Consider the following 144,179-nt stretch of genomic DNA (forward strand, 5'->3'; position numbering starts at 1 on the left):
AAATTCTCTCTCCCTGACAGTCTATCAGAAAATGAAATAGGTGAGTACACTACAAAGCCTGGAAATCTTTTTCCACTTGAGTCTTCAATTAATAGGAAGTTAAAGCACTTTGTAAATAAAGAGGTCATAAAAATATTTTTATAACCCCATTAACACTAATGTTCCTATTAAGTTTATAACAACAATAATGGTAAATCATACCATAATAATACCATCACAACTGATTGTAATGAAAAGGATGAAGATTACCACTATATTAATAGACAAGGGGAAATAAGACAGGAGGACAAATGTAGATCTTCTAGATTATGTTATTTATATACTTGAAAAACTGAACACCTGGGCATCTAAAAAGAATTATCCCCAAGAATATGCTATTCCTTTCCTAATAAAAAGAGCTTCAAAGGAAAATAAATAAATTCCAAAGTCTTTTTGGTCTCCCAGTCACTCTTATACAAGAGGAATTTGATGAGTTAAGTACAAATGCATAAGAGACATGTGGATTGCATTTTCTTTAAAAATACACAAGGGCTTAAAAATTAAGGAGAAAAAGTGTTTGGCACAATGCATTTTTCATGAAGCCAAACCAAAAACATTCAAGACCGTTTCAGATTGTAGTATGACCTTCAACATTGTTGTGTTTATATCTGTTAAATTAATCTAAAAATAAACACTATTTTTAAGTAGGAGAACTGAAGCAGTAAAATATTCGCCAAGCTATAGATTTAAATGAATAATTTCTTAAAAGTTCTGCAGAGTTTTTTTTTTTTAATAGTCTCCTATCCAGAGATGCTCAAACAAATGCCCACCATATGTGTCATACTCTTTGTCTATTCCATTATTTCTTCATAATGTTTCTGGTTCACGTAGTAGAGGAGACAACATCTGAATATGTGTAAGAAAAATGTCAACCCTCCCCTAGTGGTAGGATTAACTTAACCACAACTTGTGATCTTCAATTGGTTCAAATGTATTCTCAATCTGAGTCCATTTTTTTATATTTTTGGCCTGTGCTTTGTTCCAATCTCTCCTATGTATTTGTTGCAAAGACACTTACTGAGATGACATTTTGTTCCTGTAAATAGGCAAGAATGAAACTTGAATAGCTGGTTGAGCTTCACTGGTGGGTGAGTCAAAGTGATAGAACACACATCAGGACAGGCAACATCCATCTTGACAGCCTGCAACAACAGTGGAAAGAACAATGAAGTGAGAATGCAAAAATTGGTGCTTTTATTTTCATTGTTTGCTGCTGGCTCACCTGGTGCCTCTATTTGAGCATAGCATTTCAATGATTTGGGGCTCTTGCTTTGTTCTTTTTGAACCAGAATTATCGTAATGGACATTTTGCTATTCCTCAAATTACCCCAGTCATCATTCATGGTCCTTATCTCCTTCATCCCTTGTATACCAAGCATGAAGTCTTGTCAATGATGACTTTGCACCTTTCCTCAAAGACATCCTTTTTTTTTATTTTTCCATTACCTGCTTCCAAAATGGAAGCACTCTCCGCTTAAAATGCAGTTATAAAAATGGAGAAATCATCAGTCTTTATTCTGCTTCAAGTATGTCCCCATAGCCTACTGACAAGGATATATTTCTAAAGCAGAATTTTTTTATTCTACTACTTTTCTGCTCAATAATCTTCAAGAATATCCTATTGCTCAAGAGCAAAAATTCTAAACCAGAATGGTAGAAAGCAGCATTTACTCAAATATTTGTTGGAAGAGTGAATGTATTCTTCTCATTCACAGCCCTCTAAAACCTATCTCCAAACCACTTCTGCTACTTTTTAAAGCTCGCTAAGTCTCTGGTAGACAGAATGGTTCTCCCAAGATGTCCAACCCCTAATCCTGGGAGCGCATGAGTATGTTATGTTACATGGCAAAAGAGAGTTTGCTGATGTAATTAAGATCACAGATTCAAAGATATGAAAGATAACCTGGATTATCCAAGTATGTTCAATCTAATCGTGGCAGTCCTTAAAAGCAGAGAACCTTTCCTGGCTAGAAGCAGAAAGAAAGGGCAGAATGCAAAATAAGGCAGAAGGGAAAGTCAGAGAGATTCTAAACGTAAGCATATTTGATGAGCCCTTACTGGCTCTGAGATGGAAGGACCTGGCAAGGCCACAAGCAGCCCCAGTCACACAGCCAGCAAGGAAATGGGAACCTCAATTCTACAACTACAAGGAATGGGTTTTTCCAAAAACCTGTGTGAGTTTGGAAATACAGATGGTCCCAAATTTATGATGATCTGATGTACGATTTTCCTATTTTACCATGGTTCAAAAGTGATTCACATGAAGTAGAAACTGTACTTCGAATTTTAAATTTTGATCTGTTCCTGGGCAAGCGATATGCAGTGTGATACTCTCCTGATCCTGGGCAGTGGCTACGAGCAGCAGTTCCCAGTCATCCATATGATCACAAGAGTAAACAACTGATACACTTAGAATCATTCTGTTTTTCACTTTCAGACAGTATTCAATTAATTACATGAGATATTTAATACTTTATTTCAAAATAGGCTTTGTGTTAGATGATTTGCCCAGCTGTAGGCTAATGCAAGTGTTCTGAGCATCTTTAAGATAGGAGGCTAGGCTAAGTTCTCATTTCAGTACGTTAGGTGTAGTAATGTATTTCTGACTTACAATATTTTCAAGTTACAATGGGTTTATTTGACATAACCCCATCATAAGTTGAAGAAGATCTGTAGATTCTTCCCAGGAACTCATGATAAAAGCCAAGTTGGCCAACATCTTTATTTTAGCCTTCTGAAAATGTCGAACCCCAGAGGAAAGAAATCGGCCGAGTTGGAATCCTTGTAAGATAATAAATTTGTGTTGTTTTAAGCGAAGATTTTCATTGTTATAGCAGCAAAAAAAAAAACAAAAAAAACAAAACTAACATACTCTCAAAAATGCTTTCCTTGAGTTCCATGTATGTGTATCATTGCCTCTTTGCCTCTGATTGGCATTGCTTATCTATGACAATAACACACTGTTTTATCACTTCCTTTCTCAACCCCAATCCACAAAACTTCTTTAAAAAAGCAATGAGTCCCTCATAGAAAAATATTTTAATTAAGATTTGGAAAAAAATTAATTTCTTTGTTTGACTGAAAGGAGCAATATACCTTTGGTTTGATTGAAAAGAATAATATACCTTTTGGAGCACTTGTTATCATGTATCGAACCTTCTTGTTTGATTTATGACTATTGGCATTCAATTTTCTCATCTGTAAAATGGACATTGTGAGTATAAATGAGATCATGTATATAAGGGAAATGCTTCTTTTTGTGTCCTATGCCACACACCCTTGGCCCATCCTAAGCTGCATTTGTCATAGACAGAGCACATCACACTTATCACATCCCATATGAAACACCAGCCACATTCACTGCTTCTCTGGTACAGTAACTCAGGCAATACCAGCAAAGCAGCCCAGGAATGCATTAATGTCCATGGACCAATCCATCGATCAGTGGAGCTCAGGAGTTCGTGATGAAGGCCCAAGCTCTTGTTCTTCATTCAGAGGTGCATTCAACACAGTTCTTAAAGAGATTGAGGCTCACAGTGGGATGAGTCCTAGTTACTTTCAGTGGGATTGAGTCCCAATTGTTCTCAGTGGGAATAAGCTTTTTTTTTTTTTTTTCCTTTTCCTGTGTCATTTTCCTCATCCCTTCATTTCTGTCTCTAGGAATCACCTTCCAAATAAACTACATTTTAATAAGTCCTTGTCTCAAGCTCTGCTTTTGGCATCACATTCATTAGTAGTCTCACCTTCTTTGGAATGGGATTGAGGTGGAAGAGAGAGACAACTTTGACTTATGGAGTAGCTCTAATATTTAAACTGTCCAGGGACAATGTAAGGACAATTTTGAAAATCATGGAAATAACTTACTTTTTATTTGCATTGGAAACTTTGGAGAAATAAAATGCCAGCCTGAAGTTAGCTACCTATAAATTAGAGAATGCTGGGAAAGACAGAAGACCTTCATGGACATTTTTTAAAGATCTTCATTTCCTACAGCTGGGGGTAGACACTGCTGAAATTCCATCCTAGGATTTAATAGTAAAGGTAGAAAAACTACATGGAAGAAAGTGTTTGGCCTTAGTGGGTCTTTATGCTAAAATATGTCCAAGATATTGAATATATAAGAACGTGGGATCTGGCAATACTTGATGTACCCAAGAGGGTGTGTGTTAGTGTGGAGAACACCAGCATCTTTGAGGAACTCAGTGGGACTGTCCTCCATAGAACCAAAATCACAGGAGATGATGATTCCATGAGAGAGAGGCTCCTAATGTCAGTGAAGACAATGAAGACAGTTCCAGACCAGCAAAAGCCAGGCAAAGTAAACATAATTACAATAAAGCACAGCAATACTAAAATGGCACAAAAGGGGTCTTTCACCTGCAGTGTTCTGTTCTGATGGCGAAGAGACTGTGGTGTGTCTGGCAGTGAAATAAATGAGCAATAAATAAAGGTATTGCTTGATTTGCAGAGAAATCTCAAGGCTTTTCTTAGCCTATACAACAAAAAAATCACCATCCTTTGCTCAGTTTCCAAACCTGAGCTAGCCTCAGATACAGGATTCTGTGAGCAAAATGGAGATCATCCTCTTGAGGAAAGACTGTGTTATGCTATCAAAAGCATATACAATAAATGTTATGCTAAACTCTCCTTAAAGACCTCTGGCCCTGTGCCAGAGTAATTGTGTATTGAGAAAAAAAAATATCCAAGATCTTTCAAGAGATGTTGAAAACTGAGTCTTACTTAATGCTGAAATTAAAGTGACGCTAATCCCTGTACATTATTGTAAGGACAATTTTAAATGGTTCTACAGAACTTGTGAGGTCACTTGAAATCAGGAGATAGCTAACCAAAAAAGAGAAGGACCCCAGTACTAAAATGCACAGGTGCAGAAAACAAATATTGAGAGGATTGACAACTATCATCTTCTCCCGCAGGTGACCCATTGGGGAGCTTGTGCTGCTCACTCCTGCAACGTTAGACTCTGAAGAGTTCAAGGTCTTCAACCCCAGTTGGAAAATGTTTCTTCCAGGGGACATACTGAGGGTTCCTCCAAAGCTAAAGCTTTAACTTTTGCCTAGTCATTTTTGGTTCCTCATGGCTTTAGATCAGCAAGTAAGTAAAGGAATTAGTAAATCGACAGTGTCACTGACTCGGCTATCATGAATTTCTAATGTCGCTGCCACATAATAAAGGCATAGAGAAATGTATTGGACCTTGTGGGGGAACACTATGGTATCTACTGATGTCTTTATGCTCAGTAATAACAGAAAGGAAAAAAGAATTTGTAGCAACAATGGCCTGATAAAGGGCCCCATAACCAAAGACTCAGACATCTAAGGGACGAAGGTCTAGGTCTTTTTGTTTGTTTGTTTTGGGGTTTTTTTTGCTCACACTTTTCAGTTTATTTTTGCCTAATTTTTTAAAATTTTATTTTATTATGTTATGTTAATCACCATACATTACATCATTAGTTTTTGATGTAGTGTTCCATGATTCATTGTATGTGTATAAAACCCAGTGCTCCATTCAATATGTGCCCTCTTTAATACCCATCACCAGGCTAACCCATCCCCCACCCCCTCCCCTCTAGAACCCTCAGTTTGTTTCTCAGAGTCCATAGTCTCTCATGGTTCATCTCCCCCTCTGATTTTCCCCCCCTTCATTTTTCCCTTCTTACTACTTTTTTTTTTTTTTTTTTTGGTAACATATAATGTATTATTTGTTTCAGAAGTACAGGTCTGTAATTCAACAGTCTTACACAATTCACAGCGCTCACCATAGCACATACCCTCCCCAATGTCCATCACCTAGCCACCCCATCCTTCCCACCCCCCACCACTCCAGCAACCCTCAGTTTGTTTCCTGAGATTAAGAGTCTCTTATGGTTTGTCTCCCTCTCTGGTTCCGTCTTGTTTCATTTTCTGCTCCCTTCTGCTATGATCCTGTCTTGTTTCTCAAATTCCTCATATCAGTGAGATCATATGATACCAGTCTTTCTCTGATTGACTTATTTTGCTTAGCATAATACCCTCCAGTTCCATCCACGTTGTTGCAAATGGCAAGATTTCATATTTTTTGATGGCTGCATAATATTCCATTGTATATATATACCACATCTTCTTTATCCATTCATCTGTCGATGGACATCTTGGCTTTTTCCATAGTTTGGATATTGTGGACATTGCTGCTATAAACATTGGGGTGCACGTACCCCTTATCAGGTAAACAGCTCATATGCCAACTGGAGAGCTGGCTAAGCATGAGGGGATTCTAGAATGGATGGGAGTGACAGGAGAGAAGGAGTATCAGTAACAGACTTGGGACACACCACAGTAGCAGGAACCAGTTTCATATTCTTTATTTCAATAGTTCATGGCCAGCCATAATTTTTATGAGCTATCAAAAAGGGTGAACTTAGTGTGAGGTAGTAACTTCTCTGAGCAGTGACTAGGGAGGCTGTAGCAGACAACAGGAGGCTCTGTGTTAAGGTTCCCTGAACCGACCTCCAAGTCAGCTGCACTTGTGGAACTCCATCACTCTGGCAGCATCCCACCTCAAGGGCCTGCTTCTCTTGTCTTGCTTTTGTGGAAGTTACAAGAAGATTGTTCACTGCACACAGGAAGGCTAGGATGTGTGAGATAATTAATGCCCCTGAAACAGAACCCTCAAAAACAGACAAGAGTTGTGATAAAGACCCCAGCTTCCTAGCCTTCAAAGAAACAATTCTAAGAGTCTCCAGCTGGACTGAGCCTTAGTTGACCACAGTGGTAACTCACTCTTTATTGGCATCTCTTCCTGCCCTATCTCATTCAGCTTACTTTTTCATACAGTCTGTCTACTCTCACTACTACAATAATTGTGTCAAACATGGAGGGTCCCTAGGTCCCTTCTTCTCAGAGACACAGGCAGCTGGTTAAACCTTCAGAGAAATGTCTGCCCCCTGCTATACACCAAATTCTTCCCAGGAGCACCTACCTGAATGTAATATGTTTTTAAATGTGTAAACCTAGCATAGTCAAACCTGGAGTAAAACTTTTGTTTGAGATGAAGGCGCTTAGAGCTTAAACTCTGGGAATTATAAAATTCCAGATTCAAGGTAACTCCTAATTGATTCTATTTAAAACAGAACCACTTATCTCAAGAAAATGAAGTTGAATAAAATCCTAAGTAGATAAGGGTATGAGTAGGCATGCTGTGATTAATTGATATGAAACATAATCATTTTATCAGACTAGATATGCCCAGTGAATAAATATGAACAGTTAGAACCTTTTCTAAAACTTCCAAAGAAATAATAATTTTTAAATATGTTATTTCTGCATATATTAGACTAAAGACTGTAAAAGAAGTCCTAGGATTGTAGAATGTTAAACAGAAAGTCCCATAGAGTAGGTCTAATCCCATCCTCTGTCGCTTTGTCATCCTTTTGGCTCAGGAAAAACAATTCAGCATTAAGGTTAAACCTAGAATTGGGAAGCAAACCACCCAGGTTCCAATCCTGGCTGTGACCAAGTTACCCAACTTCTCCATCCACCAGTTTCTCACCTGTGCAATGGGGGTGACCATAGGAGTAGCCAGTTACAGGGCTATTGGAAACCTGAGTGACTTAATACATAGGAGACCTTAGAAGAATGTGTCACACATTAAGAGCACAATAAGTTTTATTATTTTTGTTTTTCTTCCTTCAGCAACTGTTTATTGAGTACCTACTGGATGCAGTCATTGATCAGGTACTGAAAATATAAAGATGACTATCACAGTGTTTGCTTTCAAGATGCTGGGAAGCTAGGAGGAGATGAACACAAGGTTGTACAGGACAATAGTGCAATGAACAGAATGAACAGATTTCCTCTCTACAGATGAGAAGATGTTTTAACTAGCTCTTGAAAGTTAAGTAAGAGCTCTCTGGAAAGTTGCTGCTGCTGCTGCTGCTGATGATGACGACAATAAGAAATAGTAATTAATAATGAAATCTTTAGTTAGTGGCTAACATTCACTGGGTCCTTACAATAGGCCAATTTATAATATCAATATGTATTATTTTGTTTAATAATCAGAAAGATCCTGTGAATTCAGTTTCTTTTTTTAATTTTATTTTATTAGGTTATGTTAGTCACCATACAATACATCATCAATTTTTGATGTAGTGATCCACGATTCATTGTTTTCATATAACACCCAATGCTCCATGCAGTACCTGCCCTCCTTAATACCCATCACTGGGCTAACCCATCCCCCCACCCCCCCTCCCCTCTAAAACCCTCAGTTTGTTTCTCAGAATCCATAGTCTCTCATGGTTCATCTCTCCCTCCGATCCCCACCCCCTTCATTTTTCCCTTCCTTCTCCTAATGTCCTCCATGCTATTCCTTATGTTCCACAAATAAGTGAAACCATATGATAATTGACTTTCTCTGCTTGACTTATTTCACTTGGCATAATCTCCTCCAGTCCCAACCATGTTGATTTAAAGTTGGGTATTCATCCTTTCTGATGGCTGAGTAATACTTCATTGTATATATGGACCACATCTTCTTTATTCATTCATCTGTTGAAGGGCATCCTGGCTCTTTCCACAGTTTGGCTATTGTGGACATTGCTGCTATGAACACTGGGGTGCATATGGCCCTTCTTTTCACTACATCTGTGTCTTTGGGGTAAATACCCAGTAGTGCAATTGCTGGGTCATAGGGTAGCTCTATTTTTAATTTTTTGAGGCACCTCCACACTGTTTTTCTTGGAAAACAGTGTGGATGGAGCATTGGTTTTATCTCTAACCCTGAATTTAGGAAACTGAGGCCCAGAGAGATAATAACATTTTCTCAAGGTCACTGGAATAATAAATGGCAGAACTGCAAAGTGAGCACAGCAGAAATGCATTTGAAATATTGAGACAAACAGTGAAGAGCACACCTGATTATGAAATTCCAAGGCATGACCTGAATGAGAAAAAAATTCTGGCACAGAGTGCTCCAGGTGTTAAAGATGGTGGCAGGGGAAGAAGAAACTTGAATATTTTGCTAACAGTTGGAACATAATACAGAAGGACCCAGTAGGAAAAGAGAGGCTTGTGGAAGCTTAGGAGGGGAGAAACAAGAGTAATTGCAACTGTTTACCAAGAAATTTACATCCATTCATTATCTCCTTTAATTCTCCCTAAATCTGTGATCCATATAATCATATCTTTTTTGTACAAAAAAATTAAAAAGGAAGCTTACATTTAGAGAGATCAATCACTTTCCTAAAAATTTTGCAAAGATTACTCAGGAGCCAGTGCACCTGAGACATATCTTAATTGGAGGGGAGGTAAGATGGAGGAAATGATGAAGTCAAGAGTAACTGTAGTTTCTGTAGTAGGGCATCAAGTAAGAAATGATACCATTAAATGAGATTTACAAGAGAGTTTGAGGGGTAGAGGAGGACATAAAGAATTCAAGTTTACATAAAGATTTTTGCATCAATTACTGGATTTCCCAGAAGTTTTTAAAAGGGTAATTGTGTCTGAATTCAGAAGAGAAGATAGATGAGAATGGCAATGCAGGTAATGATTTGAAAAGTATTAATATACCATTCTCAATTGAGCTTTTCTGCATATATAACCATCATGCTGATTGACCTGATGTTCAAGGCTGTAGGCATCACTGGAGGATAAGAACATGAGAGTGTGCTTCTGAAGAAATGTGAAGAGAAAGAGGATGATAATAGTTACCCTATCGGTAATATTTTACAAGACTGTGATCATAAATTTTGTCATCACAGAGAAAAATAGGATTGGTTTGATTTCTTGAGTTTTGGTTAAATTATATAGGGCTAAACTAGGTATTTTACAATAATTAGAGAAAGCAACCATGTTTTCTCAAGGTTAGTATAGGAAGGACCATGGTAAAAGAAATAACACTTTGCTCTGACCCTGAAGGTTGGTCAGAGCCTGGAGGGAGGGAGAAAGGGAAATTGACTTGTGTCTCAGTATTTCCTCTCAGAGTTTGACCTGAGGATGAGGAAAGTCTATTAGATAATTGAAAGAGTACCAAATTCAGGGACTGTGACTCACTCCTTCAGTTGAGATCATTTGATTGGAACCACTATGCTCTGTAAACTCTGCTAACATGAAGTAAAGAAGATGGAAGAGCATGGTAAGAGAGAAACATGGTTAACACTCTCTTGGTCCTGCCATAGTTCCATAGTGGGGAGACCACACTGGAAGACACCAGGCCTATGAGCATCCTTACTCTAGTGGGATAAGTTGTGTCAAAGCCAGGAAGATGCATGGACAAGAAGTCTATGTCTTAGCCAGCTAAAAGTGACGGTAAGCTTAATTAACCAGGTGGGAGATAGCTATGCTCCGGAAGGACTGTCACAGCCAAAGTTCAGAATCTCAAACTTTGGTTTTCAAAGAATGTAGAAGGTCCAACTATGATGTGGACAAGATTGACAGGAAAAAAAAAAAAAAAAAAAAAGATCAAGTAAGGCATATGCAAGAAATAGAAGGAGGACAGAGGAGGCCAAACCAAAATAAGACAAAATTAAGAGACACCATGAAGAAGGTATGTGAAGGATATATCCTTCTTCTATTTTGAGCACTTTTGAGTCCCAACACCTTCCTTCTTTTATTTTGAAAACCTAATTTTCTAGCAAGTGAAGTAGGAGAATAGCTGAACCTACTTTCTATTTTTGTCATTGTTCTTTGTTCCTATTTTTGTCTTTCACTCTTTTTCTGCCTTTTGTAGTTTTAATTGAACATTTTATATGATTCCATTTTCTCTCCTTTCTTAGCATATCTGTTATATTTTTTTAACTTTTTAGTGGTTGCCCTAGAGTTTGCAACATACATTTACAAGTAATTCAAATCTTTTTTTAAAATAACACTATATTACTTCACGAGTAGTGTACCTTAAAACAAAATAACCCTAATTCCTTCTTTCCATCCCTTGTATCATTGTCATTCATTTCATTTACATGTAAGCATGCATAATAAATATGTGTATGATATATAAACATACATAACCGAAAATTGTTGCTATTTGAGAAAAAAAACAAAACAAAACCCTGTTATCTGTTAGAGCAAAGAAGAATGAGAAAAATGAGAGTTTTTACCTTTATTTATTCCTTCTTCAATGCTCTTCTCTTTACTTGGGTCTGAGTTTCTGACCTATAGGATTTTCCTTTTCTCAATAATTTTGTTTTTAATTCCTTGTGAAGAAGGTCTATTAGCAACAAATTTCCTCAATTTTTGGCCAGTTGAGAAAGTCATTATTTCTTATTCACTTTGAAGAATATTTTCATAGGGTACACATAGGGTGTGTTTTTTTTTCCTCTCAACAGTTTAAATATTTCATTTACTTCTCTTCTTGTTTGCACGGTTTCTGGGAACAAGTGTGATGTAATTCTCATCTGTTCCTCTATAGTTAAAGGTGTTTCCCACCCCTCAACCTGCAAATCTCCCCTCCCCCATTCTGTCCTCCCCCCCACCCCTTTTAGAAAATCAAAGATAAAGGCCTATTAGAAAATAATATGCCAAGGTGTAATTTTGTGTGTGTGTGTGTGTGTGTGTGTTTATCTTGCTTTGTGCTTTCTGAGCTTCCTGGATCTGTGGTTTGGTGTTGGACATCTGACATTAATTTTGGGAAATTCTCAGTTATTATTGTTTCAAATATTTCTTCTGTTCTTTGTTCTTTTTCTTCTTTCTGATACTCCCAGTAAATGTACACCTTTTTTCAGTTTTTTCCCATGGTCCTTAGACATTTTGTTCTGTTTTTCTCAGTTTTTGCTCTCTTATCTGTTTGAGGATTCAATTGATATATCCTTTAGGTCAGAGATTCTTTCCTCAGCTGTATCCAGTCTGATAATAAGTTCATCAAAGGCTTATTTTCATTCTTATTACAGTGTTTTTTTTATCTCTAGCATTTCTTCTTGGTTCTTTTTTAGGATTTCCATTTCTTTGCTTACACTGCCCATCTGGTCCTGCAGGCTGTCTACCTTACCTATTAGAGACTTTAGCATATGAATCACAGTTGTTTTAAATTCTTTGTCTGATCATTCCAACATCCTTGCCATGTCTGGTCTTGATGCTTACTCTGCCTCTTCAAATTGGGTTTTCTGCCTTCCATAGGATTGTGATTTTTCTTGAGAGCAGGACAGGACGCGCCAAGGAAAAGGAACTGCTGTAAGTCAGCCTTTAGTAATGTGCTGGTGAAGTGTAGGGCAAGGAGAAACTCCATATTCCTGGGATTGGATCTTCATCTTTTAGTGAGGCAATGCCTCTGGGCTGTGAACTTCGTTAAGAGTTTCTCAGGCTTTCCCTCCTCAGCTAGGTGGAGCAGGGTAACTAGACAGGGCTGGAGGTAAGTATTTCCCTTCTCCCACATGAAACTAGAGGGGCTAGAGCTGGGTATCCCTCCTCCCCAAGTTAGCTAGGCTTTCATAATACCCCAACGGGTTAGGACTTGGTTACCGTGTTTCCCCTGAGGGCAGGACTTGTTAAGGAAAACAGAGTGCTCTGGTTTATTTCAAATGCCTCCTTTCCCCCCCTCCCACTGCTGGAAGCCTGAGGGGATTTCTCTAGATAGTTCCTGTGGCAATCTTGTCAAGCTCCTGAAGGTAAATCTCACAATCTCTTGAGGGCCCCTCTCGCACTGAATACTCCTAGAGTTTTGAACTCCCAGACTTTCCCACCACACAGAGCCTCCAGAAACCTAGCATTTGCAGTTCAGGTTTTCCTAACCCAGCACTGCTTCCTGCAGCGGAAGCAGATTGTGGGTTTCTGCTCTCTCAGCCTGGATTCCTTTTGTTCACCTGTTCCTCCAATCTTGGGGGCAGCAGTTTGCCCTGGGTTCTTTGCTCTGAGGGACGCAAGTCAGTTGTAGATTTTTCAGTCTGTTCAGCTTTTTACTTGTTAGGATGGAGTAGTGACTTCTAATCCTCTTACATGCCAAACTGGAAACAAACCCCATCCACGCTCTCTGCCCGCGTGCCATCTGCCTCAGGAGAGAAGAGTCAGTATATATGTGTGTGCATGCTTGAGGATGAAAGAAAAAAAAATCACAACAGCTAAGCCTTCTTCAGGCTCTTCAAAATTAGAATTTGAATATTATTGCATTCAAGAGGGCCCTCTGGCTGGGAATTGGCAAAGGAAGCAAGAGAGGCACTCCTTCCCCCTTGTTGCAGACTTCTGGTCATCCAGCAATGTAAAGAGGAAGAAACTTTGGGGCAGGACCACCAGAAAATTGCAGTAGAGTCGCAGTAGAGTTGATGCTGACCTCATTGCCTATTCATAAGCTCTCACAGACACAGCACCAGATCAAAGTGCTGAGAGTAGAAAAAATATATATATCCCAGGGTTTGTTTGGAAATAAATGTCTATTTGAAATACATATACTAATAAAATCTGATAGAACTATGATCACAAAAATCCCTTTGATATTGTGAGGACTCGAGGCATTACATTAGATACAACTCCTATGGAGGAAACATGTTGCAAAAATCTATATTGGGCACTTAAGATGGAGAAAGTACAAAAAAAAAAAAAATGTATATTGCTCAGGGGTCAAATAATGGGAGGCTACAAAGCAGCCCAGTAGTTAAACAAGAGTAGGCTGAAGAATCATTGGTTGCTAGGAATTCAGTTCCTTTGTTTTGCTCTGAAAAAATATTTCCAGGAACTGCAAATAATGTTGAAATTTCCAAAAGTCTGAACTGAAAGCCAAAAGTTTATAAAAACGGTTGGACCATTTCGACTGCTACAGATTTTGCAACTATGCTATCAGGCATGTTCTTTTAAACTCCCTGGGCAATAAGTAGTAGGAGTAGGTGTAAAAAGGAACAAGCCTGTGAACGAATTTAAAATTCTCTTCCCCGTTCACTAAACAAGTATTTAACTGCCATTATAAGGAAAAGAAATGCTCTTACTTGAAAACATGAAAAAAATCCTCTCATCAGTGCTTCCTTTTGAAATTTAGACTTTGGCTGTAGGTAGACTCTTAAAAATAAAAAATAAATAAATAAACACTCTTTTTCTTTCTAAGATTTTATTTTTAAGTAATCTCCACACCCAACACAGGGCTTGAACTGAAGTGGCCCGGGCGCTGGTCTGCAAGCGCGGGAAGAAGCAGATGATCAAAAGTCACCCACTCCACCAACTGAGCCAGCCAGGTGCCCTAAAAGAGCAACTTCTGAAGAGAATGTTAGCCCTAAATTGAAGGGAGTAGATACTTGTAAACTATGAGACCTCAAGATCTTATTAAGGAGAGTGAATGTAAAAGAGTAAAATAGTAAAAGAGCTCAAATTTATGCTTCCAAAGGTAACATATGAAGGCAAAAAAACATAATAAATGTTTACATGATGATGGAGGTTTTTACAGGTTACCTCATATAAATTCTTTAACTTATATATAAATTGGAACTCTTTGTCCAGCTTTGAGATGATAAAAACTAAACTCAGTAAGGACAGTATCAGATTCAATATTCACTAAAAATCAGCCTGGATTCAAACTCACATCCACTTTATTTTTTTTAATATAAAAAATAAAACTTTTTCAATTAATTGATGCTTCCTGTTGTGACCAAACCAGAATTTTTTTTTTTTTTAGATTTTATTTATTTATTTTATAGAGAGAGACACAGCGAGAGAGGGAATACAAGCAGGGGGACTGGGAGAGGGAGAAGCAGGCTTCCTGCAGAGCAGGGAGCCCGACGCGGGGCTCGATCCCAGGACCCCGGGATCATGACCTGAGCTGAAGGCAGATGTTTAACGACGGAGCCACCCAGGTGCTCTGAAACCAGAATTTTTTATGAGTTCTTCAAATGCACAAGAGTAGAAAATGTCAAATAGCAAAGAAATAGTGAAGACTGGTAGAATTGTGAGGGCACAGTGTACTTTTTAATAAAATTTTATGATTTAATATGCATTTACCTTATCTCCAAACCATCCAGCTTCCTCCTTGTATCGTCGGCCCCAAGGTGTTCATTTTCTTCTTGAACAAGTTCTCAAAACTCACTGACTTCCTTTTTTTAATTTGAATCGCTTAGTTTCTACACTGCTACTTAGCAATTATTCAGAAATCTCTATTCTTTACTTCTCTGAATCTGGCACGTGTTCTTGGATTTCCTATTTTTCTTTTTTTCAGATCCATGCTTCATTTTGCCAGAGTACATGTTACATATTTTTTAAGGACGAATTTACAGGTAGTAAACTGAGTTTTTACATTTCCAGAATGCCTTTGCTTCTCACTTTAATATTTTGTCTGAGGATAGATATCAATTTTTAAAACCATTTATCCTAAACATTTGAAGGCATATTCTATCACCTAGTGTCCAATGATGCTTATGAAAACTATGATGCCCATCTTAAAATTGATCCTTGGCAGACAGCCGTTTAGTTTAGCTTTCAGTTTTATTTTGAATCCTGCAACAAATTTTAAAAATCCCTTATCCTAAGTTTCGTGATATAGTAGCTGCAGTCCCCTCCCCACCCCACTACGGAATGTTGTTTTGTACTTAGATTCATTCAATCTCAAAAACACTGTTTTTTTTTGTTTTGTTTCTTTTCAGAAATCCCACTCTATTTTCCCCTTATTTCATCCTCTCTTTATTAGTTTCTCACTGCTACTCTAACAAATCACCACAACCCTAATAGCTTAAAACAAGAGAGTCATTAACTTACAGTGCTGGAGATCAGAAGTCCTGAAATCAAGGTGTCAGCCCCGCTGAATTAGTTCTGGATGTTCTAAAGGAGCATCCATTGCCTTGTCTTTTCCAGCTTCTAGAGCTCGCCAGCTTGCCTGCCTGCCAGCTTGCCATGGCCCGTGGCCCTTCCTCGAATCATGGAGACTTACGCTTCCCTCATCACACTCCCTGACGCTGCCCTCCCTTTCTCTTATAAAGACCCTTGTGATTACATTGGGTTCACCTGCATAATTCAGGGTACTCGCCCCATCTTAAGAGACTTAACTTAATCACACCTGTGGATGCTTCTTAGTCATGTCAGCTAGCATATTCACAGGGTCTGGCAATGAAGACAGAGACATCTTTGGGAGGCACCATTTCCTCTACCATACCCTCCGTTTTCTTCATTCTGCCTTTAAAGAACTCTGATGCTGACCTTCCTAGAATTATCATTTATCTCTAATACTGTTTTCTTACATTTTCATCTCTTTCTCTTTCTGTATATATTTTGGCAATGTCCAAGACATTCTGTTCAAGTCTAACATTTTATGTTAGTGATTGTGGGTTTGTTTATTTCATACACAGCAGCTCATTTTTATTTTGTGAAGTTTTCTTTTGTAATGGGTTTAAACTTGAGTACCCTTCATCTGATGTATATTTTGAATAATTCCATCTGAATTTCGTTAGTTAGATATTAGTTAAATGTTTGTTCTAATGCCAGTCTCACGTCACTCAGCAATCTTTTTTTTTGTCATCTCTACTTCCGTATTGTCATATCACTGAATTCTCAGGAAGTGAAATAAATACATGTGGCCTGTGTAACAGCTTGAACTAGAAGCTCTATAAACCTGAAATTTAGTTTCACGATGTTTTACAAAAAATAAAAGATCTTCTGTGACAGATGGAGGAAATAAGAAAACCTAAAGAAAAGCATCACTAGGAAAAGAAATAGAGGCAACTGGAAAGGCAGATGAACAGCAGTGATGGGCAAAAAATAAAAAGGAAAAAAAGAAAAGAAAAGAAAAGAAAAAAGTTGCAGAGAGAGGCATCCTAGTAGTGAGTAGACAGAAATCTTTAATATTTGAAAGAAAGTAATTATACTTGAGATGAAAGTTAAACTGACCTCTTCACAAAAGGATAGTAGGGGAAATATACATAAGGCAGTGCATGAAGGACTAGAGTCCCCTTTGAGCTAAGTGCTAAATGAGGAAATAAATCTCAAGCACAGGCTTAGATAGGAGGGAGCTGCAGTGGTTTATATTGAGGCTTTTAGTATTTTGAAGTGCTGAAGAGTATTTAAGGATATAAATTTTAGTCCAAATAAATTGGTTTGAGTTATGTAATAGTTCATGTTCTATGTTAAACATTCAACAAAATACTAAGATGTGATGCATGAATATCGTGGGTATTGTTACCATCTAATAAACATAAGTAGTGTGGTGTTTGGTAACATTGTAGGTATGGAATTTGTTAGACTGGGGATGTGACTTGACCTGCACTCAGTGCTCTATCTACTCTATAAGAGCCAACCAGGTGACATTAACTGCAGACAAACTCCAGGGCATCTTTATTGACAACATGTAGCAACTCCAGCTTTAAAGACGGAAACACTGGGGCGCCTGGCTGGCTCAGTCATTACGCGTCTGCCTTCGGCTCAGGTCATGATCCCGAGGTCCTGGGATCAAGCCCCGCATCGGGCTCTCTGCTCAGTGGGAAGCCTGCTTCTCCCTCTCCCACTCCCCCTGCTTGTGATCTCTCTCTCACTGTCCCTCTCTCTGTCAAAAATAAATAAATAAAATCTTAAAAAAAAAAAAAAAAATGAAGAGGGAACCACGCAGAGCAGGACCTCATGTCAGCATCAGAAGCACAGCTGTGCTAAAGCCATAGCTATGGAAGATACTATGGCCCTCTGGATTGTTCCTGGGCAAGCATGACTGCCAGCACTCAGCGTGCTGATGGCCAAGGACTTTACATATTACAAGCAAGGACTCTAGGGATGTGTCAAAATTTACCCACACAAGTCACCCTCATTCAGGACCAGAGGGAAACCCTTGGGTAATAAACGTACTGATTGCCTGCCTTCATCAACTGCTTTCAAAGTCCAATTATTCTATTCGGGTTACCAACTGTAAACTTAGAATCTGCCCCATCCTTGCCCAAACCTTGCCACACAACAACATGAAATATCTAATGACATGGTTTAGTGTGGGCCCGCCCCTTGCATCTATTTGAATTCCATTTCCTCCACTCACTAGCCATGTGTGAGCTTGAACATGTTGCTTAACCTTTTATGCCTCCATTTTCCTTTTGAAAAATCAAGATAATAACAGCACATACTTCTTAAGACTATTGTGAGAATTAAGAGGGTCAATATATGCAAAGTTATAAAAAAGTGCCAAGATAACTAGGCACTGAAAGAATGTAAGTATTATTACCTGCGGTTTCTTGTCTCCCTTCCTTCCAGGAATAAATGAAGGGCAAACCAATCAGTATATTGATCAATAGTTAGTCTGCTTTTTGTTTTAGTAGTCATGAGGCTGACTGATGCTTGAAGTATATCCGTGATGTTCTTGGACAGCCAACAACATTGCCAACTCATTCCCAACTTAAATGACCCGGTGGAAAAGGCCCTACTTAGCCCCTTCTGCTACAGCTTCCTTAGTACAGAAGTAAATCTGGACCTGATGGCCCAGGAGCTGATTTGAGGCCAACCACATGTTTTCTACTTGCAGGCTCTTCATTTCGTATTTGGACTTCCATTTTCTTTCTACCTACATTTCCAGTAACAATTCTTGTTTAATTCTCAAGGTTGTAAGGGTTAAACTACTTTCTCACTCTTGCTATGAAAACTGCATTGCACTCCACCCTCTTATTGGAAAGGGGCTTGCCCTTAAATGAAAGGCAAACTTGAATACTATTGAGTCGTGATAAATGGTGAAACTTCAGCCCACAGAACATTTATCTTTGAACATATTTTTGTTATGACATCTTGAAAATATTATATGATGCAATTATCTCCACAAGTATTTGTTTAAACCACTTTCCATTCCAAATAGAACCTCAGGTTATTACCATCATCATCATCTCATGAACTCCTACTCTGTGTAAGACGTTTTAAGGATAATGCTAACATGAAGAAGTGTATCACAGATCTTGGCCACTAAGAGGTTTAGAATCTATTTGGGGAAATCATATAAGCACAGAAAGATTATGGTCCCAGACAGGATTTACCATGTGGCTTATAACTGTAGCAGATAGTATGTGTGACATACAGATTATAAAATGGCTTTGAAGGGTCTTAAAAGATGAGTAATACTGAGACAAAGGAAATAAGTATATCAGAGCAATCTTGACAGAAGAGATGTAGTGAGCACACATTGCACAGTCTGGAAATCATGTGACATGCCTGAGAAACAATAGAACTGTTCGGTCACTGTGAAGAATCTCAATATGGAGTTATCTTCCTATTTAGTAAAAACAACAGAGTTCATAAGAGAAAAAGAACCCCCAAACATCAATAAAAACACAATATGCATGATAGCTGTTGGGTGAATATTCTTCTTGCTGTAAGCAAATATTTCTTTTGCATGTCTCTTCTCTTTTCCCTTCCTTTTTGATGGCAAAGAATCCACTGGATTTTGTCAAGTTCTATGACACCAAGCAAGAGCATCTTGAGTTTGTTTTCATGAAACAAAGAAATAGAAAATAAAAAAAAGCAAAAACACTAGAATGATTAGCACCTGAAGAAGATAAGAGAGCCCAGATGGTGTATACAGTATGAAATGGGTCCAGTATCTCCAGAAGGCCCCTGCTTCCACAATACAGGCTAGTTTTGTTGTGTCTCACAATGTGGTCAAGTTCTGCGGTGTGCTGACCTTGCTCTTTCTCTCCTTCTCTTCAAAGGTTAAACTAAGCACGAGAAATTGGGTGAGGATCATAACAGGAAGAATGTGGGTGTGGGAGGTGTGAGGAATTGGCGCCTGGGGCATGAGTTGGTTCTCCCTGGAATGACTGGAAGTTACCACGTGGTCCGATGACCGGAAAGTACACCAAAAATTTCAAGTAGAAGCTTCAGTCCAGGCCCCGGGGGGTGGAACAGTATTCTGCAAGGATGAATCTAATCATCCCTCACTCACATTAGCCAAAACAATTAGCCAGGAGAAGGATGTCCCTCTCCCACCAGGTCCTGTTTCTTTCTCCCAGGATGTGGTGTTGCCTGTTGCTAATGAACCCCTAGGGTGGCCTCAAACACACCCTGACAGCTGCAGGAGATTTTGGTAACAGCCCTAATTCTAGATTTCCTTCCATCTGTCTGCAGATGTTTTAAATTTGACCCCTCAAAAAAAAAAAAAAAAGTATCCTACCAAGAAGCAATTACTATGCTTTTATATTTCCCATTTAAAAAAATGACGGGGGGCGCCTGGGTGGCTCAGTCGGTTGAGCGACTGCCTTCGGCTCAGGTCATGATCCTGGAGTCCCGGGATCGAGTCCCGCATCGGGCTCCCTGCTCGGCAGGGAGCCTGCTTCTCCCTCTGACCCTCCTCCTTCTCATGTGCTCTCTCTCTCTCATTCTCTCTGTCTCAAATAAATAAATAAAATCTTTAAAAAAAAAAAATGACGGGATTGTGATTTGCAGGAGTCTTGTAATTGTGGATTACGTTGGGAGTTTGACACTCATTCTGGACAAGGAGATTTTTTACACAATTTGGGCCTGGATTGCTAATATTTCATTTAGATGTATTCAAACTGTCAATCATAACAACATAGAAAATAATCAGGAATGTCAACCATCATGCTGACGGAAGTCAATCCTTTCAAAATTATTCATTGCTTTTATTTTTCTTTTTCAAAATATCTTTCAACTACAACAGGATGATACAACACCAGAATGTTTCTGTTTATCATGTGCCATCTGGATTTCCTTTATTAATTATATAATTCTTTCTACAAAATTTTTCTTCTGAAAATTGCAAAACAATTTTAAGGTATTATTTCAATGTTCATCATACTTTAAGGGGATTATCTTATGTGAATAATGTAACCAAGATAATTTAGGAGAAATAAAGATGTGACTAAAATCCTAGAATATTTCAAAGAATTATAGAACCTTAGAAACTTTAGGGCCTTAAAGCTTTCTAGTCCAAGGCTCTCTTTTGCTAGGCGGGGGTCTCAAGTACAGGAAGGGTTGACCTGCCCCGAGTCATTCGTTAGTTTGCCACTGAGCCAGAAGGAGATGCCAGTCCTCCTGATGCCTGATTCAATACTTCTCATACTTAATTTTTCCAAAGATGTACTTTTGCCACCTAAGTCACGCATAAGTCATTCTTCTTGAATAAGTCAAGTTTTCATAAGGATTTCATTCCTCTCTAAATAAAAATCTCGAAATAAAAGAAATTTCATTTGTAACAATATCAAAGCAATATTTTAAAACACTTCCTTTGTGTACAGTGCTGTAGAACTTACCGATAAGAGACACAATCCCTTATGTAAAGAAGCATATTATTCTCTAGGAAAATAATCTTGCGGAATCAATGTCAGTGCATGTGAAAATAGAATTAAGCCTGTAAGGATGTATATGATGGGAAATGAATGACACAGTAGATACAGGAGAGAATAGGGCTTCTTACTGGCTTTCAACAGGTGCGGTGTGAATACTTATTAAGTCATTGAGTTATATTTACTTGGAGAAGAGCTTCTCTCTGGGAAGAGGAAGGATGAAATCAACAGTGTCACCCACTAATTTTCAGTAAAAATTCTATAGACTTGGGGCTTAATAGTGTGCTTTTTATGCATTTTAATTTTTTTAAAAGATTTATTTATTTGAGAGAGAGAGAGAGAGAGCTAGAGAGAGAGCACAAATGGAAGGGGCAGAGGGAGAGGGAGAGAGAATGTCAAGAAGACTCTGTGCTGAACCTAGAGCCCAACATGGAGCTCAGTCTCAGGACCCTGAGATCATGACCTGAGCCAAAATCAAGAGTCGGTCGTTCAACTGACTGCGCCACCCATGCACCCCAATTGTGTGCCTTTTAAGCATATTTAAATGTAAAATAAGTCTGGAAAGACATTTGGGTGTTATGATTCATTCTATAAACTTAATGATAAAAATATGGATTATATTAATATGTGAGAAAAAAAATCTTTCTTTAAATAATTTTCTAAGTATTTTACCAGTAGCTTTCTGATCTGTGATGGTGAATTTTATATGTCAACTTTGTTAGGCCACAGAACCCAGATAAATGGTCAAACACAAGTCTAGATATTGCTGTGAAGATATTTTTCAGATGAGATTAACATTCAAATCAGTAGACTGAGTACAGCAAATTACCCTCCATAATTTTAGTGGGTCTTATGCAACCAGTTGAAACAAATGTTTCTTGCATTAAGCACCTGAAGTTTGGTGATTGTAATCCTAGCATGACTTTCCCATTCTGGCTAAAATACATCTTAAGAGAGAAAAACAAAACAAAACAACAACAAAAACTGACATCCCCCAAGGAAGAGAGAATTCTGACCGCAGTCTGCATTCTGATTCTAACTGCAACATCAACTCTTCCCCAGTTTCCTGCCTAAAAGCCTACCCTGCCAATTTGAAACTTGCCCAATGAATGAAAAAATGAACAAATGAACAAGCAAATAAATGAATAAATAAGTAAATAAAATATTCACACACACACACACATCCTATTGCTTTTGTTTCTCTGGTGAACCCTGACCAATAATACACCATCAACCCACAAATTTAATAAAGTATCATACAAATGGGCTGCTCAAAGGAAGATTCATCTCAATGGTTCAACAGAAAAACAAGAGTGGCACGGAGATCAAGAGAAATCTATCACTGTGTGTGACCATCAGACTATTGCCTTGGATTTCAGCAGTTGGAATATTCTCTTGCAGGTAGAGAACTGCTAAGTTGTACCCTTAAGGCAGGGTAATTTTTACTCTAGACTCAGAGATGAATTATACCTTGTCTCAGTACTTATTGGCTGTATGTCTTGAATAAGGCATTTAAGCTCTCTGAATCATTATTTTTAAATTGTAATTGATGTTAAAATTACCTATTATAATAATACATATATATGTATATAATAATAATGATAATAATATATAACTATGTTCATATCCATAGGAAAAATACTCTACAGTATTTTATTATTTTTACTGGGTATTCTCTTTCTTCCAAATGTGAATGAATACTTGATTTTTGGAATCCTTGGAAGAAGTTGTATCATTTCAGTTGGATGACTGTATTATTGAAGAAATACTTCCATGGTTAGCTTATAGGTTTCCTGAGGACAGCTGGCGATCAATATCTTACTCTGTGCTCAGGATTTTCCTCAGTGATTTACATATTTATAGGTACTCAATAAATATTTGTTACTGTTGGTGGCACAGCAGAGAAAATATTCACCAAGCAATTCTTGCCCAGCTTTTCCCATGTTCATATAGCTGGATAGGACCATGTGAATAGTTTGAGACAATTAAATATGAACAGAAGGAGGAACATGTTTAACTTCCAAAATGAATCCATTACAAAAAAAATAAAAAGTAGAGAGAGTAAAGACTGTAGGTTCCAGGTATTGGAATTTCAAGATGCAAAACCTTCCTTATTCTGGGTTCTAGAGTGGGTAAAGGTTCCTGTCAACTTCTATACTGAGTGTAGAATAAATGTTTCTTACATTAAGCCTTTGAGGTCCTATAATTATACTTTCAGCCTAATGTTCCTGTCCTGTCTAAAATAGTGATGTGCAATGCTTACCTTTCAATAAGAATAATCAGACACATTCTCAAATAACTGGAGACTTCAAACAAACATTACATTAAATAAAATATAATGAATTATCTACATAATATGTGCTGAGAAGACAACATAATGAGATGACTCAGATTGAAAAGAGTGTTTTCTTTTTAACATTGTGTTTGCTTATACATTTATGTTTAAAGTTTGATGTTCAAGGAATCTATATACTCTTCACTTCGAATAAAACTTATTCTGAAACTCTTTACAGTAGCTTCAATTAATTTTAGGGAGACTAACATGTATTAAATAGGTTTGGCATTTTTAATTACAAGCACATTGTAATGTTTAAGATAAACCCTTTTATCTATACAAATTCATAAATTTAGGTTCAGAAAGTTGAAATACCATTTCTGCTGTCACTCAAATATCATTGCAGAGTTGAGATTGTGTCAGAAGCTGAAGAACAGTACCCTTCAATTATTAGAATGTTTAGATATTGACATGGTTCTACAATGAATTTGAAACAATAGTTTCAGTCATCCCTGATGAAACTTAGAAGAGCTGTTCTAGTACCAGTAGGACAATTTCTATAACTCTAATACTAGTGATATAAAGAACTATGACTGGGACATCTTAGAATGCTAGATCATTGGCAAAATCTTTATAATGTTTAATATCTCGAACCATGGGAGCCTCATGTTCTCATCAAAAGTATAAATCATTTTAAATTCCAAAAAGTAGACCTCTTTAAAAGTTTAAAATTGGACCCAAGGGAAAAAAATCCAGAAATACATTAATCCCTTATACTTTCTAGAAATTGTAATGCTTATCTAAATTTCCAGTAATAGTCATACTAGATTAAAAAAAAAAAAAGCATTCCAAGTAATTTAACCTTGCTTTGTAATAATCCAGCTGGTCACAGCTAGTTGTTTTAAAAAAATTATCTATATTAATAATGACACTGGAACTGTCATTTGCAATCAAGAAACGTTCAATTTAAAAAGGTGAAATGTTCCTTTTATAAAATTTCCCACACAAATACAATCTTAACTCTAATTGAACATGCAAAGCTAAATTAAACAAAGACATGTGAAAAAAAAATCCTTTGAGATAACAACACTAAAATTATTTTCAGAGAAGACTTGTGGGGCACCTGGGTGGCTTAGTTGGTTAAGCATCTGACTTTGACTCAAGTCATGATCTCAGGGTCCTGGGATCAAGCCCCGCCCTTATCAGGCTCCCCACGAGGTGGGGAGTTTGCTTGTCCCTCTCCCTCTGCCCCTCCCTCTGCTTGTGTTCTCTCTCTCTCTAATAAATAAATAAAATCTTAAAAAAAAAAAAGACCTGTAAAGAGTTTCCATATATAAAATATCTGTGACTGTAATTAGGTTCTGTAAGTTAGAAAAAAAAACTAGCAAAAAGTCAGATTTTAAAGTCAGAAATCAAAAGCTAGGATGATTTGTGTAAGCAACATAAGTGGTTAGCTCTAGACAGAGTACCTTCACTAACTGAGGGACAGTTTGAAGATGCTACCCGCAGAAAAAATAGTTTACATGTGCATAACATTTTAGTGTCTCCAAAATGTGGGACATAAATTCCTTCTTAACTAGGAGAAATGTGGGGCACCTGGGTGGCTCAGTCGGTTAAGCGGCTGCCTTCAGCTCAGGTCATAATCCCGGGGTCCTGGGATTGAGCCCCGCATCGGGCTCCCTGCTCAGCAGAGAGCCTGCTTCTCCCTTTCCCTCTGCCTGCCGCTCTGCCTACTTGTGCTCTCTATCTCTCTGTCAAATAAATAAATAAATAATATCTTAAAAAAAAAAAAATTAGGAGAAATGTAATAAGCATGCACAACCAGTAAGTCATGAAGGCAAAGTATTCAATACACAAAGATCTTAAAATGCAATTACATGTGGTCCTGTCCTTAAAAAACTAATGATAAGACAGTAAGATAAGACATATATGAAAATAAGAATACGTCTACTTTAAACTGTGTACGTATATACTAAAGAGCTATATCTTACCTGGATTCAGGATGTCTGTTTGCTTTAAACAAAGTGTGAAATTATTTGAGGGAATAAAATGAGAATTTCATTTATGCTCAAGTCCTGCTCATGGGACAAGTGTTGGTAGGGGAATCTGGTCCAGAGAGACAAGAAAGGTTTTGCCTAAATGAGGAGGACAAATCCTTATCAAAAAAAAAAAAAAATCAGGGGCACCTGGGTGGTTCAGTCGTTAAGCGTCTGCCTTCGGCTCAGGTCATGATCCCAGGGTCCTGGGATCGAGTCCCGCATCAGGCTCCCTGCTCCATGGGAAGCCTGCTTCTCCCTCTCCCACTCCTCCTGCTTGTGTTCCCTCTCTCGCTGTCAAATAAATAAAATCTTTAAAAAACAAAAAGTACTAAGATCTTAAGACCTCTTACATGGTGTACAAAAAACGCAGCTCCTTCAAGGCCTGAGCCAAAATGACCACCTTGCCCCTCTCAAGTCTGACAGATAAGAAAGCAGAAAATTAAATATTCTTTCTTATGTTACAGATTCTGAGCTCCTCCAAGATGAACGCATGTCTGAATCATTTTTGTCTCCTGGGACCTGAGCTCAAGGACCAACAAAGAGCTGAATTTGCTGTAACTCTACAGACTCCCCCCCCCCACAACAAGCGCTAAATCGAGGGCTGTGTTATTTAACCCTTATAACTATGTTACTCTTGCCCTCAGCCTGTACCGCAGATGGTCAGGTTTATCACCTAGTGGGGTGATCAAATCTACATTTCTGAAGGATCTGAGTTTCTGGGCCCTGCCTTTATAGGTTTTATGTAATCTTCCATTGCTCTTACGATGAAATATGGAAGTAATAAGATATATCCTGAGAATCCCCTGAATTCCATACATATTTCTTCTTACCACAAATTATTGGCAATCTGTTTCCCCCTTAGTGTTATAAGCTTTCTCCATACCCATTGGTTCAGTACCATGAGGAGCTCAAAATACCGGGTGTTGGTTTCCACTCCCAGTTTAGTAAAACAACTGTTGTATCCTCTGGTAAAACTATTCCTTCATTAGGGACTGAGATCACAGCAAAGCAGCACTCAAATCTGCAGGAAGGTAAAGCAAAAACTTGCAAAGTGAATTGTTTGTTGCAAAGGAGTCGCAAATATGCACCATGAGGAACACATGTGCTTATAGTGTATATAGAGAGTTTATTAGAAAAGCATTTATATATGTGTGTGTGTGTATATATATATGATATATTATATATCATATATAATATACATATATTCTCCTGAACTCCACAGCTTAGGTAGAGATGGCCTGGATGGACCCTGATTACTGTTCCCCCAAAGAGGACCTGCCAGGTTAGAAGGCTGGAAGAGCAACCGAGATCATGCCAAGACAGCCAATGAATCTCAAGCCCACAATGCATTGCACATTTACAGGTGAGCCTAAGAAGAGATAGGAAAAACCTAACTAGACTAAGAAAGAAGAAATATATCAAGTTATCTCTGGGCCCAAGTACAATGTTACAGAGGATGCATTAAAATGACTCAGGGCTGCATAGTGAGTACCCTGAGAAAGTCTTGCATGCCCAGAATGCATACATAAATTAAAGTCCTCTGTTTCTCTGTAGGCTCTTACTCCTACTGAGCAAACTCTCTGCTAAGATACCGAAAAGGGAGCGAAAAGCAGCCTCAGGTCCATCTAGATTTGTCTCTTATCAGGTTTATAAATGTACTACTGAGAGGATTACTCCTACCTCCCTCAGTTCCCACACTAGAGTCTTGAGATTGTGGAAAAGATCGCACCACATGTTAGTTACAGTTTTAAAGCGAGTTCAGCAAACTTTGTGACAGCAAAACCAACCTTGGAGCATGTTGTCCAGGTGACCCCCAAATGGAACCTTTAGCCATTCCACTCTCCTCCCAGATCAGTCTGTACATGAGTTAAGTGCATTTGATGGATGTGGACTGCTCTGTTCTCTGGCTGTGAAATGGGTTTCTCAGTTAGAAGCCGTGAGCTGGGGCACCTGGGTGGCTCAGTTGTTAAGCGGCTGCCTTCGGCTCAGGTCCTGATCTCAGGGTCCTGGGATCGAGCCCCGCATCGGGATCCCTGTTCGGCGGGAAGCCTGCTTCTCCCTCATGCTCTCAATCTCTCAAATAAATTAAATAAATAAATAAATAAATAAATAAATAAATAAATAAATAAATAAATAAAAAGTAGCCATGAGCTGTGGGGTACCATGACCGTGAGGCTGTCATTGTATGGATGTTGGTGCGGGAAGAAGAAGCAAGGTGCATAGCTAGGATAAGTCCACTTGTGAAATATGTATCTATTTTTATGAAAATAAATATTGCTCCCCCAAAATTTCTTCTTCTTAGAGATACACTGTGCAATTTACAGCAACCTGCCTTTCACCCTAGAGAGAATTTTCCCACATGCTTTTAGAAATGTTGCTGACAAGGCAGAAGATAGGATTTTCGTTTATTTTATTTCTTGCTCCCTACACACAAGTAACTTCCTAGGTCTTTAGGTTATTCTTGCTACTCTTTCCTTACCAGACTCAATCAGCATCAGTGTCATGGAATAGTGGAATGTGCTGAGGAATATCCTGACCAAGGTCTTGAGGACTTTATTATACACAGAAACCAGGAAAATTAAAAAGCCCGAAGATACAGCGGTGTCTGTACCTTATATCATATATGTATATACTCTGTATACTGATGTCCCTGACATGTGAAATTCTCTTAATCCTTGCAAATTATTATGGAGAAGAAAAAAAATGAAAGCTCTTTGCCAGCCAGATCAATAATTGTGTACTGAGTTCCCAAGACTGCTTTGATTTCTTGTACTCAGATACACACCTGGAAAAGTAGTTATGGTTGGAGCCATCACCTAATTCAGTTTATGACAGTCTATAGTCGTGCTCCAAGGCCCCTCCTGCTTATTGTGGATGAGTTAAATGTGGAGGTCCTGGGAACTGCTATTCCTTCATCCTTTAATTCTTTGGAGACAAAGCTGATATATATAGTTCCTCCAGAGTTAGGGTTTTGCTTCTGGATTACTGTTTAAGTATGGATGGACACTTCCAGGAGCTAACATCGGCCCTTCTTGTCATAATGGCCACTGCGGAGATTCTGTCATTTTCTTCATCTTCTTCACCCAACTATGTGATCCGGACCTGGGACAATAACCAAAGGATGGACCCATGGATTCCACAGGCCCACTTTGAGAGACTGGGGCCAAAACCATTCACCAGCCAACTTCTATAAGCTTCAGTGAACCATAGTGGCATTTCAGGTCCACAGGGATTAAGGTCAACTCAGGGTCAGTGTCTGGGATTTTTCCCTTACTCTAGTGCAGAGTGACAGGAAAAATAGCTATATACCATATCAGGGGATGCTTAGAAAGACGTTTAAAGTCTGTTCACACGACAGTGTCCCATGGCCATTCTCAAGGGGGACCTGGTCTTTCCTTCAATCAAGGGGTTCAGGTTTATAGACTAGCTTGGGTGGAAGAATTGGGTAAGAGGCCATGACTAGAGGCAGTGACTCACGTAAGATTTCTGCTCCACAAATTTCCCATAATAAAAATCAAGTTGTATTTTATGATTATTTATTTTGCTCCTGGGACTCTGTAATCTTTTAGCCATGCCCCAGATCCCTAGAGGTTAAAACACTCTTGAATGGATGTCCATCCCTACAGCCAGTTATGGTAATTGAACTGTTCTTATCTCTGATGGTTAAGTACTGCCACCTGGCCTCTGTTGCTATAGGATCCCACAATTCCCACTAAAGTCATGTAGACTATGTCAAGGGTGACAACTCCTACCATCATCCCCAATCTACGGATGACAGCCAACACCAAGTTTTCAAGGATTCTGCTATTTCTCTCATAACACATTTCTCAGTGCCCCAGGGATAAGAGTGTTTTCTGTAACTTTTAGGCAACATTATCAGAAGGAGAGAAAGTAAGTTGCATGTAATAATTTTATTCCAACATCAAATTTGTAATTCTATTGGATTCCTTCCTTTGAATAATGGCAGGGAAGTTCTGACATCTTGACCTCATTAAACCTAGACCCTTGTGGCATCCATGCCTTAGCCAGTCAACCAAGCAAATTGTTACAGCCATTTCCCACCAGTCAAATTAGTATATTCAATCCGGGATCCAACAGATCTGGCCAACGTAACTTTCTATTCCATCTTCTTGGTCTAACATGCTCAAGATCCATTCATGTGCATGCTTCTCAGTTTCCAAATGGTAAACATGAGCAAATTCTTTCAATCCTTGTGATGTGTAGGCCCTCTTTTCCCAAGATAACTAGTGATTCTCCCCTGGGTCTTAATGGAATCTAACTCCGTTTTGTGTCTAGAGGCAATGAGGTGTGATATGGGTAGATCATGCAAGAAGGCTAGTATCCTCAGAAAGAAGAAGGGATTTGTTTCAAGTAGCAAATTAATTTTGGAATTCAGTTATGGAATTTATTTAATTATGGGAGTCCAGAATTTCCAGCTTCATCTGAGAACAACTAAATGTTTCTGCTGACATCTAAGGGAATCAGTCCTTCCTCATTAAATCCCCTACAGTTAATGGAACACATTTGTCAAAGTTGTTTGACCATTCTGCTTCATAATTCTCCAAACTGTACCATAAGATTTTAGTCCGGATCATCAGCCATGCTTCCCCTTGTGTCTATATTGAATAAAAACATTCATTTAAAGCTGTCATGAAGTTTTCTTCAAGCTCAAAACCTTGAGTTGTTTTCCTTTTTCTCTTTCTTTCTTTCTTCTTTCTTCCTTCCTTCCTTCCTTCCTTCCTTCCTTCCTTCCTTCCTTCCTTCCTTCCTTCCTTCCTTCCTTCCGTTCCTTTGGAAGGTCTTCAGTGTAGTCTCAAATACTAACCTCTGCAATACTTGCAACATTGTCACTGCCATAGCGGCCAAGTTCAGCAGACTTAATTTCTTAGACTCCTGATACTTCCGGTGGTTGTGATGCCACTGCATACCATGGATTACTAAAATCCCTCTTTCTGCCAGCATGGGGGTCATTCCTATACTCATGTTCTAACATGTAAGCTCTATGACACAAACTTTTCTTGAAAATTTGTTTCCTGGGACCATTCCTTATAGGCAAAAGTGTTCCTATCACATTCCAACTAGGTAAATAAAAACCACTCTGAGTACTTAAAATAGCAAATTCAACTTAGGAACATGGTTACACGGTAATAGAAGAGCTAGGGAGATGGTGAAGCAAACCAGAGAAGAGTAATATCAGGAAGTCACTCCCACGTGTATAGGCAAAAAAAGAGAAGCAATTTTAAGGGGAGCCTGGGGCCAGGGTACATGGCAGGAGCTGGGAGGCTGGGAGGGGCTGAGGCCATAGAGGAGCCATAGTCATTGCTGGAGACATAGCTGCAGCCAGAGATGCTGTCTGAATTGTACAGAGGGCAGCAGGCAGCAAAATATCCTGGCTTCTCCCTACCTCCTGGTTCCATGCTTTAATCTCCCGCCAGTGCTGGGGGTCAATACTCCTGTGATATTGAGTGGAACATCAGAAGGTCTAGGAAGAGAGCAAACAGACATGCAAAAAACCAAATGTGGTTGCCCTTTCTAGAAATGAGTGGTTTGCTCAAGAGGAGAAACTGTTCTACCACTTCAGAATAGACTCACTGCTCTGTCCACACAGAGCAAAAGCCACTGCCCAGTGAGGAGTGCACCAGGCTCCATGTGTGCAATCTACCTATAATAAAGCTATTAGGAGGGTGAAAACTGACCAATGATGCATCAGGATATTTACGAGGGGGAAGAAATTGAGGATAAACAGACATTTACTTATAGAAATGAAGGAAATAAAATAGGATTAATTTGGCAAAATAATTAAATTATTGGTAGAACACAATGTGATTGAGATCCAGACAAATGGTACTTCCAGACCAAGGCGGTTGAAAATATTCTTAGGGCACAGGGACTGTGTCCATATAACTCATTTTATCCAACATGAGATATGGCATCATGAGGAGATGGTAAGTGATTTCAGATTATGTTGATAAATTGTTCTTCCTGATGAAGTGTGAATGGCTGTAGGTAATTACATGAAATTTAGACACAAGGAGATTCAGTCAACAAATGTTTATTGATATTGAAATGTATTCAATGATTAGCTTTCCAGTGGAAATCACAGAAGCCAACACAGTTTGTTAAAATTAAGCTGGACACACCACAAGTTTGTTTTTTAAACCAGTCAGAGCTAAGTGAATAGGAGGTAAGTCTAGAGAACTTGTTATGTCTTTAATGATACATGTCTGTAACTTTGTCTACTGTGTTGGACATGATTAGTAATAAGAATGCTGTAAGCAAATTTTTTTTGATTTGTACATTTCTATTTTCCACAACTGACTAATTCAAACCAGCACGTGGAACACATGGGATGAGCAAAAAAGTCTAAATTATACACAGGTTTGAATATTGACTCCTTGAGGGATAAACTGTGTTAGAAATACAAATTCCAGAAGATCTAATTTTTAAGGGAATTGTGTCTCTCTCTTGCTTTTTTTTTTTTTTTAAACTTCAGATTATGTAAATACCAATGGCATTTGTTACAAAGAGATTCTTTGGAATTTTTCTTTGTTCCACTCTGTACAACATTGTCATGATTGACTTTTTTTATACCTCAGACTTACATTGACATCTGAAGAAGTTGTCAAATAATCTTTTACATTTAGGTATTCTTTCCAAAGTATTTTAGCTCCAGGAAAATTTTAATTCTGATGTCTAAATAGGTTAACATATTTTATTTAAAGAAAATACATGTAGAATCACAGAACTTTTAGAAGTAGAAGAAGCCTTAAAGATTGTCTAATTTTAATGTCATTATTTTACAGATGAGAACACACACCAAGGACATTTAGTGATTTTTCTAGAAGCACATGGGTTGTTAATGACAGAACTAGGTCAGAAATCCATTTCTTTTCAGATAATCTAAGAAAGCATTCTTTGCTTCAATATACAGTAAGACTTCATTTTTTTGAACATATTATATAGTTCTGGCTCATGGTCATGAGTAGTTGCAAACATCATATAGTCTTTTTTTATCCTTAAGAAAAAGAAGACTGCTTTTTCCAGGAGGTAACTCATTCCTTACTGTTCTCAGCTTCAGGTTATTTGCACATAAAATCTTCAGTTCAGTCATCTCACAAACTATTTTCTCCCTTTGTCTATGTGAATTCCTTCCAAAAAATTTCAGCTTTTTCTTCTGTCTCCCTCTCTCAAACTGAAGCCTTTTTTAATCTTGGTTACTCAGTATGGAACTCTTATCATCTTTGGATTTGTAGGTTAATGTACTGTAACAGACAGGAACCAGAAAATTAAAAATGTGAAGCCACATATCAATGTTCTTGTAAGTACGACTTTTTTTTTTTTTTTTTACCATAGGAGACATGGTTAAGAGGCGTGATTTGCCCTAAGCTAATGAGGATAAAGCTTCTGGGCCCCTTATTTGCACAGGCCATCTTCCAAAGCTCTGAGATGAATCCTAGCATTTATCTTGACATACATTTTTGCAAATTTTAAAAGATAAGCTATTTTAACTACAATCATATAAAAACACTCTCTTTTTCACTCAGATCTCCCCTCCACCACACTTTCCTTTGTGAGGTGGTAAGGATCAAGCTATCTACCAGATACATACAGTTTGGATTTGGATTTAGCAGGATATATTTATATCCCAACACCTCCAGGTATAATTCTCAAACACCTCCAGATATAATTAAGTAATCATGTCCTAGTGAACAAATGGTGCCTAGGAATACCGCAACCCCTCACTACGTTGTTTCAAGAGGGACTGAGAACATATTACTCTATGAACAGAACCTACCTGTTCTACCACCAAATATGAGAAAGAAAAGAAACATGTTTGAAATGTACTAAAGATAAAACAAAGGTAAATGTGTTAGTTGTTGGAAGAGTAGTATGTTATGTTATACATATAGTTTAAGCAGGTAGTGAAGACAAATTTATATTTTTCTGAATTTTGTGTTCATAGTATTCATCAACTTTACAAAATTTGTTGTGATTTCTCATACGTACTCTAAATTCTTACTTTCATAATTTAGTATGCTGTTTGTACCGTCTGAAAGAGCTCCCCTCTGCACAACTTTTACAGGGTTCAGATCCTAGATCAGCCCTTGGGTGATCAACTTGCCAAAGTTAATCCTTTCTGCCTTCAGGATAGCCAGATCCTGGCTCACTCCAGGAGCTAGAATCCAGCAGGGCTGGGGCAGGAAAGACCCTATTATGAGCAACCAAAGAAGTAAAAACAGGTAAAAACTTCTTCTGGGAAGCACAATGAAAAGACCCAACATCAAAGCGGTTGAATTCTATTGATAAGTCTAAGGGCATCATCATGGGGCTAGGAAACAGACAAATTCAGAAGCTTTGCAGACCCAGACATATAGCAGAGAGCAAGAAGCAGTGGTTGCATCTAAGAATATTTCCTTGAGAAAGCTGGCTTTTTTAAGACTTGTTTTTATGAATGGGTACTCCCTAATAGGAAGGTGGTTTGGCTTATCTCAAATGGTCAATAGAGACACTATATCCACTGTCAACTGTCTAGGCTAAAGAATTTAACATCCATATGATTTCAAGACTATGGCTCCCAGGGATTGGAATCATTACTTCATTTTGCTTGTATGAATGTTATTAGCATATATAGATGACCCTGTAGAAAAACTATGGAGAAGAAAAAAAAATGTTACATACACACACACACACATTAAGTTCTGGGGTTCCAGGAGCAGAGAGATTTCTACTCCATTTTCACAGGATTTGGAGGAAGAAGAAAATGGGAATTATTCCAGTTGGCTAAGAAATTATTAAAATATGCTCACAGCAAATACCTTCAGATGTGACAATGGCAAAAACTTTAGAGGGTAGTGTGGTGGACTGATTCTTTTTTTGGTTAAATCTGGGTTTGAATCTGGCTCTGTCACTGGTAGTCAAGTGCCCTTGGGGAAGGGCTTAACTGACTTCCTAAATTACTAAAAAATAAGGTTAATAAGAAGAAAAAACATGGTATTTACTTAGTGGTAATGATTACTAAGTAATCAACTAAATGATTTATATACGTTATTTAATTCCTGTAACAATTGTTTGGAGTAGTTTCTTTTAATATCTTCATTTGACAGGTGAACACATTGAGACTTAAAGAGGTTGAGGAAATTGTCCAAGGACATCCAGCTTCTAAGTAGCATCACTAAAAATGAAATCCTCATGGTCTTTATATTGCTAACTGCCTCCCAAATTATGCTGTCTGCATATTGCTATTTGTGAGAATTCCTTAATATACATTCATGCATGCTCATGATATATAGGAGTTTTAATAAATATCAGTTCCTTCTCTTTGTATCTGTACAGTACTTTTAGTTTTCTCAAAAAAGCTTACATTTATTTCATTTGATCTTTATGCTACTGATAAGGAAACTGACTAAATGATATCAACAAATTATGAGTGGATCTGGTCCTAGGACCCAGGATTTCGCACTTCACATTTGCCAACTGATCGTCTCCAAACCTGTCAAAATGCTGTAAGAAGAGGCTTTCATTTTTAACTTCCCTTGGGTCCTCTCTTTCTCTTTTAGGCTGTAGGCAGAAAGGCATATGCTTATTTTTTTTTATAAATGAATGAATGCCTTGATGTTACAGAACCTGATAGCACACATTTAAAATGATTACTCTGTGTTCTTTGGGAACATCATAGCAGGAAGGCCACGTTCAACCAGACGTTCCCTCCCCTTGCAATGACAAGCCTTAATGGAATCTGGCCTGCGGAGTGTCTGGGCTGTTTGCGAGGCGGGTGTCAGAGCAAGTGCAAGCAAGTTCTCAAAGCTCAGCCTTTATGACATCGTGTAATTCAAACAGTCCTTCAAAGCACCACCCACCTTTTCCAGGGGGAATCTGCTGAAATGATTCTCTTGGAAACAGCATGGAAATAGGGGGGAAGGGTGTTAAGTATGTGCTTTTGTCTGTGGATGGGTAAGTGGGTGGAGACGGGAGGGGGGTGGTGGTGAGGGAGATGAGAAGCAAAGATGGAAAAACAACCACCACTGCCACCAACATATTCTGCTCCAGGATGAGGGAGTACACCCTAGAGCTGTTAGCACTGGTCGGCATATTTTGCATATTTACATATACCAAGTATTTCCAAACAGCCTTGTGTTTGTTTTAAAATCCCACACGAAGATGTCTGGTAAAGCTGTCACTGGAAAGCTTATTTTCTTGGTTGATGTTTGCAAAACTGTTTTCAAAATGCTGTATATACATTAAAAACCAAGCAGAAAAGTTAACTGTCGTTACTAGCTTTATAATCTAGACTGGTCCATTGACTCATCAGACCATATTCAGAGCAAACACCCATGTTCTAAGGCAAAGAAAGCACCTGGTTGGTTGAAGACAATTTTTTTAAAATTATTTTTTTTGGCTCAATACAAAATGCAACACAGAACATCACGCAGCGATACTCAGTCTTGAAGCCACCGAAGCGTGATTTTCTTTTTTTTTTAAAGATTTTATTTATTTATTTGAGCCAGAGAGAATGAGAGAGAGAGAGCATGAGAGGGAGGAGGGTCAGAGGGAGAAGCAGACTCCCCGCCGAGCAGGGAGCCCGATGCGGGACTCGATCCCGGGACTCCAGGATCATGACCTGAGCCGAAGGCAGTCGCTTAACCAACTGAGCCACCCAGGAGCCCCAAAGCGTGATTTTCTTAATTGCTATTGACTCTTACCTCGGATTTAGAAATGTTTTGTTTTTTGCGTTTTTGTTTTTGCTTTTTTTCTTTTTTGTAATAAGAATGCTTAATACTGGCTGGATTTCTCATATAGCCATTTTCTTTAGGAAATACAAAACACAAAACCACACATAGCCCATTTGAAAAAAATTAGGGACTTCCCGCAGAAGGAATGGGGTAGTTTAAAGCTATATTTTCCTTTTAGCAAGATCCACAAGAAAAGGATAGAGTGTCGTGTTTAAAGGGGAACAGATTTTGTATTTTTTGGCAAGATAATAAATCCTCTGTTGCTATATTTGGCTCCCTACAAATAGTCTCTTTTACAAGTGCAAAGCAAAGATCAATGCTGGTGTTCTTCATTCAGCCACAGCCAAACTTGGTGTGGAAAGTAAAACAGTTGTACCTGAGTGTTGTTTCAAAGACAGTCTAGCTCATTTATTGATCAACAGCATTCCAAAGTATAGGTACCTACTTTACACATTAAATGCATCTAAACATGTTTGCTTTCCATCATAGTCATTCCTCTGCTTAACTGATAACAGATGTAATGATTCAATCTGGACAAAAATGTAAAAGCTTTACCATGTCAATGTGGTCATATATAGATATTTTGTCACATGTGTATCAACAGGTCAAATGAGACGCTTGGAGACTTAGGACATCACAGGATGATCATACGTTCCCAAAAAAGGAAGCAAAACAATTAAATGGTAGTTGATTATCCCCAGAGAAAACACACTTCAGCTAGGAAGAATCTGCACCAGATGTCCTGCTCTCCAACCCCGAGTGCTTGTCTGACATAAATACTACATAGCCCTTTAGATTCCAAGGCACTATAATAACCACGTGAAATGTTTGAAATAACAACAGAAATTCCCTTCGTATGCAATTATTTAAGCAAAGGAAGATGAATCCTTCACAAATGACCATTGTAAACATGCAAGAAGCCTTGCTATATTAAATACTCCCAGGTTACAGGGTTTATGAAAAAATATATTGAAATCTACTAATTGTGGTGGTAGAATAATGCCCCCTTCAAAAAAATACTCACGTCCTAATCTCTAGAACCTGTGAATATGTTACCTTACGTTGAAGGACTTTGCAGATGTAATTAAATTAAGAACCCTGAGATGAGGAGACTATGCAGGCAGACTCAATGTAATTACAAAGGTCTTTAAACATGTGAGAGAGGCACAAAAGAGAGGGTCAGAGTGATGCTATGTGAGAAGGACTTGACCAGTGGCTAATGGCTTAGAAGATGGAGGAAGGGGGCCATTAGTCAAGGACTCTAGACGCTTGCAACAGCAAGGAAAGAGATTCTCCCTTAGAGCACCCAGAAGGAATGCAGCTGACACTTTGATTTTAGCCTGAGAACAGTGCCGAATGTCTGACCTACAGGGTGGTTAAGATAATACATTTGTGTTGTTTGAAGCCATTAAGTTTGTGTTAATTTTTACAGCAGCCATAGAAAACTCATAACAGTAGTCTAGTCTAAATACAGCAAACAGTTAAGAATGCCAAATTATTTCACCTGATATGTTGGAGGGTCTACTGATTTAAACACTTATTTCTAGACTTTAGCACTTCTAAATGATTCATTTAAGAAGAAAGTAGAGTCCATTGTAGGAAAACTCTCGCTTCCTTCAAAAATAGAAGGTCTTGAAATTTTCTTTTCCAAGTACCAATGAATTGTTAAGAAAGGTTTTTTTGTTTTTGGTTTTTGTTTTTGTTTTTGTTTTTCATAATACTTATAGCAAGTTCTATATCCAACAAGTGTAAAAACAAAGCAAAAAATGCACTTCTCATAAAGAGATGATAATTTTAGAAGCATTGTACTAAAAAATTCATTCGCAAGCTTCCTGCTGTTATATAATTAACATAGCCTATTTCACTTGCTCTTCCATTATAAACACTTGTTTTATAACCCACTCCTCACTGTAACAACTAAATTCCTTGGCCTTAGAAATTAACCTCATAAAAACAAACAAACAAAACACTAAGATGTTTTAATTTCCAAAGATATTTATAAATTGCTTAATTGGATAAGAAGAAAACAGAGCTTTAGTTAATTGTCAAGAAATGCAGACCAAACCAAAATGCTACATTAAAAATATAAACATTAAGTTCACATTAAATTATTTATTGAACAAATTGAAGGTAACATTGTTTGTACTACAAAGTCCTCCACCATCTCTTATCACTGACACATAGTTATGCGACCTGTATTTGAAGAGTGAACTGAAATATGAAAATGTCTCTCTCCCAAACCCCAAGAAAAACAGAAAAAAATTTAAGATTTTATAATTAGCTTGTAAAGCCAAAAGTTTTATGAATTTCGTAAATTAAGACTGACAACATAGGAAAGATTAGTTAATTTGTCTTTCTGGAAATGTAAAATTAAGATAGCATAAAATTGCTCATAAAACTAACAAGTCTGGAATTTTATTGTATTTCAATGTTGTAGGGTAATATTTCTATGAATAGTTTTCAGTTTACCTAATCAACTGACAAATATAAAGTCTTCCACACTATTTATTTTTTTATAAAACTATTTCACTTTACCTAGATATATATGATAAAAACAAATTAATCCATGTTTTCCCTTTCAATATATGCACTTTAAAATGATACGAAGAATTCACATGAAAACACTTCCCTATACTGTATATCCAGAAAAATGTATGGAATAGTCTTTTTAAATCATATATAATATCCAAGATTGTAAATATCCTAAGAAATTAAATCATGTGTGTAAATAATCATTATTTTTTGCCCTAGCCACAGCATAAAAAAATGTACATCTCTATTAGTATAAAGAGATATCATTAGAAAAGTTCACATCTTATGCATACACCAAAGAAACCCCTAAAGAATCTTATATTCTAAAGGAGTTATTCTTATGTCAAAATTTAGTAGTCCAGAAATTGTTAAAAAGGAAGCTAATTGACAGTAACCTGACCTTTTCTAGAAGGTATCATTGTTTACTTATATAATGGAATTGGTAAATTACACTTAATTCAATTAGCATTTCTTTAAAAGGAGATTCAGATAAATTTATTGGATCTAATTAATTTGCAATTTCAAGTGAACACTAGTTTGATCAATTATTTGAAACTATACAAATATTTTTCAAACAAACAAAAAAGCATAATGGACAATAAAGGAAATAAGAAAATGAAGATATTTTAATAATAATGGCTATTTCTATATTTTGGAAAAGTGTATAGAATGAAATTCCCAGAGAGCACTAAAAGAAAAAAGCCCGCTGAAAAATTCTGAAAGTCTGTTATGCGCCCAATGTCCACGACCAAGTTACCAAGGTAATTAACATTTTGAAGCTCTTGAGACTGAGGTTTCCCTGAAAGGCCCACCCATACCCCAAACTTCAATCATCCACTTTTGTGTAGTTTATCTATTTGTCTTCCACATACATTTTTGAACTAAAAGTATAACCCAATTTTTCTAAAATGACTTTAATAAGAGTTTTAATGCTTTAATAAGAGAGTTAAAGAGCCCTTAGGCCATGTTTTTGCAAAATAAATTTTAATTTCTCAAAAAGCCTTAAACTTTCTGAAAGAGGTGTCTTTTACCCTGGAGGAAAGAAAACACAAAACGAAATGAAACTGGGTCCTAAAGATCCTGTACATGAAAATCAGCAGGCTGATTTCAGTCTTGGTCTCATACAGTTTCTGCTTTTCTGCTGTCCTTATGTCTGCTATGAAGGTGATCAATCACAGGGATTCTAACTGCCATCAATACTCCTTTGTAACTGCAATGGTTCAAGTGAACTCTTTCCATCTTCAATAACTGACACAGTGTCAACATCTGCTTCTAATAAAATTGTTTCTTTTTTTCTCAAGCAGAGTAAATCTGCTGAGATTGTAAAGGGATTTTTTTCCCTCCCCTTTTCATGCAAACGATTTTTTTCCACCATATTTTGCAATTTTTCCTCAAGGCAAGTAAAAAAAAATGAATAACTTCAAAAGAGAGGTTTTTGTTCCAGGTGCTAAGGAAGCCCAAAATACAACTGAAAAAATATAAACTTTGGTGATTTAGTAAAGATGTTGCCTTAATTTGGGAGAAAATAATACGATCCCAGGTGAATAAAATTTTGGAAATGTAAGAAAACTCACAGTTGGACCTACATACCACTAAAAGGTTAATTTATTTTCCTTCATAAATGACACACTAAAGTAACAGAAGTAATTAAGAAATTTACATTTTATCTTCAACAAATAGTGGATAAGATTCTCTTGCAACAATTTGTTATGAAAAAGCAGTCATATATCTATTTGATTGCTGCAAAAATGGATATGGAAAGTATAAAGAAGGGACATCTGGGAGCTCAATTTTATGACCTACTTACTTAATTGACAGACATTTGTGGTACCTCTTACTTACTGAACATCTACTATGAGACAGAGATGATTGATGATAGATAGATAGATAGATAGATAGATAGATAGATAGATAGATAGATAGATGATAGATAGATAAATGATTTCCACACTTCACAGCCTGCCGGTTAGGTACTATTATCTCACTTTACTCATAAGATACATAAACCTCAAATCACACATATCTAATTGTGGCCAAGCCAGAATTCAGACAATGACCTAATGCACAAGTCAATGCTCTTTTCCATTAATTCATTCTGCTTCTCTATTTATCCCTCAGTCAACACTCCAATATATAAACTTTCCTTTTCCACCACTTAACGCCACTGCCCCATTGACTTAATTTGGCAAATATTATGTCACAAAGGGACACTCAGTAAGAAATAGAATTTAGTTTCTTGAAATATAGTTTCTGATTGCAACTTTAAATGAAAAATAGAACATTAAACTAGATAGCAAATGCAAAAACTAGATAGATCCTGCCCTATTCTGCAGGTCTTAGAATAGGAATAGGAAATATGATTTGCAAAATAAATAATGAGCTCCTCAAGGGCATGTTTTATGCCAGTGCCTAGAATTTTTTTTTTTTTAAGTTTTTATAAAGTAAAAAGAATTAATTCCTTAAATTATTTGCAACCCACTGGTTCTCATTTGCAAAATGTAGAGCAACCCTGGCCATTTTTGCTTAAAATAATAATGTTAATAATTTTAAGAAGACAGAGAAAGAAAAAAAAAATTACAGATAAAAGTTAGGAGGGGACAGTTAACCTTCTTAAGAAGAAACATTGTTTTTTAAAATATTTAGAGGCTCTTTTCAAATAAACAGTGAGAGACAAAATAGCCTGTTGAGATCTTACTTATCACTATCATGTTGTTCCTTAACTCATGTTAGTTTAGTGGTCGAAGCCTAGATTAGATGTCAAATAAATGAGATGACTTAATAGGGTCTAGCTCATTAGAAACCTTGAAGGAAGTCTAATGTTTAAAATAGTCAAAGGTGGAATGGTTCCAAATGAATGGGGGAGGAAGTTGGTAGGCCTCTGTAAAGCTGGTCAGAAGCCTCTAAGTTCAACAGCATCATTTTGATGTGAGAAGAGCAGACCCAGAGAGTGATAGCATTTTCAACTTAAAATAAATTCAGAATATCATGCTAAATTACAATTCATCCTCTTTTATAACTTCTGGTGGTGAAGGTAATATGATCATAACAAGGGGATGCCAGGCAAAAAACAAAACAAAACAAAACAAAACCAAGGGGATGCCAGGCAATTATAGAGACATGTACTCTCTTTTTACTTAGACTTTGATCCATTCCTTGTCTGTGCAAGGATCTAACCCTTGTAGTATGTCAACAACGCCTTTTCTCACCAGGAGAACTCACTTACAAATCTTTCCTGGATACAGCAGAATTCAGGCCCCCAGCTTTTCCTGGGCCCCAGAGCCAAGGAACCTTTCATACTATAGTTACCAGGAGTGGCACAGAACACAGTCCAAATTCAGGGTGTAGCTATTCAATTGTCTCTCTCTCCTTGAATTCAATTCAATGGAGAATAAGGAGAGGAGCAGAGAGTTAATACTTTTCTTCTCCCTTAATTGGGAAAATCCAATTGAATGATCTGAATGAGTTGGAGTACAACGCTGTTCTAAGAGAAACTGCAAAGGAAGTTAATAGGTTCCAAGGGAAGAGGAGGAAAATAAATAATCCCCAGTGAGTCATCCCATGGGAACTGCCGAATACTTGTCTTTGAAAACTCAGGACACAAGAGGAAACCAATTTTATAAAGTCATTTAACTTCATGCTCCACAGATTGGGCAAAGTACATACAACCGTAACAAGTCAAATTATAGATCAAAATATAGATAGTTTGACCAAGCCACTCCCTAGAAATCTAAGTTCATATCATTTGTAAGTAGAAAATTCCTTAAGTTTTGACCTCACATTAGGTAAAAATATGCATATTGCGTTAAGGAGAGTCTGGTTAAGAAGAAGCAACTTATGATAAGAATACAAGAGAGTGTATAATAGATTTATAACTCACCAGAGGCACCAGGAAAGAAAACTAATGCAAAAAACAAAGATAAGGGAACTACTTTAAATTATCTGTAAGAACCCTGCCTAGCTGAGCAGAGGTTATGCTGTTCTTATAGCTAAAATGTTTATGCACAAGATATACACAGTTTAAAATGGAAAGTGGTATTTCACGAAACACTCTATTTCATATGGGTGAAGACCAGGAGGGGGCACATTTGAGAAACTTTTACCAAACAAAAACTTCTATATAACACTAACTTTTTAATGTGACCCATCTCTGGAAGCAGCTATATGAGAATGGACTTTGCATCAAAAATCCTTAAGATATTAACTGCTACTTTTATAACCTTAATCTTTTCCTAACAAGGTCTTAATGATTATTCCAACTTCACCTTATTTAGATCCTGAGGGCCATGCCAAGTTGAATCCTGAGTATTCAAGGATAAATTTCAAAGAATAAAGAGTCAATTTATTACCCCGATTTAAGTAATTGTGGCATAAATTCCAATTTAAATTTCATTTTGCTCTAAAAAGTTTTCTTAAAAAAGTTCAATCAGCTAAGACCAGATTTAAACAAACAAGAAAGTCTTGAAAAACACGTTTGAAATATTATATATATAATATATTATTTTTCAATTTACAGTGATGAGTAACATTATCAGAAACAGCCATTGAATTAAAGGCTTTGTGACGTGTCTAGTACCTTCCCAAATATTATCCCTTCAAACCATCTCTAGGAAAAAAACTATCCACTTAAAATATGACCTTAAAAATTGCCATGATTGCATAATTAGAAACAAGGAAACTAAGCCACTGGCAATCAAAGGTAGCACGGGTAAACACATTTTTTTTTTGCAGGAGTTGGATATAAACTGGTTCCATTTGTCAAAGTTGGATAGGCTAAGAAAGACAACTACATATGCTAGGCAAACTCTCCCTCTGATTGAAAGTTTCTGCAAAACTTAGTCAACCTCCAAGTACTCTTTGGGACAAATCGAAGTAATGAAATATCCTTTCTTTAGTGTTGGTCATGAAAAAACTTCCTTTTCAAGCTATGCATATAACTCAAAGCTAGGTGAGCTAGCATGGAATTAAATCTTCACCGAGATTTAATGTAAAACAATACTATATTGGCTTGGCTATGGTGCTACTTTTGTAAAAAAGGAGAAACTATCAAACACTTGAGGTAACCTAGAAAGCACAGAGCATATCACAGACATCTGAAAGACAAGCCTTTTCAACATTTTTGCCAGTGCTTCTCTGAGAGCAAGTTCTTTAAACAGAACTTAACAATTTTTACAATATTAAAAAAAATACATCCCTCAAAAATAGCCCATCAATGCTAAATCAAACTTTCTGTATTTCTACAAAAATAGATACACATAGAGCTACAAAATTGTATTCCTGAAAGAATGAGCATTTTCATTTGTGGTTCATCTTTTCCTGACAAGGTGGTTGGTTCAAAAAGGGGAAAAAAAAATCAAAAGGAAACAAAAATTAAACCATGTATCCATAAAAGCAAGACAAAAAAAGAGTTGCACAGTTGGCAAAGGCTCAGATGAGGGGAAAAAACAAACAAAAATGCTTTTCTTCAATGTCTAGGACCCACTGGGCTTTCTCAAGAAAAGGCTCCCAACCAAAGTCAGCTGGCTGATACTTCCTCTTCTCTTTGCATGTCTATCGTGTCCCACTGCAGAATGGAAAATACTGGCAGCATCTTTCCCAGTGGGCCCACGGAGTCACACTCCAGCCTGACTTGCTAATACTGTGTTTCAGTACCATGGTGATTCCTTGCTCTTGTCTTGATGCTGTAGACCTGGGAAAGGTGACAGTGAGAAAAACGAAAAGCTTTAATACAAGAAGCACTCGAAAGTGGGCATAATCTACAAGGCATTGGATACAGAAGCCAAAAAGACGATCTAGGCCACGGTGGGGTACAGCCTAAGGATGACCTGATCTCTAAAGAAATTCCATGCTTGAGCTCACAGTTTTCAAAAAGCCAACCAACACAGCAGTTGACAGAAACTCTAGACTAGCACAATGCCACTTATACAGTAGAAATTCTTCTTCCTCTTCTTCGGTACAGTAGAAATTCCTTACTGTAGTTTTTATTTTCTTGGAGTATGAGTGATAATAAATAAAATAAAATAATAGACACAGAACCTTTTTAGTTCTAATTCCAAAAGGAGCTGATATTTGGAGAAAACAAGTTAACCAATCTTTGGGGCACTTCAGTTAATACTTTTCAGCAATAAAAATGATACTTTTGAACTAAAAGAGTGAGTAAATTCTGATGCTATTTTGAAATGCAGTCCATAGTGGTACTGTTATCCAATATGGTGAGCAATTAGACATGGTTAAAAACTGGATCTGATAGTGTCAGTAAGATAGACATAGCTGGTTCATAGCCAATAGCACAAAATATTATTTTTATAAATGTACTTATTTTTTCACCATCTTCCTCCGGAAAATATTTAAGATGGCTTATGAAAATCTATACTTCATAGCAAGAAAATAAAATTTACAGATAAGGCTTTAAAAATAGTGACCAAAGGAAAATAAGTGAACATGTATGAATTCCAACTCAAAGCTAAAGTGATTAAGAAGTTTATCAAACAGGAAACAGAAAAATATGACTCTGATTTGGTTCCAGTACAGTCAGTTGACTGATTTCTGATGAGGACAATTAGCATAGCACCTTCAGCTTATACCCACTTGAAGTCACTTACCTCAGTTTCCTTTATTTTTGGCATAATCGTTTGGAAGAGGAAAGACAAGGTAATGATTAAAACCAAATACCAAAACATGAAGGAAGGCTACTGCATGAGTGGGTAGAAAGGCAGCATGATTGCCGCTGTGCAGGTGCTCAGATCACAGGATGTTTTCTTGATCCTTGATCTGAAACTGTTGTAAGTCTGGGCTGGATGTCAGAAATGGAATGGTTAAATGAGCCAGTAGGGTTTTAAACTATAATTGTTACTAAAACAGCTGCAGTGATTTCATTTCTTGTCCCTCCAACTTGTCAAAGAATTTTACAAAACAATGGATGTCATTACAAAACAGACACAATTAGTCAGTCATTAATGGGAGACATTAAGACAATCTACAAAAAGACTACATAAAGGGAGAGAGAACAAACAGAAAAAGACAAAGAAGCACCCCATAGAACCACAAGTCACTATCTATACCCTATAGCACTTGCATACTGGGAAAAAAGCAACACTTTCTGAAAAAAGATTAGTTCCATTTTATTTTTTTTTCTCATGAGACTAGTATTATGTTTAGATACAGAGTCAACAGTTTTCCTTTCAAAAAAAGAGCAGGATGAGGAGGAGAAACAGGAGGAAGAGGAGAAGGAAGAAATAAAAGGATTGGGGGTATACTCATTCACTCTAAATTTGCTTTACTCATTTTCAAGTGATTTTGTGGTTAGAATAATTTGCAACCTGACACAGTCTCTGTTTGGTGGCTCTTATAATCTAAACCACCTTAACTGACAATCTGCTGACTGCATAAATATTTTTTTCATTATTGAAACGTCTCATCTTCTGTATGACTCAGTATTTCCACACTTGAAGACCCCATCAATCTATAGAATGTCAGCACAGCAAGTCATGAATAGTGTTGGAATCATCAAGTGGTTTGAGTGTCTTTTTTTTCCTCTTACATAAAGGCAATCCCTAGTTTGCTTTGCAAAGACATATGACTCCTTCAAAATCATGTTAGCCTTTTTCTGCAGACAACTATCGCATTACTTACCACAGCTCTACATTTTCGAACCAGAATAACAGAGGGCATTCTCTCCTTATAACTTCATCTCTTCATTGTTTTTATTTCCAAGTCTTTGCATTAGAGTAATGCAATTTGTCTATGGCCTAAAAAATCAATTCATCTATGGCCTCAAATGTATTAAATACCTACTGTATTCCTTGTGGTTTAACTGCTTCTTGGTGATGGTACATTCTATCAAACCTTCACTTTAATTACCAGGTATTTCAAAATATCCATAAAATTCAACAGGCGTAAGTAAAATACAAGAAAATGAACAACCACAAACAAAATAGCCTACTACTAATAAGCTGCAACAGAGAAGTGGTGCTAGGATTTTTCTTGTTAGACAAATGATGAGGATAAATCAGGATATTTAAGAGTCATCTGGTACATTTAGTTTTCTCAGCAAGGATCGAAGAGGAAAAAATCATTGACTTATTATCTGTATGTGGTCCACTTACCTTTGGGGTTTCCCCAGCTTTTCTTACCAGAACACAAAATCTACTCTGCTATATTGCTCCTATTCGGGCTTGTTCTGTCTCACAATTTCCTAACGCAAACCTATAGGAAATTGGTTCATAACATATGCTGAAATCTCCCCACTGGCTCTCTGAAATCACCCATGTTTATCTTCCTGATATCAGTAACTAAGTTTTAATTTTATTGTTTAGTCTGTGAGATTTTTAGTAGATGAGGACATAAACATCATAAAAATGGTAGTGAACATTTTCTTACAGTTAAATATGACAGGCACTGTGTGAAGTGCTTTTCATGAAATATTTCATTTAATGTTTCCAACCATGCTACAATAATATTTATTTTACAAATGAGAAAATTGAGACTAAGAGAAATTATGAAACTATTAAGTGGTAGAGCTAGGTTTGAAAACAAGGTGGTCTGATGTCAGAGTCAAAGGTCTCAACCACAATGTATATGGCTTGCCCCCATTTGGACCATATTGTCAGAGACTATGTCACTAAACTATACTACCCACAACTCCCCAAGTCAAAATCCTTTCATTCAATCAATTTGAGGAAAAAAATAATACATTTTTTTATATTCCTTTTTACACTGTTTAGAAACCACCTGACAACAGAACCAATATCAGAGTTAACAACACAGCTCTTTTAGTAACCTTTTTAAACTAAACATCTGTAATGTTTTTTCTAAGATGCGGTAATTGATTACACAGTAGTTTATTATACTTCAGATGAAGACTACTTTAGTTGTGTAATAGGATATTCCATGTTGACTGATATGTTTTTGATATATAACCCTCCCCACTGCCACAAAAAGAACCCTTCTTCAGTGTGAACACTGAAGGCGCAGGGTGACCACTTGGATCATGAGGTGATTTTCAGAAATGGGGCCAGAGAACAAAGACATCAGACTGTTGGCTTCAGTGTTTGAGAGTCTGGGATTCAGTTAGGAGAAAATCTTGAATGGAAATACAAGCCCACAGATCCAGTTCCTCAATTCAATTCCAACACCACTAACACCTGACCACCAAAAGAAAAAGAAAAAAACAAACAAAAAACAAACAAAAAAAACCCAGACTTAAGAGAGCAAGGGAAGTATGAACACAGAAAAGAAGTATAAATTAATTAGAAGCAGGAGAGAAGTCCTGGTCGAGGAACGAAGATTGTAAGAAAATTATCCTTTAAAATTTGAAGTATTTGATTCCCTAACAAGGCATCACAACTCATTTTCTCACTTTCTAGCTGAAATTTTTAGGAGGCAACAGCTTCAGAGGTTCACCTTTTTTTTTTTTTTTTTTTTAAGATTTATTTATTTGAAGGTGGGGAGGGGCAGAGGGAGAAAGAAACCCAAGCGGACTCTGCACTCAGAGAGGAGCAGGGCTCCATCCCACAACCCTGAGATCAGGACCTGAGCCCAAACCAAGAGTCAGACACTCAACCAACTGCGCCAGCCAGGAGCCCCAGAGGTACACCTCTTAACAAAAGGCTCTGGGAATAAGGAAGTAGAGATGGCAACAGGGTCTATCTAAGGATGAAAGATCTGGACACTTCCTGCTCTCGTTTCCCTTCACTCTTAGGTGTCTTGTAAAAAGATCCTAAAGTTTCCGTGGGACCCTCAAAAAAGATACAAGAGTGAGCTCAGAGAAAATGTTGGTGGGCCTGCTAGTATGTCCAATGGCTATGATGTGGGTACCCCACAGCAGAAGAAATGACACCAGTCACCCCAACTGAGAATGTTGGAGGGATCATAATCGCTAGAGGCTAAACCTGACTTAAATGGGTCATCACTTGGGGGGAGAGCACTCTTCAGAGAATGCACTGAGAAACAGAGTGGTGGGGGATAGGTTTGGAAACAAAGGCCAGGATAGGAAGGAAATGACAAAATCATGAAGCAAGAAGCAACCTCTTAATTGACAGTTTCTGTGATACAATGATTCTAGGAATACAAAGGCAAACCTAAGGAGAGGGTGAGGATGGAATCTGAGAAGAGGTTTCAATTCTAAATTGGACATTGTACTAAACAGAGCAATGGAGATACCATTAAGTTGGACTAAGAATACTCAGAATTAACAAGGTTAAGTTTTCTACTATTGGGGAGAAATAAATAATAATTTAGGTTACTGAAAAACTATACTCTGGCACATCTGAGTTTTAGGGAATGTTTGATTTTCAGAGTCATATCCATTAGGAAAGCATGTCCTGCTTCTAAGTCAGCAAATCACTTGACAACACCACTGACTATAGCTCTTAAGTAAGTTGAACATGCTTCCAATTAATTTTATTGCTGTAGATAAAAGAGGTAATGTGGTAACCATACACTGGGGAACATGCTGCTGATAAAAAAGAAGAAAACATACATAAAACCTTGAAGTGTGGGTAGAATATTTTATGACCTGAAAGTCAAGAAATACTTAGATGCATAAATATAAATTCTTCATTTCATAGATACTAAGAGTCTAGAAACTCTTTAAGATCAAAATGCTTGCCATGAGACTAAAAGAAGCTGGTAGCTTATTCCTACATTTAAAAAAAAAGAATCCCCTGCTTCATCCCTGCTTTAATAAAGTAAGTCATATTTATTACAAATATAAGTATATACAACACTGTGTTGGATACTATATCAAAATATCCAACCTTAACCAACAATTTGACATCTAACACTGCAACATTGACAAATGATCACAAAGTGATGCAAGAGACAGTTGTATTATCTTCTCCTGCTTTATAAAATTATCATTGGTAATGATCATACAACTGCATTTGTTTGTCTGAGCCCCAGGGCAATCAGTTTAAATGCTAGTTAAGAATTTCTAAATAAGATCTACGTGGGGATAGCACCTTAACACTAAGTAGGAGAAACAAAAAGTAGAGGAAACACAAAGTGGGGGAAAAAATAAGAGTGAGAGCTACCCAATTCAGGAACTATGATTTCATTTTAGGTAAATATTTAAAACACGTTTAACCACGATGGACACCTCCCTTCCTTCTTTTTTAAAAACATATATTTTTTTCAAATTTCGAAACATCAGAGACTTCTTGCTTAATATCAATTTACAGGGGATTTAGAAAGTATAAGTTCTACCTAACATCCCTTGTCACCACAGAACTCACTGAGTATAGTTTAGATGTACATACATAGTCATACCACTATTTATACTATGCTATACCATGCTTATTTCACCAGCAATATTATCTTGGAACACCTTTTATTCCATGTCAGTACATGCGGATGAACCCTTCTGGAAGGATGTATAATATTTATTCTACCCTGTAGTGTAAATTACCCAATTCTCTATAGATGTACATCATTTGGGAACACACATGTGTACAAATATACTTGTTACTTATGTGAACATTTTGATACATAAGACAATTTCCTGAAAATATGTTAATATAATTGCTGAACCTCAGCATATATGTACACTTATATTTGCATAGTTCGTTGTGAGTGCTAAATGTTTCAGCAAGTTTGTACAAATATTCATATCATTTTTCATTACTTATTATTACAGATTAAAAGTATCTAATTCGGGGAGCCTGGGTGGCTCAGTTGGTTAAGCAACTGCCTTCAGCTCAGGTCATGATCCTGGAGTCCCTGGATCGAGTCCCGCATCGGGCTCCCTGCTCGGCAGGGAGCCTGCTTCTCCCTCTGACCTTCCCCACTCTCATGTGCTCTCTCTCTCTCATTCTGTCTCAGATATATAAATAAAATCTTAAAAAAAAAATTAAAAAAAAAGGTATCTAATTCGATTTGCATTTCCTTTCACATTAGTGAAGGTAAACATTCTGTGATTATGGCATTTCTTCCTCCGTGTTTTATCTTTGGCCAATTTCCTGTGCATTTAAGAAAGCAATTTCTTCATTAGTTTCTAAGTGCTTTTTGTACAGTAGGTACATAAGGATTATTTTTCTCATATTTTACAAATATTTCAGTCAGTTCGATGAGCATTAAGCATCTTCATACTTAGTACTTCAACGCTGGGCAATAATTCTTTTTAAAGTCATCACAAACAAAATGTACTCTTGAACCAGGCCAAAGGTTAAATTTATTATGACACTTGAATTACAATTACCTTCTTATCATTACAACCCTTGCACACTAAAACAATGGTAAGAGATACTTAACTATGGCAGTGAAATAATTTATTAGCAGAGGGATGTCTTTCTGTGTATAAAGATGTCTTCTCGAGGCACATTTAGAAGTGACTTAAAAATTTCCGTGTAGTAGTACTGTCCGAAACAATGAGGTGAAAACTGTCTAAACAGGCCAAAATATCTTTAAGTTCAGATTCAAAAGACGAGTAGAAATGGAAAACCCACGGAACCTCGTAGACCGTACTTCACTGCGTTTTTGTCAGGAGCACAGCGCCTGCGAACCTGAGGCAACCATCGCGGGCGGCAAGCGGGTCGGTGGCCAGGTGTTTCCCGCTGCTCCTGTTTTCCCAGCCCCAGACAGCAAGCTCCCCTGGCAGCCTGCCTGCCCTCTCGCCGCCTTCCTCCCTCCAAAACCACAAACCTTCCTATGTGTACAATAGCCACCCATTGCCTTTGGCGACGTCCACTTCCTCAGACGTGTGCAGGTTAAGATGGCCAGCTAGCAAGGGAAACTGGCACGTACTCAAACCCTCAGGATACAGAGTTACAAATCTGAACCAGTCATTTTACAATTGACTTCGCAGACAAATATAAAATATAAATAACAAGAGTTGGGTAGCTTTGGATCATAGTGGCAATTTGCTGTGCTCAGAATATGAATATCAATTCGATCACCCCTTAGGTGAGAGAAACTGGGGACCAGGAGGTAGGATATGTAATATAGACACTGCTCACCAATTCCAAAAGCAGATATAGACAATAAAACAAAACTTTGAAGAGACAAAGGATAAAGGAAAGGGGGAGTGGGGAAGAGTGAAATGGAATACTCTCTGTGATTTCTTCTACAGACTTTCTCCCAGAACTAGAGAGGAGCAAGACCAAAAAATGCTTGGATCACTTATTGTAACTGAAACCACAAGTTATAATACTCTCAAGAGATTCTAACTATCCAGACATCTGTTGGATAACAAATGCAGCCAAACATGCATCTTTAAAGAGGTTTCTAGGTTATGCAGTGACAGCTTTATGATCCAGAAAATAGATAATCCAACCAGAGGAAGAGCTAATCTGGATTCATCGCTTACCCATAAAAACATAATTAGGGACACAACACCAACACAGGAAACACCGTACCTAGGAGGATGAGTTTTTCAAAGACTCCAAATTTTTTAAAAATTACTTCAAAACTGCAGAAATACAAATGTATTTTTCTACCCATTTGATTTAAGGAACCAATCTCTCCATCAGAGTAAAACATACTGGAAAATATTTGGTAAGAATGAGATATGTTGCATATCAATCAATTCTACATTGACATCAGTAATTTCTCATCTTACCTATATGTGATATAAACACAAGCTTGTTCTGACATTTTCCAGAAGAGATTGTCCAATCCAAGCAAACATAAATAAGGCTTCAAAGATTCTGAAGATGCCGAGCATCACCTGATACTGCTCAAGCAAAGCAACCGTGAAAATAAGCATTATAACACATGCTTATAGTTGACAAAAATTATGAAGGTAAATACACAGTATATCAGGCTGTATGCAAACAAAGAATGGCATATTTTGCCTCTAGCAGTCCCTCAGAAGACTTTTTTTGGTCATCTTTTTGCCAAGGAATCCACAACATGTTGGCCACAGACAACTGTTTGTGAAATCTTATATTGTTGATAAACAGAACAATAAGAGAAGAGTTAGACAGCCTGGAAGGGAATAAAAAGAATCTGTAAATTCCGCAGGCCGTATAGAATTTTTGTATATAATCTTTGCACCCTATTTGAAAACTGATGGGAATCTGCCTGGGAATGAGAGTCTGAAACAGACTTCTTCATTTGAGCTGTTTCTTTTAGATGTACCCCAATATGTGATATGATATGAGCAAAGCGTTACTTGAAAAGATAATTTGTGAATATAAAACACACTGACCCTGAAACAGGACTTTTAATGCTTTGAGTGGTTCTCCATTCAGAGTCACACTAGAATATCCTGGGAGTTTGTTTGTTTGTTTGTTTTCAACCTCTACACCTCCCCTCAGACGAACACATACGTTTCTCTCGGGAAGACATGGTGTAGTTTGAAAAAGTACCCACTCTTAGGAGTAACTAGTTGATGAGGTCTCCATTAAGAAAACAGTCAAAAGATGATGGCATTGCCTAGTTTTGCTTGCAGTTCTTAGGAAAATATTTCAGAAAGCAAGAGATGCTACCCAATTTATATAGCAATAAATAGAAACTTGTTTACAAAGTTAATACTGCAGTGGAAAAATCAATCAGTTTTTAGTTCACAACTTTTAAAGATTAGCATGTATTAATGGAGTTTGGTGAGTCTAATTATTTGTAGTCTAATTGCCTCATTCTGCACATAAAATTTCCTTTTGATCTATATAAGTGATGAGGACAAATATCTCAACAATACTTAAATCCAAGGGGATAGGATCAATTTTTTAGTACCCTCTCATTCCACAAGGCAGTGTTAAAGACAGGAAAACAAAAAACAAAAAAACTTGTTTAAAAATGTCTTGAAGATGCGCATCCTGATATTCTTTCAAGTCCTTTTCTTCTTGATTCTTTATTATACCTCTCCCACTGTCTGCCCAACCAATACAAAAGCACCCAGTTTTCACCGTATGGCCTATACCTGCAAACAGCAGTATTGGGAAATTTGGCTCTAGCCAATATCAAAACTATTCTTTTTTTTTTTTAAGACTTTATTTATTTATTTTAGAGAGAGAGAGAGAGAGAAAGAGAGAGAGAACAGGGGGAAGGGGCAGAGGGAGAGTGAGACAGAAACCCAAGCAGACCCCACACTGAGCATGGAGCCCAATGCAAGGCTCGATCGCATGACCCCAAGATCAGACCTGAGCCAAAACCAAGAGTCCAATGCTCAATGGAATGTGCCCCCCAGGCGCCCCATCTCACAGGTATTCTTCAAGAACAGAAGCAAATTAAGGTAGAGTCAGGGAGTAACAGAGGCATTCAAGGCTTTCATCTCAATTATTCATGATGTCTCACATCTCCAGTGCGAATTTCGTTTTCTGCTTGAAATGCTATGTATTTAATAAGAATAATGAGAGCTTTAGTTCTCCCTCATGTGCACTATCTAGGAAACACAACCATGTGCAGTAGTTCACGGGAATCTCCCAGTTGCAACAGAGTAAGAAGTATCATCTCCATTCTGCATCTAACGAAGAGGAGGAATGCACAGGTTATGAGACTTGCTCAACATCATACAGCTAAGTGGTGATGTGGGTCTTGGAATTTATTTTTTGGTCCTCCGCTTTTCCCATACATATCTCTAGACACACATTTCTACCTGTCTGCAAAGATTAAAGTTCTCTGGACTGACCACCATTTTTATGAGCCCCTAAGTGACTGGGGGGGAGGGGTTAGTAAATTATTAATAAGATCAATCTCTCTCATCTCTTCTTGCCTCCTTCTCTTTTACACACACACACACACACACCTCATTATCTGTATCCTTATGCAAATGATCCTGAAACATTTGGAACCCTCTCAGAAGGCTCCTGCACTTGCTTCATAAAGTAGGAGGAGGATCTATGAGACAAAATCCCCATGCTTTGGGCATTGTGACATTATGGCACCATTCAGTGGTGTAAGGCCTGGAAGACAGCATGGACGAGATCTACATGGCTCTGGGAGAGCAGGGGAAATTCATTAAGGCTCCACAGAATCCAGCCATGGATACTTGAAACTGACAGCAGTGCTCTGGAATGCATTTCTCCCTCTGATTCACCATCCAGTTACTTTTCATGCAGATCTCACTCTCTGGCTGGGGTCTCCTGGCATTTGCATGCCTTTCAAAGATGGTTTCCATTACCCTTCTGGTCACGAAATTGTCATTCTGGACATGTGTCCTATACAACTAACACCATTCAGGAGTGTGTAAATATTTTAACATAACTTTGATGGTTTTTTTTTTTTTTTTTCTCTCAGTGGGAAAGAGGATTATGACATATGCCAAAGAAAAAGAAAAAGGTTTGCAGAAAGTGTTAAGCAATTAGTTGTTAATTACTAGTCTTTATTGTTATCAAATCATAACTCTAAAAAAGTCTAGAGAAAGTATAGTTCAAAAAACATCCTAACATATACATTTTTTTTTTAATCTGCAACTATTGTTTTGTGACATCTTAACTATCTTAATTTAGATGATGTCCTCAAGGTAAGTATCCAGAAATCTGTAAATTTTTATTGAATAGCATAATTACCACTGAAAAATCACGTAGTCTCAGGGATGGCTTCCATATCATATGCCATTTAAAATGTCTACCTGCTGAAATGAAATGATTAGAAGTAAGCTTCTGTGCCCATACTATTTTAAAACACGATTACAGCAAATTTCCTAATTTCCTCATCACTTACAAAAATTACTAACAATGTCAGGAAAGACTTCAATAAGTCCCTAACCCCACAGCCTCTAGAATTCAGACAACTACTATATATGCTCCATGAGAAGGTGTGAAGAGAAAAGGAAAGAAACTGTTTTTAGTTGAGCACCAATCATATATGTTACTTTGATGTCCTTTCTTCTGTAGAATAAAAACTACCTTAGTGCTTTAATAATTTATATAAATCATACTATCCTCTCAATTATTACTGTAGCTTTCTGATGATTTCTGTCTAAACTTAACCACATTTCTCGTTCATTGTAAAGCCCGGAACTGGAGCATTATGATATCAAACAAATACCCAAGTGCACTGGGTTGGTAACTACTGGTTTCCTATGGTCTGTTTTTGCAAATGTATATGTTTAGAGAGAGAAATGATTTCCAAGAGGTCAATGGATATAAAGCTCCATGATTTGTATCCCTTTGATATCCCCAGCGAAATTCGAAAATTAGTAACATTTTACAAGGGGATGTTAAAATAGTTTAGCATGGTTATTTTTGAGAACTTTCATGCAATCACAATCTTTGTTGCCCAGGCTTGTCAGCTCCAGACCACGTACAAGAAAGCGCAGGTCTTGAGATGTGATCTAGAGAGATGGCAAAGTTACAGGTTGAATGGAAAAGCAAGTGGTAACTTGATGTCCATCTCTCTTTCATGGAGAGAAACTGCCTCTCTATTTGCTGCTCTAGTTCACTAGCTACTTTCCATCCTGCTTTCTATTTCCTGCATTTGATAAAATAAAGATACAGATGTTTCTCCTCATGGATTGCAGCATAAAGCATCCACATAGTATTGAACAAGACTGACCACCATGTTCTTAACAGCTGAAGTCATATGATTAGCCTATTTCAAAGGGAACACTATATAACAATTTTGAGCAATAATACCTTACATGGCTTTAAAATACAATTTTTGCCTTTTGTGAATGAGGTCCCTTTCACAAAATATTCAGGTTAGAGGATTCAAATTAAATGCATTTTGTAAAATGTAGTTTATAGGCCTTATACCATAAAAAATTTCAAAAAAACATGTAGGTTGATTCTTTCATATTATCAGACAGCAAGTGTTTGTGGAGAGAAAAAAAAATAGATAAAAAGGACATTTGATTACTCCTAACTTCCCCATTGGTGCCCAGTGCTCCGTATCCATTATCAAAATTTAAGTTCTCAAAGAATGTTGTCCAGGCTTCTTAACAGAGTAATTCTATTCACAGGTTAATGAAGGCCATTATTATGAAAGTCTCTTCAGAAATAATTCCGTTTATGCCTTAACATCTGAGGGAATACTAGAAACGTAGTTTCTTGTACCTATGGAAAATTTCACAGCCTGTATCCAGCAAGTTATTTCAAGATCTAGTGCCTATTGTAGTTTTGGTTTGCTGCCCAACAAGGGTCAATGTCCCATCCTGTAACACATATTCTTGATTTCACTCAATAACTGAAGATATGCTCATTACTCAGAGATAAACCAGATACTGTTTAATATCTACCTATAATCATAGTTTGGGGCAGAATCATATAATAATTTCCTTATCAAATCTACTACTTATGCAAATGTATGGCTAATGCTTATAGGACAATTTTTTTAAGAAGCCAGAAGATACATCAACATATATTAATTCCCTTTTAGATCCAGATTTCCCAAACCTGTGTTATAGTAGGGCATGTTGTTTTGTTTTGTTTTCTAATGTTAGGCTACTTAATGTATTTTAGCAAAAAGAAACCATTTATGTATATTTTATATTGAGTGATTATAGCATTCTTCAAAGTAAAAAAATAGATAAATAAATTTGTAACAAAATTGTAGCTAAAATAACATGAGAAATCCTAAGAAAAATAAACCTGTGGCTCGGTTGATGAAAACAATCTCAAGCCATGAGCAGCTTGTGTTTATAGAGAAGAAATCATACCACAAAGCATGACCCTTTTTCCTTTTGGTAAATTTAAATATAGTGGATGAAGTGAAACTTATAAATAAAATCAACTTTGTATTTCAGTAAAAAGGCCTCGTGAACAAATCTTTACTTGCAAAATTAATTCAAACTGGTTGGGATGAATTACATTGTATATTTTACATTAAGTAAATTATTGGCAATAACAGGAAATAAGAATGACAGCATTTCAGTGAAATGAATTGCATGGTTATGGCCACTGAAAGGTGAATACTAGAACAGAATTTACTTAATGTCATTGTAAAATATCTGAGCGTAATAGAGATAGATCTTACTTGTATGTGCATATCTAATAATAAGATAAAATCAGGAAATATAGAAGTATATAAAATAAAAAGTAAAGTTCTCGCTCAACCCCATAATTTCACCCCTAGGTACATTCCCAAAAGAACTGAGAGCAGCAATTCACAGAAATACCAGTACATGAGTGTTCACAATAGCATCATTAGTATTAGCCAAAAAGTAGGAACAAATCGATGAATGAATGGATACACAAAATGTGCTATATCCATACAATAGAATAGTATCTACTCCTAAAAAGGAATGAAGTTCTGATACATGCTACATGGATGAATCTAGAAAACACAGGCTAAGTGAAAGAAAGAAGATATAAAAGGCCACATACTGTATGACTACATTCATATGAAATGTCCAAAGTAGAAAAACCCATGGAGACAGAAAGTAGATTAATGGTTGCCAGGGCACAGGAAGAAGGAATATATGTTGGGGATATATTTTATATTTCTAAGATATAAGGATTTCTTGTTGAGGTGATGGGAATGTTCTGGAATTAGTGAGGACGGTTGCACAACATCACGAATGTACTAAAACCACTGAATGGTACACTTTAAAATGGTAAAGCATATGATATGTAAAACATAGCTCATACATATATATGTATATATGTGTGTGTGTGTGTGTGTGTGTATACATATATATATATATATATATATATAAAGATTTACTTATTTATTTGAGAGAGAGAAAGAGCACGGTGGGCAGGGGCAGAGGGAAAGAATCCCAAGCAGACTCCATGCCCAGAGCAGAGCCCGATGCGGGGCTCGATCCCACAACCCTGAGATTATGACCCAAGCCAAAATCAAAAGTCAGAGGCTTAACTGACTGAGCCACCCTGGTACCCCTCAATAATATATTTTTTAAAGATTTAATTTAAGTAATCTCTACACCCAACATGGGGCTCAAACTCACAATCCCAAGATCAACAGTCACAGGCTCCACCTACTGAGCCAGCCAGGTACCCCATCAATAATATATTTTTAAAGCTACAAGAAGTAGGGGTCTGATCACCTTCCCTTGAAAGCTAAAATTTATAGAGTACCTATTATCTGCAGAGCACATTGGTAAATGTTTTACTTCATTAATTCATTTAATCCTTAATACAACCCAATGAAGCATCTTTTAAAGATAAGGAATTTGAGGCACCAAGGGGGTTAAGTAATTTGCACAAAGTCCTGCAGCTACTAAGTGATAGAGCGGGGGTTATAAAACCAGGCAGTCTGGCTTCAAAGCTCAGGCCACACACTAATTGCCAGGAGCAATGACCATTAAAAGTTGTGATATACGCTTCCAGATAATTTTTATTGCGGGAGCGCAGGCACACACATGCATATGTGTGGGTGTAGACAGATAAGAGTGATACATATGGAACGATACTTGAGGCCAGCAAACTCTAGCCCACAGGCCAAATCACGTTCACTTTTGTTTATATATAGCCCATGAGCTAAGAGTAGAAGGACGGGATTTATATTTTTACATGACTGAGAAAGAAAGGAATACAAAAAGAAGAGTAGCATTTCATGACAAATAAAATTCAAATCTCAGTGTCCATCAGTGAAGTTTTATTGGGACACAGACATCTTCATTTATCTAAGTTTTGTCTGTGGCTATAAACACTACTCTATAAAAGCAGAGTTGAATAGTGGCAACAGAGATAGTGACCCTGCAAAGCACTGAATATTTCTATCAGGCCCTTTATAGAAAACTTTTGCTGACTCTTGGATTATACCATACATGATACTCTAAAACTTTCTTTGTCACTAAGCATTATATTGTTTTGAACCTTCCAGATTTCCTTAATTTCTTTACATGGCTGCAAAATAAAAATGCACCTAAAATTATTAAACCTTTCCCCTACTGACGAAAATGTCATATTCTTTACCAAAACGCTCTCAACATGGTTGGATTAATTTATTTGCCTCCTAATGGAATGTGAAAATGACCTACATTTTGGTGGCCTTGGTATCTGCACATCGAGCAGTTTCAGATCTGTATCACCTGAATACAAGCTCTTCCCTCCACTGCTCAGTAGCCACCAGTGTTGATGCTGAGTCCTGAGCTAAGCCACTGTTTTGGGACTACCTGGTCCAGTCAACTTTGCGTAGCCTGGATGGAGAGGAACCCACCTCGCATTCTTTTCAACTATCCTACCTTCTTGGCTTGGGCATATGACACAGAAACTTTTGTTCTTTTAAAGTGGTTAGAAAAGTGGAAGGGTAGCTACTATTCTTTAGTTCCCCTACAGTGGATACTGCGGTGGGCCATCAGATCCCTCCCCATTACGTGTTGAGATTTGGGAATTGCCTCAGCAGAATAAAGTCACTTTGCCTGACGTCAAGTCCCCTTTCCAGAGAAACACATCTAGTTACTGATCAATGCAGATGTATAAAAGCCCATCCACCTTGACTTAAAGTAGGACAATTAAAAAGTACCACCCCAACTCCAGAGCTCCTTACAGAATCCACTAAGGCTCAGTTGAACATAATCATAGTGAGACTTCTCTTGCCTAATTCTCTCATTGCACAAAGATGTTTCCCTGAGAACTCTACCCCATAAATTGTCTACAATCAAATCTGCATCTTAGAGTCTGTTTCCCGGGGGGAAACTGACCTAAAACACTCCTCTCTAACTCTTCCCAGAGAAAGAGAGATGTGATATTTGATAGGACTTCTGAGTTCAAGAGAAGAAAAGGAATACATATGGCTCAGCCCCTCCCCCAGTCTCTCTTTTGGGCCAGCACCCATGCAGAGAGGCGCACGCTCCTCCTGCTTCTGTCCTTTGCAGGGTAGGCACATCAGGTTCATGCCTCAGACCGTGCTTTTCAAGGCAAATCTGGGCAACCATCAATCTCTTTTCACAGTAATGAGGCTTTAAACTATGTGACAAGGAAGAGGTCTAAGGAAATCTTCTCTGAAGTCTAAATTTCTTCTAGGGTTGAATCTCCTGGAATCTAACCTTAGGGGAAGATACTAGAAGTCCAACTGCGGGAGTAAACCGAATCAAGGATCTCCAGTTCAGCCTGATCAATGATTATGCCAATGATGTGACCTTTATCTGCTTTATTCCTTGAGTCTTTGTTTTCTCAGTTGGATCAAAACTACAGGACAGGGCACCTGGTTGGCTCAGTTGGTTAAGCGACTGCCTTCGGCTCAGGTCATGATCCTGGAGTCCCGGGATCGAGTCCCGCATCGGACTCCCTGCTCGGCAGGGAGCCTGCTTCTGCCTCTGACCCTCCCCCCTCTCATGTGCTCTCTCTCATTCTCTCTCTCTCAAATAAATAAATAAAATCTTAAAAAAAAAAAAAAAACTATGGGACAGAGGTGAATCTATCATCATCCTAAACCACACTGACAAAGTGCGCCTCTCTGCATGGGTGCTGGCCCAAAAGAGAGACTGGGGGAGGGGCTGAGCCATATGTATTCCTTTTCTTCTCTTAAACTCAGAAGTCCTATCAAATATCACATCTCTCTTTCTCTGGGAAGAGTTAGAGATGAATGTTTTAGGTTAGCACTATGTATTTCCAATAGGTAAACCTTCATTCCTTATTATGAACAGTCTAATTTAACAGGCTTAATAGTCAAATTTACCTATATTTACAGGGAGATGGTACCCCAGCAACTTCTGAGATTTGGGGTAGGTTTTAGTTCAAATCCAACTTGGGCATTTTAGATTTAAGAAGTAGTTTTCAAATAGGAAAACTGAGCTTTGTTTCCTTCTTGTTAATGAATCTAGGTACATCCAACGCAGATTAAGTTTAAGAATCAAAAGCGATAATATACATAAAGTGCCTCTGGCGATACCTGATATGTAGGTACTCAATAAATGCTAATTCACAGCTCAGTGAGTATTAAGAACTACTTATATTAGACCCACATGGGTCCACTGCAGGTTTTCCAAAAAGAACAAAAATCCTCTCTCCTCCACTTCCAAAAAGCAGGATGCCTTTTCATCCTGAAGAGATTATTTCAAGTCAAAATTCCGAACTATGAGTAGCTGAATAAAGCTCCCACCAAAAATAAGAAGGAGTGCAAAAATAGGTAGCACATGACAGAGAAGTAGAAACAGAGAGCAACAGGCAGTCATGTCCCTTTTCCCCTTTACGTTATGGAAAGCACAGTATATAGACTGAATGTCTGTGACCCTCCCAAAGTTCATATGTTAAATGCTAACCCCCAAAGTGATGGGATGAGGAGGCAGGACGTGCTTAGGGAAGGATTAGGTCATGAAAGCAGAGCCTTCTTTAGTGGGATTAGTGCCCCTATAAAAGAGAGCCCAGAGAATTCCCTTGTCTCTTCCACCAGCTGAGGACACACTGAGAAGACAGTGTCCATGAAGCAGCAAGTTGGCCCTCACCAGACCCTGAATGTGTCGGCACCTTGCTCTCGGACTTTCCAGCCTCCAGCACTGTGAGAACTAAATGTGTGTCATTTAAGCCACCCAGGGTATGGTATTCTGTTAGAGCAGCCCGGACTGACTAAGAAAGGAGAGAATATTTCCTAAACCTGCTAAGAGCGCTGTTAGCTCTGGCCACACAGGTACCCCAGAAGTGAGATAGGGAAGAGCTTCCAGAGGCTGGCCACCTGTGATGGCAGGTACCAAACTGGGACTCTAATCCCATCCGGCCCCAGGCATCAAACCACGTAAGAACTGCCTTCATCCTGCGTAGTACGCGGCAAAGAAAGGAAGTGTGTGGTGATTAGCCCCATCATGTTCTCTTCTCGTAGAGAGAGAGAATCAAGTACCCCGATAGTTTGTTTAGAAAAGCAGCTTAAAGCCAGGGACTTCATAAGATGCTGAAACGGGTGAGTTTAAACAACAAGCAACACTGGCAAGCTCAGCGGAGAACCAATTAACCAAAGTAAGAATGTTCACTTATGTCAGGGTGAATGCAACTAATGATTACTCTGGGGAGTCGCCTGCTGTGAACCAGCATTCGGGTGAAAGACCTTGCACACTAAGAATAAAACTCAGGAAAACTAGAAAACCAAGAAAAGAATGAGCTTCTTTAAACTTCTGGGAAGAAAATCCTAATATGTCACCAAGTATTCCAGGAAAAGAACCTGGGGTTGGAGGTGGAGGTGGGTGACTTTGGCATGTAAACTCTGGGGATGTAATCAATGACTTGATTTGTATTTGAGACTCTGATGCCTCTGATTTTTGTGAACTCAGACCATTAGTACTATTAATATGAGTAGTCTGATCTAAACACCAAGATCAAACATTTAACACCATGACCTTCAGAACTAGTGAATTCCAGAGAGGAGCTGAATGCTCGGTGAAGAAACATTTACCCTACCAATTTTATCGAAATCTGTTGAATACAAACTTTATGGTAGTCTTTTAAGTCTCGTGTTGTTTAAAACAGAGAGAGAGAGAAAAGAGAGGGAGGGGGAGAAGGTAAAGGAAGGGAAGGGGAAGGGAGGGAAGACAAGGGAAATCTATTCCTTTACAGTATGTTCCCTAATTCTTTTCAAAAGACCATGATTATATTCCACGGGTTATATTGCAGAAAGTAGTTTTTTTTTTTTTTTAAAGATTTTTTTTATTTATTTATTTGAGACAGAGAGAATGAGAGAGACAGAGAGCACACGAGAGGGGGGAGGGTCAGAGGGAGAAGCAGGCTCCCTGCCGAGCAGGGAGCCCGACGCGGGACTCGATCCCGGGACTCCAGGATCATGACCTGAGCCGAAGGCAGTCGCTTAACCAGCTGAGCCACCCGGGCGCCCCTAAAATCTTTTTTTTTTCCATGTGATTGAACCATTTTATACTTCTATCACCAGTATATAAGAATTAGTTGCTCTACATGCTCACCAACATTTAAGGTTGTTAGTGTTAATTTTAGCTCTTTTTTTTTAAAAGATTTTATTTATTTATTTGAGAGAGAGAATGAGAGAGAGCACATAAGAGGGAGGAGGGTCAGAGGGAGAAGCAGACCCCCCGCCGAGCAGGGAGCCCGATGCGGGACTCGATCCCGGGACTCCAGGATCATGACCTGAGCCGAAGGCAGTCGCTTAACCAACTGAGCCACCCAGGCGCCCCGAAAGTAGTTTTATAAATCCTAAGTAAGACCTGACAAGAGGAGAGAAGCACACTACTTCTGAATTCTATTCGGCGTTATACGTGGTATAGAGCCCAGGGCCAGGGGAGACTTAAAGAATGGGTTCCAGTCTTTGTAAACATGAGGTAGTCGAGATCCCCATTCAAAGGGAGAGCCTACTAGTTCCAGAAATGGGAGGAAAGTTCTGACACCTCCCTCAAGCCAGTCACCCATTTTCTGCACGAGCGCCGGAAGTACTGCGAAGTGCTTAGTTCTATAAACGGATGGTCAACGCTTAGTTTTACACAGAAGAGAACAGATATCTCGAAGTATTTAAAACCATCCTCCGCGCCTTTGTATGTATGTCTTTACTGTGGAAGGAGGAAACTTCCCAGCTCACCTGTTTCAAACCCCACACTTGGCACCAAGTCCACGGTTCCATGAAAGGCTCCGGCCCACGCTGAGGTAGCAGTGGTGACTGTAGTCGGGTCTGTCTTTGTGACGTCACACGGGGGCGCAGGTATCCTGGCCGCGCGCGCTGACGGCATCAGCAGGGGCCCGTACGATGGATCCAGGGCGGAGCCAGCAGGAGGGTGGTGGTGGTGGTGGTGATGGCGGTGGTGCACGTGGGCATGGGGGTGGTGGTGCCGCATGTACACGTCATGCACGTGGCTGTAGGATGGGCTCACCTGAGATGCCAAAGGGTAGTGCCAGGACTCGGACGCGGGGGCGGGAGGGGCCGGGCCAGTCTGATGCAGCGCAGGTCCCGGCCAGGGGCTGGGGTCAGCTGTGGGAAAGGTGCCGGGGGGTGCAGTGACCTGGAAGTCGGGATGAACACCCCCCAGGCAGGGTGCAGGTGGGGGCTGGTAAGAGCTGGTCCAAAAGGAAGTCGGGAAACTACTCCGCTGGCTTGAGAGAGCTGAGCTGTCTGAGAAGACAGAAAAATTATTTACGTAAGATTCAGTTCTAGGATAGACTTGCCTCTACTTGTCCCGTATTTTACAAGCAGGCTAATTAGTATGCGCTCTTTTCTCCCCACACAGAGGTAAATGGATACCAGGTAAGTCTCTGAGATCCCATACCAAGGCAATGCACACAGTTCAAGGTGCTGAATGAGTGCCCCCCCTGCCCACCCTTGACCCCTCTTTCGCTTAGCTCGTGCAGTCACAGCCTAGGCTGAGGTTTGCCAAGTCTGAGATTGAAAAGCTTCATTTCCTGCTGGGTGGCTTGCTGCCATCAGGTCTGAGCAGAGGTCACAGGTACATATATCACAGGTAAAGAAAGCTTATGCCCTAGATGTGAGTCAGGTAGGTTGGAAATGCTGATGTTTATCAAACTTCTTATAAATGCAAATGCAATTTTCATTCAAACAACATTTTAATGCTGAAAGTAATAAATGGAAATATGACCACAGTGAATTATGCTCACCAACACTCATTTCCCATTAAGAAGAGCGTGGCTCAAGCTTTTTTTTTTTTTTTTTTTTTTTTTTTTTTTTCTGTAGAGGCCTGGGAGGCTCTGGAGTGAGAATAATAGTGTTGATATTCAGTAACAGTGATCAAATGCCCAATCTTAGTCCAGGGACTTTTCATGGATGATCTTATTGGATCCTCAGGCCAACTCTATGAGGTAGTTATTGTTATTACCCCCATTCTAGAGATATGGAAATTGAGGCAGGGAAAAAGCCCAAGATTTCACAGCTGGCAAGTGGGAGATGGGGCTTTGAAAGCAGGTAGCCTGCCTCAGCGGCTCGCACTCTTCATATCTGTGCCACAAGTGGGCACAATTGCAACCATGACAAGAACATCTAGAACTCGATAGGGATTCTGTGGAGATCATGAGTGGGGGAGATTCAAGTAAGGGTAATAGGTGTGAGGACGGGTTAGGCAGAAGGGTAATATAAAAAAAATAACACCTAAAGATAAATAAAGAGGGAAACCACCCCCCAACTCTTGTCTTCAGTTAAATTTCTCCACGCAATCATCATAACATATTTATAGATGATCTACTATGTGCCAAGCATAGGGAGGTCAGGGATGACCAAATGGACCACAATCCAGCAGGGGACAGATAAATAAGTAAACATGTGCAACATGACCTGGTAGGGGCTCCCATAAGGGGAAGCACAGAGAGAGGGCACAGAAGCAGCCTAAGAAAAAATAAATTACAAGAGTGGGTAGGGCTAGCCTTGTGAAGAGGTTGGGAAGAGTGGTTTAGGCAAATAAAAAAAGTATGTGAAAAAGGCCAAAAATTATACACACACACACACACACAAAGTAGCATATGAGGAACAAAAAAGAATTGTGTGGGCAGAAGGTGGCAAAAAATTAGACTAAAAACTCAGACTGGGTCCAAGGAAGACCGAGATGGGTCTTGCCAAGCATGTAATGAATGTGGGCACTGTCCTGAGGAGGTGCCAGTGAGCTTTGAAGAGTTCTAATCTAGGGAATGATATGGTCAGATCTGTGACTGGAAAGATCCACAACTGCAGCTATGGCCTGCTGTGTTCTGTGGGATATAAAAGAGCAAGCTCGGGACTGGGAGTCTAGAGAGCTCAACTAGAGAGCTAGCACCTACCAGTTACCTTATCTGATTTCATGACCTCAAACGGATCTGTTGATCTCTCTATGGCTCAGTTTCTTCCATATGAGGTATCTGAATTAAAATTCCAAATATTTTCTGACTCTATATTTCTATCATTCTGTGAAGTGGCCTATGATGTCTATCTATAGATGAAGATAAGGTTGCTTAGCCCATGAGTCATGCGTGGATAATAAGATACTATTTTCATACAGGGCTCCACACAAAAGAACCTAGCTAGATCTTTTCATTGAGTGAAGAATATCCCAAGAAGCACTCTGAAATAAAAATATTGAGAAGTCTGACAGCTCCATGTTCTCACTTCATAAATTTCTGGGACATAGTTTTCTTACCACAGAGGAAAGCTTCTGTAACTTGAACCAGCCACCATATATGTAATTTGACTAACATAATTAGGATACCACCATGGTGTTCAAATGTTTCCTTTCTCCAGCTTCCCAGACGACTGTTGCACCAGCACTGCAGGCCCTCCCCCTCCTCCCTGTCAGCCCTACACCAAGGCTACCATCATTCACCCCAATCATTCTGCGGACAGACAGCCATTTGGTGTCTCACGTTCAAGTCTGTCCCCCACAGAATATCCAAGGTTCTCAAACCCCTTGGGGAAATAAAAAAAAAAAATAATAATGATATTCTCCAAGAGGCAAAGGATGGAAGCACACATTGTTCTTCAAGTCTTCAAACAGTCCGGGCAAACTTAATTGAATGACTTTGCTTTGTCACCATCACATCTATCAGAAAATAACACTTGAAGTCAAACTTACTGGCATTGCGGCCAGTCTGTTTTATTTCAGAACTGTCTCCCTTGACATATGAAAAGTGGCTGCTAATGACCTGTAAAGAAAGTTGTGTAAGCCATGAGAAGAAAATTCAATTTGCTTTAAATGTGGCCATTTGTAGAATATTCTGTCACACCCGCAATGATAGCTGTCAGTGTTAAAACCCATGCAAAAAGTTTACAGGGGCTCCTCACAGAGTGCAGCTTTGCCACCCTGAATCTGCCACTTTGCTGCCACAGATTCAATCTTTGGTACCAAACCCTTCATTCTGCTCGTAACTTTCATCTCCTGATGCGGCCAGAATCCTGTTATAAAAACTGCTAAGCCCAACCCACAGGTGTGAGCCAGAGATACCAAGCTCCCCTTAATAAAATCCCCCATTAAAATGTCAAAACTACAGAGTCTATACCATTTTCCTGGATGCTTTCTTTTTACTTCCTTTCATTTATACATACTTGGACCCAATTTTATTTTATAGATGCTTAGGCATTTGGATATGCATGCACAAATGTGAATAATGAACAAATTCCTTACCCAAAATATTACCCTATTTATGAATTATTGTATTGTAATTAGTGAACACACTGTCAATGAAAGTGGAAATCTATTTTTAAAAACGTGCTCCATAAAGGCCGAACAAAGCTTTAAAATGCCCCAGGGAAAAATAAAATTAGAAGCAACTTAATATTTTCCCAGTCCCTATGTCTCCTGAGATTAATATAAAGTCTGCAGAGATCTATGCAGCCCTTTTCAAAGACAATGTTGCATTTTACAAGTAAATGAAACAATGTTGAAGAGAAAATATGTTTATGGACCGTCTACACTTTAAAACCACTATTTGGTATCTTGGTTGTTAAAAAAAAAATCTTAGTACAAAGAAACAGATGATATACTTTGTTTCATGCCTGGGAATCAGCGTGCTTATTTCATATGTATGTAAATTTTTTTCATTACATGACTCTTTGCTTACGAGTACTTAATCATAGCCACATTTGTTTGATGAAAAAGCATATGAAAAACTTGTGCGCAAGCTATTTCCATGCAATATTACTTTTCTGGTTAGTGGAGGCAATTCAGAACTGTCAGATGTTAATACTCCATGGTGACTTTGGACTCAGTGATACTCAATATTCAGATGATGTCAGTCAACACTGACCCTATGACACATACAAAAAGTCTAAATACACTTTGGTTCAATTTACATTTGGGAATTAAAAAATATTACACACACACACACACACATCCTTATTTCTAAAAAACAAAAATGACAAAATTGTTATGTTGCCTAATACAATCCACCCAAGGCATACTCAGTAATCTCGCTGTGTGAATTATACAGAAATATACTTTAAAGGCACAGAAGAGTTTAACATGGAACATCAAGTTAGTCTTTCAATTTCATAATAGATGGGATACTTTTTGTATTAGCTCTAAATATTTCTGAAAAAAAAAAAAAAAGAAAAGAAAACCTCTAAGGGGTAAACAATTCAAGCCAGAGAAAATTTAACATTTAATTTCAAAAATTAAACATTTTGCTAATTAATTTTGAAAAAAAATAAAAGCTATATTAAAAGGAAAATGGTACAATAGAATGTTGTAAAAGCTCTATCTTAAGTCATCTTTAAAATCTCCAGGAAACATATTCTTAGAATAATGATACAAAACATCAACATTAAAAGATAACATTTGCCTTTTTATTAACTTAAGTGAAAAAAAAAAATGTGACTCAACTCTTAACCCAAAGGGTCCTTACTGTAATTTAATTCCCATCCTCTTATTCTGTTTCCCATGAAAACGACTTGTTGGGTCAGAGGTGAAAGGCTACGTTTCCAGTTTTCTGGCAGTCAGGAATTAGGCATTACCATCCTATCCAGAGTTTGTCCTCTAGTTACTTCGTTCTAGAGTTGCTCACAATGGACACTGTGACTAAAATGGGAGTTTCAAGGAGGCAGGATGATGACAGAAGTCAGGCCTCAGTTTCCTTCCGTGTGTTTGTCCTGAACTTGCCAGGAGCGGCAGGGAGGACCTCCAGTGCCTCCTGGGGATACAGCAGAGCTGTCCTTCCCAGTCTCACCCAGCTCAAGAGACAGGCCCTCCCGCCCTTTCTCCTCTTTTATTGTTTCAGGTTAGTGCTCATTTTGAGAGGTCTTTGCAATTGAGAATGAATTGCTCTAAGCAGACACTATATAAATAAATCAAGCAATAATTATTTATTTTGTAACAACAACAAAATATCAAGTTCACCATTCAGCAAGGTTTTTCAGTTAGTGATATTTTTATTTTGTTAAAGCTCAACTGCTCCACTTTCCTACACACGCGTGCGCGCACACACACACATACACACACACTTTTTGTAATAACACTTGGGCACTGAGATCAATGCATAGACCTATTTGAAGCCAATGTTTCTATAAGAGGGCAATCAGATTCATTATGTTTTCTCAACTGAGAAGCCCTGTTCAATCCCTGTAAGAATATATACTGGGACAAGAGGTAATTGATGTGATATTGTGCCAAATAAAGTACAAATATTTCCTACCAATTGTTTGCCTAAAAGCTGCCAAACACCTAAAGAGGACTTTCCTAACTCCGCCAAGACACACACTTAAAGTATGACCATTATTCCATTATTAGCTGACACTCTATCTTTGTCCAAAGATTTACGGGGGAAATATATTCTGCAATCAAACATAACTCAGTTTTAAATTCCTTGGTAACACTGTAGCACTTGTGTAGCCTGTAAAAACTTCATGCCATAAATTAGACCCTTTATTTAATACAGCTGGTTAGCAGCTCCTGCATAAAGTATCACTGCCATGGCCATCACCGTTGTCCATAGCATTGAGTAGCTACTTTGTCCAAGACACCCTGGTTTTGCCAGATAAACAAACTTCCAGAAAACAAAGTTTCTGGATAAAAACCCAAGGTTGGTTTTCTATGTGCCAAATGAGTGGAAACTTATTTAAGGAAGAGAGAGAAGGCATGTGTCTGATCATTTAGCACCTTGCATAAAGCCCTGAGCCACAAATCATTCATACACATTATCACAGAATCTTTACAATAACCCTGGGAAGTGTATATCAATAAACACATATTATAGTTGAAGTTGAGTTCAGAAAGATTTAAGTATTTAATCCAAGATCATGTTGTAGTCAGACATAATAAGGCCCATACTGGAACCCCAAAATGAACAGAATCCAATGACTGCATTATCCAAATCTGCGTTACTTTGGCAATTATACAAAATTACCAGTAACTCTCTTCACCAGACATGGGAATCTCAATTTATTATACCTCTCTTAAGGATATTATTTTCCAAAACTTTAATTACATTTTGGTAGATCGATCTCCTTTCAACCACATCCAAGGTTATGTGTGTTTATCAAAAATCGACTAATTTGCAACTAGAAACAACTATGGCAAAGTTCTATCACAAATGGAAAGTAAATAATACACTTGAAATCACAGAACTCTACAAAGATCTTAACAGTCACTTAATTCAACCCCCTTGTTTTATAAATAAGGAAACTATAACCAAAGGTTTCACAGTTAATGCTCATAAATTCTATATTGAGAACTTTTTTGTTTTCTCATCTGGGATAAATGAATGGTATGAACTTGATTCACCTAATTCAGTCACATCATTCAATTCATATTTATTCTTGATTTTCTAGGCAGAAACGCATTATCTTGAGTACCAGGGAAAATGATGTGAGAAAACTAGATACGATATATGTAGTCTTAGACAGGGAGAGATGAAAATTAAAGAGCCTGCTGCATTTGCCTGCACTACCCTGAGACACTAAACTGACAAAGTCCTAAAAATCCTAGTCTCTACCTAGCACTCTGCTTTTCATTCCGCTCATGGCAGTACTCTTGCTTCTCACTGAACACTCTAAGCTCAGTCCTTCCACAGGACCTTTGTACTTGGTGTCCCCGCTGCCTCAAATAACTTCCCCCTTGATGTTCATATGATGAGGAACACTCTTATTTCCTTCAGGTCCGTGGCCACATGTAACAGAACATCTATCATCACGCAAAGTAAAACAACACCTAGCATTTCATTATTTACTTATTACCTGTCTCTTCCACTAACAAGTTTCATGAATGTAGAGGCTTAGACTCTCAAGTTCACGGATATAGCCCCACTACCTAGAACATAGTGGGACCTTAATATTTGCTGCTTATGTCAATGAATGAAACAGGAGGTAGACTTGAAGGCCAAATTTCAGATAATCCCAAGAAAATTGTAATAACAGTTACTGAAACATTAACCATTATCTGTCTTTTCTACTTGGACACTGGACATCAGTCCAAAGAGCTCTATTCGGTTGCACAGATAATGGGAAAAACACTGGATTGTAGAGTTTTTGCATATACACAATACCTCACTTGCAACTATCCTGGTTATAATGCTATAGATAGTCACTCACACTTAACTATAATTTTGGGCTCTTATTTCTATATTCCAGATTAAATGATTACTAGGTTGTATATGCCACTATGCCAAAAAAAAAAAGTAGGCATTATATTTAATATTCTCCTAGGACAGATTATCTTGATATGATTTATTATTGATATATCAGACTACTTTATTAAAGTCAGCTAATATACTGAAGTTTTCCTATTTTTCACCTTAAACACATATTAAAAGTATTTACCACATGCTATCAAATAGAATATTGGTTGATTCCACAATCATCTTAGGCTTCCAAGGACTAAGTTCTCAGTTTTGTGGGAAGTCCGTAATGTTTACTAATCAAATAAGCAATCATGCTTCCCAATTATTTCTGTCAAGGTCTCCATCATTTGGGTTTGTATTCCACCTTCCTCTTTAGAGTCACTGCTATCTTAGTGCTGTTCATATGTACTAAAAAGAAGAAAGAAGGAAGGCAGGAAGGCAGGCTGGCAATCAGGTCAGGCCCAGCAATTTCATATAGCCATGATCTCTCCCACAACAGAGCAGAAGCATTCCTCTGGTACTGAGAGGGAATGACTGTGTATCACCTCTTACCTGCCCTCTACCATAGGTTACCTACCACAGGTAGCCTGCCTTTCCTCATCATAGGATCGCTTGGGGCACTTGTTAAGATGTGATTCCCAGAGCTTCCCTTTGGAGACTCTGATTTACTGGGTCCGAGTTAGGGGCCTGCAATCTTTGCTTTTAACAGCACTAGATTAATGACTGTCAACCTTGAGCCTGTATCTGAGGGCTGGTTAAAAGACAATTTGCTCTACCCTTGAGTTTCTGATTCAGTAGTTCTGGGGCGCAGCCCACGACTTTGCATTTCTAACAGGCTCCCATGTGATGCCCATGTTCCTGGTACTGGAAACCACACTTTGAGAATGATTTTACTAGAGGCTTCTTATAACCAGGTGAGTTCAAAAGAAACACCCATAACACAATTCTCTAAAACTATCGTTGAAATGATATATGCATTTTCCCCTAACCCTGTAATTTGCCCATTTAAGATGTCACCCAGCGATTTCCTGTGAGCCAGGAATCAGACTCAAACACACCTCTGACCTCTATAGAGCAGGAAATACAGAAGTGGATGGCCAGTCGACTGCTTTACTTTTACAAGGTAAAAACAATAGTCTAAACTATGTAGACACAGTCAATAATGTCTGGATTGTCAACTCAAAGAGTTCATACCACAACAAAGCAAGACAGAGAAAACTATCAAGAGAACACAGAAGGCTTTCAAAGTTTGTACTCCCGGGTCAGACTCAGATTTCTGCTATGTCACCACGTAGCACCTAGTGGAATGAGCAAGAGCTAATTTTTAAAAGCTGATCCAGGCACACCTATTATTTAGAGATCCAAATTGGGCCACTGGGGCTTTAAGGAATGGCGCTTCACAGCTCGGTCCTGCCACTATAAACTCAGGCCGGTTGCATCACTACTTTCCATGAGGAATTTAAGGGGTGTGACTGCATCCTTTCCAACCCTGCATTCCACATGTGACAAAACTGATCCAGCTGTTTGTCTGAAAGAAATTCCTTGCTGTCCTTAAAAATTAAAAAGCAAGTGGATATCCGTCCTCCAGGGGCAAGTCTCCAGCTGGAACCTGGTACAAGCAGTTGCGAAACAGAGACAGTGCCCTGGAGAGCATCTGCTTTTGAATTCTTACCTCGCCATAGGGGGGTTAGCCCCATCTTGCTTTTTGAAATGGCAGATTCTGGATGGAGGGTGCTGGCTTGGCCCAAAGCTCTTGAGAAGTGTTCATCCACTACTGACCCAATGTCTCCCTGGAAATAAGTGAAAAGGACACAGCGAGAGTTAAGGTACTCCATCTCGGCAGGCTGGTCTTTCTCCTCCTCCTCCTCCTCCTCCTCCTCATCCTCCTCCTCCTCTTGTTTGCTGGGAAGGGTGACTTCCAGAGAGTCCTGCATCTTGCTGTATACCGCTAACTTCTTCTGGGATGGAATAAACAAAACACGGTATCAAAGACAGTTTGTAAAAAAGCATTAACTACTTAACTTTTCACTTAAAAAAAATCTAAATATTAACATATGTTTGCAAACTGATTCTTTGTCTGCTGTACTCCATCTTCCCCCTCCCCAAACCAGTTTTCTCCTTCCCACCCTGAAAAAATAAGTCTGTTATTTCCAATTTGGCAAAAAAAAAAAAAAAAGTAAATTATCATTACCAGACAATATATTTTCAGAGTGTAAAAGACAGGTTTGTTTGGTTTCTCTTTTTCATAATCTAAACATACCAAAAGGAGGACGGCTTTAAAAACGGGACAGATTCTTTCCAATTTTTCATCAATTCTCTATTTTAAAGCTTCAACGTACACCAACATTACAGTTTGGGACACAGAGGAATGGGGGACAGGAGGGGGTGCCTGGGGGGAGGGGTGGAGAAGAAAGGAGCTTTCCATAAATGAAATAAACTAAAATAAAAACAGGAACGTAGCATCTTATAAAAGGATTTGGCAGATGTGCCCAACTCATTTCTCAAAAATCAAACTAAAATGACAAACTAAGTCTGTGTGAAGATCCATTTTGCATGGAACATATTTGCAGATGTTGCACTTGCCCCCATTATCATGGGGGGGAGCACAGATGATATTCTGGCTTACTGAAAATAATACCCGGTGCTACCAAAGGCTAGGGCGGCTTGCAAATAAAGATGAGAGAGTTTTGGTAATTTTAAAACATGCTTAAAACATATGCTCAATATGCTTAATGGTCAATATATATTACACCAGGCACTCTTATAAAACTTGAACTTATTACTTCCCTTAGTTGTTATAATTCTACATCATGGTTATTATCACGGTCCATATTTTAAAGATGAAGAAACAAAGGCACAGAGAAGTGAAGTCACTTGCCAAAGGTCACAGAGGATGAGAGTGGTGGAGCTAGAATGCATAGTAAGAACATGCAGGTATATTTATGTGTGTTTAGAAGGGCAGGGGAGGGGTATCTAGTGAGGGGGGGGGAATCACCAAAATGGTATGTTAATGTTTTCTGGCTGGTAAGTTCTGTAGTTGTTATTCCTACTTTTTCAATATTTCCAAATGTTTTTCATTGAGTACATATGATTTTTGTAAGCAACAACTTCAATGTGAATTATATATATATATGATATATATAATGCTAAAGATAGTTGTAAAACTTATTATCCTAATGATGAAATGAGCTCTCTCATTCATATACCTGCAAAACCTGTTTCTTTGTTATACCATTTTTATGTCAGAAAAAAATGCATGCTGGAAAATGAATGTGAGTCAAAAAAAAGAAATCATTCTAGAATACTCGTAAGCACATAGTTTTGCAAATGTTATCAAAACACATAGCCCAGACTCGTGGTTCTAATGTAATTACTAGCTTCAAAAATCTATAGCCCTAAATTATAAATGCATCATTCAATAAATTGAACACTTTCCCCCAGCAATGAATATGTTGTTCTTGAGTGAGGTGGGCCCTGAAATGTTCAGGCATATTATGAGCTGTTGGTTATTATGTAGGAGCTGTTATTTATAAGTATATGTATTACTTTATATTTAAAATCTGTGTCAATATGGTTATCGCTTGCTGATGAGTAGATAATTCATTCCCGTGAGTGAATATGCCTTGCTGATGAATAGGCGATTGTAAAGACCACACGGTTATATTTCTTACAGTCTGTTTTGCACAGGTTTGAACATGTTTATATTTAACTTCAATAGTAAAAACACCACGGTAACAAAGGTTATGTGTAAAATAAGGGGACTGAACTAAATGGCCTCTATAGTTACTCCTGACTTTAAATTCCATTAAAAAATAAACAAATACTACAATTTATTAGTCAAATCACAGTACTATTTCTCTGTGTGCATGTGTATTTATCTGAAGTTATGCCGTGAAGCATACACACACACACTCTCTGCCAGGTACTCCAGTGTATTAAAAAGAAGCACTGTTTTTATATAGGAAAGCTGTTAAAACTGATCTAGGGAGTGACTTCACTGTCCACTGGTGTTCATTACTATCTCTGAAACTGAGCTTTTTTTCCTGTTAATGTCTAGTTCAGCATCAGTTTGTGAGAGTCAGGTTTAGCATCTAATTGTTTCATTTGTTTAATTTTAACATTTATTCTTTAAAGGAAAGGGCCCTGGGCTGTGCTAATTATCCAAAGAAAGGCAATGTTTTATTTTATCCCAATTAGCAAATAATTGTTAGATGAAATAAAATTAAAGTTTTACATATATGTAAAAGATTTACGACTGCAAATCCTGATATAAAGATAGCGGAATATTAGGACCAATAATAGCAGTACTAAAATATCTTAATTTATTAATTAACGGCAGTTGAATTTAATCTATAGATTTTCAATTTATTTAAGATCACACAAGTTTCTAAACATTGTAAAATTTCATGTTACTCTTTTTTACCAAGTGTTGAATCGTTGGATACAAATAAATTAATCTAAAATTTACATATGAAAAATTCTATATGAAATGGGGAAAAAGTGAACAAAATCTGCCATTGTAACAAAATGCCTTTTATTAGTCTATTTTCTAAAAATCATTCTTTTGTTTATGGTTGCATTTATTCCCTATATCCTTTACATTTCATACATATGTAATATATGTCTGTGTATGCATAAATATATATTATTTCCTTTGATAGGCAAACACCGGTGATTTTATAAAAATATATGTACTGACTCTATTTAAATACAACTTTCTGAATGAATATAAGATATGCTTTTTTTTTTTTCTCTCCCAGCTCTTTAAGACAGGTCTTCTATTAATTCTATACATCTGCTTGGAGACTATCAAATAAATAAAATGGAAAGAGAGCCTATGATACACCTACCAATAGGCAGGACATAAGGCATATCTATCATTCTCTTGTACTTTTTTCAGATTAAGGTGAGTCAATTTTCACAAATTATAGTGAACCAACTTAAATATTTACATTTAACACACATGCACACATTCACACATACGCACACGCGCACGTGTGAACACACACGATTAACTTCACAATCAATACCACTGGTTAAAATAAGAATTCTGAAGTATCCAAATGGCCTGAAACCTTCCTAAAATGCACTGAATTTGCCTATTTTTAAATGTTTTTACTGAGGAGCAATATAAACAGAAAAGGTTACATATCATAAATGTATAGGTCGTAAACTTGATAAACTGAGTACCTCAATGCAACTAGTAACAGACCACGGACTAGAATATCCTCACTGCTTCCTTCAAGACACTACCTCCTCAACAGCAACCACTAATCAGACTTCTATCAATGTAGACAGCCAAAACTGTCTTGTACTTTATATGAATGGACTCATACAGCAGGTACCCTTTTGCGTCTGGCTTCTTTCACTCAATACCGTGTTCATGAGATTCATGCATATTGTCGCATGCAGTTTTAGACTGTTCATTCTCATTGTACATTCATCTATTCTACCACTCATGGGCATTTGGCCAGTTTTCCAGATTTGGGCTATTACAAAAGAGTACCCCTATGAACAGTGAGCATGTATTTTAATGAACATATGTCTGCATTTCTTTGGGGTATATATTGAAGAGAAGATTGCTGGGTCATAGGGTATGTACGGATGTGGTTCAGCCCTAACAGATATTGCCGGTTTTCTCAAGTAATTTTCACCAACTTACACATGGACGGCCAGTTTACGAGAGTTCCTGTTGCTCCATATCCCTCTCAAGCCTTGGTACTGGATGTCTTTTTTCAGTTTTGCTCTCCTGGTAAATATCCCAATTTTTTTAACTCTTTTTTCATTGAGGTGAAATTCACATAAAATTAACCTTTTGAAAGTGAATGATTCTGTGGCATTTAGTACATTGAGAATGTTGTGCAACTACCATCTCTATCTAGTCCAAAACATTGCGTCAACCCAAAGGGAAATTTTGTACCTATGAAGTATTAACTCCCTATTCTCTGACTCCTCCCCACCAGTTCATGATAACCACCAATCCGCATTCTGTCTCTAGGAATTTATCTATCCTGGATATTTCCTATAAATTAAATCATACATATGTGACTTTTTTGCTTCTAGATTCTTTCTCTTAGCATGTTTGCAAGGTTCATTCACACTGAACCAGTACTTCATTCTTTTTAAAGCTGAGTAATATTCCATTAGATCTATATACCACAATTTGTTTATCCACGTATCCACAGATGGACATTTGACTCACATCCACCTTCTGGCTACTGCAGATAATGCTGTTCTGAATGTGTGTATACATGTATTGGGTTGCATATCTCTTTTCAAATCTCTTGGGTAGGCATGTATGATCATTGGGTCATATGGTAACACTAAGCTTAACTTATTAGGGAACTGCCAAACTGTTTCCACAGCAGCTGAACCATTTTAGATTCCCACCAGCAATGTACTTGGTGTCCAATTTGTCCACATCCCTTGGCAGAAAAAAACACTTATTATTTTCTGGATTTTAAAAGAATTATTATTACAGCTATAGCCATCCTAGTGGGTATGAAGTGGTACCTCACTGTGGTTTTGATTTGCATTTCCCTAATGACTAATGATGTTGAACAATTTGCATACATTTAAAAAATATTAAGTGTGAGTACAAAGAAAACAGGAACAGAATTTAAACAGCAATTGACTCATACGCTGACAATCACACCATCTTAATATTCTCCTCCATAGACTCTTAAGCCTTAGCTACTTTTCGATATCTGTGCTTTGGTGAGTGTAAATCAATTCTTTGCCTATTTTTAACTAAGTAAATTATTCATGTGTACTTTTGCCATATTCTGTATTCACTTGGTGTTTGCTCCTTGGAATGAAACTTGTCTGGTGTTACATTCTTTCTTGAGAATAATATATAACATTCAAAATGTTGAGAATAAATCTCAAATCATCAGAACCTAGATTTCCTGAATTGAGGTCAAAGGGCAATCTAGTCAATATATTTTTTTTTCAAGATGCACAATCACTTCCTACAAATATCCAAATCTCAGATAAGTTTATGCTTTTCTTGGGAGACTGAAGAATTGTTAACCAAAATAAAGACATCATCAAAAGGGACTTCAACACCTACAAATGGGTTTATTTAGTGCCCATTAACTGGCTCATCCCCATTTCAGAGTAATGACAATTTTCCCCCAGGCGAAATGACCCTGGGTTAGGTGAAACAATGACTGAGTTAGCAGCCACAGAGTGAAAACTAACTCACGAGAAGAGGTTCAAGCAGCGTAGGAAGGAGTAGGCCCAGGCAGCACAGACCATACCCAGCCACCTCACAGCCTGCCACAAGGCAGGATAGGAACAAACTCTCACAGGAATGTGCAGGGGAAAGGATTTGTCTGACAAGAGAGACTTCCATGTCAGGAGCCAAATACCACTAACTCCCCAAGGCTTAAGCTTACAAAATGCCAAATGATTACTGTGCATATGTGGAAACTTCTTTTCCTAAAAAAAAAACAAAAGTATTTTAATGAAACATTGGATATTTGGAAACAGCTTTGTCTTTTTTTTTTTTTCGTTCTTTTTTCTTTTTCTTTTCTTTTTCCCAATTTCTACTGGCTCTCTTCTCTAAATGCAATGATTCTTTTATGTTCAAAAAACATGGTTGGCGCCTATAAGAAAGGACCACTAGCCTGGAGTAAATGTTTCAAATTCCCTATGTTTCAAAGTGTAAAGTCCATAAGAGCAGCTGACTGCTCCTTGGTCATATTTTTCTGAATTTACTTGGTAACAGATTTTTAAAAATATCTCAGACAGACTTGAAATTTTGATCCTTAGCCTGTTTGGAAAAGGAGGAGTAATCAGGTTAAGGGAGGGGTCAGGGTGAAGAGCTACGCCACAGACCTTTTACATATCATATTTTGCTTCCCTCTCTCAAACACACACACACAAATATTTTGTCCAAATATTTGTTTCCAATTTACATATGCAAAAACTGATTTGCTTGGCTAGGATCATTGAACTAGTAAATGGCAGAGACAGGATTAGAACCTATTTCCGTCTGAGTACAAAGCATGCGCCAAGAAAACAGACTGAAGGAAATGAGTCTCTATATATTTATTTTAATTGAATAAATAAAAAGAAGCCCACAATCAGCAAAGCATCAAATGGCATCCCATAACTAAGGAAAGTCAAAGTTACTTATAACATTAAAAAAATAGAGATGTAAACATATATCAGAGTTATGGCTATTAAATCATGCAGCGCTCTTTAAAGTAGATATACATCTATATAAAACTGAAGTCTATATCTAAAAAGGTATTGTCTCCTTGGCAAGTCAGATACATAATACAATTGCCTACCACTTTTCTGGAAATCCTATTTTGAAAATGTGAGCAGAGCCAATTTTGTGAGACATAGTCATAACTCGAGATTCTGTGTTTGTTTGTTTTGTTTTGTTTTTATTTTTCTTAACAGTCAGGAGGAACAAACCAAAAATAATACTAACTCGATCTGCTATTTTTGGGCGCACTTGCCTCTCAGTGATTCTGGTCATTATCAAAAATCAAACTCATCCCCTCCAAGGATGAAAACTTCCCAGTTTTGAGAATGTTCCAAAAAAATGTGCCACATACTTAGAGAGAATTTCAAAATTTGCATTCCCAAAATATTTTAAGCAATGATCACATCATAAGGGTATGTGTTCTCTCTCAAACTGACTACTTTGAATGAAACAAGTTTCCAAGATGTGAATTTCTGATATGTCTTTATAATCCTATTAGTAGACATAGGGTATGACTTCATTTTTAAAAATTCATCTGTTATTCATCAAATCGCCAATTAATTCTTCTTTTCTATCAGTAATTGTGCAAAGACATGGAGCCACAAAGATGAAAGTCATAGCCCATCATTAAACTCAAGCTGCTCATAGTTAGTTGGAAGGCCAATAGTAAATAAAGAGAACCTCACAGTTTATCCCTATGGCTAATTGTCCAATTTCTCTAAGGAGCTAATACTTAAAAATTTTAAAATAAGAAAAGCAAGAAGGTAACATTAGGTAAATTATTGTTTCCTTGTTTCCAAAGAAGTCCAGATGGGAAGGGACCACGATAGAAAGAGAATGGGAATAGGAATGAGGATTTGACCAAAATGAGTCCATGAGTCTGGGTAAAGTCACCAAACCATCTGGTCTTCAGCTTCCTCTTCTGAAAATGAGGAATTTTGAGACTTGATTATATCAGAGGTCTCATCCAACTCTATATCCTAATAAGCAGCATGCTAGAGCTCTAGACAAATTCACACTTAATTTTGTTTCTTACGTTGGCCGCCTCTTCTGATTTTGCAGGACACCAGCCAAAAATACCCTACAGACCATTGAAGACTAATTCATTCCTAGAGACGGGTCATCTAGCCCAATTCCTAAGAGTTACCTTTGGTATCTCCTTTATCTATCTTCATAGTAACAAGAAAGGATGCATCCTTCAACCACCTCGCCCTTCGCTCTACCCACCGAGGACAAGTGTTTTGGCAGACTAAAACATTAGCGTTCTAAGAAAAAGGACACCTGTTTACTTTAGGTCATTCTTCCTTTCTTTTCTTCCTTTTTCTTCCCCTCTACTAAAGCACAAGATGAATGAAAAACAGTTCGGTTACCCCAGGTCAGACCACACTTTTAAATTATTGGCATAAATCTGGTATCCACTGAGATATCTATAAATATGGCATATATGACTCATTTTTAGCAGCAGATGTTTGGGTCTACTGGTTCAAGGCACTGTCGGGTCTTCCTAAATGAATAGTTAAAGCAGAAAACCAGCTGCTTAAAGAGGTGCTTTTTGAAGGATTTGGGGCAGAGTTTTGCCCAAAATTATTTCCTTCACTGTGTCTGCCAGAACCTGAAATTCAAGTATCAGACAGCTTTTGTTTCTTAAATGAAAATATTTTTCTGGAGATAATACCTTAAATTATTATCTATTACTGGATGAATTAGTTTGGGATTTTTTTTTTTTTAAAAGCTAGCTGGAAACAGGGCCTATGGGAATGGGATCCAACTTTACCACCCAAGTTTTAAAATGACAGACAGGAAGTCTGATGCACAAGTTTGCTTTAGGCTCTGCCCTGAGCATCCTGAGCATAATATTTTTAGTCTCATTGAACATTCCCTTTGCACAGAAGGGTAACAAGACAGAAATATATATACTACCCAAAGGGATCAGCTCAGCATCTTTGCAGCAATAACCCAGAGTCACTGTGCACAATGGCAAGCTTCTTCCCTCTGAACACCCTTATTTCCTATGGTGTGGCACATGTCCCTGACATCCCCAACTTCATGGGATGGGAGACTTTATTAAGTGAGAGGTGAACTAAAACTTCCTTGCATTTGTCCAAAACAAAGAGTGTCTTCTTGTCCTGGCATTTGGTTTCCTGGTGAACAAATCTCCACCATGCATGATTTTACTGATTCCAAGCCTTCCCTTTCTATCGTTATTGTAATCTCTCTTCTGGTTGACTGCCAGAGACAACAGTTTAGTTTAGTTATTTTAAAGTTTAATTTTTTTTTTCTCCAGCTTTGAATTTTCTGGCTGGAAAGTTATTGGGAGCATAAAACTCTGGGGCACTTTAAGCTTCTAAGTCTGTGCAGTCAAGTTAATTTGTGTAGTGTGGAATTATAGGGGCTGTTCTTTCTCAAAGAAGTCCTGTATGAATTCTTATAAGTCCACTTAAGTCCTTGCTTACAGTTGCAAGAAAATTGGATCCTCCACCTTAAATAAGTTGGCTGTATATTGAGACTATTTAGGATTTAATTGTGTTCTTTCCGTTTAATGAATCTAAACTTACATTGGAATAACAGTAATATATGAGGCACTTAAAGCTGACTGTTAATACCACTTCCTGAAGATTATTTTAAAATAAATAAACGTTCATTTGCTAAGTGGATATTCTGCCTCATCAACGAAGGATGCAGAATGGATAGCAAAAGTCATTAGCATAATACAAATGCTTTCAAAAGGACTTTGGAATGCCTAAACTAAAAAAGTACACTACCAAGGACTTGGAAAGAATTTCAAGCTCCAAGGCCAAAGAATCTACTGCATATTAATCTTCTTTATCAAAAAGTTGATTTGGAGCACTAAAGACAAAAATAAGCCTATTGTGCAATAGCAAAAAGAAAAAAAAAAAAGGAAAAAGCTTCGGAGGCTGCATGGGATGGTGGAAAGATGCTACGTTGGGGAGCATGGCTTCTGATGGTCCTAATTTTGTCACCAATCAGCTTTGAAATCTTTGACTAGCCACTTCAGCCCTGTGAGCATCCATTCTCCCATTTGCAAAAGGAGGGATTGAAGTATGTTTTTTCAGGGTGTTTATTAGAGAGCATTCTATGACCTAACCAAAGCGCCAAAGTCCAGAGAAATAGCTTGGAAAAAACAAACAAACAAACAAACTCCTTACAAACTTGTAACTGGAGTTCTGCCTCCTAAGAGCACTTAATTCTTTTAGGTGAAAGCATGCAGGCAGATTCGCCCAGCTGTCCCCCTTGAAGAGGACTGAGTAAATATGCTCTAACTTATATGAAACCCGGAGTGTAATTGTTAAAAGCTCCTATGCACAATTAGAAAACTGGCAATCTTTTTTTTTTTTTTTCCTGCTTTCACCACCTCATCTATAAACGACACGATTCTGAAAGCTTTACGTAATTTTCTAGTGTTGACATTATGAGTAAATGGAGGGGGGAGGCAGATTTAGACAATAACAGACTGTCTACATTGAAGATGAGAAGTCCCCCAGGTATGAAGGGAATCTATGATTTCATGTCATTTCCCTCAATTTTTCCTGACACATATTTGGAAATTTGTTTTTCTTAGTTCCTACTGTCACTGTTAGAATGCAAGCACATTCCTTTCTGGACACGTTCTGCAGTGTCATCATGCCTCCGGAGCATGGGCTGAGAGACTGAGTCAAGAGTTCTCTTGAGGAGATGTTAAAGAGATGGTGGGCATGTGGACCAGGGAGCTTAGCATCTCTCAGCAAATCCTGGCTGGATAAAGCACACTGGAAGATTTACTCACAGCCAAGCAACTTCTAGGAATTAATGTCAGGGACTATAAAATTTACTCTGCAGACATATTTACAAATTATTTTGATTCACATAGTGCTGCCCGATATATATGCAGTTAACTGTGTTTTTAAGATACCAACCTATTACCCACATACAATGCATAGTATGCTTGACGAAAATCTGAATTTAAAATTTCAAGTGCACATCCGTGTTTTTAAGGATAAAGCAGAGTACACATGCCTGGAGGATGATATTCTATTATTTCAAAAATAATTTTCGGCTATATGATCATACATGGAGAGGAAAAATACACCTTTGGATAAAATCCATCATAATAGACCATTATGCTATACTAACTTACAAGGACTTCTGAGCTATATGGATTTGAGGGCTCAAAGATACACCACTACAACTGATTACAGAAGCAATACAAAGCTGAAAAGCTTGTTTTTTTTTCTAACATTTTATCAATGACCGTGAAACTTTCTTTATAACTCTATCACTTTTTCTGCTTTTCTTTTTTTGTGCTCAACAAATCAATTTTTCAAATGCAGTAGGAGTGGTAGCCTTTATTTTTGTCTCCCAGGCAAGATGCTATTAGGGGTCACTTCCCATGGATGGAGAAAACAATCTTCATGGATAATAATGATAAAACCTTATGGAATGTAAAAAACAACCAAAATATGTATTCTCGGATGACTGCATTAGGGCCAGCCAAGTCAATATTAGTCCCACTTCACCCACGCACCACATAGTCTAAAAATGCTGTCAGCCTGATAAGAATTTCCTGATTTACTTTTTTCCAATAGAAAATATAGGTCATCAAAATAAACTCCTGACAGTAAAAAGAACAGTAGTTACACTATCAAGTCTCTTTATTTCGCTAGCCAGTTATAGTCTACTTCTTTACTTAACAACATCAGAAAAAATAACCTCCAACAAGCCATTTTAGTAAAAGTAACATGAAAATTTCCAAGCACACCTCTCAGCTAAGTTCTTAAAGTTGACTCAGCCAATTATCTACTTGAACGATACCTACGGAACCCTATAGTGTAGTGAAGGTGACATTTACTACTATGTGCAACTTGTCAATGTGGACAATTCAGGTGAAAAGAAACCTCATTCTTCAGTTTGTTGATGGTCTCAGCAAAAGAATGATATTTGGGGATTGAGTTGCAGCACTATTACACAAGTTAGAGTACTAGAGTTATTTCTTACTGAAAACTGAATTTTATGATCAGTAATTTATAATTTTTCTGATACTGAATTTTATTTTCTAGTTCAAGAGTATTATAAGCCTAACCTCCACCACAGATTCATATATTAATGGAATTATTTTCACAGTTCTATAGAACAAAACCCTATTCATAACTTCTATAGTTCAAGTTATTTTTTAAGGGGAAAAATACTTTCCTGTATGCTTAGTAATTCTGAGTCTGTTGCTTGTCCACATTCCAATTGACAATTGGAGCCTCCACAGTCTCTGAGATGGAGGAAAGGAAGGGAGGAAATAGGGTGGTTCATCTGGGACTGAGTGTTTATAAAACACATAAAAATGATATCCAGTATCTCTTTGCCTCACTTGTCTAATTTGTACCAATTGGTTTTCTCCATTACTTATATCTTTTATATTTAAAATCAAAGAAAAGCAAACAGCATAACCAAAAGGTTTTAAATCTATCACCATTGACCACAAATTACAAAATGCTTTCCCATTCTCTTTCCTAAAAGTAATCTTGTTTTCAAATGCTAAAGCTCCTGAATATTAAAAAATAAATAAATAAATGATAGCAATAAAATGGGGTTCCTTTCTCTTTTGCCCTACTTGGTCCTGTTAAGCTTATATTGTTCTGCAGATAACTCTGGGGCATGTGCTCCAGAATCAGCTGAATTTTACAGTCCCTAAATTCTACACTGAAGTTATGATTTCTTTCCGAAGAGTAGCCCTACAAATCTAGCAAAGAAACAGGTAAAGGGAATACAGAAATCAAAATTAATTATGTAAATTATAATAAAGAGCCAAACCCTCAAGACCACAATAAAACATATGGTTCCTAAGAAATTTTTAAAAACCCAATCAATAAATTCTGTGGATGGTAATTTCCGGAGTGCATAAATTGTATTTTTTAAATCTCACCAACTCAACCCTAATTCCCTAATTCCCAGAGTCTGAGGACCTTACTTTGGTACAAGCTAGTGCCACATACTCACATATGTGTTCTCTGTAGCATTAACTAAGGCCTGACACACATTCTGTTGGTGTCCAGAGAGGAATGTCCAGGGGTACCTAGTGCTAACTTCCCCCACACCCTACTCTCCCTTCTAAAGGAACTGTATCATCTCCCTGGTTCCAGAGCCCTTTTTATCCACAGCATTCTCGGTCACTCTCAGCTTGATGAAGACCCAGCATCCAGTGATCCAAGGTTACCTCTTGAGCGGGGAAACACTTCCACTAGGCTGAACTATAACATCTCTGTGCTTTGATGGAATTAAAAATGAATGAGGAAGTTTGGGATCAATTCCTGCCCTCTAAGTCACAGTCATAAGAAGACAGACTCTACAGAGAAGTTCTAGTAACATTTGACAGACGTTACACTAGACCTCTGTTCCATAAAAGTTCCAGAAAGGTCATTCCATGAGCTCTCTGTCCAGGTAGCCTCCCCTATGTCGGCGACACATTTTATCCTCTTAATCAAGAGAACCCTGAAACACTCCACCTTTCCAAAGAAAACAAAATATTTGATTTAAAAGGAAGTTTACTCACATACTCCTAAGACAGATGCCCTTGGTGAGTGTCAGAGAACTGAGCCCAAAGGGCTAAGGTGGCTATGAGGAGCAGCCTCTGAGCTCCGGTGACAACAGCTCAATGAAGCCCCCAGCCAGGTAATGCCTCACACCGAATCCCCACCCGTCCACCAGGCTGCTCGTCCCTTCCCTCTGCTCAAGGGCGCTCCCGCAGGTCCCAGAGCATCCTCCGCGCCGCCCGTCCCGGCGGGACGTCGCCCGAGTCCCAGACAGACACTCTCGGCGCCCCTCGCCCCCGCCCCCGGAGGGCTGCCCGGTCGGTGACTCACCTGCTGGCCAGGTTGGGGCGCCGGGTGGTAGTAAGCTGTGGGGCAGGTTGCAGCTGCCACAGGGTTGGGCAGATACTGGGGCGCTCCATACGGCTGGGGGTGATACATCACCGCCGCACAACTCATGGCAGCCGGGGCAGCGGCGGCCCCCGAGCTGCCGCCGCCGCTCTACGCGCTCGGGCGACGGGCGCCGCCGCCACCGCCGCAGCTGCCTCCTCTGTCGCTGCTCCAGCTGCTACTGCGGCGAAGGCGGGTCCTCGGCGGCCGCGGGCTCCGCGCGGGGCGCGGGCTCGGGAGGGCTTGGCAATCAGTGGGGGCCCATGCGCGGGCACCTTCATCTTCAGCCCCTCCGAGTGTCCCCTGGCCTGGGCTTATATGGCGGCTCCGGGACGCAGCGGCCCGCCGCGCGGCGGGGGCATGACAGTGCCCGGCTCCGGCGAGGACAGCGGCGCCCACCGCAGCGCCAGCCGCAGCCGCAGCCCCGGCCGGGTTGGGCAGCCCTGGGGAGCCGGGGCTCTGGTTTGCATATACACAATGCAAGCCCGGGGCTCGTCCTATCACCGGAGCTCGCGCCTGGGCGAGGACCGGGAGGCGGGGGCAGAGGGAGGGGGGCGCTGGGGAGGAGGGGGAGCACCTCGCCGCCGCAGGCTCTGACGCCGAGCGCCGCAAAGTTCCTCCAACTCGGTCCGCGGCGGGCGGGTCGCCCAGCGGGGGACCCCGGGGAAGGCCGGCTGCGGATTGGAGCGAAGTTTGAAGCGCTCTCCGCCTTCCGGCAGCGGGATGATGGTGGGAGCGGAACGGTACGCGAGAGGCTCCGCGCCCTCGGAGCGCAGGCTTTCCACCCCGTCTCTGTCACCTGGCTGTCAGGGCGGGGGCTGCCCAACCCCGGGAGCTTCTGGGGGGAAACACCAACGCAGAGGCCAGGGCTAAACGAAGGCCAAGTGTGCAAAGAGGTAAAACAGAACAGGCACAAAGTAAACTGGGATTAGCCTTTACGTTAAATATAACCATAAGTGAAAGTTAACTTTATTACAAGTGCGCACATGCCAAGAATGCAACAGAGTTTTCTACCAGTGATCTCCGCTTTAAGTTTACACCTTCATGATAAGACATTGTTGTGGGGCGTCAACCTTTTCTGGCTCTTCCTGCCTGGTTTCCATGGAGTAATAGACAATAACAACTGATTAAACCTATTCAGCTATTAAAGGTTTATCTACTTGCAAGTGGCTTATAATCCTCTCCTCTTTGTAGGAATATAACTGTATTTTTATATAATCAGGTAAAGTAGAAAATAATTATAATTACTTTATAAATAAGCAAACTCTTTGAACTTTAACAAGTATATCTCTCCCCTTCTATTTAGGGATTCTCTTTTATGACACAGAACAGTTTCTTTGTTTTCACAGAGACTACCCTTTGTCTGAGGAAAAGTCGATCTGGATGTCACATGCACTGATGTTGTTATGGATTGAATTGTGTTCCCCCCAAATTCATATGTTTGAAGTCTAACCCCCACTGTGACTGTGTTTGGAGACAGGGCCTATCAGGAGGGAATTAAGATTAAGTGAGGTCCTAACAGTGGGATCCTAATCTAGGACTGGTGTCCTTATAAAAGAGGAAGGGACACAGGATCCCTGTCTGCGCTGGCACAGAGGGAAGCCTTTGGGACAGCCAGTGAGAAAGTGCAGTCTGCAAGCCGGGAAGAAACTAGAAACTAATCTTGAGGGCAACCTGATATTGGACTTTTATTTATTTATTTTTTTAAGATTTTATTCATTCACTTGACAGAGAGAGAGCACAAGCAGGGGAAGGGGGAGAGGCAGGCTTTCTGCTGAGCAGGGATCCCCATGTGGGGCTCAATCCCGGGACCCCAGGAGCATGACCAGAGCCAAAGGCAGACGCTTAACTATCTGAGCAACCCAGGAGCCCCATATTGGACTTTTAGCCTCCAAAGATGTCAGAAAGTAAATTTCTGTTGTTCAAGGCACCCAGTCCTGTGGTTTTATTATGGCAGCCCTAGCAGACTAACAGAGATGTACAGTATTAATATAATGCTAATCTTGATATGAATGTGTATGTGTGCATATATAACTACACAGACACATTTACATAAATACATATATATTCACACATATACACACTTATACACTCAAATACATGAACTATAGTAATTGACAGGAACTCTTTGCTACTCCTAACAACTCCTATTCACTCATTCATTCTTTCATCCATTGAATATTAAAAGTATATTTATTAAGGGCTTTTTGTAATGAAGTATTCCTATCAATAAGACATATGAACTTATTTGAAATGTTGTCATTGTCTTTTCACAAACTGACATCCTCTGGTCATCCTTTCCTGTGTTCCAGATTCACCTATTTGGCTTCTATCTAGATGGTTCCATATAGAAGTTCCATAGGGACCTCAGTCATGATAGCACTAATATTTTCCCACAGCCCCAACCTGAGTCCACTCGATCCCAACTTTACACTTCTACTGACTCTCTTCCCTCGTCTATTTATCTCTGCTGCTATAACCCTTAGTTCACGCAGCATCTTTCACCCAGACTCCTGAAGAAAGCTTCTACCTGATTTCCAGGCCCCAAGTAGAACCCTCTTCTGATCCATGCTTCACACAATTTATCTCTTACTGTTTTCTGTCCCAGCCACTGCAAATCCAACAGAGTAATAATGTTTTGTCCCTCTTTAAAAAAGAACTTTTACAATAGCTCCCCACAATCCCAACTTTTTAACCTTCAAATTCTGGTCCCTGCCTATGTCACCATCTTCTGTAACTGTCCATTCAGCCACGTGAATTGAGACCTCCCTTTCCAGGAAAGAGCATGGTGTCTCCTATGACCTTCCCTTTTCATGCATGACCAGAACTTCTGCACCAAAACACTCTACCTTTTTCACTTGCTAATTCCTTTCTGTTCTTCAGAGGATCGTCTTCCAAAACATCCACTGAAGACCAGCTTTGACACCTCTACTTTCGGCAATGCCAGCACCCAATGAATCTTGCTCTAACCATACCAATCACGTGATTTGAAACTGTCTATTTGCTTTTTCCCCCCAACATGACCATGGCCACTTGAGAATAGGGACTGTGATTTTTTTATCTGTGAATCTCAATCATAAATGCCTGGCTTAATAAGCATTCATTGAATAAAGTATTTTAAAAAGGAGAAAAAATTCTTCAAGGAGCTTACAAACTCATGGAGGATCCAAGCACATCAGTGAAGGTCAGAACATGGAACATGGTTTTAGATCCTGTATCAGGATTTCTACTGTATGTTATTTTTTTTCAAAGATTTTATTTATTTATCTGACAGAGAGAGAAAGAGAGACGGCGAGAGAGGGAACACAAGCAAGGGGAGTGAGAGAGGGAGAAGCAGGCTTCCTGAGGAACAGGGAGCCCGATGCGGGGCTCGATCCCAGCACCCTGGGATCATGACCTGAGCCGAAGGCAGATGCTTAACAACTGAGCCACCCAGGCGCCCCTCTACTGTATGTTAGAATGAGAAGATCTCTTGCGATACAAGAAACTTTTAGACCTGCAGTGGAATGTGACTAAATTAGGCCAAAAAGTTAGTTTGCAAGGGCACCCTTTCCTCTAGAGCAAGCCTCCTGTTTTAAACTCTTAACACTTCCAACTGTATCTTCAAATAACTTAATTATCTGTAGCTCATTGTTTTTAATATAATTACATGTTCAATATATCTCCTCCACTAGATTTGCAGAGAGCATTTATATCTTGTATATTTAACATTTAGAAGATGTTCAGTATATATCTGTTGACTTAGAAAATAAAGCCAAAACTAAATCCAAAATATCCATACCTGCAATTTCTGAATCTTCCTTGTTCCCCATATGGCCTTTAGTATGTTGCAAATATTTATTATATGACAAACATGTAGTACTTGGATACTAATAAGCCACGGACTCAAAAGTCTAGAGGTGCTTGGCAAAATCTTTCTATAATGAAGTATCTTTGTTTTGATACCTTCCTTCATTTCTAAATTGTACTGATGGGGAAAAAATGAGAGACTAGCAAAAAATTCTGCCCAGAATTAGAATCTAGAAGAAGTATGGACTGGACAGAGAGGGAAGATAACTTGTCAAGGGCTGGAGTCTTTGTTTGATCATTAATAGAACGTAAGATAATTCCTGTCAGGAACGTACCTGACTTCCCAGGTAGATGTTCAGGGTTTTAGAGTAGAAAAGAATCAGAAAGATCATCTAGTCTAAAACATCTTTCAGTGATAAGCAAACACGTGGTCTGATTCACGTCTCCTACAGAACTGGAGGCACACTAAAAGCAAAATCCCAAGTCTCTTGATTCTTGGTTCCATTCTCTCCCTATCACCCTATGCTAAGGCTATATAAACAAGCTCATATGTATATTTATATGTATACATACCGTATCTATCCATGCCTATACACACACACACATATGTATATATGCATGCATATTCATATATATCCATTTAAACATATACATACATAAAAGAAAGAAGAGGTTTTAGATTAGATCGTTCTTTGGTCATCTTGGAGTTTCAGAAAGGGGTGGGGAAGAAAAAATGTAGGCCTATTGCATTTAACAGTAGTGAGTCACACAGATCAGAGAATGTGATCTGATCACTGGTGTACTTGTTGTCATGTCTATTATGTGGAGGTGTCACAATTACTTGGAATAAAATAATAATGAAATGGAACTTGATTATTTGTACTTTGAGCTAAAGTTCCTGAAATTTTACCCTTTTATCCTTTCTTTTCCTTCTCTCAAACTGCCCCACCTCCCTTCTGGTTCAGCTCTGATGTGGAACTAGATCTTACCCATTGGTGTTTAACCTCTTACTCTTTTCTGTTCCAGCCACTGCAGTTCCAATAGAATACCAAAATTACCCTAAATGTTCCCAATGCTTCTGAGCCAGGGGTTTATAGTCACTGTATTTTTGGCCCCAATCACCAACTTTCCTAGAATGTTCCCAATTTTACAACTGGGATTTGGTGACATGAAATCCCCAAACCAGCTTTATTTAGAGGGGTAACATGAAGTGGTTTTCCCCAATATCTCTTGGGATAAGATAAGGCAAAAAGGAAAGCAGCTTTTATTTTTTTGAGTGATGACAGCCAGACTAGTCTTTAACTTGGGGAACCAGTGTAAGAAAACATATGGCATCTGCAATACACACACGTGAATTCCTCAACCTGTGTATCTAAACCCTCCTCTCAGTCCACCAAATAGCTGATTCTTGACCCACCCTCTGGCCTAAGCTGAGCCTCCTAATAATGCAGCCCCTTCTAGGAATCATGGCTCATAGGAAATAGGCTTGGGTCATCTGCACAAGGATTTCCCAGGTGTTAAGTACAGAAACATGGTGGTTCTAGGCAGAATAATGTTTCCCCAGCCCCCAAAGATGCTATACTTTAATCCCTAGAATTTATGAACATGCTTATTTCACATAGCAAAAGGGAGCTAAGATTGCTGATGGAATGAAGGCTACCAATGAGTAGATTTTAAGACAGGAAAATTATCCTGGATTATCTGAATGGGCCCAGTGTAATCACAAGGGTCTTTTTAAGAAGGAGTCAGAAGGCAGAAAAGTCTGTGTCCCGTTGATCTGAAGTGAGAAAGATTCTATGGGCCATTGACAACTGTGAAAATGAAAGGGAGTAACGAGCCAAGGAACACAGGCAGCCGCTAGAAGCTGCAAAAGGCAAGACAGGGGCCCTAAAGCTGCCAGAAGGAACACAGCCTTGCCTACATCATTTTGGACTTCTGACCTCCAGAGTTGTAAGATAATAAATTTGCATAGTTTTAAGTCACTGAGTTTGTGGCAATTTGTTACAGCAGCAATTGGAAACTAATATAATAGTTTAATGGGGAAGGAGGAGCTAGAAGGAAGGGCTTTTGGTGAGCATGTCCCCTTCGCCCTACCGATACCTGTGAGGAGAGGCATAATTAGGAAGAGGGCCAGTGGGGAGTACCCTGGATCTAGGGGTGGTGCCAGTAATACCAATGGAATGGTTATAAAAACAGAAGGTCAAAACTCACATGTAAAGCAATAAGCCACTTTATTCAGTTGTGCTTTAGGATCACCTACCTTAAATGGGCCTTCCTCAATGCTCAGCAACTTCACGTTTCTCTAGCATGCTTACCCATGTCCTCTTGCAACTCTTACCTCCTATCCTCTCCATCAATCTCAAATCCCTCAAATTCACTTTCTCCATGTTCTCCCTTTCCATGCCCTATTGACTCCACTTGCAATCAGATTTCTATGTCATCACCCCACCAAAATTTATTGAAGTCCAGTAATGATCATGCTAACAAGCTCAAAGTTCATTTTTAAACTGCATCTTAATTGATGCTTCATAAATTTTCACATCAAGGATTAATTACTCCTTAAAATTCTCTCTTCTCTTGACATCCTTCCATGACATCCCTCTGTCTTAATCTGTCTACTTACACTTTGGCTGTTCCTTCTCAGTTTCCTCTGCCAATACTTGCTTTGTCCTGGGCCTTTTTCTTATCTTACTCTATCCTCTCATCTTGAGCGATCTCATCCATCTTCAAATCACCTATATATGCAAATAACTCACAAAAATTAGCTTCCAACCCAGAGCATTCCTCAGAACCCAAGACTTATGGAGTGGAGATGTATCTTATATGGAGTTCTAAAGTCAATAAATAATGCAAATGAAACCATATGCAGCCCAGATTATTATTGAAAATTTCTTCAATATCCCACAAAATGTGGGGGTCTTTTTAAGAGTTCTGATCTAAACACCACAAGCCAACCATCCAGTCCTGTGAATTCAAGGACAATCTAGGGTAGCAGACACGTGAGAGTTATGCATGGCACATGCCTCTTATGTTTTGCATTATTTCATTTGCTTTCAGCCTGGTAAGATTTGATGGGTGAGCTCATAATAGCATGTTCTCTTTGTTGAGTATTTTAAAAACATCTATGTAAGAATTTCTTAGTGCTTCTTACAGGTATTATTTGTATCTGAGGTATTATTTGTATCTGAGTCAAGGTGGCACCTTTTTTTTTTTCCTGATGGCTTTCAACATCTAGTAAAGTGGCCCCTTCTCTAATGTAGTTACTCATCTTATAATGTCTTTAGGTTAGAGCACACAGTGCTAGTTATAGGTTGAAGACCTCACTTAGAGATTCTGAGGATAAATTTTCACTTATTTGCAATTAATAATGAGGCTATCTCTAATCCTTATAGTTTGCTTTGCTTACAAGAAGTGAGATTTTAAATATCTCCAGTTGATCCGGCAGTGACACATAGCAAATGGCATCACCTGCTTCCTAAGTTCTGACATGGGAGGTTTGCCATGACCCTCTCTTAGTACCTCTATATACCACTTAGGACGTATTCCTGAGACAGTCAACATGCCCTCTTTGCAGAGGTTTGTTTTGTTTCGTTTTAATTAATTTTGCCTGGAATTGTAGGATTTCAGAGTACGCCTGATCTAGTGTATTTTATAGAGATTGAATAATAGAGGAATCGAAGTTGGGAAACAGTGAGAAGAGATGAAGAGATATCAAGATACTTCTTAGCCTGTATTAAAAAAATCAGCAAAGCGTACGTATTGCATCATGAAATAGAATCATTTGTCCTCATGGAAGATAATGACAGACAGTTCATTGTGTACCTTGAGTTCCTTGTCTGTTTCTTCGCTGGTTTTCCTGGTAGCCGTGGTTGATCTGGGCTAATTTAACTACCTTGTCTCTGTCAGCCTCTGACAAGTGGAATACAATCACATGAAGTGTGGCCTGGGTGTGGGTACGGTTCTATCCATGGAAGGAACAAAACTAAGTAAGCCATGGAGGATTAAACCCTTGATCTTGGCATCATTAACACTCTGTCCTAACCTGTTGGGCTACCTAGCCACAGACAAAGACCAGTTGGACTAATAAATCACAACAGCCAGAACAATGTGGTTTGAATTTATTTCTCATTTTTAATACATTGTTTTATAATTTGATTTAAATATTGTAGGATTAATGAAGCCAAAGGCCCATGTTGCTGTCATTCCGAAGAGAGAAAGCAGAGGGGAAAAGTTACGCCACACAACTCCACACGATCACCAGGCACACAATGGCACCGAGGGCTGTGCTGTCCCTTTGTACAAGAGGTGTCAACCTGGCACATTGAGAGTAAATCACAAGTGTTGTAAGTAATTTATGTTTAATAAACACCAAAGAGGTTTTGCATTTAAGGAAACCTTCTTGGACCACTTTGAAGGCCCATAACTTTTATGAAACAAACAAACAAACAAAATTACTCCACTTTTTGTTGTTTGTTTGGTTTTGCCAAATTTTCATGCACTGTGTTTGACGCAAAAATGAGGTATGCATGGTACTTCAAATCCTGAAAGTGATTTATTTGCATCCCAACAGCCTATTTCATTCTTATCATGTAAAGAGATCGTTGGAGAGCTTATCTTAACATTATTATCCCGGTGGCTTTAGATGCCTGGAGTACATTCAAAATCCCACTTACTTCCAAGGCCCATTATAAGTAGCACCTCTTCTAGGAAGCATATCTTAACATTTTAAAATTGACTGCTTTTATACCATTATAATTTGTACTGTCTGCACCTTATATTTTGTGGCTTGATTGTATGTAATTATTATTATTGTTACTCTTTATTTTGCCCTGATCATTTCAGTTACCGTAATTGCCTCCCTTATGAAAAGATAAAGCAATAAATTCCATGGGGGAAATGGCAGAGTTAGATATTTCTTTGGTGACTCACACAGCACCAGAGGTAAGTACAGTGTAAGCCTGCTGTAGTTAATTTCAATTGAACGACTCACTCTGTGATCTACGAATGTTGTGGAATTGTTAATCTATAATGTTCTTGTTTTGGTCTCTTTCAATGCCAAATAGGAAGAACACGGACGCTAAGAATATATTATGTGAACTCTACCTAGAAAATATACCTTTCATTATTGTTTAGCCTAATTTTCAGTCCCTTCTTTGACAATAATGTCTTTAAACGCTGTCTCTTTTTGTATTGCCTATAGAATAATGACAAAATGTTGGATGTGATGAGTATTTTCAATACTTTTGAAAACACGTTGTTTTTTTTTTCATTTTCTAAGGATTTTAATGTGAGCAGTTTCCTTAATAGAGTATAACAGTAGTACAACTGAAAAACACAAAATCCATTGAGATTTCAGGAAATTCGTATCATCTCCAGTGACAATAAACTATAGCCACTCATCCCACATAGGTTAGTGTCCAAAAAGATTACAAAATCAAGTCCACCCTGGTAGTATAGGTAGAGATAGATTCCCTAAAGTTATCCAACCATAACAGAAATTTGATCAGGATAAGGAAATAAAGTAGTAAAAGTAATCGTAGTGATAATAATAATGGTAACAATAGTTAACCTTTACATAGTGCCTGCCATGTGCCTGGCACTTTATATATATTGACTCATTTAATTCTCATAAAAGCTTCATGAGGTAAACACAATAATTATCTCTATTATACAGATTAGGAAATCAAGGCGTCAGGTGGTTCAGTGATTTGCTCACCATTATTCACCCAGGTAATCTGGTTCCACAGTCCAGCTCTTAACCAGTGTGCATACTGTATCTCAAAAGGGATGTTGAAAAAAGTGGAATTTTGGCAATTCAGGATGATTTTACCTATTCTATCCTAGGAAGCCACAGTCTCTTGTCTACAACTTTTTCTTAGCAGTTGAACAAATAATATCATTTCTAATGTCTACAATGATGTTGTGTACTCTAGACAGCAGTGGTGTTCACCAGAGGGACAGAAGCATGGTGACAACAACCTGTCCCCCATATACACCACCTTCCTGGAATCTCAAAAAGATAGAGACAGTAAAAGCAAACAAAATAAAACAGTATCTTTATTGCCTTAATACTTGTTTCATTTTCTTACTTATAATATCCAAATATAAATTCTGTTCATTTCTTAAAAGTGAATAACTGAGGGGCGCCTGGGTGGCTCAGTCGTTAAGCGTCTGCCTTCGGCTCAGGTCATGATCCCAGGGTCCTGGGATCGAGCCCCGCATCGGGCTCCCTGCTCCGCGGGAAGCCTGCTTCTCCCTCTCCCGCTCCCCCTCCTGTGTTCCCTCTCTCGCTGTGTCTCTCTCTGTCAAATAAATAAATAAAATCTTTTTTAAAAAGTGAATAACTGAAATAATGGTATGTCTGCTGCCAACTTTGTGGGATTAAATCTCATAAATTCTCAAGGACTGAACTATTTGTTTAGACTTTCCCTGGAAGCACACCATGTTCTTTATGGATAATAACAAATACTAAAAAAAAAAAAAAACCCTAAAAGAAATTTCAGAGCATTCGATAATCAGGTCATGACATCACCAATTTCAGATATGCTGAGAAGATGAGGAACTTGATATGAACAGATGGGAGAGATAAAGAAATCTGGGAGCTACTCTGAGGCAGTGCGAGGTGCAATATTGAATATTAATTGTTGCTTCAAGCTCAGGAAATGTTCAAAAGCTGGTCGTTAACTACAGCACTGCTTCTCAAAGTGTGGTCTATAGTCCAGCGGAATTATTGTCTACAAACTTGTTAGAAGCAGAAAATCTCAGGTCCCAGCCCAAACCTGGGGCTGAATCTGAATCTACATTTTGATAAGATCTGCCAGGTGATTCCTATGCACATTAAAATTTGAGAAGCACTGAACAAGAGTGCCTCTCTATGCTCAATAGCAACATGTTATATCAAACCACTTACATTTAACCTAGCATAATTTTAAGACCCACAACCAGCTGGTAGAAATAGACTAATGGTAATATATTTTTGACAATTTAAATATCACAAAACCATTTTGCAGGCATTTAGCTCACTTAATATCCTCATTCTGTTATAAGAAAATCAGAATATGTTTTTTCATGATGACACTGTTGCTAAGAGGGAAGCTCTAAAGGGGCCAAATACATAGAGGTGGTAATTTACACTTAGATCTTCTAAATCCAAATCCAGGACCTTTCCCATTCGTAAGCAAACCATCTGCAGTTGTCAGAATATTTTTAGGTTGTGTCCTTGGAAATGCTAAAGAGTTGATAGTATTTTTCTAAACCACAACTTATTCCCTGTTAGAGCATTCAGTCTTCCTAAAGGCAGAAAAGGTAATCTCAGTCAAATGCAGTAAACTCAGTCACTGACAGGTTTTCTCAACTTTTTCTGGGTACACTCATGATTTCAGGTTAAGGTGGACATTTCAGATTTTCCCCTTCTCCCGAAATGGTGTGAGGTTATGGGGCGGGGGGGGCGGTTCTGCTGTGGAGGGGAGGCCATGGTTTCTTCAGTTCTTGGTCTTGACTCCCCACAAAGCTGCCTCTACCCATTTCCCATGCAATGGTGACATTCTTGGGAGGCTGCTGCCCCTCAGCATGTCAGACAAAGGGCAGAGACACAGGTATTGTATCCTTTCAAATTTCATTTAGGACTGACTTTTATTGTTCCTCCTCCCTTTTCAGAACCAACTGGAAAGGTGAGGGTGAAAGGAAGAAGACAGGGTGCAGAAAACTGCTCTCCTCTGCCTCCCCCAGTGTCCAACTCTCTAGCTTCCTCTGTAACCCCTCCCTATTTCTTCCAGCCCAGAGAACTATTATCTCTTCAAAGGCAGGAAAAACTTGATCTTCAGGTATTCTTGTGTGGCTTTTTTTTTTTTAAAGCTTAAAAGCCAGGAATTTTTTCTCTAGTTTCCATAGTTGCCACTCTCCCTTGAGGCAATGCCTGTGTGAAGTCTACTGGCCTAATTGGAGGAGAGGTGACAGGCTAACATGGAATGAGGTATGGCTAGCATCAGTTAATACTGAAAAATATTGTCCTATAATTCTCATGAGATAATACGTAAGGCCAGAGGTGTTGGAGTCTCTAGAATTTAGATCACGGGAAATTAGGCTCACTTCATCTATGTTTGTCTGACAAATCGAAGGTACTGTATTCAGTTCTTAGCGGTTCTCTTTAAATGTTACTGACAATGTAAGGGATGACATAGGAAAATAATCAGCATGGTAAGGTATTTGAGAATGATTTCATTGTGGCCTGATTATAGGAATTAGGACCATTTAGCCTAGGAAAAATAAAGATTAAGGGGACATAAATATTTGAATGTCTATCATATCATGTGGAAAAGAGTAAACATTTGTTGTGTTTTGGTCTAAGGGAAGACTTAGAATCAATGAATTAATTTTGAAAGAATCAAATTTTAGTTCAAATTAAGTACAACAGAGGCAATTCTGCCATTTTCATTTTACTCCTGCATAGAGTAACAGTATAGAAAAACCCCAATTCCTGAGATATCACTTAGAAGAGAAAGCCACCAGGAAGGCAAGCTTCCTGACCCATATTGAATGATAATGTGAAAAAGAAATACATTTTTTATTAAGTAATGTCATTCACTAATATCTTGTAGTTTTTATGTTATCACAGAATACTCTCTCCTAGCTTGATTAATACAGTAAGGAAGAACTTCCAAAGAAAGGAGTTCAGCAAAGGACAGAATTTCCCATGCAAAAGTACTACCCTATTTTGGAAATTGTTAAGCAGTAAAGAGTATACATATATTAACAAATGTATTCATAAATTATTTATACATTTATTAAGCTTTATATTTGGTGAGTGCATACACTGCCCCATTTAGTCTACCGTGCCCTGGAGAGAAAGTGGTAGGCAAGATCAGCATGACCTCTTAGTATTGGCCAGCAGATTTGATTAGGTGATTCTCATGTTTGCTTCCCATTCTAATGTTTTTAGTGTCAATTTAATAAATGAGTAGAATATTGCTACCACCACATCCTACGGTATAATGTTCCTGTTGCTATAATATCTAGCTATCCTTATTTTTTCTATATACATGAGAATATGTTTGTATATATATATGTGCATTTTTGTGTTTAGACAGATATGCTTTTCATTTCTGATAATTCACCTAATGATTGTCAGGAATTGTGAAGAATTTGAGATTTTACTCAACTTGCAAGTTAACAAGTTAGCTTGGATGCTAGCAGAAGACAAAAGACTCCTGGATCAGAAACAAAGGACAGTTTATTATTCACAGCAATAGCTGCAGCCAAAATATCAGCATTTGCCTGAGTCTCAATTCCTACAAGGAGGAATGATGAGGTCCAGGTGACATATGTGCATGTAATGGGTTACATTACAGAAAAGGAACCCCAAATTTAGAAAATGTCAGTCTTTCGGAATTGGCTGCAAGCAAGCCTGCCCACACTTTGTCCTAGAGAGAGGCATTAATTCTTTTATAATGGACAATAATGTCTCCCTCTGCTTTGGATGGGGACATATCTCTGTCCCAAGGTGGTTCTGTACATAAACATCTTTGAAAATAGAATCAGAACAAAAGGCTGTCAGTGCTTTTGCTCACAAGATACATTAGAGGTCCATATAGAATTGTCTTGTAATGAAACCCACTGGATTATAAGCTGCCACGAACCAGAACTAATCCTAATTTTTCATCACCATATTTTCAATTTCTAGCACAGTGCATGAGACTCAGTAAAAGGAGCTATCACTTACTGAGGTCTTATCACATGCCAGGACTTCTCAAACACTGCATGTGTTAACTTAATCCCAGCAAGTACCATATGATGGTTACAAATATTATCTGTACTTTACATATGAGGAAGCTGATGCCAAAAATATTTAGCAACTCATTTAAGATATTCTAATAATAATAGTTAACTCAGCTAATAAGCAACTCAACTAGTAAGTGATGGAACTTAAATAAGCATATCTTGAAGTAGTGAATTGAATGAATAGATGGATAAATAAGTCTGGGACAGAAAAGCGTCTGCAAATATATGCATCAAATTATGTACCAGGTTGCAATTTTGAGTTTGAACCCGGTGCAGTTCTGTCCCAGACCTCACATACTACTAAAACCAGGCTAAAATCAGAGGCTAATGCGTATTGTTATAGTATCTACTGATTTCTGTAACTGCAATCTGCTCAGAGACTCTGTGTGTAAGTCCGTACTGCAGCATGTCTAATTGAAGCTTTATTGTCTAGGTTTCATTTGCCTGACTTGGCGAAACTTCATGGTAAAAGACGAATTCTCTCTGAAAAAATATGAGAATTTATTTCATACTTATTGTTCTTAGCAATATGTTCATTGGCAGAACATTAAAAACAAGTAGAATTGCTCGGCTTTATTAGCTGTGGAATAAATGTACAATGGAAAAACTAGCTCATGACTGAAACGCAGAAAAGTCATTTTTGTGCTATGTTGCTATCCCTGGATGTAGACAGGACTGTAGCTACACAAAGTACATACCACATTATGTCTTGATTTTTGTTTTTCAAAAAATGCAATCTGTTTATTTCTAATCTTCTTCTTTATAGAGTTCTCTCTTTTGTCCAGCTGTAAGCATAAATTGACATGTCCTGGGGTAGAAAGAGAATAAAAATATGTATTCCTGAATATCAACAGGATATATATGTGGACAGCATGGTGGAAAAGGGGAGGGAAATGTTCAGAAAATTAGGAAAAATGTACCTGTAATTCAGTATTACAACGTAGAATCATTGTCCCGTTAATTTGTATATTTTCTTCCAATATTTGCTTTAAGTATTCATCAATTAATTCACACAATATTTATCGAGCACCTACTATGTGCCAGATACAGTTTAAGATGGCAAGGATTTGGGGTATACAAAATGGAATAGACAACTATTCCTTCTGCACATTCTAGAAAGGGCTTTTTTAGATGGTATACATCAAATTTTGAAAACTACTTTTTAAACATATAAACAAATGTTTAAATGTTCCTCTTTGGTTGTTTTTTTTTTTTAAAGATTTTATTTATTTGACAGAGAGAGATACAGCGAGAGAGGGAACACAAGCAGGGGGAGTGGGAGAGGGAGAAGCAGGCTTCCTGCTGAGCAGGGAGCCCGATGTGGGGCTCGATCCCAGGTCCCTGGGATCATGACCTGAGCTGAAGGCAGATGCTTAACAACTGAGCCACCCAGGCGCCCCATCCTCTTTGGTTTTTATAACCATAATCTTTAAGGACTGAATTATCTTCCCTGAATAGCTAATGACAAACTATTTTTGGGAGGATGTTATAGTTTCTTGGTTTCTTTTTTCTCTTCTTTTGTTTTTTAGCAAATAACCCCATAATGAACATTTTGACAGATCGATTTTTCCTCCGTATTTTGTAGAAATATATATATATTCTTTCAACACATATTTCCCCTGGACTTCTGCATGCTGCCTTTGGACCCTGTTCTGCTCTCGTTTTGTGGAAGGGTCACATTTAACACATTGACATTTCTGCCAACAGAATTGTCATTCAATGACTTCAGAGGTAGCAAAGAGTGATGCTTCTGAAATCTCCTTCATCCATAGCTGATAGTTGACATTTCAAGGTTAAAGTTCCATCTTTGTTCTCTTTTAAAATACACATACCACTAAAATACTAATATTCTGCAAATCTATAATCATCCACACCTTTTTAAGAACAAATAAGAAGAAGGCAGCCTTGATAGGGTAGAAGAAGGTGGCAGGAGGCCAATGGCGAACACTGTATCCTATGCATAAAATGCAGGCAAGTAAATTTCTGTGTGTGTGCGTGTGTATGTTACTGCTTATTTCATCATTACTGTGAAGTACCTAGTATGGGATTACCTGACATTAGAGAATTCTGTCCAAGTGTAAGCATGTGAGTAGTTGGCTGGGTAAAGGGAACAGGTGTAACTCTCATTAGCACAACATTTTTGTTGTCTGAAGTCAATAAATAGGAGTGATTTTTACATATCGTCAGACTGTTAAAATGCTTAAGTAAGGGAAGAAAAAGCTGGGAATGGGGTAGGTTCACAGATTGTTATAACTGTAACGTCAGTATAGTTATTTCATTTTCATCTTCAGATGAAGGACCTGAGAACAAAGAAACTGAGAAACTTGACCAAGTCATAAAAATAGTACAATATTTCTAATCTTGTATTCTTTCAGCTCTAGCTTGCTGCCTCCATACCAGGGTGAGCATTTGGACATTTTATAGTGGCTGTTGAAAAATTCTACAGTCTTTCGTCTTTTTGGAGTAAAGAGGAAATCAGTAAATGCTTTTCTTTATTTTTTCCTTTTGACCTGGGATTTTAATACTTTTTTTCTAAACTGCTTCATGAATATACTTAATATAAATATGCAACAGGATGGGAAAAGAAGAGGAATAAAGGAAAACAGCAGAATGAAACAATTTAAAAGGAATGTGAATTAAGTCTTTCTTTAATTTGTAACAATATATAAAGCTTCAACTTGTGTTTTTGATATGAAAATTCAGAACACTGCATTACATTGACAGGAGTCATTCAATCTCTCCTTTGGGGGTCCTGCTTCCAGGGGTTAAAATGAAGCATCTCCCTTTCCTGGTTATAAGAATTAGGCCAGGCATGAACTTTAGGTTTCTTAAGGCAAAGTTCTGTCTGTCCTTAAGGCAAGCTAAATAATTGTTTTTAATGCTAATGGATTTTGGTTCTGTTCTAACAGATGATCATGCTCTTCTCCAAGAGTCTGATAGTCCTATTATGAGAGAAAAAGGGAGCAAAAAAACAATGTGTGTATTTATTTATGAGAGAGTGAAAGAGTGTGGGTGAAAATTCTTGGGGATACTGGGAAGTTGGGAAGACTCATTAGAGGAGTGCAGAAACCAAAGGTCAAATGCCTCTAAGCATGGTCTTCTAAGTGGATCTGCTTTCAGAAATTCCTGGAGCCAGGATGTAGGGACAAAGACCTAAAGGAAGGCTAGTCTAATACTCAGGAGCTATGCTAGACAAGGAACCCACCTTCAGCCATCTGTCATCATTACATGATGGAAATACCTCCCTTGCCTGTTGTCAACTTAAGCTTGGAGTGATTGAGAGCAATGATGCACACATCACTCCAGTCTTCCCAGGTAACCTTATTTGATTGTTCCATGAGGTTGACTGCCCACATATTCCCAGGATATCTGTATGCTGATGGATTATAAATCATTTATTACTGAGAAGAAACGTGAGTCTGTATTTGCGGGCAGAATGGAACATACCAAACAGGATTGGAGGCCCTTAAATATATCTCATTACTCACTTTTTGTGAAAGTTGATTTTTTTTTTTTTGCTATTGATTTTTTTGAGAGGATAGATGAATATTTGGATAAAAGTATATACTTGATGACTCTATATGTCTTTCTTATCAACTCCTTTGGTCCTCAAAGCATTTGTGATTTAGGAAGTGAGAAATGTAATATAGTGCCTTTCTAATGTACACACTATTAGGTAAGAAGTGGCTGGTAATATTTCTTATTAAAGCTGCCTCAGGAATATTTAATAGACAGGAAGTGTCACGATGCTGCATCAATATCAAAGCCAGTTTAGATTCAGTTTTCAAACAGAACAAGATTCTTCCCACCAAAGTCTTACACAAGATTATAGACACAAGATAGGGAAGCCAGAGTATAAAATGCATCCCCTCTGACTGTCTACTGTCTTTAGTAATCAAGAGAGTAGAACTGATGATGTCAACCTCATGGAGCAATCAAATAAAGTTACCTGGGAAGACTGGAGTGATGTGTGCATCATTGCTCTCAATGATGGTAGAGTAATGATACTCTGCTATCTTGAGGTTCACAAGGAAAGATTAAGAAATATGACTTGCAATAAGCTCTTTCTGTAAAAAGATCCTTAGTAGATCAGACCGCATGAGAATGTCTAATACCTCACAGTACAAGTGTCTACTAACACATAACGATCCTTGATAAATGTAACCTCCCATCACCCTCCCAGAAAATACCCATAGGCAAACAATGTGATTTGGTTTTGTTTTAAAATATTTAGTCAAAACTTAATCTGGCTATTTATCTTAATTCACCAGTTCTTCAACTGAATTACTTTAATCATGCAAGACTACTCTGGACAGAAACAAAAATTTAAATTATTTAGCCCCATGCTATTATAGCTTATTTTTTTACTATTTACTGGATCATTAGTGGAAATAACAAAGTAATCCCTTCCTTCTTTTTCTGTATTTACTATGCTATCTTGAAGTGAGAAGCAGAGAGAGAGAAAGAGAGAGAGGAGAGAGAGATTATATTTCATTCTTTTCTCTCCACTCATCTTTCTGGACAATTATTCATTCTTGAATAATGCATTTCAGTTGAATTTGCACATGTTTACATGATTTATAAACTGCCAGAACACAGTTTTGTGCAACTAACAAATTAAAATATTATGCCCATTAAAATGTACATTCCTTATTTAGATTATACAGTATTTCTTAGGGAATGGGAATGACTCAAAAGCATTTCATAATTCTTTATTGAGGCCTACTTCTCTTGTAAAACATATAAGCCATAAACTCCAAGATAGGCATTATATATTGAAGGTTATTTCCTCAAAATAAAAATTAAAATTAAATTTGTTATTTGTAAAATTTAATATTTAGGTGTAATTATCAGAAGCTGTATCTAAATTTATGAATTAGTGCCCTCCTCCAAAGACTATATATAAATGAATAGTTAAGTTGCTCAGTCTCTATTAATTTGGTTACATATTTTTTAGGTATGAATTAGTCTTTAAGTGTGTATTAAGCAATTTAAGTATGAAGTTATAATTTATGAAGTAAATACGGTTCCCTTTTTAACTCATGTATATTAAGGCATAATTTATGCAAAATAAAATTTTTCTTTTTAGGGATATATTTGACAAACATATACAGTTGTGTAACCACCATCACAGTTAAAATATAGAATATTCCTGTTGTCCTCCCAAAATTCCCTTGTTTCTGGGGTGCCTGGGTGGCTCAGTCGTTGAGTGTCTGCCTTTGGCTCAGGTCATGATCCCAGGGTCCTGGGATCGAGCCCTGAATCAGTCTCCCTGCTCAGCGGGAAGCCTACTTCTCCCTTTCCCACTCCCCCTGCTTGTGTTCCCTCTCTCGCTGTGTCTCTCTCTCTGTCAAATAAATAAATAAAATCTTAAAAAAAAAAATTCCCTTGTTTCTACTTGTAGTTAATATTCCCTCCCCCCACCAGTCTCTGGCAACCACCGCTCTGCTTTCTAAGTTTTGTCTTTTTCAGAATGTCATAGAAATGAAATAATGTGGTCTGTAACCATTAAATCTGATTTCTTTCACTTAGTATAATATCTTTGATATTCATCCATGTTGTTGCATGTATCACTGGTAAGTAGTTTGCTGATATTTTTTTTTTTATTCCTGGGCATTATTTTATTGCATGGTTGTACCACAATATGTTTCTCCATTCACTAGTTGATACACATTTTGATTGTTTCTATTCTTGATGATCATTGTGAATAAATATTTATTTACTGCCCTTCCCTATAAGATTATATTTTTCTCCTTTCAGTATCAAAGTTCTCCAATAAAATCTGAACAAAAGTACTTGTGCAGCTTCTCAGTAAAAGCTTTAAGGATCAATGCATGATTCTTCTTCATACTTTTCCCTCTACCACGTAAACTGCACGTCCTCAATAGGGCTGCTCCTGAGCCCAGACCGAGAGAGAAGACATTTGCAGCAGAGAGCCACAGTCAACCCACCACCTACCTGTAACCTGAGAGATGAACATTTGCTGTTGCACACAACAGAGGCTTTGAGTTTATTACCTCAGCATAACCTAAGAAAAACTGACTGATAAACCTTGGAAACGGCTTCTTTCTACCTTTCTTAGTTAAGAAATTGCAGTATTTGAAATCCACTTCCTTGAACTTCTTCACTCCCTTGAGCCTAACACAGGACTGCCGTTCATTTCCAACCTCACTCTTTACTTCATTATTATTTTCACTGGGTTGTCTTCCTGCTGCCATTCCCTCCAAAACTAAGTCTTTAAATCACACCTTTACATCTTCATACTAATGTGCTATACTGATGTTTAACTAGTCTCATGGCTTCAAATCTATAATCTCTTAGCCTAGATGATATATTCATGGTATTATACAAATCTTGAAAGAAAACCCAATACTCTCTTAATATTCTGTTTCTACTAAAAACCTTCGGTAACGACTCACTAATTATAGGGTTATTCTGGCCATCTCATCTTTGTTTACAAGGTACTTTTTGTTGGTTCTTGAATTCCTTCCTCTGTCACTTCCACCATTACAAACATCTTCTGATACTCCATTGAATGAACCTCTCTTCCAATCACACACGCATACCCCCTGGTTCAGGATTTGCAGCAGATATTTTTATCCCCTTTGTGCCCTGTTCTTTCTCATCATTTAACATTCTCCAAGACGTCTTTAATTCCATTACTGTAGGGAAAACTTTCTGTTGATTCCACTCAGAGTTACAATTAGGTTCTCCAAGCCGTGCTCCACAAAACAACCAGAATGTTTTAAAACACATTGTCTATCCTTTCTCTCCATCCTACTTAAATTATTTCATAGGCAGTTAGGATAAATACTGAAATCTTGAGAACTAGGTGGGTTGGCCCCTCCCTACATTTTTAGCCTCTTCCCTTCCCTCTCTAGCCTTCTGGCTGCACTGATTCTCTTTTTGTTCCATTGAACATCCTGCTCCCTCCCACTGTGGGATCTTTGTGCTTGCTATTCTCTCTGCCTAGAATGGTGTTCTTTTATCTCTCTCTTCTAGTTAACTCCTTCTTATCCTTCAGATCTCAACTGTGTTGTTATTTCTTCAGAGAAGCTTTCCCTGACTTCTCCAAGGAGGTCCAAACTTCTTAATATATGCTTTAATTATAGTACCATTTACCTACCCCTCCTCAGGGTACTTACAACAGTTATAATTTCACATTTATTTGTGTGATTATTACATCATCTACCTGTTTGGGCTTCAGCATTGTAGACCCATATCATCCATGGAACAATACCTGGGACATTATTTGCTGTATGTTGCTCAAAGTCTGGCAGCACATGGTATGTGGAGCCTTCACTCGGTCAGTATCTATACCCTACTGATTTGGAGTCTTATATTGACTTGTAATTTAGATCTATATCACAATGTATTGGCATTTTTTTCTTGTTTTCATGTCTTGTCCCTGTACCAACAAACACAGGAACCTAGTAAGTTCTATGCTATTAGCTGAATAAATGAATAATTTCTACCTATTCTCAAAAATGAATACTATTAGACTGAAGGTTAGTCGATGGAACAAAATTGACATCAATATGCAGCCACTTCCAAAAATTTTAGTCCATGGTTTCATTTACATATTCAAACAAAACTGTTTAAATAAAACCACTGAACGAATGCCTACTATCATCAGCACTATGATTAAGGTTGCCAGATAAAATTTCAACCATGAATAATTTTTTTAGTGTATGTATGTTCCCAATATTGCATAGGACAGAATTATATTAAAATTTACCTGTAGTTTATCTGAAACTCAAGTTTAGTGGGGAATCCCTTACTTATATTTGCTTAGTCTGGCAACTCTAATAATAATACTCCTTGAAATGATATTGGTTAGTTTCCACTGAGTGTTGATCATTAATCACACAGAGCATCAATTGCTACCTATTGATGATTTCATTTCATTTTTACAACCAAATGAGTAGGTCCTATGAACATCTACTTTGAACACATGGAGAAACTAAGGCATAGAATAAAGAACTTGCTCAGTTTCACAACTATTAAGTGGCACGTATTATATATGTTTCAAGGTATTTAAGATCTCAAAGCTGACACTCATAACCATTGTAATATACCACCGCATCTTACATTATCTAAGCCATTGAACACACACCAAGCAACTTCAGAGACAATAGGGAGACTTTGCCATTGAGTGCTCTGAGTCTTTGGGAATGATGGTAATCCAAAGATCCCAACATAAGACATAGCATTGGATTTGTGAAACAGCAAATGAATTTCTGACACTCCCGAAGGAATTTCAGGTCTTTTAGCCACTATATGAATGTGCTACAGTATCACTGTGTCTGTAACTTATTACATTGGGTCTATTATTGCCCATGAGTTAACCGTTAAAGAACTTTCTATGACATAGAGAAAAACCTAGATACAGTTTTCATGTCCTCAGGTCAATGTAATGTATACCTCTCCTGGTAACAAAAACATCTCCAAGTTTTCTCTGAGGATTTATAAAGATATGCACCATATTCACCATTTTATTTTGGTGGTAACTTTCAATATTAACAGGCCACCCAGTACTTTCCAGTATAATCATGTAAATACTAGGTGAATGGGTCCAGGGTTTTTTTGAATGCTATCACTTTTGTATCTCTTTTGTAAGTATTAGTTTCCATTTCCCTCTCCTTAAATTGAATTGTTAGGTGACTTAAAATAGTTCTTGAGTTCAATCCAAAAGGCAGCCTGAGCAAATTGATGGATTAAGTGATTCTTGTGCAGTTTAAATATCCGCTTCAAAGATGGTAAGGAAGAAATTTTAAGGTATATGCTATATCAAGAATGCCGGCCCTCAAGGTGTTGTGCATTCAATCATCCTTTTACAATCTTTTTTCAAGGAAAATGAGACTCCTGGGGTTTCATACCAAGTAAGCCTCTGCTCCTTCATCACTAGATAACTTTCACTAAGTGGTGGGTCTTAGGCACAGATTTAAAATGGTTGTGTCCCACACTGAGCCCATCCATGTTCTCACCCTGGTTTATTTAACTTAGCTGCCTCATTCTTTCTCACCCTCTTCACACTGCTCCCATGATATCCTGTCACTCAGCACACCCAGGGATAAATTGCCCCTTCCTGTGATGTGGTGACAATAATACAAAGACAACAGTAGAGGCTCTTGGGTCAGACAGACTTGAGTTTAATTCCCAGATCCACTTATTAGCTGTGTGACTAGAACAAAGTATGTAATCATTCTCTCCCTCAATTTATTCACTTGAAAAATCACAATAATAGTAGCACCACCTTCGTAGGGTTGTTATAAGTATTAAGTGGATAATGCATGAAGATCACAGGTAAAGAGTAAGCAGTCAAAATGTTAACCACTTATTATTATTGTCATTTCATGGCAGCCAAATGTGAAGAACATACCTTTGTAAACAAGAAAAAAAAAAGTCCCAGTTTTTACTTGTCTGTTAGACTACACTCTAATCTCTCCTCTCAATTTTCCTATTAATAAGCTGCCTCTAATGTAGGTACTTTTTTTTTCTTTTGGATTTTGAAATGCACCACAGGAAAACTATTAAATTTGATAATATCAGTGAAAAATACAGAGCAGGACATATTGTTGACTTTGCACACTTCTACGCATTCCCCACATCAGTACTCTTTAACCACTAGACTGGACTTGTACTTGAGCACAGCCTCTAAAAAGTAAAATACATGTATTCATTTGCATAAATTATCAAAAGTATATTCTTCCAGAATAAAATTCTCTCATGATTTAGAAGAGAGATTTGGAGGAAATATTTCTCATTTTGTTCAAAACATTATCATTGGTTTTTGCAAAGTATGGTAGAATTTCAGTACTCTCCAGTGAGAAATATATTAATTCTCTTTCTTCTATGTTGAATGCCAGTCTACTATCCCTGCCTTATTTTTTTTAAACCTGATGGAAATATTGTCCATTCATTCATACCTCAATAGAAATTCCATCAGATCTGGGATATAATTACTTATTCAGACCAAAACAGTCTCTCTCTCTCTCTTTCTCTCTCCGTCTCTCTGTCTTCAGACCTCATTATCTATAACGCCTCATTCTCTTAGGACACAAAAACCTAATTTTCCCTTCCTAGTAGTGTGTGTATGTGTGTGTGTGTGTGTGTGTGTGTGTGTAGACATGGTAGATACTCATGTATCTCCATACCAAGGAGACTTGTGAAAGTTCACATCTGCGAAAGTTCACATCTGCATTCTCATTAGGTAGAGTTTCATATGTCTGAATCTTAAAAATTTGTCAGTGCTTGGAGTAGCAGATATTTTGCCACAAAATAAACTTTGGAAATCTTTGTGGTCTGCAAAACTGATTATAGATCCACAAGTAGCTGCTTATGGTGATTACAACAATATCTCCATGTTGTTACATTCCTTACTGTAAGTGTTGTTCTTAAATGTTTTCATCAATTGGTGGGCAGGATATAATTTTAGGAGGTTCATAGCTCCAAAATTTAAATGAGAGTTAATGAACCGATATGATTTTATATAGTGATGCCATATTAAGTTTCTCTGAATACCACTGCTTTAGGACTGTAACTCAGGTGTAATGAAGTTGAAATTATGACCAGAAGATTAGTTATATCAGAAAGCCAAATGTGTAATGGACAAGAATTCTAATTCATAACTCAACAAGTGTTTTTAAGTTCTTCATTTGGGCCAGATCCAGGGCTTTGGGTTTGTCATAATAGTAACTATCTTTGTCTGGGTGAAATTGGGAAGGCTTCCCCAAAAGAATGTTTTTTTGCTGTGTTTTTAAGTGTGAATAGATATCCATCAGATTGAGAGGAGGAAAATGAATATTCCAGGGCTATGGAACAACCGGGACAAACCCATGGAGGTTTTAAAGGGCATTGCACGTTCAGAGGACAGGAAAAAACAGAATAGATTATTAGGAAATAATAGTGGCATTTTTGTATGCCATACTAAAGAGTGTAGATTTTATTGTTTTTAGTGGTGAACCAGCAAAGATTTTCAAGCAGCAGAGTGACAAGATCAGATCTACTTTTCAGAAATTCTTCTCTGCTGTTAGTGTGACCTACGATATGAGGATTGTGCAGACGATAATGAAACAGACAGATGACTAGAGAAATAATCTGGCTGAGAGATGATATCACTCTACACAATCCATAATCTGGAATTACCACATCTGTGATAGTTACTCCTAATGGGAAATAACAGGGAGGTTTAACACATATAGGATTGTCAGATTGTTTTAGACCCATAGTACTGAAGCATAGCACCAACTTGACTCCTAAAAGTTAACATCATGGGTGAACAGTTTCTGACCAGAGAAGCAGGGAGCCATAGCTCATGGGATACAACCCTCATAACCAGCATGAATTTTGATCTGAGATCCACACAGCAAAAGTCAGGGTGTTAGATTTTATATAGTTTCTTAAAAATCTAATGAAAGCTAAAATGTTTAGGCCTATTTATATTCTTGTTCTTATCCTTTACAGATGACTTGCATTTCCATATTTCTTTAAGCTGTAGTCACCAACGTCAGTTCTTCACAGGGACAGCTGGTGGAATCAACGGTTGCTGGGCAAACTCTCTGCTTTGGGTTTCTAAGCAACATACTCTACATGTGGTCCGAGTTAAAGTTTGTTGTAGTCCAGGGTGTTTCAGCAGCTACAGAAAGGGTTTTTTTTGTTTGTTTGTTTTTGTTTTTAAGTTTTCAACCATGCCTATTGGTAGTTTATCATCAAATGCACAAAATTGCCTACCATAAAGGAAAAGTTACAGGTCTGAAAGAAAAAGACATTAGCAGGACTTTTTCACTCATGCTATCCTTTGAACCAGTTTTCCTGCTTCTCTGACTTTAACATTTTTCTGTGTACTAATTTCCCTTGTTTGTAAAGACAATCAATGATAATCTTTCTGGACATGGAGGTTGGGTGGAATACAAGGTAAAATGAAGAGGGTATCCTTTTAGTGTGCTACTAAATGCTTCATCTAGCTGGGTTCAGTCCCAGTTGAGGAAAATAAACCCCACCCTCCTTTTGGCATCAAGCACTGGCTGCCCTTGGGAGAGAGAAACCTCCTATGCACACATTAAGTGCATGCATGGATTCCCTCTGACTCTGGAATGCAGTAGAGCCTGCAAATCCTGTAGAATAGTCTCAAGGATGTCTATTCCTGTGTTGTTCAATCCTACTTGGAGACTGGGAATTTGGATTTATCCTGTTGACCTGAATCACTTATTAACTCTTCCAGGCTGTGAAACATCAGAAAATCTAATCGTGGAAGATGGTGATTTAGCCCCACCTCCCTCATCTCAAGCAGATGCAGACCCCAGAACACAGCCCCTAAGACAGACTTCTCCCTTGGGAAGAATGGGGGTCATGAATTTATATGATATACTCAGTAGCAAAATGAAGTTTTGAAATAATATTTGATTGGAAGTCAGAAGACCCTCCTCCCTCCTACTGAATACATTCAAACTCCGTATTTCTCTCATATCAGGTTTCTTCTTATTTTTTAGGGGATCAGATCCTCATTTGTACCTTACAATCCGTCCATACCCACCTATCTGTGGTTCAGTGAAAACACAATACTATTTCATGCTTCTCTTCTGCCCACCTAAAGGGTCTTTTTCTCTCCTGTTTATCTTCTGAATCTTCACTTTTCCTCCAAGATGTTATTCTGAAGTTACTTCTTCTTGAAAATTATTTCAATAACTCATCCTTATTCTCTTTTAATTCCAAGATCCTTGCTCAGAGCTGCACGTAGAAACTATTTGATACATATCTTTAGAATGAATACACAGGAAACCTTTGGTTATAACCACTGTTTTTAATTAATTAGGTTATGATTTTGAGCACATTTCTTCCTTTTGTTAGGAATAAGTTTCCACATCTGTAAAATGGGTGTATAACCTAGATGATCTCAAGGATTCTTTCTATGGTAGTCATTAGAGTCATTAGGGCTGTTCATCAATATTCTCATCCTTCACTTATCAGGCCTGTGTTAGGCTGAAGTATAGCATGGTTAAGTGACTTCTGTGGAAATAACACATGCTCCTTGCCAATGTGAGACACTGCACCGCCCACTTCTTTCTTCTCCCTCCCTTCCTTGTAATGACTAGAAGCAGGGGTTAAAATAAGACTGTGTACCGTGATGGCCTATGTTGAATAAATAACATGAGTGAAAAGCCTGTTTCTCAGATTTCAGGGTTGTACCACAATATCACTTACCCCCTCCTAAATTCAACCCTTACATTTCATGATTCTATTTTATTTAAGAGAAGGTACATACTTTGAATACAAGTTTAATGTCAGGTCATAAAAGTTATGGTTTCCAAAAATCTATTACATTAATATGTACTATATAAGGGTTATTTTAAAACTATCAACAATACTTGAAGCATTAAAATGTGCTTCTATTTAATGTCAATAAGCAATTACAATAAAATAAAAAGACTTCAAAATTAGTTTTATATAAACCATAAAGAGAAATGGGGTAGAATGGGAACTATTTTCCTCTTCTGCATTTAATTTGTATTCAGAAAAGATGGTTTAGTTTCTATATTTTGGAAAACAGTGTTGCACATGGACTTAATTTTACTAAAAATGCAGTGTTTGTATATATTATTTTCCAAGTCATTCCTCTTTCCGTGAAATGTGGCTAATTTCTCCCTTTTCTGCTATAATACATTTTCACAATTTCATGAGTTATATGGTAATGATTTTTAATATTAGAGAAAACTTAAAATATATTTCCTAACTTAAAAGCTATCACCAGAAAGTTAGACCAATGTCACAACAATCCAAATAAATATTTTAAAAATTCAGGCACCCATATGTTTCTAATTTAAAAGACCAGTCATTTGAATAGACTGAACAATCAAAAGATGGCTGATATTTTTCAATTTTATTCAGAAAATTTTATAATAAAAATTGACTTAAAATTGATTTTAAATTTTATTTGAAAAAATACATTTTTCTATTGGAAAATCCTTTAGTTGTTTATCAATAAGTCACATCTTCTCTTGCCACTGGTTGCAAAGCTTTTGTTTTTTCTAACTAGACTCTGTGTTGGCAGAGACGAATGTTACTGTTAGTTTTTGATTTTTAATACTTACCCAAAACACTTCAGATCTCCACTTTTCTTCATGCTAACTAATAATAAGGCAGTCCTATTTTCATACTGAAATCTGAATCATACTCCTTAATCATATACCAAGGTTTAAAAAGCCCTGAGATCATTAAGAACAGATTTGTGATTTGACAAACTGAATTCAAACTCCTAGTGGTCAGCCTACCAGCTGGTATCCTGGGAGAATTACTTACCTTCTAAAAGCCTCTGATTCCATGTTTACAAATGTGGGTATTGATGATTATCTGCTTCATACATTTGTTAGGAGAGGTAAATGGGATGTGACATTTAATTCCAGAACTACAGTTTCCATAAAGCCATTTTGTTTTGTTCATTCTGTAGTTCCAGTGCCCACCATGGCTTATACAGAGGAGGCTTGTATAATGTTTGCTGAGTCAATGATTGAATAAATGTTTTATGAATACAATAGATCAATGATTGAAGAAAAAACTTTACATAATATACAACATATTGGGTAAGTTCTATAAATGATAGTTATCATTATTACTATTATTACTATTGCATGATATGCTATCTACTTTTACATTTACACTCATCCAAGATTTTGTGGTTTGGCTCTTTTAAGAAAATATTTTGACCAATTGTCATAATTTTGATAAATCAAGTGCTATGGCCTAAGATCCCAGACTATTATAAAGAAAATCTTTACATAGCTCTGGTAAAAAGTCATTCATTTCATTCTTTTCAATATTTGATGTTAGTCCACAAGGATTATAATTGTCTTTACTCTTAGGATTTAAATCACTTAAGATATGTTCATTCTGAGGGTTGCTGGGGTGGTGGGGGGTGGGAGGGATGGGATGGCTGAGTGATAGACACTGGGGAGAGTATGTGCTATGGTGAGTGCTGCGAATTGTGTAAGACTGATGAATCACAGAACTGTACCTCTGAAACAAATAATACATTATATGTTAAAAAAAAAAAGAAGAAGAAGAAGATAGAAGGAAGGGAAAAATGAAGGGGGTGAAATTGGAGGGGGAGATGAACCATGAGAGACTATGGACTCTGAGAAACAAACTGAGGGTTCTAGAGGGGAGGGAGGTGGGGGGATGGGTTAGCCTGGTGATGGGTATTAAAGAGGGCATGTATTGAATGGAGCACTGGGTGTTATAAGCAAACAATGAATCATGGAACACTGCATCAAAAACTAATGATGTAATGTATGGTGATTAACATAATAAAAATGTAAAAAAAATAATAAAAAAGAAGTAAAGCATAATATAAAAAAAACTAATGATGTAATGTATGGTGATTAACATAATAAAATAAAATAAAATAAAAGATATCTTCATTCTATTGCCTTTTTTTCCCCAAGAGCCTTGTTGTTGTTTTTTTTTTCCAAATAGCCAACATATAATACATCATTAGTTTTTGATGTAGTGTTCAATGATTCATTAGACGCGTATAACACCTAGTGCTCATCACAACACATGCCCTCCTTAATACCCATCACCTGATTACCCCATCCCCCACCCCCTCCCTTCTGTACCCCTCAGTTTGTTTCCTGGAGTCCAGAGTCTCTCATGGTTTGTCTCCCTCTCTGATTTCTTCCCATTCAGTTTTTCCTCCCTTCCCCTGTGGTCCTCCATACTATTCCTTATATTCCACATATGAGTGAAACCATATGATAATTATCTTTCTCTGCTTGATTTGTTTCACTTAGCATAACCCCCTCCAGTTTGATCCATGTCAATGCAAATGGTAGGTATTCATCCTTTCTGATGTCTGAGTAATATTAAATTGTATATATGAACCACATCTTCTTTATCCATTCATCTGTTAAAGAACATCTCAGCTCCTTCCACAATTTGGCTATTATGGACATTGCTGCTATGAACATTGGGATTCATGTGTCCCTTCTTTTCATTACATCTGTATCTTTGGGGTAAATGCCTAGTAGTGCAAATGCTGGCTTGTAGGGTAGCTCTATATTTAACATCTTGAGGAACCTCCATACTGTTTTCCAGACTGGTTGTACCAGCTTACATTCCCACCAACAGTATAAGAGGGTTCCCCTTTCTCCACATCCTCACCAACATTTGTTGTTTCTTGTCTTGTTAATATTTGCCATTCTAACTGATGTAAGGTGATATCTCATTGTGGTTTTGATCTGTATTTCCCTGATGGTTAGTGATGTTAAACATTTTTTCATGTGTCCATCAGCTATTTGTATGTCTTTTTTGGAGAAGTGTCTTCTCCATTCTACTGCCTTTAATGAAAATGTAAAGTCTGATAATTAGAATTTATTTTGTGTAAGATGTTTTAAGACACATATTATCCAGATTTCTTTTCTTCTCTTCAGTCACTTTCCTAACACTTTACTAAATGCTCCCCAAATACATCTCCAAACACTCAGCACATGAGCACATATACAGTCTCTCTATCCCCTCTTAATACCATCTTTCTAGAGACTAGGGAAGAGTTCGACACGATCGCGCTATGGAAAAGGCATCAGTATATAACCACATGGTTCTTTGCCACACGGTGTTGACCATTTCACTGTGGACTATAAAGACTTAACACTATTGAACACCACACCCCTCCTGGAGTTGAGCTCTTCAGTAGGCTGGGCTTCCTGGCTCAGGAATTTTGCTATCCCTATGAAGTTCTGTGATGAGCCAAACAAGTAATGAGCAGAACCTTGAAATCCCTCCTGGGTCATGCTAAATGAGAATAGCAGAGCAAAGCCAACAGGCAAGGCAAATCCAGAAACCTGTGGCTATGGTAAAATCCCTCCTAAACCCAAATGATTACTAAAACTATGCTTGAAGATCTTGAAGGAAAGGAGAAAGGAATCAGACAACATATATATTTGTTGTCACATACATATTTCCTCAAATATTCCACATTTGTACACTATTATTTTATCATTTTATGCTATTTCAGAAGTATTTGCCAGAGTGCCAGTACCTGGGTATCTTTGTTTCACTACTAAACAAAGAAACTCTCATTTCCTTTTAAAATAGAGCTAAGTCCCAGCTGGGATGCAACAGTTACTTTGAAATTAGTCCTATAAAGGATTTTTACAAGTTCTGTGAAGAAACACATTTACCCCTTGTAAATTAACTAGCAAAAATCCACAGCAACATACTGAAGAATTACAGGTAAGAAGAATAAAGGATCTCAGTTCATTCTAGTCCAGAATTTTCTTTAGGGAAAAGTGTATAAATTGTTTTAACAGGTCCATACTTCTAAATTATTACAAACTTTATTGTTCTTGGTTACCTGGCCCCAAAGCAATAAAGTCGCTCTTCAGGATAGGGACAGTGTCTGGAGTCTGGCTGCCTGAAGCAGGAAAGCATGGCTGTCACACACACATTTGCTAAAGTTCTCTTCTCAGAGTCCTACCAAAACACGTTAATGTAAGATTTTGATTTTTATAACAAATGAGAGAAGCTCTTTGTTTTTGGCCCATGGATATTTTCCACTGCCCAATGAAATGTCTGGTGCATAATAGTTGCTTCATGAATATTTATGAAGTAAATGATGGGAAGAACACATTCTCTGGTAAGTTGATGAAATAGGATATTAGGATTAATTAATAGTTATTCAATGTCCCAACAAACAGTTTGTGAACTACTTTAGAACACATCAGTTTCACCCTTTTTATTTTAATTATGGAGAATCTGATGCCCAGAAAATTGCAGTGTCAGCTACTTATCCTCAAAGGGCCTGGCATCAACATGGTCCTGAGGGATTTGGGGATGTTCTTCCAGAGAAACTGACCTACATGGAGAATTGTACAAAGTAAGAGCCAGACACAACACTGGTGAGGAATTTTACTCCAGGTCACATCACAAGTTTCAGAGTTGTTAAAATCCAGTTCTCTTGATATTCAGGTCCAGTTATTCTCTTTTAGTGCCGATTGTGGTCCAGTTTTGCAAAAAGAAATTCCTCTTATAAAAAAAAAAAAATACAGTAGTCCCCCCCTTATCTGTGGGGAACACATTCCAAGACTCCCAGTGAATACCTAAGACAGTGGATAGGACTGCGCTGTGTATCTATGTTCTTTCCTATACATACATATCCATGATAAAATTTAGTTTATAAATTAGTCACAGTAAGAGATTAACAACAATAACCAATAATAAAATAGAATAATTAAACACTAACTGTAATAAAAGTTATGTAAATGTAGTTTCTCTCTCTCTCCCAGAATCTTATTATACTATATTCACAATTTTTTTTTTTAAGATTTGATTTATTTATTTCACAGGGAGAGAGACAGTAAGAGAGGGAACACAGGCAGGGGGGAGTGGGAGAGGGAGAAGCAGGCTTCCCGCGGAGCAGGGAGCCCGATATGGGGCTCGATCCCAGGACCCTGGGATCATGACCTGAGCCAAAGGCAGACACTTAATGACACTTAATGACTGAGCCACCCAGGCACCCCTCACCCTTTTTTTTTGTGATGATATGAGAAATAAAATGCCTGCATGATGACACGAAACGAGGTGAATGACGTAAGCATCGTGACATAGCATTAGGCTACTACTGACATTCTGACAATAAATCAGAAGGAGGATCATCTGCTTCCAGACTGTAGTTGACCTCGAGCAACTGAAATCATGGAAACCAAAACTGTGGATAAGGGGGGACTATCATGTCTCACAACTCTCTCCTGATCTTCCTCCCACTTAGACCACAAAATCCAGAATCAGTCTGAGATTTCCTTCTGCTCCAAGCAGCATACTTTCCAATAGCTCCCTGTGTTCCTCTTTAGCCACCCTCCCCCAGGTCCTTTCCCAGGCCACATTTTCAGTGCCAGTTCTTACTCTAGCTAGCAACTCAGTCAACAAGCATTTAATGAGAATCTGGTCACATGTGCACTAATTTGCAGTGCTCACAATCCTTCCTGTTCACACATTTGAGTTTGGGCAAACTGGGTGAGGAAATTTATAAAAGGCCAGGAAACTCTAAGCCACACTTTCAACTAAAACAAATATGTTGTATTTCTAGGATTAGGTTTTGTTACCTCTTGGAGGAGGAGCAAGAATTTAAGAGAGTCATTTCTGCCAATCTTAATAGTCAATTTGCCTTATGCTGTAAATCCAGACTTCAAACATCAATACAGTCCCCAGTACATTCTTCTACTCAAAAGAAAGTAACTTATATGATTTTTTTAGCTCTATCTAAGATATACCTTTAAATTTAAGCAATTTTGGGAAAAAGAGGAAGGATGCTTTGCTTATTAACCAAGTTTTTTATACCAAATGAAAGTTTGGGAAGTTGGTCTTTTAGTTAATATATATTATCTATTTTTCTCATGAATGTGGAAAACGGGTTGCACCACAATACAAAAGTTTCAAATCTGACATTTTGTTTTTAGCAAATGAATATGTACGAGAATTGTCAATCCATAAAAAAGAATAATTTTCTAAATATTTTAAAATAGAGGGGCGCCTGGATGGCTCAGTCGGTTAAGTGTCTGCCTTCGGCTCAGGTCATGATTCCAGGGTCCTGGGATCGAGCCCCACATTGGGCTCCCTGCTTGGCAAGAGACCGGCTTCTCCCTCTCCCCCTCCCCCTGCTTGTGTTCCCTCTCTCGCTGTCTCTCTCTGTCAAATAAATAAATAAAATCTTAAAATCAATCAATCAATCATCAGTCAATCAATAAATATTTCAAAATAGATAAGTAGATTCTAGGAAGAGAAATTAAAAATAATGTGGAATTGTACCAATTTGTCAGTTTAATAGACATAACAAGATACAACTCATATACAAAAACTTGCTATTTTTATTCTACAGCACAAGGAATAAAAAGAAAAGAGATTGTTTCTACTTGTTTCTTTTTTTTTTTAATTTTTTTAATTTATTTACTTGACAGAGAGAGAGAGATAGCGAGAGAGGGAACACAGGGAGTGGGAGAGGAAAAAGCAGGCTTCCCGCTGAGCAAGGAGCCCGATGCGGGACTCGATCCCAGGACCCCGGGATCATGACCTGAGCCACAGGCAGACGCTTAACGACTGAGCCACCCAGGCGCCCTGTTTCTACTTGTTTCCGAAGACTACAGGTAATATGTATGTGGGAGGAATAAAAAAGCTACAGACTGATAAATAGAAAGCTCAGGACTGAAGGCCATTGAAAGTCAGCCATAATTCAGGACTGTCTCCAAATAGAACATTGACTTAAAGGTAGATTCATCTGCTTTATGTGAAAAAGATAAAAAGATTTAGCACTAGAATCTTCTGTAAATATTCCCAAAATAGAGACAAAATTTAAAACAATGCTACTGAAACATCTGAGTTTTACTCACATTATTTAAATATATAATTCTATGTTGTGGTTCATCTGGGAATGTAATAAAACTATGAAAGATTTATTTAGGTGAATGGCAGCTAAATGCTTAGTCTATTATAAAACAATGGCCAAGGAATCCTTGACCTTGGTCTCTTGTCAACAATTCTTCTTCCAGAGAATATAACCTTATGCTACCTTAAAGGATCATGGAGTGATTCCTGACTTTAATTTTTTTAACCTACCCTTGACTCAAGTGTAGGAATTCTGGAATGAAGCATAGACCACTCCAAAACATTATATATTTGGTATCTTCCTACATGTTTGGTGAGAATACATTACAACCAAAATAATTTAAAATTATAATCCTGACCCAGATTCAGTGGGGATTCATTACTTTAAAGTCTTTGGAAAACAGAGTGGTATCAAATCAATAAATAAACCAAAATATGTGCAAGGAATGTATGCAGATATACAGTTGAAGAAGTTGGTGCTCCTTGAGTGTCAGGCAAGAGTATAGATCTTAACCATCATAGTACCAGATCTCATCCATGTAATTTCATGTGTTTAATGCAAGCTTCCTTTTCCATGTTGGAAAATCATGTTGTAGGGAGTGGTCAAGTGTGCATGTGCGTGAATGCACTCTGTTCCTTTCATTTAAAATAACTGCAGAAATGTAGAAACATAGAAGACTAATATTGAGGTCTTCCAGGGAGAAGATATCCTCCCTATCTGTGAAGAATGGTGTGGCAGAGCGAGTAGTGTTCCCCCAAAGATATCCACACCCTAATTACTGAAACCTGTGAATAGATTGTTTTATGTGATTGAGATAAGAATCTAGAGGTAGGAAGATTATTATGGATTATTGGGTGGGCCCAGTTTAATCATAGGTCTTCTTATAAGGAGGATTCAGGAGGATCAGAGTCAGCCACGGAGATGTGACAATGATAGCAGAGTTAGAGATTTGAATACGCTATACTGCTGACTTCAAAGATGAAAGAAAGAACTACAAGCCAAGGAATTCAAGTTGCCTCTAGAAGCTGGAAAAGGTTAAGAAATGGATTCTTCCCTAGAGCCTGCAGAAGGACTACAGTCCTTGATTTTAATCCACTAAGGCCTTTTTGAACTTCTGGACTCCAGAACTGGAAGGGAGTAAATTTGTATTGTTTTAGCCATTAGGTTTGTAGTAATTTGTTACAGCAGCATAGGAAACTAATGTAAATGAGCATTGTATATCAAGTAAGAGCAGTCTCTGGAGCTATACTGCTTAGATTTGAATCCACGTAACTGTGTGACACTGATCAATTTAATTTTTCTGTGTCTCAGTTTCTTCATCTGTAGAATGGGAATGACGATAGTAACTACTCCATAGGGTTAAGGCAGGGACTAAATGAACTAATACATGTAAAACACTTAAAATATGAGCCTAGAATGAGATATATTTTAACTATTACAAGAATTGGAGCAATTGGTATATCTGGCAGTAAATTGGTTCTATGTAGCTGCCACCTGTTTGGTTGGTGAATGAATTCCGGCTTGGTCCATCAGCAAGGTGATTTTCTGTCTACAGTGTACAGAAATGCATTTCCTCCCAGTCTATTATTTTCCTGTTTTGCTGGAATGGTTCATGGCCAATTTTCCGCCACAAAGCAGGGCAAAGTTATTTCAAACCATCCTGAGGCAAGAGTAGTATATTCAAGATTCCAAAATTAAATCAATAGAGAAAAAGTGCAATAAAAGGCAAGTTGAAATCAAATATAAAGTAAGAGGCACAGGAGACATCAAATTTGAGCAGCATTGAAAATATCAGATTTTCCCATTCAGTTTTCCCAACTGAATAGGAAGAAATCAGAGAGGGAGACAAACCATGAGGGACTCTGGACTCCAGGAACCAAACTGAGGGTTACAGAAGGGAGGGGGATGGAGGGATGGGGTAACGGGGTGATGGGTATTAAGGAGGGCAAGTGTGGTGATGAGCACTGGGTGTTGTTGTATAACAACAACAATTGTTGAACACTACATCAAAAACTAATGATGTACTATATGCTGGCTAATTGAACATAATAATAAAAAAATAGAAAAAAGAAATTGGATCAAAAAAATCTTTAAAAAAATAAAATAAAGGAAAATGTTTATATATTTAAAAAAAAAGAAAAGAAAATATCAGATTTTGTTGCCTGATTCAAGGTTGAAGAAGGAAAGTGACAGAGAAGTAGGGAAGGCATGGTAAAGACTGCAAATATTGGAAAATCTATACAAATTTACCCAAACCATGTTTTGTGGTTATGGAATTTCCTTAATCTGCTTTTAGTCAAGAAATCTTCCAGAAATCCAAGATCTCTTTCCAATAGTCAACTGGTCATCTTTACATATCTCCTCCCTGTATTCCTTATCTTGCTTGATTAATTACACTAACATTCCATTCAGAACCTGGGAGATATCATCAACCTCTCCCTCATAACTAATGCCTAACCTGCCAAGTCTCATCAATCCACATGCCAAGTAAATCTCAACTGCCTTCTATCTCCACTCCCATAGTTTAAACCATAGTTTCTCATCAGCGTCCCAACTGGTCTGTCTGCCTGTATTCTCAACATCTTTCAAAGAATCCTACACACTGTACCTGAGTTATCTTTATAAAAATCAAATTTGTTCATACCACCTCTCTGCTTAAAATATTTTAACAGATCCTTACCAACTGTAGGACTAAACCAACACTTCTTAGCAAGGACTTTAATATTCCAGCTGTGTCTACTTTTCCATCCTCATGGCTCTCTGATAATTCCTAGGTGACTATACTCTAAGTTACTTCTTGATCTTACTCAAACATACAATTCTCTCTCATCCTTTTACGGGATTGTATTTACTCTCCCTTTTCTTAAATGCTCCTCATCCATTATATATCTGACACATTATTTTTTTTATTTTACATTTTTAAAAATTTTATTATGTTATGTTATCTGACACATTCTTATTCATCCTTCAAACTTGGCTAAATGTTGCCACCTTTGCAAATAGTGTGAAGTCTTCCCTTATTACAAGATGTTTGCTACGTGTGTGTGTGTGTTAATAGTTGGTATAAATCTTAGTAAGTATGCAAGAAATCAGTGTGCAAGAAACATATCTTACTTTTTTGTTACACAAATTAATTTTATTTTCAGCACTCATTTTATCAATGTAGGAGAAAATTGTTTTAAGTCAGTTTAGGCTCCTGCCTCTTTCCCTGGGGCTGGTGCATGTTTTGAGAGACTTAAGTAATTCCAAGTATTTAGGGGGTAGGGAACCACATTTTTAATTCTTCCATCCATGCATTGCTGCGTATAGTCCTTAGTCATCAGACCATTAAGCTCAGCACTGAAATTCCTACTCTTGTGGTCCCTGCAAGTAAGTTTGTTATTTCCTATCAATATGGTGCTTCCATGATATGTTAGGATCACAGAAATTGCTGCAACAATTTCTATGGTTTCTGGGCTAGAGGTCAACATCTCAAGACTCTAACCATAGACAAGAGGTACATGATCAATCTTTTTCTCCATTTCTACATACCTTCCAATCATTGTTCTTCTAACAGCTTTTCTCTCTCTCTTCTCTCCCATTGGAAGAAATCATGGAAAAGGGAATAATTTTTCCTTCACATATCTTTATCTATATCTCAAATCTTCTCCGTGCCCTCAAGGCCTTAAGCATCTGAACATCAAAGCTGGGAAAGAGCTCAAATATTTTCTCTTTTTAAAATTGCTATTGTTTTGGTTGATATGCCCATTCTGGTCATTGTGTTTCTATTTTGACACTTCCCTCTTGGAAATGATGAAGACAGCCAAGTCTTTCTGTTGACATCCAGAGGAAGGGAGAGAATAAATCCAGGTGGGAAACACAAAAGGAAACATTATTAAAGTCTTTACAATACTGTTCTACCCCACATCACAACTAAGATATGAAGCAATGACGAGTGACAGGATCCAAATCCAATTATTTCTATCAAGGCTGTTTCAGGCCAAATTGTGAAGTGGAAGAAGTTGGTCTCAGGACATCACATCTCTTCCATCATCTCATCAATTCTTTTCTCATTTTGGTTTGCTTGTTTCCTCCCAAATCTACCAAAATATGCTTCCAGGAATGGCTCATTCAGCAGTTATTTACTACTAAATATAAAAGCTTTAATAGTAGGAAATTCACAACAGTTGATTTTTGCAAGTTAATCTCATACACATTACAGAAGTTATATTCAGAACCTAACATGGGCAGGGAGAGAGTTAATGAATATATACCCTGATGCTGAAGGAAAAAATAAAGCCTTTTTATTTTGTCCATGATGTTCAAGGGGCCAGACCAAGAAGAAAACAGACATACATGAGATTACACCAACCACAAATTTTGTTGTCTGCTTGTAGGCAATCAGAAAACATAATTGCTAGTAATTCTTTCTTTGACTAACTTGTTATCCAGTTGTGCCAGGGGTCACTTTGGGTTCACTTACTCATCATAATTTGGAAGAATAATTTTGTGGGTCTTTTCTAACTGCCAAGCACCAGCTGCCTGGTTTGATTTACATGGTTACAAAGGATAATATCTTTTTTTTATTATTATTCCTATATGAGTGTTCATGCATAAGGAGTTTTTATACTATCTTGTTAACTTCATGTTAAATATATCAATACATTAATTTTTAACCATATTGGGAATATTAAATCAAAAATTACCAACTTTAAGAAAAAATAATGTGCCTAAACATATGCACATATGCAATGCATTGCTATAAGCAATGCCCAGGCTTAGGGAAAAAATATCACTTTCACAGAAACCAAATAAATGTTATTATTTATATATATATATATATATATATATATATATATATATATATATACGCACACACACACACATATATATGTATATATTTCTAGTCTTTTATTAAAGTTGGTAAATATTAAATATTTTTAAATGGACAATTTATATACATAGTATGTACCAATGAAACACGTATTTGAATGTTTTAAATTGTCATCCCCAAATTTAGAAGCCAAGGGCAACTTTTTGGTTCCTGTATAAGGCCAAGAACAAAACCTTGAAATAGACCCAAACCATTTGAGGGTTTAAACATCCTTGTTTTTCCAGCTGTGCATTCTAGAGGAGCCTAGAGATACCTAACAGTTTACATTTTAAAGATTTCACTGAAAGAGGAAAAATTGTTTTTCATGACAGAAAACTACTTTTGGTAAATATAAATGGAAATGAAACCAGAAGGTGCACTTCAGTGTTTAGCTAAAGGGGACATTTTATCTATTTATAAAATTCTTTTTTATTCTTATCTGATTTTGATTTGAATGGCTCCCAATTCCATTTGCCTACTTTGTCTAAACTTTATGATTTCCTTCCCTTAACTTACGGTTAAGGTAGTATGTCTACTGAAAATTTTCAGAACTCCATGGCTTAAGACAATTACATATTCTCTTCCTTCAGCCATCACTTGTCTACCAAAACCTTCTCAATACAAAAGAAAGAAACATATTATGGCTCTCATGGAACTTCTACACTTAAGAAAAGTATTAAGTTGCTCTATTTGCCACCTTTAAGAGAATTCAGATTCTTTTACCAAATAAATTACAAGTAAATTCCATTCATTCAAAAGACTAGTTACCTGTAATAAAAACAGTTTGATTTATTCCTGGTAGTTTTCCTTCATTGTTTGACACTGACCAACAGGCAGAGATTATATTTGCCACAGAATGATGCAAAGTTATCAAAATACACATAAATGCTAGGCCCTTACTCAGTGTAATTTCTAAAATTGTGAAAGTCCATTATCTGGAAAACATTAGGAATACACATAGATAAATTTTCATAAGAGTTGAGATTAGTATTTTCCAAAACAATCTTTAGAGTTTTCTAGGTATGTGCTTGGTTTCATAAGATAGTTAATACTGGATTATAAAATTGGTTATTGCAATTTTTATTTTGGCAAATAATTCAAGTAGAAAATATTTGATTGGCTTATACTTTACATCACATGTGTATGTATCTATATATCTATACCTATATCTGTATCTATATATGTATCTGTACCTATATCTACACAGAAAGATAAAGCAGCATCCGGTTATTGTGTGATACAATATTTTGTCCACTAGATGGGTCTCACTTTCATATTTTTCAAAATTAGACACCTATTTTTCTGTATTCATTCCAGTTGATCTCAGAGAACTACCTGTTGGAATTAAAAACAATACCTAACCAGTACTCTTCAAAAGTGCCAAGGTCCCGAATGACCAAAAAAAGAAAAACAAAAAACAAAAAACAAAACAAAACAAAACTGAGGAACTGTTCTAACTGTTCTAATTGTAACTAAGAATAAATTAAATAACAATTAAATACAATGTGAAAGCCTGGAACCAATCTTAGAACAGACAAAAAGATGGTGGGACAATTGCTGAAACTGAATGTCTGTATTTTAGTTAATAGTATCATAGGGATACCAATTTCCTTAGTTTGATCATAGTACCATGGTTATGTGAGGTGTGATTATTAATGGAAAGGAGATGAGGAATATGAAGGAACTCTACTATTTTTGCAAGTTTTTGTAAGTCTACAACTACTTAAAAATAAAAAGTTTTTAAGAATCAATGTTATGGAGTTAAAGTGAATGATAAATTAGAAAAAAATAATTATTGGGAGTACTAAGACTGTGGTTAATGAAAAGTAAAAAAAGGCTCAAGAAATGAGATGCTAGAAAATGTTGAAGGTATATTTTTTAAATCCTGTAGAGCATGATCATTTTTATTAATTTAAGATGTAGTTCTAGTAAAGATAACAACTGTTGGTTTGGCCTACTGAAACAAAAGTAATTAATCAAGGAAAACAAAGTAACATGGGTTTGCTTCACACAGCCCTTTTATCACATAATTTTATAGTATTGTATTTTTTCTCTATACTTTGAATTACTGCTCAGTTAGTGCAGATACATAACTTTTTCCCATCAGAAAATACACGTGAATAGTATGCCTTCTGAACCTGTGATTATCTGAAAATTGATTATTCTTGCATTTGTAAGTAAATGGCTATATCAATTTATAATTATCAGGTCAAAACATATTTCCCTCAAATTTCTGAGGTTCCTTTTCAGTTACCTGTTTTATTTTTCCTACCAAGAAACTTTTGGAATTCTATGTATATGGAGATTTAAAGTGTTACTAGTATATATCTAGGTATAGGTCTCTTCTTACTATTATCATTATTGTTATTATTAATGTTACTTGGGACATATTAATAATGGACACTTTTAATCTCTAGATACATGTTTTTTAAAAAAAATATTTATTTGAGAGAGAGAGAGTGCACACGTGCTCATGAAAGAGTGGAGGGAGGCGTGGAGGGAGAGAATCTTTCATGCAGACTCCTCACTGAGTGTGGAGCCCCACACAGGGTTCTGTCCCACTATGCATAAGATCATGACCTAAGCCAAAACCAAAAGTTGGACGCTTATGACTAAGCCACCCAGATGCCCCTCTATATACATGTTTTTATTCATCATAGAGAAGTTTCATTCCATATAATACTTTGGTTGCTTATGTTTTATTTGCTCTGGTTTATTCTTTAGAAATAATTATTTATATGTTGGATCATATTCTCTATCCTTCATACCTAGTAATACATGACCCATCTTTCCTTTCTCCCTTCCTTCTTTTCTTCTCCCTCCCTTGCTCCCTTCCTTCCTTCTCTTCCCCCACCCTCCATTTGCTATTCTTTCTAAGTTCTGGGTACTTTCATAATTTTTCTCTACTTTATTACTGATTTGGATTGTTTAGATTCTTTGACTGCATTCGATGCATATTTAAATTTGGCTCTTGCATTTTGACTATTGTGTTACTTTTCAACTTTGCTTAGGCACATCACAATTGGTTTTTCCTAAAGAATATCATAATAGTTTCTGACATTTGTCAAAGTTATGTATTTCTTATCTTGCTTTAAATTTCATCTTCATCAGTAATATTTTCTATATTCTTTTGAAAATTGCAACCCTTTGTATGTAACATAGATACTTTAAAGGGGATTTGATAAACTCCAAAGCTACCAGAAATTAGCAAAGATGGACAGAAGTCTCAAACTATGCCACGTAAGAATGAATAAAAGTATGAAAGATTAAGAATAAAAGAGAAGAATCTGTTCAATATCCTGACTATGTTGCAACATACATGGGTGAGAAAAACTGTAGAACTTACACATGCATAATGAGTACAAATAAAACTTAGGAAATCTAAATAAAATCAAAAGATGGTTACCACTGCCAATATTTTGATTGTAATATTATACTATAGTTTTGTAAAATGTTACCATTGGGGAAAACTGGGAAAAATATACAAAGGCTATCTTATGGTATTTCATAAAATTTCATATGACTCTACAATTACTTCAATTAAGAAAAAAATGTGAAAGCAAAATAAAGATATCCCCCAAATTCAAAGAAAGAGAAAGAGAGAACCAGGGCAAGAAGTCTGTGATTAAAAGAAAATAAATTTATTTTTTGTGGCTCCTAAAAAATCAGGACTTTTTTTTTTTTTCTGTAAAAGGCTAGACTGTAAATATTTTAGGCTTTGCGATCCATAGGTTACCTGTTTCAACTACTCATCTCTGCCTTGTTTCATGAAAGCAGCCATAGTAAATAAATATAATGAACATGGCTGTGTCCCAATAAAATTTTACTTATAGACACATAAATCTGAATTTTGTATAATTGCCATGTGTCATTAATTATTCTTCCTTTGATTTTTCTCAACCATTTAAAAATGTAATACATACTCTAAAAACTATACAATGGTGATGAAAGAAATTGAAGATGACATAAATAAATGGAATGATATACCATGTTCATGGATTGGAATAATGAATATTGTTAAACTGTTTATACTACCCAAAGCAATCTACAGATTCAGCACAATACCAATCAAAATACCAATAGTATTCTTCAAAGAACTAGAACAAAAAAATCCCAAAATTTGTGTGGAACCACAAAAGACCTTGTATAGACAAAGTAATCTTGAGAAAGAAGAACAAAGCGGAGGTATCACAGTCACATATTTCAAACTATACTACAAAGCTATAGTAATCAAAACAATATGGCACTGGCACAAAAATAGATCTGTAGATCAATAGAACAGAAAAGAGAGTTCAGAAATAAAGCCACACTTACATGATCAATTAATCTACAACAAAGGAGGCAAGAATATACAATGGGGAAGAGGCAGTATCTTCAATAAATGGTGCTAGGAAAACTGGACATCTACCTGCAAAAGAAGGAAACTATACCACATTCTTACACCATATAAACAAACAAACAAACAAACGGACAATGGATTAAAACCTAAAAGTAAGTCCCGAAACCATGAAATTCGTAAAAGAAAACACAGGCAATAAACTCATGAACATCAGCCATTGCAACATTTTTCTGGATATGTCTCCTCAGGCAAGGAAAACAAAAGCAAAAATAAACAATTGGGACTACATCAAAATAAAAAGCTTTCTGGGGGCGCCTGGGTGGCTCAGTTGGTTAAGCGACTGCCTTCGGCTCAGGTCATGATCCTGGAGTCCCGGGATCGAGTCCCGCATTGGGCTCCCTGCTCGGCAGGGAGCCTGCTTCTCCCTCTGACCCTCCCCCTCTCATGTGCTCTCTGTCTCTCTCATTCTCTCTGTCTCAAATAAATAAATAAAATCTTTAAAAAATAATAATAATAAAATAAAAAAAATAAAAAGCTTTCTGCATAAAGGAAGGAGCCATCAACAAAATATAAAGACAACTTACTGCATGGTAGAAGATATTTGGAAATGATATATTCAATAAAGGGTTAATTATCTAAACTAGATAAAGAACTCATACAACTAAACACCAAAACAACTAATTTGATTTAAAAATGGGCAGAGGACCTGAATAGACATTTTTCTAAAGAAGATATACAGAAGGCCAACAGGCACATGAAAAGATGCTCACCATCACTAATCATCAGGGAAATGAAAATCAAAACCACTTCACACCAGTCAGAATGGCTAGTATCAAAAAGAAAAGAGATAAAAAATAACAAGTCTTATCAAGAATATGGAGAAGAGAACTCTTATGCATTGTTGGTGAGAATGTAAATTGGTGTAGCCATTATAGAAAACAGTATGTAGATTCCTCAAAAAATTAAAAAATAGAAATACCATATGACCTAGCAATTCCACTTCTAAATATTTACTGAGAGAAAATGAAAACACTAATGTGGAGAGACATACGTTCCCCTATGTTTATTGAAGTATTATTTACAATATCCAAGATACAAGAGCAAATTGTGTCCATCAGTAGATAAATGGATAAAAATGATGCGGTATATATAAACAATGGAATATTACTCAGCCATAAAAAAAGAATGAAATCTTGCCTTTTCTGGCAACATGGATGGACTAGAGAGTATCATGCTAAGTGAAATAGGTCAGAGAAAAACAAATACCATATAATTTCATTTACATGTGGAATCTAAAAAAATTGAACAAATAAATAACAACAACAACAACAAAATAGAAACAGACTCATAAATACAAAGAAGAAACTGGTGGTTGCCAGACGCGGGGTGGAGGGCTAAGGGGGGGCAGAGAGAGGGTTGGTAAAACAGGTGAAGGGAATTGAGAGATATAAACCTGCAGCTATAAAATAAGTAAGTCATGGAGATGAAAATTTATAGAATATAGTTCATAAAACTGTAATACCATCATGTGGTCACAGATGGTAACTACATTTACCATGGTGAGAATTTGTAATATTTATAATTGTTGAATCACTATGCTGTACACCTGTAACTAATGTAATATTGAGTGTCAACTATACTTCAATTAAAGAAATTTTTTAGGGGCGCCTGAGTGGCTCAGTCGGTTAAGCGACTGCCTTCGGCTCAGGTCATGATCCTGGAGTCCCTGGATCGAGTCCCGCATCGGGCTCCCTGCTCGGCAGGGAGTCTGCTTCTCCCTCTGACCCTCCCCCCTCTCATGTGCTCTCTTTCTCTCTCATTCTGTCTCAAATAAATAAATAAAAAATCTTTAAAAAAAAAAAAGAAATTTTTTAAATTATGCTAGAAGGAAGGTGAGTTTGAAGGTAGGAAATGAGTGCTTAGTATGTAAGGATAATTCTTCAACATTAAGGAAATAATCACATTCATTGAAAACTTAAAATTATATGTGGTAAATTCTATTTTAATGAAATAATCCATTCTAGATTTAAGAGTAAAGTTTTAAAAATCCTTATTCAATTCTAGTCTAGTTACTCTGAAAAAAAGAAAAAAAAAGACCTAGAAAGACAGTTATCCTAAATTCAAAATCATTAAATACAAAACTCACTGTGATTATTAATAAAAAGTTTAAAATTAAAAATAATAATAATTAGTTAAAACAAAAGTAATATTTATTCTTAGCTTGTGGGTTATAGGAAAACAAGCCACAGAGCAGAATTTGGCCCAAAGGCTATAATTTGCTGACTCTTGCTATAGAGAGACAGATTTGGTTGAAAACTGGAGATGTTTATAAACAATAGAACTGAAGCTAAATGGTCTCTCTGTTAAAATGGTAGAGAGGATCTTCACAAAATAGATGAGAGATTGAAATTTGTAATCTAAGATGACTTCCAATTGGAAGAGTCTGTCTGTGATTTTTTGGTCTTGTTGTATCCTGAAATATGGTAATTCAAGGTGATAAAAGGAGACTTTATTACATATTTAAAAGGAAAATTTTTTAAATTTAGCTCAAAATATTGACTATATTTTCCAGGAACTTAAACAAACAAATAAACAAATTGCTCTTACATTTCCTGAACCCAAAAGCTACCTCCAAAACCCGAATCATCTTTACTTTCTGATTCATATCTGCTAGTCTGGAAACTTCTTCAGTAAGTTTACTTAAATTTGACAGTGGAAGCCACAGTTTTGAAAAGGATTTAGTAAGTGTTCAATAATAGCTAACTATTCTTGCCATTATTGTTATTATTATTTCAAATTTTTCACAAATAAAAGAACACCTTGCCATGCCACAGGGAACAAGAGAGAACGATTCAGAGGACCCCCATGTAAATCCACTCCATTGAGATAGCACTGTATCAATGCAGAAATACTTGATTTCAAATTCTGGAAAGGTTGTTTGCTCCTCATCGGCATATACCTGAAATTCATTGGTGACAATCTTGCCTCTGTTTGTAGGTTTCGGGCTCTGTGTAAATTCCTGGCCTTTGGAAGGGCCGCCAGAATAAACTGCATGAGTGGGGGCTGACTCAAGTTTTGTGAGAGCTGAAATTCTCTTTTTAAAAAATAATGCAGAATTATGAATAAAAATTAGGTACAGGATTTGGGGCTGCTGTGTAACAGAAGGGACCTGAAGCTTAAACTTCATGAGCTCAATAGTAAATTCACCTCAGTAATAAAAAATGGATGAGTCTCAGATTCTTTTCAAAGAGCATTTTTGAAACAAAAGACAAGACCCCAAGATTCATAACAATTGAGTTTCTGTGAGTAATGAGATTTTCGGCATAAGACATAGAGCAGAAAACACTGGCAACTGGGGAGAGGGCAGTGTTATCAATGACAAACTTCACCTAACTCACAGTTTGTATTTACCCCTTTCCTTTTAGGGCCTCTTCATTCTTGGCGCCATAAAGAAAATAGTGTTATCCAGTTGCATGTCAACTTAGCATCTCTAGCCCCGACAATTAAACAGGCAAAAAAAATCAAATAACCCAATGAACTAGGTCTTGAAAATAAATGTAGATTTTCAGTAAATAAAGACTATCTTAAGATAGGAAATAGTAATTTGGTTCATGAGAACATCTTTTAGAGAGGTATCATCTTCTAAAACTGATCAAGGCTTTAGAACCTAGGAAAGTGGCCTTGTGTTCTCTAAGGCAGTTCTGGTTCTCATGCCACTTGTCATTAAGCACACACACCAAAGCATGTAATTATAGCAGCATGCTGAGAAGTGACCTGCTGCTACCTAAGCATATGTCTTTTCCTAAATGCCCCCTGTGCAAGAGCTGATCAATGAGCATATCTTTGCAATTCATTCCAGCATTTTTGAGTTAGGTCAATCAGATGTAACTGAATCTTTTAAGTCTTTAGCTGAATACTGTAATTTTATCTATGTGGTCATATAGAGAACAGTTATATTTATATTTTGCTTAACAGAATTTCATGAGATTCATAGAAGTCGTAGGAAATGTTGGGTGCAGCCTGACCCTGGCCCCATGCATGCAAACGTATGATTCAAAAGCAAAGCTATTAGCTATTAGTGGTTTTCAAGTGGGACATAGCTACAATTGTGAGATAGATTTTGAGTCACTTTGCAAAAATAGAAAAGGACAACATGTATGATTAACACTTAAAAATTATAGCAGATTCAACAGCGGCTATAAAATGCATCAGTTTCATAGGATGCATTATTAAAGGCTTTCTTTAGCCAGAGGAAAGAGATGGTGTTATAGTTACTGAGCCAGAAGCATAACCCACAATATTGGTGAGATCTTTAAATAGCTGTGTTAATTACTGACATAATCATTAACTGCTCTTAGAATGACTCACCTAAAACAACTCTGGCACAATTTCATATGTCCAATACTCCATGCCATATAACAAATAGGAATCTTATCCATTACGTCTATTGCGTTGCAGAAAGTATGAGAACTACAGGCTTTGGAAATATGAGAGCTATGCCTCACTGAATGTACTAATCCATAAATGTACCAGGAATTGCTTAGAGATGAAATAAACTATGTCTCACACATATATCTCACATATATTTATAATATCTCAGTATGTAAATACTGTTTTGACTTAAGACGGCTTCTTTGAGGTTTCTGAATTCATGATAGATTTTTGGCCTTATGTGTTTTTACAATTAATGGATACTAAACACACAATTACTATCCACAAAAGTTTGTGAAATATTTTTAAGATAAAAAAAAAGTCAGGTAGTTGAAAGTACTGGAAATCTTCAAAGGTAGAATTGGTAATTAGGTTTAATATCACCCTCCCCAGAACTCTTTTCCTTTTGCATGTATCCAGGGTTCTGGGCAGCAGAACTTTATAAAGCAGATGCCCTTAGTACAAGTCCAGTGATGGGACCTATATTTCACTCAAGATTGTGTCTTTTCCTCCTTCTATACAAGTAGAAGCATTCTCTTTTATCTTTGGTAATGGAACTACTTTTCCCCAATATGATTTATGAACCAAGTCTTTGCCTAAAAAAAGCAATGTGTGTTTCTACCTAAATCTGACTGCTTAAAGTAGATCCTTTTAACCTGAATAATCCCTCAGTGGCAACTAACTCATTTTAATGTTCTTTGATTAAAAACAATTGTGATTTATGGAGTGGAGGTAATAGTTCCATTTAAGATCATACTATTATTAACAACACAGCGGGAGAGCTCTCAAGACAATGGCTTTTCACCAGAGAATGTTATGAAGCAACTGTAACATATTTCAAAAGCTACAGCCCATCATTGTTTTTCATTGAACACATCTGACATTTAACATTGGGTAAATTTAAGATGTACAACATGTTGCTTTGATACATTTATATATTGTAATATGATTGCTGATACAGCAATATTTATCACATTATATAACTATAGTACAATATTCTTATCTATATTTGTTATACTGTGTGTTAGATCTCTATGGCTTATTTACTACTTGTTACAAGTTTGTACCTTAAACACTATCACTCTTATCCCCCTACCACATCCCCTGGTAGCCACAGTTTTACTCTGCTTTTTACAGGTTTAACTCTTTTAGATTCCACATATAAGTGATGTCATACAGTTCTTGTTTTTCTCTGTCTAACTTATCTTTCAGCATAATGTGCTCAAGGTCCATCTGTGTTGCTGCAAATGGGAGATTATCAGACCATCATCTTTTAAAATGCCCAAAAAAGGAATACTTCACTAATGTGTAGGCTGCACACATACATATCTGAGTAAATTTCATGAACCAATTACATGCATTTAGACTTTTCTTTTTAAAAAATCACATTGTACACATTTTTACTCTAGCCCCATTGAGACTTACATAAGTTACTGTGTCTTACATAGGCATATTGCAAATAAATCCATCCATCTTGTATTTCATAAAAAATTTTCTTTTGTTTCACATTGGTACTTAATAAAGCTTTTCAAAACCTATTTTTACTTAATCATTTATTTGCTGTTTAATCCTAAAAGCTTAACATTTAAAAAAGGAGTATCTTCCTTTACTTTCTACTATTAAAATTCAATGACATTTGACAGAAAAGTAAATGGCATTTGGGGAAGGGAAGTAAATGTCCTTCTCCTTTTAAAAGCATGAGATATGTGGCAAGTAATTGAAACTATTACATTCCAGAAGGTAAAAGAAATTATTCTATCTTTCTGCCTATCTGTGCAAACATTCAATAAAGAAAGATTGAGTCATGAGTATGGTGCTATATTGAAATACCTTGGAGAGCTGTTTTTGAAAACCCATTCTTCAGGCCTACAACAACGAGTCATTAAAATTATTATGAGTAATATTCTCACCAACTAGATATTCAGAGTTCACCTCCAAGCTTTGTCTAGAGTGTAGAAATGAATATTTGAATCTAAGAGCTCAATGGATCCTTTGGAGTCATTTAATAGAATCTTCTCATTTTATTGATTCGGGAACCTCATAACAGAGAGGTGATTTGTCCAAGATCACACAAAGGTCATGACAAATCTGGCCTTTCGTTATCTCATTGCTGCTTCAGCTCTACCACCATTCCTTCCCCTTAGCCTGGGTTTAAATAGAGATTTAGAGGTTTCTGGACAATGGTTTTAGCTGGTCTAACACTGTTAGCACTTTTTTTTTTCTTCCAACCATGCTGTGAGTAAAAAATCTGTTTCTGAGTGAGTCAAACACAATTTTGGCAGTGTCTCTCTCTTTTTTTCCAAGTCTTTCTGTTTATTATATGCTGTAGTAAAGCCTGAGTTGATGGTGGTTAAGTGAGGGCCCTGAATAAAAGACGGGCTCTTTAACCCCTCTGACTCAGCTGAAAGGACTAGATAAAAACGTCTCCAGGTATGCTCCAAATAGAATAGGATGCAGGCCTCTTTCCGACCAGTGAGAAGGATACAGTATTTAAGGACTCTGGGTCTGCTTACCTTTGATCCAGGATCTAGATAGTGCAGGAGGAGACATGGTAAGAAAAACAGAGACAGAAGAGATTAAGATGACTTCCCTGAGCCCAGGAAGACATGTGTTGTTCTTGTTCTAAATGCAAAGCTGTAAATCAACCTTTTCAAGACCCATGCTGTTTGAATTGATATTCACTGAAAGTGACCCAAGAGCTTCAGAAATATTACAACCACAAGGTTGCTAAGCATCCCTCTAATGTACACAAAGCAAGAATAAAGACTTTTAACATAAGCCAAGACTATTCAAATAGAAGTATCTCAAATGATCCTGAAAGCAACGTGACCTGAATGCTTCCAGACCCTAATAGGAATGGGTTCTTCCATTGTTGGCTTACAAATCAAAGTGTTATGCAATGGTCTTTCCAAATTCAAAAACAATTTCATTTAATTTTCTTCTAATTCCATTCATCAATACATATAATTTTCCATTTATTGGATTATTACATAAATAAAGTTAGATAATTAAAGGCAAAGAGTCTTGCATAAAGTAGAGGGTTAATAAATAGTAAGATGTTTTTCTATCATATTAAAATATATGACTCTGTCACTTTTAGGTTAAATTTGTATCTACTGTGCTACATTCAGTGGCATCCAGCAAAGCAGACATTTCACTAGCAAAATGCAAAGGAAGCAAAATTTTTTGGTTAAATATTTTTTAAGTGCAGCTTTTTGTCTGTTTTTTTATAAGCATTTCATTCGGGATACTAGCCATCATATTTCCATATGTTAATGTTTGTGTATTTAAAATGAAGGCACAGTAAAAACTCGGTATCTTTCATTTCAAAAGGGAAAAAATTCAGATGTAAGTGTTATCACTTCTTATTTTAAACCAAATCTTCACCATGACCCCTGGATATACTAAGCTTTAACTAAATATTTTTTAAGACTTTAAAATGTCTAAAGAGAACTTGAGAAGTCACAGTGTCCTTCTAAACAACTTTTTTTTTTTAAAGATTTTATTTATTTGAGAGAGAGAATGAGACAGAGAGAGAGAGCATGAGAGGGGGAGGATCAGAGGGAGAAGCAGACTCCCTGCCGAGCAGGGAGCCCGATGCGGGACTCGATCCCGGGACTCCAGGATCATGACCTGAGCTGAAGGCAGTCGCTTAACCAACTGAGCCACCCAGGTGCCCTTCTAAACAACTTTTCACTCTCACCAATATTTCTATCACTCTACTGAATTTATGCTAAAAAATCACCAGTTAACCACAATTTTGTCAATTCTAATGGACCTTCTTAGTGACTCACTTGAAAAGTAACATCCCATGAACTTTCCATATAGTTGGTTTCTCTTTCCTAGAAATCCTCTTACCTTGGCTTCAGTGAAACCAAATCCTCCTGGCTTTCCTCTTTTCTTCCTTTGGCCACTGTATCACATTTTTTCTGCTTCTCTTCTATGCAACATTTAAATGTTACTCGGGACTCTTTTTATGCCTTCTTTTGTTCTCACTGTAAATTCTTATCTCCGGTTAACTTGCAGCCTTCCGTTTCATTTTAACATGGAAGGATAGTCTTCGCCATCCCATCCTGCAAACATTTGGTGGGAAGAGAGTGTAGTAAAATTGAGTAAAAGAGACAAGAGAACTTATTAAATCTGTAATGCGTGGGGCTGAAGAAACATAAAGACCTAAATGTTCTCTTATAGAGAAGACAGCAAGATTATACCATTATGATGTTGCCAGGATTCACCCCTTTTTTTTTTTTTTTTTTTTTTTTTTTTTTTACTTCAAGGACCACAGACAACTGGACCCTGGAGAAGAGGCCAGAGGTTTAGAAAGACCAGGTGAAATGTGAGAGGAGAGGAGAAAATGGAGAGAGACCATATGTGTTCATGAACAGCTAATGGAAAGACTGTTCTTTATTTGCTGTTTTTTCCGGTGATTGAATCTGCATGTGCACCATTCCAGATGCTAAAGGCATAATTAATGAGTTACATCAGGGCCCAGGACTCCTGGTTTTTATCTCCAGCCTAGATTTTTCCTTTGAGTTTCAGACCCTTATACTGAGTCATTACTCAATATGTTCATGTCACCTCCAGCTAGGGTTTTATGAAAAAAATGTATGCTTCTTTTTGCTCTTTTTCTTCTAGTGATGTTTATCACACTGTTGGTCATGAAGAAACCTAAAAGCTAAACATGACAGTTCAATATTCCTCATTCTCTTTATCAAATCCACCCACTCTCTTCCATCTCTGCTATCATTACCCTAGTCCAAGCCACCAGGATCTCTTGCTTGGGTTATTTCAGTAGCCACCTGTTGCTGTTTTTATTTCCCCCAAAGTTATAAATGCATGCATAAATTCTACATGAATCAAAGAGTTCTACATACAAGGCTTGCAGTATATACACACACACACACACACACACTCACACACAAACACATGGGATCCTGGCATCTTCCTCCTCATTTCCCATCTCCAATCATCTTTAATTCCTTTGGCATTTACCTCTAGAACTCTACAAAATAAACATATGTTGTCACTTCTTGATTCAGAGTGAAACATTAATTTCTTGCATAACATTTTACATTTCCTGGACTTTCTCATTATCTAGGTGTTTTTTTTTCAATATTTGCTTACTTTTCTATTTATTCTAAATTCTTTGCCAGTTGTTGTCTATATCTGAAGTTGTTCAATGTATCAGATATTCTTTCCATTTCTGTTTTTTGGAGCATTTCTCACAGCCTGTTGACTTGCTCTGGTCTGGTGGGCTTCCGTGCCTGGTTTTCATCTCCTTTCAAAATCCCCCCGGGGATTCCTTTCACCTTCCTTCTGGGTTTCCTATTTTTTGTATTCCATGGTTTTCTATGTTTTGGTTTATTCCCTTGCTTTAGTAGAGCACCATCTGTAGTAGCCTCCTGAGAAATCCTGACCTGAAAGTAAGTTTCTGCATCTTTCATGTCTCAATATGTTTTGTTTTACTCTAGCAATTAATTGATAGTGGCAGACTATAGTATCATAGATCAAAAATGGTTGTCCTTCAGAATTGGAAAGCATTGTACTATTGTCCACTAAGTATCCAGGGTTGTTGTGAGAACTCTATTTTGATGCCAGTATTATATATATGTACCTTTTTTCACTGTTTTTTTTTGTTGTTGTTGTTGTTGTTGTTTAGTTTTTGTTTTCTATCCTCCATGGAAGTTTGTAGGTTCTTAATTTTGTCCTTCTGAAATTTCATGATGGGGTACTTTGGAAGCAACTAGTAAAATTTACAGTATAAAGATGTATGTTCTTCTGCCTTTGGGAACTCTTAAATTTTTCCATTTATGATTTTCTTCCTTTATTTTCCCTCTTCTCTCTGTCTGGAATGCCAATAATTCAGATATTAGCTTTCATGGGCTTATCTTCTAATTTTATTACATTATTTTTATTTTTTGCTTCACTATGTGAAATATAAACCACTTTGTATTTTTGCTTTACTATCTGCAATACATACACTAAATTATCTTCCAAATATAATGTTGAGGTTTTTGTTTCTGCTATACTTTTACTTTTTATATCACAAGTTCTTTCGTTTTCTGTATTCTGAATATTTGTGTTATTCTTTAATAGTATCCTGTTCTTGTTTCATGTTTATGTATATTTCCATCTCAAGTTTTAATCATAGTTTTTATTTTTTTATTTTTTAGGACGCTTATTTTTATTTTTCAAATTTATTTATTTTTTAAATAATTCTATATCTTTTAATTTTTATTCCAGTATAATTAACACACAATGTTATAATAGTTTCAGATGTACAATATAGTGATTCAACAATTCTATACATTACTCAGTGCTCATCACGATAAGTATACTCTTAATCAATCCCCTTCACCCGTTTCACCCATCTCCCCTCATCCCTTCTGGCAATCACCAGTTTGTTCTCTATAGTTAAGAGTCTGTTGTTTTATCTCTTTTTTCTCTGTTTTGATTCTTAAATTCCACATATGAGTGAAATCATATGGTGTTTGTCTTTCTCTGACTAAAAGATTTATTTCACTTAGCATTATAGCCTCTAGGTCCATCCATGTTGTTGCAAGTAGCAACATTTCATTCTTTTTTATGGATGAGTCATATTCCATGGTACATATATACCACATCTTCTTTATCCATTTATCTATTGATGGACACTATTTGCTTTTATATCTTGGCTATTATAAATAATGCTGCAGTAAATATAGGGATGCATATATCTTTCAAATTTGTGTTATCATATTCTTTGGGTAAATATGCAGTAGTGGAATTATTGGATCATATGGAAATTTTATTTCTAATTTTTTGAGGAACTTTCATATTGTTTCCCACTGTGGCTGCACCAGCTTGCATTCCTACCAACAGTGCACGAGAGTTGCCTTTTCTTCACATCCTTGCCAACACTTGTTTCTTGTGTTTTTGATTTTAGCCATTTTGACAGTTATGAGGTGACATCTCATTGTGGTTTTGATTTGATGATGAGTGCCATTGAGCATCTTTTCATGTGTCTGTTAGCCATCTGTATGTCTTCTCTGGAAAAATGTCTATGCAGATTCTCTGCCTGTTTTTAATTGGATTATTTGTTTTTGGGGTCTTGAGTTTTATCAGTCCTTTATATATTTTGGATATTAACCCTTTATAAAATATGTCATTTGCAAATACCTTCTCCCATTCAGAAGGCTGCCTTTTAGTTTTGTTGATTGTTTCCTTCACTGTGCAAAAGCTTTTTATTTTGATGTAGTCCCAACAGTTCATTTTTGCTTTTGTTTCCCTTGCCTTTGGAGACACAGCTGATGTCAGAGAAATTACTGTCTGTGTTTGATGGTTTCAGGTCTCACATTTAGGTCTTTAATCCATTCTGAGTTTATTTTTGTGTATGGTGTAAGAAAGTGGCCCAGTTTCATTTTTTGCATGTTGCCAGCCAATTTTCCCAACACCATTTGTTGAAGAGACTGTCTTTTTCCCATCACCTATTCTTTCCTGCTTTGTCATAGATTAATTGACCATATAATCGTGGGTCTATTTTTGGACTCTATTCTGTTCCATTGATCTATGTGTCTGTTTTTGTGCCGATACCATACTTCTTGATTACTACAGCTTTGTAGTATCCCTCAAAATCTGGGATTGTGATACCTCCAGTTTTGCTATTAGGGGTCTTCTGTGGTCCCATACAAATTTTAGGATTATTTGTTCTAGTTCTGTGAAAAATGCTATTGGTATTCTGATAGGGATTGCATTAAATCTGTAGATTTGCATATTATGGACATGTTAACAATATTTGTTCTTCTAACCCACGAATATGGAATATCTTTCCATTTGTTTGTATCATCTTCAATCTCTTTCGTCAATGTTTTATAGTTTTCAGAATACAAGTCTTTCATCTCCTTGGTTAAGTTTATACCTTAACATACCTTAGTATGTTATTATTTTGGTGCAAATGTAAACGGGATTGGTTTTCTTTTTAATTTCTCTTTTGCTTTGTTATTAGTGTACAGAAATGCACTATATTGATTTTATATATTGATTTTGTATCCTGTGACTTTATGAAATTCATTTATTAGTTCTAGAAGTTTTTTTGGTAGAGTAATTATAGCTTTTATTAAGTTTTATTTTCTCTGCATTATTTTTCCCCAAATTATTCTTTTAATTATTTGTTTATTTTAGTTTCTTTTTTCAAGTGAAGAAGTTTTCCTTTTCTGGTAACCTGTCTGGTAATCCTTAACTAATGGCTCATATTTAATAGTGGGAAATTAAAATTGAATGGTATTGTCTCTGAGAGTTTGGATAGGACTTTGCCAAAGTGGGCTCAGTAGAGACACATCTGAATGCACCATACCTTTGGGAACCTCCCAGTCATAATTTTTAGGTCCTTCCTCTGGGTCGTGTCAGAATCTCCAGGGACACTTTCCCTTGTTCAGTGTTTTGTTAGTAGAAGTCTGGCTAACAGATTTTTTTTTTTCTCAAAAGATTTTATTTGACAGAGAGAGAGAGACAGCGAGAGAGGGAACACAAGCAGGGGGAGTGGGAGAGTGAGAAGTAGGCTTCCTGCAGAGTAGGGAGCCCAATGTGGGGCTCGATGTGGGGCTCAATCCCAGGACCCTGGGATCATGACCTGAGCTGAGGGCAGACGCTTAACGACTGAGCCACCCAGGTGCCCCTGGCTAACAGATTTCTTAAACCCAAGTTGAAGAAAGGAACTGAGGGTTTCAATATCTAGCTTTTTTAGTTTTATTACTTTTTTTTTTTTTAGTACAGACTCCTATCATCTCCATCCCAACTTTGAAACTATATATTGTATCTCCCAGTATAGAGATTTGATGTTTACTTCTTCACAAACTATTAACTTCTATTCTTCTGTGCTTATGGGAGGGGATATGGGGATTTAACAGTAAACAGCTTCTGGGGCGCCTGGGTGGCTCAGTGTTTAAGCGTCTGCCTTTGGCTCAGGTCATGATCCCAAGGGTCCTGGGATCGAGCCCCACATCAAGCCCCACATCAGGCTCTCTGCTCCACGGGAAGCCTGCTTCTCTCTCTCCCACTCCCCCTGCTTGTGTTCCCTCTCTCTCACTGTGTCTCTCTCTGTCAAATAAATAAATAAAATCTTTAAAAAAACAACAACAACAATAAACAGCTTCCAACCCATTCACCTGAATTTATCTCCTCATTCTTTCTCCCTACTTCCATGAGAACTGGATAGAGTGATTCTTGAGACACTAGGAAACTCGATGATACACATCTGCTCAGTTCCTACATATCTCTGCTTCAAGTTTTTTCCCCCCCATTTTGCTTAGTCAGAGAAACCTTCCCTGATTTCACAAAACAAATTTTATCTCCCTACATACACTTACCAAATTCTCTACCTCTTCTGAGTACTGTTTGCAATTGCAACTAAACTTATTTGAATAAATACATTTAACCTCTGTCTGCAGTCCTAGGTTGTAAGCAACTTGAGAGCAGTCCATGATTGTCTTGTTTTCAGTTCTAATTCAGTGCTTGGCATATTCTCTAGTACATAAGTACACAGTTACTTATTTTTTAAATGAATGAATGAATCCAAGGAAATAAAAGAACTGAGATAAACATCATGAAAATCCTCAGTACATGACTATGGCCTACAACACTTAATTGCTGTGCCAAATTATGAAACCATTCCAAAGCATTACATATTCATATTATGCTTGATCTGTTCATCCACTTCAAACTTAGAAAAAACTGCTAGTTGATTCAGTTTCAAAATAAATGAACTAAATTTTTTTCTGACAATTTTATGAAGCTATATGGCTCCAGGAATAATATTAAAGATATTAAAAATAAATGCATATATATTTCAGGTAGTGCTAAAAAGTATGAAGAAAAGTAAAGAAGAGAAGGAAGAATAGGGAGCAATAGGAGAGCTCTTTTAAAGAGGGAAGACAGGGAAGATCTTCATGTTAAGTTCACATTTTAGCAGAAACTGGGAGGAAATTTGAAATCAAG

General features: G+C 37.4%; 1 protein-coding gene and 1 long non-coding RNA gene across 6 annotated transcripts in view; both read right to left on the reverse strand.

The window, feature by feature from the left end:
• Positions 1 to 1,149, reverse strand: part of LOC118017418 — an 8,129-nt gene extending 6,980 nt beyond the window's left edge. The window contains exon 1 of the long non-coding RNA XR_004681145.1: positions 1,058 to 1,149. This is a non-coding gene — a long non-coding RNA (uncharacterized LOC118017418). The remainder of the gene's footprint in view (positions 1 to 1,057) is intronic.
• Positions 1,150 to 36,417: 35,268 nt separating this feature from the next.
• Positions 36,418 to 87,099, reverse strand: VGLL3 (vestigial like family member 3). 5 transcript variants are annotated; one of them, XM_035015159.1, is made up of 4 exons: positions 86,279 to 86,550; positions 73,192 to 73,474; positions 64,078 to 64,605; positions 36,418 to 44,455 (listed from the first exon to the last, which is right to left on the reverse strand). In XM_035015159.1, the coding sequence occupies exons 2-4, from the start codon at positions 73,451 to 73,453 to the stop codon at positions 44,412 to 44,414; spliced, it is 834 nt and encodes a 277-aa protein (XP_034871050.1). In that variant the 5' UTR covers positions 73,454 to 73,474; positions 86,279 to 86,550; the 3' UTR covers positions 36,418 to 44,411. The 5 variants fall into 5 exon arrangements, with proteins under 5 accessions (XP_034871050.1, XP_034871049.1, XP_034871048.1 ...); XM_035015158.1 differs by having other exon boundaries at positions 73,192 to 73,477; positions 86,279 to 86,549; XM_035015157.1 differs by lacking the exon at positions 86,279 to 86,550 and adding an exon at positions 86,589 to 87,099 and having other exon boundaries at positions 36,486 to 44,455.
• Positions 87,100 to 144,179: the final 57,080 nt, after the last annotated feature.

Source organism: Mirounga leonina, unplaced genomic scaffold (assembly GCF_011800145.1).
Source record: "Mirounga leonina isolate KUSES-001 unplaced genomic scaffold, KU_Mleo_1.0 Mir_169, whole genome shotgun sequence".
NCBI classification, from domain to species: Eukaryota; Metazoa; Chordata; class Mammalia; order Carnivora; family Phocidae; genus Mirounga; species Mirounga leonina.

Excerpts from the sequence above, each read along its gene's own strand:
- VGLL3 (XM_035015156.1), bottom strand. The coding sequence starts at position 86,714 with ATGAGTTGTGCGGCGGTGATGTATCACCCCCAGCCGTATGGAGCGCCC. Across the intron at positions 73,478-86,588 it reads CGCCCCAACCTGGCCAGCAG|AAGAAGTTAGCGGTATACAG; the intron begins GTGAGTCACCGA and ends ATTCCATCCCAG. Across the intron at positions 64,606-73,191 it reads GCTAACCCCCCTATGGCGAG|ACAGCTCAGCTCTCTCAAGC; the intron begins GTAAGAATTCAA and ends CTGTCTTCTCAG.